The 121,896-nt window shown below is 45.0% G+C and overlaps 1 protein-coding gene across 2 annotated transcripts; it reads right to left on the bottom strand.

The window, feature by feature from the left end:
- Positions 1–562: 562 nt before the first annotated feature.
- NCK1 (NCK adaptor protein 1) lies at positions 563–106,991 on the bottom strand. 2 transcript variants are annotated; one of them, XM_073674284.1, is made up of 6 exons: positions 106,828–106,991; positions 69,624–69,694; positions 57,288–57,332; positions 40,240–40,486; positions 7,001–7,710; positions 563–2,530 (listed from the first exon to the last, which is right to left on the bottom strand). In XM_073674284.1, exons 4-6 carry the CDS (start codon positions 40,466–40,468, stop codon positions 2,336–2,338), a joined length of 1,134 nt encoding a protein of 377 aa, XP_073530385.1. In that variant the 5' UTR covers positions 40,469–40,486; positions 57,288–57,332; positions 69,624–69,694; positions 106,828–106,991; the 3' UTR covers positions 563–2,335. The 2 variants fall into 2 exon arrangements, with proteins under 2 accessions (XP_073530385.1, XP_073530386.1); XM_073674285.1 differs by lacking the exons at positions 40,240–40,486; positions 57,288–57,332; positions 69,624–69,694; positions 106,828–106,991 and adding an exon at positions 25,294–25,424.
- Positions 106,992–121,896: the final 14,905 nt, after the last annotated feature.

The raw sequence follows: 121,896 nt of genomic DNA, 5'->3' as shown, positions 1-121,896 counted from the left end.
CTCCAGGGGTTCGCTTCACTCCTCTCCTACAGAGGTAACTGACATCCAGAGACTATGATAGAGCAGTCGAAGCTCACATCCTCTGGATGTCTTCATTTCTCTGAAAGCAAGGAGTGTGAAGAGGATGCTGCTGGGCCACAGTGATCGTGTGACATAATGTCATGCAATCCCCGGGAGAGCCAGTGCCAACACCTCTGGAACGACACCGGCGGAGAGTGTAGATGTTATTATTTTACTGTGGGGTAACTTAGAGAATCAGAAGGGGTTGCCAAAGTAGTGGAAAACCCCTTTATTGACTACTGGTTTTTGAAATAACATTATCATATAAAGGCAATGGCCATTTCATAGAGAATTATTTGATACACATGGCGCACACACAGTAAATCTGTAGCTTCAACTATGGAAAAACAAGACAGGTGGTGACAAAAGAAGAACGTGCAGTGCACCCTGTGTCCTATAATACTTATTACCTGGCTACATCTGTACAGCTGATAAGCTACATGCCTAATGAGATCCATAGCATCCGCTATACCAGTAACACAATCCTTTTTTGGGTAACGAATGAGAAAAAAAACGAAAAATTATTTTACTGCATTGTTGATATAAACAAACAGTGTGTATAAATAATATTCTGGGTATACATAGTCACATATACACACAGTATATAGTCATGTGGATTTAGTATTATAGCAGTATTCTCTCTTTACATTGACACGTGGTACCTAGATCTACAAGTATCTTCCACTAACGGAAAGACGTTTTGGAATAGATTACATTTTGATTGACTAAAGGCTTTGGTGCAAATTAATTAAAATATACATAATTGCAGAGAACAAAAAAAAAAAAAGCAAAGAACACAAAGCACCGCTGCACAGCTTAAAACAAATAAGTAACAAGTTAACACATATGCAATTTGGCACAATAATCTAGTTTGTTCAGTCGTTTCTTTAATAAAATAAATGGTTACAAGTCCCCCCTGATACAATAATCACATTCGTAGCACTTCTTTGCCCAACGAAGAGGGAAGGTAAGGCTTATACCATATTGGTGTATTAACCATGCAGAACTCAGATATTACGAAGGTTTGTGATGTCGTCTGCTGTGTTTTTAGAGCACTGGAAGCAGGGCCCCGGCCTTTGTGCTGCCCGTAATGGCAGAGCCGGCATGCAATCACCCGCTCCTTCAGTGCCCGCTTGAGAACTACAAAGCTCTGGCTCCAACTCGCTTCTACCACAACAAAGACATAAAAGAACTTTACAAGTAGCTTAAAAAATAGGCTGTCCAGAACCATTTGGATGAGTAACAAAAACAAAACCAAATAAAAAAAAAACAAGAGTTGATCAAAAAGATTTGTGCTCCTATGGTCCGGCATCAAGTCATTCATTGCCTCCGTCACTTCTGCAGCCGGCATCCTGTGCGACTTTGGCATTTACGGGGCCGACGACAAAAGGGCACATAACGCCACACTTGATGTCAAGACGTTGCGGAGCTTAATAAAGGGGTGCAGAGGAAGCTGGCTGGAAAAGTAACGACTGTCCTGATCTAGCTGCCAAGAATTAAGGCAGATCAAACCTTTTTATTCTGAACTCTGCAAATAAAAAAGAAGAAAACCCTTACAAAGTATGAATTTTGCTATGAAAGCTAGCAAAGTAAAATGATAGACAGCCCTGTGAATTAGACAATACCTGCTGGGACCAGAAGAGAAGTAGATATGAAGACGTTGCACAGTATGTGGGTACATTAAATATATAAGCTAGTAACTAACGTGAAAGGCACCCTATGCGTCTTAAACAAATAAATATGAAATGTCTTGGAGAAGAAGTACAAATGAACATACAATGCTTAAGGGTGGTGCCAGTCCGATACAACGCGAGCAGGACAACAGACTAGAGTATATCCACAGTGAAAACAGCATTCGATCCATGCCGACGATCATGTCCAAAGCACAGATTAGAAGAACAAAAAAAAAAAGCAGCATGTAGATGTGATATGTGGGCTTACATTAGGTAGGATCCTTGTCGGGACCAACCACAATCACATTGCTTGGAACCTCCAAGTGCAGAGAAGGTCGTGTAATTCTACATCTCAGGTATAATAGTAAGGCAGAATAGAAAAGATATGGGGAATGCTCGTGGCAAGGAGTTTAGACACTGAACGGAAAACTTAAAAAAAAAAAAAAAAAAGTTACAGCGTAAATTCATGAAGAATGTCATTGTCATCAGGGGCTAGGAGACGCCTTTGGTTCTATTCTGGGGTCTTCACTTTCCGTGGGTTTCCGTCTTTCAGTGACTTAACCTCAACTGGAGTCCATTTTCCAAGTCTCCTCACAGTAGTCTCAGGACAAAGGCTTGATTAGATAGAGTTTCTCGCCTTGCTCGCTGGTAAAAATAGGAGCCTTTTTGTAATGTTCTACCAACTCTTCCATGGTGTTAAACTTGCGCTGGCCGATGCAGTATACATTGTCTTTCATCTGAACTTTGAAATGTTTGTTCTTGCCTTGGGCCTTCAGCGACACAGAGAAATCATTCGGCTAAAGAGACAAAAAAAGAAAAGAAAGATTAATATACTGGAAAAAAAAAATCTACTAATGTACTAATTATAATCATTCTAACAGATGTTGAGGAAAAAGGAAGAATCTATGACCATAGTATAAGAATGATGTTGAGCAAGAGTTGGCCATACACCAGGCAAAGAAGGAGCCTACTGGCCATACACCAGGCAAAGAAGGAGCCTACTGGCCATACACCAGGCAAAGAAGGAGCCTACTGGCCATACACCAGGCAAAGAAGGAGCCTACTGGCCATACACCAGGCAAAGAAGGAGCCTACTGGCATCCAACAATAGTCACAATACTGGCTGAGCAGTCACTGGAAAATGGTCCAGAATTCACAGTCAAATGCAGAGAAGTATAAATTGATGGGTTTAGGGCGTGTGTGACATACTGCAGAAAAACTAGATAAAAAAATCTATCATTTTCTTCATTTTATAACTTTTTATATCACAACATTATTTTTATACTTGATATCTTACTATGCTTTACACCTCATTCAGAAGTCTGTAGCACACGGTCCGAGTACAAGCAGCGATGCACAGATCGGCCCCGGGTCTCCGGATCCCAGCGTGACAGTCTCATAGGCATTTATGGTGCGGCTGAGTCCGGGTCCAGTCGGTGCACAGATCTGTTTCTTGCCTTTCTGAATGAAGCTTTCAGTTCTCATTGTCTCATAGCAGTCAACTGTTTCAGAATGACTTTAACCATTTACTAACAGGACCCTTCTAATGTTTAATAAATGCTGCAATCACACAGTTTTCTGCGCAGTTTTTGGAACCAAAAGTTACAGCTGGTCATACACATTAGATGGGTGTTGACCGAATGACAGGCATCTCAGCCAACACTCTATAGGTAGGAACGCTCTGGTGTTCTCTATAACAAAGACGGCAATGACACGTCGGCCGGGGGTTAATCTCAAGGAAAACGATGAGATTCACAGTCCGAAATCAGACATGTGCGATCCGCATCTCCCTGACCATCAGTCGGCTGGTGCCCCCATACACATTAGACCGTAGTCTGAACCGTTGGATATTGGCCGACATTAGTCTAATGTGTACGGAGGCCTGAACGATAGATAAATACACGGGAGGATTAATTGCAGCAACTTCAGTTCCATATAAATCAGTAGGACTGTTTTTTTATTGTTGTGGGAAGCATAATAATGTCAGCAACACCTATGAATGAGAAAGTAGCAGAATGTGATTTCACCCTAAAGATATCTTCACACCACATTTTCTGCACACATTTAATATACAAGCTCAGACATGTGAAAAAGTGTATGCATAAGGCCATGTTCTCACACATGAAAACGCTGCCTTTATTCTGCAGGGGTCTGTACCCAAATATGCAATAGCAATCTGCTCTGATTAAGGCTGAATTTATGCATTTTTCCCTTTTTTTTTTTTTTTTTTTTCATAGTTTATGTTTTTTTTTGTGCAGAAAACAACTTTTCAGGACCAGATTTTCAGCTTTGTAATATGTTCTATAACTAATGGCCACCTTCATTGAGAAGACCAGGGTACTAGACCCAAAGAGGTTTCCTGCATTTTAAATGGAACCTGTCAAGATTTAAAAAATCCTGTGCAAGTTGTGTGCATCACGCTCCAGGGCAAGAGGAGCCGAACAGATCGATATTCAAGTTGATCAAAAAGACTCACAGGAGCCTGGGTCCAGCAGCCATGTCAGCAGTCTGTGGAGGCAGGCCCAGAGCCCTGCGAACCTCCTCCTTCCTGCCAGCAGATCTGTTGCCTCTTCTGATTCGTAAAGCTCACTGTGATGTGTGAGAAGATCTAGTAACTTATTATTTATTGAACTCCCTGCTTATTCTGAGTACTGCAGTCAAGGGGGTGGTGCTAGTCGGTGACTGACAGCTATCTCAATACGCATACATATACAGAAGGCTGTCCTAGGACCGCCTACTGGACTCCTAAGCGAAGAATGAGCAGGGATTGGAACGGAGAAAATACAAGTTTATAATAAATCTTTCCCCCAAATAACTGAATTTCAAACTGCTCAGCTCCTCCTGCTCTATATCGCGCTCCCCAGAGGGGCCAGACGGCGCGCTCCCCAGAGAGGCCAGACGGCGCGCTCCCCAGAGAGGCCAGACGGCGCGCTCCCCAGAGAGGCCAGACGGCGCGCTCCCCAGAGAGGCCAGACGGCGCGCTCCCCAGAGAGGCCAGACGGCGCGCTCCCCAGAGAGGCCAGACGGCGCGCTCCCCAGAGAGGCCAGACGGCGCGCTCCCCAGAGAGGCCAGACGGCGCGCTCCCCAGAGAGGCCAGACGGCGCGCTCCCCAGAGAGGTGCTGAGTGACAAGATCCTTGAATGTTTAAAAAGCTTTAAAAAATAAACTGTTTTACAACCCGGATGTAGAACAGGTGGTATACACAAGCCCTGAATCTAATATCCATACCGCTGACTGGGTACAATGAGTAGCTTTGCAAGCGGTTTTGTGTAGTAAAACTACAAATTTCTACATTTCTGTTTTTTTTTTCAGTCAAGATGGGGTGCAGAGTGTACTTTCATGAAAAAAAATGAACTTTTTAGAATTTACCAAATGGCTGCAATGAAACAAAGAGTGAAAAATTTAAAGGGGTCTGAATACTTTCCGTACCCACTGTATGTCTGGCTATACAGACAAGGAAAGATGATGTTCAGTCTGTTCGACAAGCGTAACTGACCCATCATGGCAACAATAAAAAGTTGGTCTAGTCCTTGACAATAAAAATGATTAATTTGCCTTTAAAATTCACCATTACATTGGGTCAAAAATGTATAAGTAGGACAACTGACCCCCACAACATTGTACATCAGGGCTCCAACAGCAATGGGAAGACTTAAAGCGGTTGCCCACCTTTAGAGACATTTAACTTTTTTCTTACTTAAAATCAATGTATTTTTGGCTAAGACTATTTTTTGTTATTGGGTTTCATTAAAAATTTTGCACTGTTTGCCTTATATAGTCTGTGTCGAACTGTCTACTGCTGGCTGCAGAATGGTCTAACTGAGGATCCGTCAGGTAGCGTGTTCTGAAGGTCAAATGGGAGAGTTTCTACCTCATTTGTCTTTTTCTGAGCTCCACTGAACTACTTTATGCCCATATCAATGTTAAATGTGCAGGCAAACAGAGTATTTAAGAGCCAAACAATGCAAAATGCCTAATGAAACCAAACGGTAAAAATGATTTCTAGCATCAAACACATGCATTTAAGAAAAAAATAAAAAATTGTCCACAGAGGTGTACATCCCCTTTAAGTTAGTGGACCTGAATACAAGACATTTTTTTGGCTTTCACTGTGTGGTAAATCTGTTATATTTTTGATACTTCCTTCCATCCTTTGGACAACTGACATCCGGATGAAATTAGATAAGCGGCAGCTCTCTCGCCTCCTCCGGATTTGTCAGAAGGAGGGGACTGTGCAGTAGCAGCAGATTGACCACAGGGATGGTGTGACAACCTGACACCGGGAGGGACAGTGTTGACACCTTTGGACAGTGCCAGGAGAGTGTAGGTGTTATCATTTTACTTGGGGGAAACAGTGATTAAGACGGGGTTGTTCAAGTAGTAAACAACCCCCTTAAGCAACAAAAAAATTCAGCTCACCCTTGATGGAAACCAGGTCAATTTCTGGTGTGGAAAAGCCTGGAGTCTCGTCTTTGCCAGACGTTGGTATTGCTTGTGAAGGAAGTGAGTCCAGCTTCAATCCATAAAATCAAATCCTTTATTTCATGATTAAAATAGATATGGAAACACTAAAATATGCCTAGGCATAGGAATTGGAGATAAGGGGCACAAGGAGGTGAAACCGGATGCGTTTAGAAAGACTGCTGCGTTCTTAAACTTTGTCAATCATGAAATAAAGGATTCGTTTTTATGGATAGAAGCTGGACTCATTGCCTTCAAAGCAACCCACTCAACCCAGTGAAGGGTACCATCCACTGGTACCCTTCACTGCCTCTATAGAGCCAGAAAATAGAGGTGGGGGGTGGAGATAGAGGGAACACAAGCAGGTGGGATAGTGCACGCAAATATTTGGCCACGCCATGTGTGCACAAGCGACTGTACTTAATTTGAACAGTTATTTTGTGCTGAAAGACTCCCTTTAACCAAAAAAAAAAAAAAACATAACAGTGGGCTTGTGCAAACTGATAAGTTACTGAATTCAGCCGACTGTGCCATAGAGCTGCAAAAAAAACAACAACATTTTTAGCAGACGATACTTTGATGTTTAATTTGTCAAACTTCAGCTAACGATTGCAATCGTTGGAGCATATTTTGCAACCGATCGTTAGCTGAAGTTTTACAAAATTGAACATTTTGGCATACTTTTACCTATTAATGGCTGCAAGCCCAGAGCCGATTACACTAAAGTCTATGTATAAAGACTGTCCTCACACCCGAGCAGAGCTTACATACATTTGCTACTCGCCAATAGAGTCCATTCACTTACCGAAGACTCACTGTCTCTAATTAGGAAGTCTCCCTCGTTCCCTCTCTCGTTGAGCGCCATTTCGGCTTGATGTCGTGTTACTTTTCCATAATACCATTGGTTGCCCGCAAAACGTCCAGTCACAGAGGGTTCAATGTAATCACATCGTGGTGGTAAAGGCTCATAACCCGAACTGGTCTCAAAGACCTGCATAATAGTAACGTAGTTCTTTGGCACCAGCCCTACAAGACCGTTGTTCTTCCGGCATTTCCACCACTCTGGGTCATTTTCTGGCTTCTCAATAACATCCATCATTTCACCCTTCTCAAAATTGAGCTCTTCCTCATTTGACGAGCTGAATGGATACAGAGCCTGGACGACATGTAATGAGCGGCCATTATTGAGGTTGTTGACAACTGCTGCCAGCTTTTCAGACAAAGTGCCCACTTGTTCTCCAGAAGGGCTGTCACCCTCTTCAGTTACGTAGTTTGATGGAAACCACCCTACACGTCCATTGTAACTTCCACGCCACCATCCATCACTGCACTTCTCCATCACAATCACCTTAGTGCCTTTCACCAAAGACAATTCATCATCCCTCTCGGCTGCGTATGTGAACTTCACATAAGCCGGCATGTTGAGATCATATAACCGCTCCGTGTCCGATAAGCTTTCATCTGCGGTAGAAGAAGAATCTGGCATGTTGGTTTTTCGCTTTACTTTTCCAATACCTATAAATAAAAGCAGAGAGTCAGAATATTTTCACTTCCCAAATTAGCCCCAATCTCATTTCTACTTACAGGTCTGTGCATCTCCTAAAGATGTCTAAAAAGCATGGTGCAAGAAGGTTTAGAGGGAACTTGTCACATTGAGCAAGTAGTCCACATGCTGCACACAGAGCAATTGGGCAGGAGAAGCAGAACAGATGTATTGATCAGTGCAAAAGATTCAGCATAACACTTTTTAATCCTTGCTCATTTGGGCTTGGGAGTCCAGTGGGCAGTCATACTCACTGATGAACAGCTAATTCGGAATGAATTACAAATTATACTAAATATTCCCTCAAAACCATAATCTGCTAAACTCTTTCTGCCGATCAGACTAATGGTCAATGAGTTAAGTTATTCATTTCTAAGTAAAAACGTTTCTGCTACTATGAAGTACCCACAATATTCGGGACTACCAAATTAAAATAACATCCCAAAAATACTGGTAGCAAGAACACAGACACGGCTGAAAACACAGGATCCACCAATCCCAAAATGCTTCTCAACAATCTTTAAAACAAGCTCATCAGATGCTTCAATAGAGTCTATTCAATGTGGCTGTGTACAGGAGTTGTTTCCCTAAACACCAGAAAGTTAGTGTCTAAAAAATGAAAAAAAAAAAGTTTCCAATGTGAAAGTTGTGTCTTTTTTTATACAGATTTGGGATATGGAAAAAAAATGGTCAAAATGAAAAAAAAAAATGTCTAAAACAGAAGGTCATTTTCTGATAGGTTAACCTAAGAAACACTGCTATTGAGGGAAAGGGCAACTTGTCTTAGACAGACTGCTCTACTGGCTATACATTCAGTCTGAAAAATGTCCTGGATGTACATCAAGTTGTCTGTAGAAGTTATAAGACTTTCTAGATGAAAGGCCTACAAGAGGCACAGGGTGGTTCTTCACACCTAGGGGTTTGCCATACAGATGATCTACTGTGAGTTCTGCACACCGGCTCAGGTCCTACTATATCACAAAGCAAGACCATCACATTGTACACCGACTACACAGAAACCAAGTCTCCTGATAATAGGTAAATTTAGGTTTTAGAATATGCTTGACTACCAATTATCAAACTCTACTAAAACAGAAACCTATTAATATTCTAATTTCTGTGTATAAACTCCAAAATGGTAACCCCCCAGTTCAGCTTCAGTATGTAAAACAATAGCAATACATTAAAGGCATATGAATAATAAAGTGAACCTTTCAGCACAAATTGACTGTTCAAACAAAGCACCATTGTTATGGCTGAGCAGTTCAGTGCACCTTCCCACCTACTTGTTTTCCATCCATCTTTGGTAAAGCCAAAGATGTCAGTCATGGAAGAGTAGGGCGAGAGACAGAAAACGAGAAGGTGGGAAGGTGCACTGAGATGTATTGGCTATGCCAAGGCTCCTGTGCTTGGTCCGAATAGTCATTTTGTGCTGACAAAGTGTACAAAATAAACTATGAAGTTGCTGCAAATCCCAAACCTTGCAAATGGATCCCACCATCACTACAACACAGGCTAATAATTCCTATATAGAAATGATAATATGATACAAAGACATTTCCTTGGAGGCATTCACTGTGCCTCCGTCTTCTTCCACCTAACTTCTGTGATTAGAAAATGTGAACAATAGGTTTAGGAAAAGGTGTGGGGCTTGGACAGCTCTGACTTTGGCTAGTAGCCAGTTTTATTGTAATAATGACCAGGCAGAGCTAAGGCATTTCCCCTTTTAGCTAAACACAAACGCATTTTGCACAAGAAGAGAACAAACCATTATGGCCAGACAAACCCTCAGAGAAACACTCGGCCATCTTTTCCAATCCACCCACACAAAGAAGCAGGGATGGTTACCGTACTTTAAAAACTAATAAAGTGATGTCTGGCATCATCTAATCTCCCAGAGGAACATCATCAGCATCATTAATGTGTGTGGGCATCTGGAACAAAAAACCCAGCAGTAGCCAGGAGAGCAGGGAAGAATCTAAACCACGTCTCCAATGCACAGGAAAGGCTGAGGAGATATGGCTCTGACTAAGGGTCCATTTAAATGGACCGACCGGCGGCACGATATGACCACATATCAGTAAACTTTTACTGATCGGTGGTTGTTTAAATGCCTGTTTACACAGGCAGACCAAAAAATGCCATGTGCACTGAGCTTTCTATACTAAACTTCTCAGTGGACATCGGCTGCCACAGTCCTCGGCAGCACAAGTACTACTCAGAATGGCGCACTGCCGATAACAGTGCTTTTTTTGTACAGCAAAGCGTTTTGCTCGTTCTTCGGGTGATCAGCCACCTGTTTACACAGCAAGATAATCATGAAACAAGTGTCTTTAACAACATTTGTTCACAATTATCTTTCAATGTAAATGCATCTTTCTCGCTGCGCTCCACGTGGCACTGCGTTGGCCATCTTGGAAACACGTCGGTCTCAGCGGAAAAAGCAAGCAGAGGGCACCAGGTAGAGTGCATCACAAATGTATGGTCACTTTTCAATGCCACGGAGGCAGGTACATTTTTTTTCTTTGCACAAGATTTGATGCATCTCCCCCAACGTTTTAGAGGAATGGTCAAGTTTTAAGCTCGCATGCCAAGAAATACTTCAAAACGTGAGCCCAGGGTTACTAATAAAAGATTATGGGAAGGTGTGACCCATCCATAATGTAAGGTGATGAACACCTAAGGCAAACCCTTCCCTCACTGAAAGAGGTCAGCATGTTGCTAGATATATAGTCCACCATTACGGGACTAGAAGAAGTCCTGGCTAGGGGTAGTGCCAATCACAGATGGTATGGCTTAGAGAAACTGCCGGGCCACTCCCTGGCGTGTGTTGACAAGAGGCTCACAGTGTTCTTAACGTTGGTAGTCACACACTGGAGATCCTGCCTTGGTGTTTTGGAAGCCGGATGCTTTTCAGCTGTTTAACATTTGGTTGCTGGAATCATTTCCAACATTCCATCCTGAGGCTTTAATGTCTTCTTCCTGTTGTGCACAGTGGCATCCTGCTCGAATCCGCTAAAAACCACTCTCTAAATCAGGATTTACAATGGAGTGGATTTGCAGGGACACCCGGGAATATCATCCAGTTTAAGTACAATCTTAATCATGTTTTGCTCAGAGATTCTGAGAAATACAGATGATTTTTACCCCAATTACTGCTCACAAATGGGTCTGATTTTCCGAAATCGCTGCAGCAGTATAGAAGGAAAAATGTTTTGCATGCCTGTGCATTTTTGGATAAACCCTTAAAAAAAAAAAAGGGTTGTCCATGTTTGTCACGAAAGATAGCAGTCCCTCTATGTGACTGCTGACTTGTGACTCCTCACAGCACTCAGTGCGCGTTGCTAGGATTCTCCGGTGTCGGGAGCAGATGGTCATGTGATCACAAACATAATTCTGGCCACATTCCAACTAGACATGCACAGCCTTACTCAATTCACTTGTATTGAGCGAGGCCGAGCACATCTAGTTAGAGGACGGGAGTATGCATATCGCATATTTGAGATCATGTGACCTCAAAATATCCCGATCCCGGCACCAGAGAATCGATCTTTAAAATTCTGAAATCTTACAATTCTCCAATGACTTTTCAGCAGTCTCATTATCACAATGTGAAGAAACAATTTGAGTCAGAATAAAAACTAATGTGAAGTTAAAAATTGCAAAAAAAATTTAAAATACGTCCACAGCAAATGCATTTCTTGATCCTAGACTGGGATCTTCATCAGGTTTCAGACACAAGCTAATGAAGATACTAGTTCAGGATCAAAAACGTGTTGGTCATGGACACATTAGGAGTCAGTAACCATTTTTAGCTTTATTTCTAAGAAAATAGTTTTTATTCTGATACATTTCTGAATTGGAAGAATCTTTTATACAAGAACTGCACCAGGAGAGCTCCAGATTTATCTTCACACTGGGCCATCTTAGGTGGTCCGGACAGAGGTCGGCTGCAGTCTGTATATTATATGCTCGTACGTGTAGCTAATAAGGTGAGCGAAAGGAGAAAACACAAGACAACCTATTAAGGACAGGGCATGTCACAGCTTTCCCAAACCTCCTCCCTATCACAATCACCTTTTCCCTGATCAGAAAATGCTCATTAAATACTCAGTAGGCTCCAGATCAGTCTATGGTTGCTTAAAGAGAACCTTTCATTGGAATTTTTAATTTAAGCCGAGTACCTCCTCCAATTTATCCAGAATCGGAGAAGCAGCAGAAACCAATCCAGTGAGAGGTCGTTTTTAAGTCCATGAGAAAAGTAGTAGTAGTCCAAAATTACACTTAGTGGTCAGTGTAAAAATTGCAAGAATATAAAATAGTATGGTATGTAACAAAACAAAAACATAAAAACCTGATTTAAACAAAACATTTTCTGAGGACATTCTCTTTATAGAACAGAGTAGGAGAACTCCAGACACTAGATTTTACGATATTTGGGTTAGCCCTAATCTAACACGCTGCAGAGCTGACAGTCCATATGACTCCGCTTGGTACATTAGGGCCCGAGTCCACGCTTTGTAAAGATTTTACTCGTTTTATATCTGCTTTACTCACATTTTATTTTCTAGGCCAAAATCAGGAGTGAATTCAAGAAAGTGGTAGTTGATCTCTTTCCATTTTTTTTTTACTGGTTTTATATTTAGTAATTAGAGAAATGCAGGAGAAAAAAAAAAAAGTTTTCCAACAAAGAAAAGCGGAAGAGGAAAGCGTTGGGGGTTTGGAAATAAAACCTGAAAATGTCCATCAACTAAACCCTCAATCCCAAGACCCTGCAAGAAGCATTATAACAGTGGTAACTAATCAGTAGATGGGGCGTTAATCGGGTTAGCCATTATGTTTGTACAAGCCTCAGCACCAAGACATTTGTCTCTTCTAATCACTGATATTAACCCCTTTTCCGCTGCAGCATTCATATAATGTATTGAAAGAAATGGGAATTAGATAATGAGGGGGATGGGGAGAGTTCATAGAAAAACAACAGGTCTGATTTTTAGGCTTGTACAGCTTCATATATATCAAGTGTTAATTCTATTTAATTAGTTTATTTGTAGCGTTTATTTTTTTTTCTCTAAAGCAAAGCTGTGGTTTTCATTGGCACTATTTTACGGTACATAATCACACTTTTATTCCATTTCCTGCAGGGCAGACTAAACAAAAAAAAATGCAATTTTGGCGCTTGATTTTTTTTTTTTTTTTTTTAACAAAGTTCACGGTGTGGGATCGTGCTAGTTTTATAACTCAGGTTATTACGTTTGTACTGACACCATTTGTGTGTATTTTAGTGTATCCTTATTTAGGATAACTTCTATGATAAACTTGATACACTTATCTCCGTAATCCCACAGTCAGACAAGTTCATTATACTTGAACAGACTATCAAAACTGGGAAAAGTCATTGGGAGACATGACATTGGCAAGTGTAACCGTAATGGTTCTGCTCCTCAAGACTTGTGCCACACATGACCTGGTCATCACCAACGCTCTGTTCGTCTACCCACTCGGAAGAAGACATCATGCATGCACCCACGCTCGGGGCACTGCCATCTCATTGACTACGTCATTGCCAGGAAGAGAGATAAGATGGACTTTAGAGTAACGAGAGCCATGTGTGGTGCCGATTGCTGGACCGACCACCGCCTCATTGTGTCTAAGTGAAGTCTTCGCATTCTCCCATTTTTGAGACCCTAAGGACAGAAGACTACAAAGAGGCTGAATGTCTCCAAGCTGCAAAGCAGAAGAGTTGCATGGGATTTTGCCTATGACCTTGACTGCAGACTGTCAGACACACCACAGGCAGATGAGCAGGCGTTGAACAGTGGACGATCCTTAAAGATGCTATTCTTAAAGAGCATCTCGGACCAGCAGCCTGAAGTAACCAAGATTGGTTCAATGAAAATGACGAAGAAATAAAGGCACTCCTACAAGAGAAACATCAGCAGTACATAGAGCATCAAAACGAACCCACATGGCTAGCCAAGAAGGATGCCTTCATGAGCACAAAAAGAAAAGTACAGATAAAGCTGCGGGAGATGCAGGATAGCTGGTTTAGCAAGAAGGCTGATGAATTCCAGGGTTATGTAGAGAGTCATGACCTCAAGCGCTTCTGTGATGTGCTAAAGGCTGTACATGAACCCTAATCATCTCTCCTCAATGCAGACGCAACTAAGCGGCTGAAAAAAAAGAAACAGATTCTGGAACCTTGGGCAGAGCACTTTAACAGTGTCCTTAATCGCGCTGGCATTATCAACGACGAGGTCGCTGCTCGTCTGCCCCAGGTAGCAATCAATAAGGACCTCAATGTTCTTCCTTATGAAGATCAAGTCAGGAAGGCAGTAAAACAACTCTTGTGACAAAGCGCCAGGAAACGATGCTATACCTGCCGAGTTATATAAAGCAGGTGGCCCTGTCCTGATACAAATGACAACTAAACTATTCCAGGCCATGTGGAAAAAGGTACAGGTTCAGCAAACAGCTGAAAAATTCTACCATAATCCAGATCTACAAGAAAAAAGGCAACCGGCAAGATTGCGACAACCATCGAGGCATCTCCCTACTATCCACTGCTGGGAAGATTCTGGCTCGCCTCTTGCTCAACCACCTCGAGCAAGATTTACTATCCAAAAGCCAGTGTGGCTTAAATGCTGAATGTGGGACGGCAAATATGGTCTTCGCAGCACTTCAACGCCAGGAAAAGTGCCAGGAGCAACGTAGAGACCTTTTAGTGACCTCTGTCGACTTGACTCAGTTTTTCGATACAGTCAGCAGAGACTCTCTATGGCAAAATCATGGCAAAGTTTGACTGCCAGAGCAAGTTCATCAAAATCATCCAGCAGCTCCATGATGCTATGATGGTGAAGGTCCTGAATAATGGAGACAAATCGGAGGCCTTCCCAGTTACAAACAGTGTAAAACAAGGTCGTTTACACATCCTGACCCTGTTGAATAAGCTATTTTCTGCCATGTAGAGAAATGCCTTTAGCAACTGCGAAAACTGAATCCATGTCAGGTACAGGACTGACTGCAAACTGTTCAACCCCAGACACCTGAAGGATGTTACAAAGGTGCATGAGACTGTTATCCATAACTTCTTGTTTGCTGGTGACTGTGCATTCAACGCCAACACAGAGCAGCAAATGCAGCATGAAATGGACCATTTTTCATAAGCATGCAACAACTTCAGTTATCAATACTAGAAAGACCGAAGTTATGTACCAACCTGCTCCAGGAAAACCATACCAGCAGCCACACATTACAATGAAGGAGCACAACCTCAAAGCAGTTGACAACTTCATCTACTTGGGCAGCAAGCTATCTCGGGAAGTGACCATAGACGCTGAGGTCAACAACAGTATTGCCAAAGCTAGCATCACCTTTGGGAGACTGCGCAAGAACGACTGGGAACAAAAGGGACTCAGCCTTTCCAAGCTGAAGTTCAACTGCGCGGTGGTCCTTACCACACTTCTCTATGCCAGCAAGACTTGGAATGTCTACACCAGTAGGCCAAACAACTCAATCACTTTCACCTGAGCTGTTTTCACAGACTTCTCCACATCAGGTGGCAAGACAATGTCCCCAACATGGCAATCCTGGAACAAGCTGGCTCTGCAGTGTTTACAAGTCAGGTAGGCTGGCCGGATATGTGTCAGAATGCCAAACTGCTGTACGGAGAACTGTATTCAGGGAAAGCGAGCAGTTGGGTAACAGAAGGAACATTACAAAGACTGCCTTAAAGTGTCTCTCAAAGACCTGGGAGTCGACATCAACGAATGGGATAAGCTTGCCCTGGACCGCCAGCTTGGCGAGACAGGATAACCTCGGGAGAATGTGGCAAAAAGAAAGCGAACTGTGCACAAGCGGTATCTACTGCCCGGACCACACCTATTTACTTATGTCACGTATGTGGGCGAGCCTTTAGGGCCACGATTGGCCTCATCAGTCATCTCCGGACCCACAGCCACTGATCCTCCTCTAAAACATGAAGTCACAGTCATCTTCGACTAGAAGATCAGCAGCAGACCCTTTCAGAAGATTGAAAAGCATTAAGAGATGGCAGAACTGGAGGACGTAGTCTAGGTCCCGGTGCCACTGAAACCCACCACCACCCAGAAATTGTGTTGTGAGATCACCGAAGGGTTGAGAGAAAGAGTCCCCTCCATCTGCGTAAATACTTAGACACCACTGTCAATAATAAGGAGCTAAACAGCTGGGATTAGAGCTTAAGGGGGATTGTACAAAGATTGTAAATTATTCCCTATCCATAGCATAAAGGAAAACTTCCTGATCTCTGGGGGCCTGATAGTTGAGCAACTATTAAAGATTTTAAAAATTGAAAAACGTATAATAATTTATTACAACGACGACAACTGTAAGGAAGACATGGCATTTAGAAAGCCCTGTGATGTTCCCCAGAAGACATTACTGTTGTCTTTACATCTGAATTTGACATTAGGAGGTTTTCCTAAATCAAGATTTGACTATGGGAATCTTCAGTGTCCCACTTGTGCTGTAGGCTGAGAAGACGTGACCTCGGGCATCCAGCCTTGGTGATTAAAAGGACAGAAGTTTCTCATGTCCTTCTGACATTGTGTTGACACTGGGGTGAACAGACTCTAGAAAGCCAAAAGGAAACATTTTGTGGAGGGGTTATGATTTTCAAGTATGTAAAAATCTGGATATTTGGAGAATAGAATGATAGATAGACAGATGTCTGAGAAAGGTAGATCAATAGTCCATCAGAGAGCGTTTGGCTGTGATCACATTTCAAGGGTTAAATTTAATGTTAAATGAAAGTAATTCTTCTAAAATTAGAAAAATATAGGGATTTTTTGGTGTTCTGATATTACAATTCCTTTTTCAAGTGAATAGAACAAAACCAAAACGATGGATGCGAGTGAGGAGTGGAGCGACTTCTGCAATATATAAAAAGGATCCATTATCCTAGTCCCAGAAAACGGGGCCTGTCATTAAAAATGTGATTAACCACAACGCAGCCTACAAGCTACAGGGAGCAAAAATGCCTTTCATGCCATGTATAAATCAAAGCAAAAATTGCAGGATAAACTCAACTTATAAAATGATTGTGGACAGTGCTGCGGACAGTGCTGCAGTAGTCACTGTCTTGCCGTTCGCGCACTCATTCTGCCGCAGTTGCCATTCCAAGTCAGTCAGTGGTAGCTGTGCCGTGCGGAAAGTCAATTACCGCTGAGCGTGAGTACCAACAGCAGGAAGATCGTGAATAGTCACTACTGCAGCACCAATCATAATTAATGGGAGCGCCAAAATGGCAATTTTCGCGTTAATATTCTTCACCTATCACACAAACATGTATTTACGAGCCCTGTGGCATGCTGGCAGTTACTTTAAGGGAACCTGTACTGCTCCAGGTGATTGACAGGCCTCTCAGATGTGTACATAGCGAAAAACCTATCAACTGGAGCAGCACTGGGAAAAAACGGACAGGGGCGACGCTGGACAAGTCTCCTCTCTCCCTATGCTCCCGATCGGATCTCTCCATCGCCAAAGTATATTATTTTCTTAGAAGCACCAGAGCATTGCATAAAACAAAATTTTATCAGACCTAAAGCAGATGACTACAGTGAAAGCCAAAAAAGATGCCAGGATATCCAGTCTGACATAGGACACTTGGATTTAAATGCAACTGTGCCTGCCGCTACCTCCTCCCCTCTCCCCATAGAGTCTTATGGACAGCAATTGTCACCTATCTCACTAATGGGAAAATCTGTAGACAGATTCTACCCATAAATTCAAAGTGACAGATCAGTCCGGGAAGAGAAAGAAGCGGATTTCTCTGATCAGATATATTACACAGTTGCTGATTTTCATGTGCACTATTGATTTATGAAATAACAGTTAGAATGATAGCAAAAGTGCACAACTCGCGGCCCTCCCTGCTCCTGGTTATAGCCCACCCTGCTCCTGGTTGCAGCCCATGCAGAACTGACTAGAAAGAGCTGATCGCCATCCCTTGCAATCAGCAGTTTGTGTCACAGTCTGATGGAAACTGGGGGCCGGCAGCCACTGAGCTGCTCAGTAACCAATCAGCCCTTTCCTTCACTGCAGAGGAGAGCGCTCATTGGTTACTACAGGATCCCATCAATTGTTATATTTCCACCTCCAGTGCCGGTGCCATTCCAGCAAAGTCAGCGCTGGGACTCCTGTGGATCACATGATATTGTTATGGCACGTGAGCCCTGCAGCCAATCAGTGCCCGCTTCAATCCTACTTCCTTAGGACAAAACTGACAACCGGGAGAAGCGAGAGCTGTGCTGCTCTGAGTTCTTCCGAAGGAAGAGAGAGCAACGCGGTCGCTGATTGGCTGCAGGACTCACGTGACATAACTAGCGCCTACATCAGTGGATGAAATACTGTGATGCACGTGTCCAACATGTGAGCGCGTGTGTGCGCGACGGCACGTGTGCGACATGGGAGCAGCGTGCGCGACGGCACGTGTGCGACATGGGAGCAGCGTGCGCGACGGCACGTGTGCGACATGGGAGCAGCGTGCGCGACGGCACGTGTGCGACATGGGAGCAGCGTGCGCGACGGCACGTGTGCGACATGGGAGCAGCGTGCGCGACGGCACGTGTGCGACATGGGAGCAGCGTGCGCGACGGCACGTGTGCGACATGGGAGCAGCGTGCGCTGTAGGTGTTTGATATGTGAGCAGTGTGTGCTGTAGGTGTTTCATATGTGAGCAGTGTGTGCTGTAGGTGTTTCATATGTGAGCAGTGTGTGCTGTAGGTGTTTGATATGTGAGCAGTGTGTGCTGTAGGTGTTTGATATGTGAGCAGTGTGTGTTTTATGTGTTTGATATGTGAGCAGTGTGTGTTTTATGTGTTTGATATGTGAGCAGTGTGTGCTGATGGGTGTACCATGTAATAGGACCTGAACAGGAGCAGCTAGGAAATAATGAGCCTTTCTACACGTAATTATATATGAGAAATTAGTTATGTAGCCACCGCTTGAGCACCGGTGGTATATTACTACGACACAAGTCAGTTTAAGTTTTACTGCGGCCCCTAGAGTAGACAATGCAGGCCTCAGAGTGAAAAAGGTTGCGCACCTCTGCTTTAACCCCTTACCGATACGTCATATGCCGGCTAACTGACTTTGATACAGACTCTGACGCAGAGCCTGCATCTTTCCCGGCAGATGATGGCTGATTTAATCAGCCATCATGTGCCTTTAACAACTACGCCAATCCCGCTGTCAATCTCTGACAGCGGCATTTAACACGCAGCCGGCAGGGGCGCCGCATCATTCCATGTGTCTATGACATGGGCTGCCATGACAGCCGAGGGTCTGCTGAAGACCCCTGTGCCTGTCATTACGATATTCCTGTGAAAACCAGTGTTTAGCTAGTGTTCATAGATCGTAATTTCCATTATACATAGCAGTGCTGGTGCTCCGCTATGTATAGCACAGGCGGTCGGATGATCACAGCTTAACGGCTCTGTGCAGCTAATCCCTGCAGCAGACGTATCAATATAAATGTGTGAATTGCTCATTCATCTCATCTTCGATGATTATGTGATATTTCAGACATAAATCGCCCTCTGCCACGTCATAGCTGCAAACTTCTCAAACAAACTCTTGACTAAACTATAAGAAACAATTCTGACAAATCAGAAAGTTTAAACTGCATTAGTTACAAAAGTCAGATGTAAATTTTACAAGGCCAAAAAGAAGAATTTGTCCCACTGAGGTGCCAACTTGCAGATAATGAGGTCGATCGTGCCACCGGTCTCATTTTTTCCATCTTCCAGTGACAACCCATATCAGCTCTGCTGTGACTTTGGCCCTGTTCAGTGTACAGGAAAACACAAGATGGGTCACGTACAACGCAAGAGTGCGCATTACCCATTTCCCAATGATCACATAATGAGGCGAAACTAATTTGGGAGCCCCGAGGATGAAGCAAGGAGGAGCGAAAGGGGAGAAACACAAGGATGGAGACTGGCCAGGCCGAGAAGCCAATGCTAAGCATCCTATTCACACTTCCTTTTTAAATTAGTTTAAATTTTCCAGCAAAAAGAAGTGAGCGTGAATATTCCAAGGGTAAATGAAGATTTGGAAAATACAGTTTAGAAGTAAATGATTCCACCAGGGTCCTTGTTATGTTTGAATATACAGAAATCCCATTTCATTTTGCATAGCAAATGTATGTGTAATGATTGAAAAGTGGTGGAGAAAGTACGTCACGCCGTAGATACCTTTTCCTCTGGACTCTCCCAAAATCAGAGGATTTGCTCTGAAAACTTCCACTGACAATAACTAGGACTGGGAGGGCTGTGCTAACCACTATATGTAAGACTAGGGCAAGACTTAGACATGTGTCGAGCAACCAAAAAAAGACTACCAATTTGGAACTTGCAGCTTATAGTTAGATGCATGGAGACAAAGTTACGTGCAACTTAAGACCAAAAATCAATCAAGTTAGGATTTTTTTTTTTTTTTTTTTTTTTTTTTACGAAAGTCACATTGTGACTCTTTGGACGATCATTCAACATGAGAATGATCTTCTTGTCGAAGTAGCCCTAGCCTTAGCCCAAGATGTGCCACGCGGGGCAGGAGTGGCTTCCTCTATGCTGAGGATTGCAGTAGCCGCAGTAAGAGTGAGCTGGTTTTTCTTTACCATTTAGCCCAAGCCTTAGATTGTGTTCATACAATGTATTTTTTCGCAACGATTTTCCTAAAACGGAGTAAAAAAGACATGTTATCACTGTTTTGTTTTTTTTTTTCGTTTTTTTTAAACCCACAGTTTCAAAACAGTTAAGGAAAATATTACTTTAACATATCATGTGATATAAGATTCACTTATATAGGTTTTCAGAGCCATCTCTCTACGGAAAAAGGGGCAGAAGACCACCTAATTTGCTTAGAGGGGTTGTCTAATGTTTGCTCCTTAGGAGCACACCACTTCTCTGCTTCTAGGTTCCTGGTAAATGGTGTGCTCCAGAAGATTGACAGTTCGGGCCGGCGTCACTAGCCTCAACGGTGCGCTCTCCAATGTCGCTAGCAGAAGAAGCTTTGCTCTTGCAGCAACAGGAAAGCACAGGCCGGCTTCAGAGCAGCGCTTGCAAGTTGGTTACCAAACAGCTTGCGCACTCTGCCTCGGAAAACGGCCACTGCACAGGTAGCAGTAGTAAACTATGCAATTAAAAATCCTTCTGTCTTGAGAAAAGCGAGGATTTTTAATATGAGGTTAATTGCAAAAGCTGCTTGCTTTTAAAAGCAATTTGCAATTTTAATAATTGACAAACATGAGAGACAGTCCCTTAAAACTGGGGGTCCCAGCCAACGTTCTTTCCTCAATTTAATTACTCCTTTTATTGACTTAAAAACACAATAGCAGGGGGAAAAACACCACTCTGCCTGCATATAGGAGTCCCCCCACGTACCAGCACTTAGGTGACTCGCAACCCCTGAGCCTCAGATTGGAGGTGGTTTACAACTGATGAAGTTTACAAATTGTATTTCCGTGATCCTTATTCTGAGTATCCGCCCCCGTGTTCTCCATTATGATTCCATACTGATGCTTCAAACATCAGGGAGGAAATCTACTATGTGATAATGGAGTCCTATCTCAATCAGGCGGCCATTCATTGTCCCAGCTGAGTGATGCCACATTGTAACTCCTTTCCTGCAGCCAACAGATGCTTCCTGTTACCAAGATAACCTCATCTGTTACTTGTAACTTATTTATTTCCATTCTTTACTACTGGTAATATTTTTGTGCTTCTTACAGAGCAATAAAGAAAAATTCTACGAGTAGCACATTCACAGACGCGCGTTGTGAGGAATGATGACCAAGCGCTTAGTGCTGCACTGTTCCCTTTTCACCCACACCCTGAAAGGAAAAATCCTGAAATCCAGAATCTAAATAAAACTCACTATACACATCAGATAGTGGTTAGTGGTCTACACATCTCCTCTCCCCCAAGTGATTTGTGTAAGGGGCTGCGATAAGCTGCCGGGGTGGTCTATCAGAGGCTTACTCCGCTCACCCCATTGAAAACGCACGAACATTGAGCTTGGGTGCATGAGCAACCTAAAAGTTTACCAACCACAACCCCCCACCCCCACCCCACCCCCAAAAAAAATTACTGTATAAACATGGAAAATGGCAAATTATAAAGACTCAAGCTGGCCATACACATGGGATGGATGTCAGTCCGTCCAACCAGAGTTCTGCTGTCCGACTCCCCCCCCCCCCCCCCCATACATATTAGCGCTCAGCCAAACGTTAATGTGTTTTCACTGGACAGAGTGGAAGAAGCCGCTAGCAGAGCCCTATGTCAGCAGACTATCACTGAAAACATGAGTCCGGCATTGACATTTTAGCTACCAGATCTATATCGGATGATCTTGTTGGAAAGTCATGAGGCCTCTATACTTATCAGATGGTTGACCAGCAAACAGTGCGTTCTGCCAACTTTTATCTAGTATGAATGGGGAGCGGGTCTTTAGGCCCTGTCTTAGTATTAAAGAAGTTCTAGCACTTTTTATGTGATCCCCGATTGATAGCAAAGGGGATAAATTCCATATCGCTGGGTCCCTACCAATCCTGAGAACCCAGGGACTTAAAATTCCCTGTCTGAAAAGAGATTGAGCATTCGCACCTTCATTCTGGATGGGTGTGCCGAAGACCAGCAGAGTGCAGAGCTTGGCTATCTCAGTCGGTCCCATTAAAAATGAATGGAGCAGGGCACCACATGCTTCACCTCTGCTCTAATCAGATAGGGCTCCTCAGAGGTGGGTCTCGGGATTGGTGGGGTCGCAGCAATCTGAAAGTTATCCACTATCCATAACTCCCAAACTTGGTAAAATCCCTTTAAGTGGATCCAATTGACTTAAACAGCTGGGTCTGTCAGGTTTCCTGATGTTTTATTGGAGCCCAGATATTATAGGAAGAAAAATGTCTGCAGGATCCGACCTATGCACAACTAAGTGATTTCAGTTTCTCAGGCCTCACAAAGTATGGTGGAGGCAGTGTGCAGATGGGGGAAGTGTGAGAGCGGGTGCAGATAGACAGATGAGAAAGCGGTGGGGGACAGTATGGAGAAGTGTGAACATGGTGGGGGACAATACGGAGGAGTGGGAGGGCGGACTTTTGTCAATGGAGGGTGCTACTGTGAGGGCACAGTATGGTGGAGGCAGTGTGCAGATGGGGGAAGTGTGAAAGAGGGCACAGATAAAGAGATGAGAAAGTGGTGGGGGACAGTATAGAGAAGTGTGAACATGGTGGGGGACAAAATGGAGAAGTAGGAGGGTGGACTTTTATTGTTGATGGGGGGTGTTCGTGTGAGGGCACAGTATATGGTGGAGGCAGTGTGCAGATGGGGAAAGTGTAAGAGGGCACAGTATAGAGAGGTGGGAGCGTGGGGTGAAGGACAGCATGCAGAAGTAGGAGAATGGGGGGGTATGCAGATATGTTAGTATGGGGGTTGGTGAATGAGAACAGTATGTCTAGATGGGAGTATAGTGGGACAGTACACAGAATAAACTTTCCCAGCGAGGCTGGCCAACGTTCATCTAATGAGTGTGGGCCTAAGCACTGCCTAGACTGGTGACAATACATAAATAAGGACAGGACTGGCTACATATAGGCTTCCAGTCTAAATGCAAAGTATTTTCATTCACTTCCAGAAGACAAACCTTTGGAAAATGGTAAGGAATTAAAGAAAGATATGTTGGAAAGTCGTAGAACTTCTCATTTATGCAGTGATTCATTTATAAAGGTCCATAAAACCGGTAAACCAAGGATTAATAGTTATCCGTCAAGAAATCGGTGGCAATTTCTGGTCAGTGGCTGCCAGTGTGATCTGGGTGAATACAGGTTCGGTCACATCACTATTTTTTCCAATTCTTTACAGGGAGTGAAACTAAACAAAACCCCCATTAACTCCCGATATTAATTCCAGTCTGCTTCCCCAGCTCCTTGCAGATCTGGCACGTCCATGGTTTCCTCGGCTCACAGTTCTGATCACTCGTTACTGACTATGAAATTCTCCGAAGCGGCTCAGAAGTTGGGAGAATTTCATCATAGGGTAAATTCTATCAGCTGCCATGAGATGTGAATACAGGGGGCCGTGTAATACTAATCTGGGGAGAACGTCCCGAGAGCAGCTCAGTGTTACTGTGACCTGTAAGAAGCAGAAAGCTCTTAATCCCAAACCAGAAAGACACAAACGTGCTTAACCCCTTCTCGGTGCCTCTTAATCCTGCCAGGAGCTTTGACTTCACATTCATTTCCTGTGAACAACTAGTTGCCAAAGTCTCGGGAGCCTTGTGACCCAGCATTGTTCTACGTGTCGCCGGTCTGACTAGGACTACGGCGGTATTAATGCTTTGTGCTGCTGAAAAGCCGCCATAAGACAAGCTGGGAGGAGGCGCCGCACCTTATACCGGTGTGACTGCAGAAAATGCAGACTGGTGCTCAGCAGATGTAGCAGAGTGCAGCTTGTCTTTCGGCTTTCATATCACAATGTCTTCTATCACAACTGTCGCGTTGGTGCCTAGGCTTTAGCTTGGTTTTCTATTTTTTAGCAGCACAATATTTAGACCCTCTTTCAGGACACAATTATTTTTCTAACCTTTCCTTAAAGATGGTTCTTTGTCGTAAAGTGAAAGTGCTGCCCACAGTGGTGCCACAGAAGCCGCCCGCCTGACCGGCTGCCCACAGCGGGGCCAAAGAACACGCCTGCCTGTCCACCTGAGTGCCGCAGAAGCAGTCCACCTGACTGCCAGCCCACAGCAGTGCCACAGAAGCCGTCCAAGTGACTGGCTGCCCACAGTGGCATCACAGAACCTGCCTGCCTGCCCACAGCAGTGCCACAGAAGTCATCCACCTGACTGGCTGCTCACAGTGGCGTCACAAAACCTGCCCGTCTGCCCACAGCAGTGCCACAGAAGCCACCCACCTGACCGGCTGCCTACAGCAGCACCACAGAAGAAAAACAGAAGTTGTCCACCTACCAACAGTGATGGCACAGAAGCCGCCCGTCTGCCCACAGCAGCTCCACAGAAGCCCCCAGATAAGTGCTCCACTTTACCATTTACACGAGTTTAGTAAACCCCTCTCATGGGATGGAGCCCGCCGCCCAGTGCTAGAGATCGGTGACCACCTGATCCTAGGTGTGGAAGACGCATGAAAACATATTGATAGCACTTCAATGTCAATGGCTCTGGCTTTTGTGAAAGTCATCTCAGCATGCTGCGACAGCCACAGGCTGGGAGTTGTAGTTCCGTGACAGCTGGAGCGCTGCAGGGTTACCCATCCGGCATGTAGCCCCCACAGGAGCAGACTACAGGCTAAACAACTGTTGTTTCTGCCTGAATGTCTTTAACTCTTAAGTTACTGCACAGATCCATGGTGATAATCTAACACTATACCTCACTATATCTACAGAAAGCAGGTCACCTGCACCAGGGACGCCGCTCACCCACAAAGCCCTTAGGAAGCAGAGGCTACAATAGGGGGCGCTCTGCACAGTTTATCACAGCGTCCAGAAATCTCAAGAGAAACTTACTGAACCAGTGTTTGAAGAAGTTTGGCAGATCCATGCTGTCCTCTGAACGTTCTCTCTTCTCTGGAGCACAGCCTAAAGCTTCCTGGCCCTGGGGTGGGGGAGCAGAGTCACATGAGCCGGCCCTTCCTATGAAACACATAATCCTCTGGCCTATCCTACCTCAGTCTTAACCCTACGGATACCGACTAAGTCCCGCAGTGTGAGCCTCCCTCCCCTGGGGCTGCTGGAGGACTCTGTAGTTCCAGGAGATTTAACAAATCATGGAAAATCCTTAAAAGAGTCGGCGAAAAAGTAGAAGCGACCTGAAAAGGATTTATAAGATTGTGGACACACAAGCTGGAGACTGAAGTACTGCTGACACTTGTAGTGCACAAATTGTATTGTTGTGCAAAATGCATCATAATGAAAAGATTTGGGGCCTGATTCATTATTACATTTGCTCCTTTATTCCTTGTTTGGTTTTTAGGGCGATTTCACTTTTTTATTTTGCTCCTTTTTTCAAGTCTATTTTAGAAGTGATCTTTTTTTTGCCATTTGTGGTCCGGGGTTCCCAAATGTTTTCCGCTGATTCACCAATTGCAGCTTTTTTTTAAAAAAAAAGTTTCAAATTTTGGAGCAAATGTTCTCCAGTCCCACCGTGTATGCGGGATCTTTGGTGCAAATTTTGTGACTTTTTTAGGAATGATTTTGTGGATTTTGTGCAAAATTCATGACCCACTTATACCCTTTTTATTTTTTTGCACCAAATGCACAAGACAAAAAAAGATGAGACTTAAAATGAAAAAAAAAAAAAAACAACCACCCACAGAGGATTAATTCAGCCCATAATCTCCAATGGCTGTTTTACTGACATTTTGGGACAGATTAGTGACCGAGGACATGGCCCGGAAGAGGATAAGAGGATAGCCTATTAAACAGCCCAGCCATTATACATGACAAGTGTTTGTTCAGAGAAACTTAACTTGAGAAGCAGAAGGGGGTAAGAGGAGATGGGGCAAGGTCAGAGGATGCGACCTCTAGGAGGCTCGGGGCAAGGTCACAGGATGCGACCTCTAGGAGGCTCCGGGCAAGGTCACAGGATGCGACCTCTTGGGGGCCCAGCGACCACAGGCTGGAGGGCGACTTGTGTAAACTTGCAGATAGCAGGCCGGCTGCACAAGACCTGGGGGGGAGCAGATCAGTCACAGTCAGTCTCTGCCTCCACACTGCCTGAATCCTATAATAATGATCATTTACATGACTTATTTGCATGAAGGCAACCAAGTGCACAGCTGGCATGTGCGGAGACAGACATTCGATAACACCTGAGTGATTCACTTGTGTCTAGCTACAACCAATGACTAATTATGGAAGGACTAGACTAAGGTTAGGGGGTCCTTTTATTTCCAAGTTTCTGTTTGGGTTGCCTTTGTTGTGAATGAGTCACATCCATGCTTCTGAGTCTCACTGGTCCATCAATTCGACCAGTAACCTTTAAAAAGGGGAATGTTCCCATCTCCAAGATCCTATCCCAATATGTAGTAGGTGTAAATAATAATAATATTAGCAAATATCCCCAATTAGAAATGTTGTATCGTTCTCCTGATTCGCTATGTTGCTTACCTCGTGTGCAGGGCATTGCAGTAGCATAGGTATGCATGGTTATGACTAGTGTTGAGCGAATTTGTTCGGCATTTCAAATTCTGGTTCGTGTTTGAGGTTCCAGCTTGTTCGTGCCAAAAAGTCGGCTCCGCCCATGAACATCCCTGATGTGCCACACTGTCACACATATAACATCTGCGTGACAGTGTGGCAAATCAGGGATGTTCATGGGCGGAGCCGACTTTTTGGCACGAACAAGCCGGAACCCCCGAACACAAACCCGAACTTGAAATGCCAAACAAATTCGCTCAACACTAGTTATGACAACTAAGAGCTGTCTAACGTTCGCTATATGAATGGTCGTTACCATGGATACCTAAGCTACTACTGCAATGCCCTGTACATGGGGTAAACGACATAGCGAATCAGAACAACTGTACTACATTTTTAAATGGATGTATTTACTATTATTATTATTTACACCTACTATATACCGGGATAGGCTCTTGTAGATGGGAATACCTCTAAGTTTAACTTGCCTGAACCATGACCTGACATTTACACTGCCAGTACACGTGGACGGTTTGTTAGGGTACATCTATACATGACTGATTCTCTGCCAACGGTCCCCCTACCTCCACCAAAAAAATAAAATAAAATCCACAGCAAAACCTGCGGTGGCAAAAACTGCTGCTGATTTAATTGAGGAAAAGCATCAGACTTGCCACATAATAATCGGATGCTGTACGCTTGATCCGTATGGGATCTGACTTTTTTTTTTTTTGGAGTGCCCATAGACTTGAATGGGCAAGTTTCGTCTTCACATACAGAAGAAGCCAATGCATGCAGCGATTTTTTTCTTCATGCGCAAACTTGGTTTGTGTTTTGATCTGGCAGATCTATTTCAACCGTTTGTGCCCAATTATAGATTCTCTATTGCTAGATATCACCCACAATGCCATTGGTTATTAGAAGAGCATCCAGCCCTTTTTTGAAAGCTGTTATAGTGTCTGCCATTACTACCTTTTGTGGTCGGCATTCCACAGTCTGACTGCTCTGACTGTAAAGAACCCTTTCCTATTTAGACACCAGAATCGCTTTTCCTCCAGAAGTATCGCATGTCCCCTGGTCCTTTGTAATGTCCTTGGAAGGAATAAATAATGTGCAAGTCCTTTGTATGGACCACACATTTATATATAGGAAAAAAAGAGATGTAATCACATTTTAAAGCGAAACAAGCCCCCAATCCCACACTTCCAAGCTCTCATTATAGGATAGGAGAGACCTTCCATCCCAGAGCCACCTTTGAACCGACTCTAATTTTCCAATATAATTTTAATAATGTGGAGAACAAAACTGGATCCCATATTCTAGATGTGGCCTTACAAGTAATTTATAAAGGGGCAATTAAGTGGGGGTCATCAGCGAAGGCTGACACTTACAATGTGTACTATGTCCTGAAATCTGAAATAAAAAATATACAAACCTGTAAACGTACCCTTCGGGTTTTTGTTCACACAGTTTGTTTTCTTAAGTGGATTTTGCTCCAAAAATCCTCATGGAGAACACTCTAAATACTGTCTGAATCAGCTTCCTATTGGTGACAAAGTGAAAACACGCCTAACCATGCACATGCTGCTGGGATTTCCAGTTTGTTTTTTTTATTATTCACATGGAAAAAGAAGCAACATGTCAGTTCTTAGGGTATTTATCCTAAAAAAAAAACTGATCCACTTTTGACTAAAAAAGAAAACAAATGTGCCATGAACAAAGTTTTTAATTGGCTTTTTCTGCCAAAAAAAATTTTTTTAAAGGGAATCTGCCACCAGGTTTTTGCCTTTTCATCGGAGAGCAGCATAATGTAGGAAGAGACCCCGATTCCAGCGATGTGTCACTGACTGATCTATCATCTGTAGTTTTGATAAAAATCACAGTTTTCTCAGCTGCAGATCTAGCAGTTCTCTGAATGCTGAGCTCTGTATAACCCCGCCAACACCACTGATTGGCAGGTTTCTGTGTGAATAGGCAGAAAGCTGCCAATCAGTGGTGGGGGTGGGGTTACACAGAGCTCATGAATATGGAGGACTACCTGGCAGCAGGTTTACTAGTCCTCTAGTGATAATAATCTTCTGCTAAGTGATTTTATCAAAAGTACAGCAATCAGCCCAGTAAGCGATGTATTGCTGGAATAAGGGTCTCTGTCTCTACATCACGCTGCTCTCAGTATAGGCTGAAAAAAATCTGGTGACAGATTCCTTTTAAGATGAAAATAAAACAAAAAATATCAGCCTGCCAATCAGGTATTAAAGAGTTACAGTTGTTTTAATTTTTATTTAAGAAATCAATAGTACATATGAAAATAAGCAACTATGTAATATATCTCATCAGAGAAACCTGCTTCTTTCTCCTCCCGGACTGATCTTCCACTATCAATTCAGAAGTAAAATATGTATTTAGGGAGGAGACACTTTCCAATTACGGAGATAGGAGATGACAGTTGGTGCTTTCAAAATTCTATGGAGGAGGAGAGGGAGGAGCTAGAGGCCAACAGACATTCTGCTGCAAGTTCTCCTCACACGGCAGTTACAGGTCTCTATAGAACTTTATCAGCACTAACTGTCATCTATTTCAGTAATGGGGAAATCTGTGTTCATTTAAGACAGATTTTACCTGTGAACTAACAATTTTCGATCAGTCCAGATAGAGAAAGAAGCAGATTTCTCTGATAAGATCTACTACAAAGTTTCTTATTTTCACGTGTGCTACTGATTCACGGGGAAAAAAAAAAAAAGACAGCTACTCTTTAAATAGCTGATAGCAAAACAAAAAACCTCTACACACAAACGAAACTCTCGGGGTTTCTTATTCACAAATTTCTAAATTTCAGAGCTGGTAAAGAGAAACCCCACAGATGTCGGAGGAAACCAATTACCCTCATGTTTCCTGCTATCGATATCGAGCCAGCGAGTATTTATAAAGGGATTTTAAAACCTTCCATTCATAAAGTGAGACAGAGAGAAAAGGATTTCTGTGGATACAAAGCCATTCCAAAAGTAGGACGCCCCATTTCATGAGAATCCCTCAATAATGGGAGAAATAAGGGGCTTCCAAACACAGGGCTAGGTTTATCAAAACCGGACTGACAAAACCTGGCACTATTGTCCACAGCAAACAAGCAGACATTATTCTTCACTTTGGATCTGGGTAACAAAGACCATTCTTCTTACTATACAAATCTCCATGTTCTTCTGTTCTAAACATGTCAAGAATAGGGGTAATGTTTCTCATTGTGGAGACTGCAAGTCACCATAGGAAGTCTTCGAGGCCAGGCAATGATTACTGGGGGAAAAAAAAAAAAAATCACATAAATGATCCTCCAAAAGAAAAAACAACAGGCCGTCCATAGTGCCACTTATTGGTGGTATAGCTACATAACATAGGCGGCACTAGAGAGCTTTTATTGGGGTGGTGGGTTCCTTTGAAGACCTGGGCAGCATGAAACCTGTTTTCGGCATAAGTACTGGTAATGTCTAGCCGTAGGAAATACCTAATCTGTTAATGAAGGATGACTTTAAGATAATTACAGTCTTAAACTACAGCTGCTCCACAATTGCAGGGGAAGGCAGTGAGGAGAAGAAAAAGTAACAATTGTACAGATCTACTGTAAATCACCTGGATGCAACAACAGCGACTTGTCATAACTCAGGCCCGAAAATGGTGCAAGTATAAATAGTAGAAAAAACTATTTAAAGGGGTATTCCCATCTCCAAGACCCTATCCCAATATGTAGTAGATGTAATAATAATATTAGCAAATACATACAATTAGAAATGTAGAATAATTTTTCTGATTCACTATGTCTTGTGCCTCATGTGCAGGCATTGCAGGACCTTAGGTATCCATGGATACGACCACTAACAACTAGCTAACTGTCACGATATCAGTGGTCGTAACCATGGATACCTAAGGTCCTGCAATGCCTGCAACATGAGGAAAGAGACATAGCGAATCAGAAAAACTATACTACATTTCTAATTGGAAGTATTTGCTAATATTATTATTATTACATCTACTACATATTGGGATAGAATCTTGGAGATGGGAATACCCCTTTAAGGGATTGTAGATTGTATATTGTCAATGCTTTTTTACTTTTAAAAGGGGTTGTCGCAACTATTCTTCAGGAGGACTTCTCTGCGGGGGCGGTGTGCTCTTGAAGACTGACAGTTCAGACTGATGGCATTGCTGGCCTGAACCAAGCGCTCTGCCATGGTGCTGCCAGAGACCGCATTACCTCTGCAGCACGGGAGAAGAGCAGTGACAGAGAGGCTGGTCACATTCAGAGAGGTGCGAGCAGGCTGTAAAGCAGAGAGCTTGCTAGAGTCAAGCACTCCTTACCTAGGTAGCCAACCACTTTGTGAACTGCAGGGTGGCCGGTAGCCTAGCTGTAAAATTAGAAATCCCCCATTCTTGAGATGTAAATTGCAACGTTGCTTGAAAGTCATTGCCTGCTGTAGTCTGTAGAAGAGTGAAGTGTCGAAGTCCGGAGAAGACAGGAAATAGGTTGCAGAGGCAGGCAAGCTGGAAATGTTCAAACAAAACACCACAAGCAAGGTATGATTTTAGCCCCTTAGTGACCAGACCAATTTTTTCTTTTAAATCTGACCAGTGTCACTTTATGTAGTAATAACTCTGGAATGCTTCATCATATCCCATTGATTTTGAGACTGTTTGTTTGTGACACATAATACTTTAAAATAATGGTAAATTCAGGTTAATATGATTTGCGTTTATTTATAAAAATATCAGAAATTTGACAAAGATGTTTTAAAAATTGCAATTTTCAAACTTTGAATGATTATCCCTTGAATCTCAATAGTCATACCGCATAAAAACATTAATAAATAACATTTCCCTTATGTCTGCTTTACATCAGCACCATTTGTTGTTATATTTTGTTAGCATTTTAGAAGGTTTAAAAATGTAGCAGTAATTTTTTATTTTTTCCAGGAAAGTTACAAAAATTATTTTTATAGGGACCTGTTCAGTTTTAAGTGACTCTGGGGGTCCTATATGTTGGAAAGCACCCAAAAGTGATATTTTAAAAACTGCACCCCTCAACGTATTTAAAATTGCTTTCAGCTAGTTCTTAAACCCTTCTGGTTCTTTTCAGGAAATAATGGAAATTGGCATGACAAGAATGAAAGAGTTTACTTTTACCACCTAAATTTTGATAACTTCTGAACAGGCCGCTATAGCCGGCAGACTCTAAGGCCATTATTTGGCGTTACCTGCCATGGCAAACATCAGGACCACACAATCAAGATCTCAGGGTGCCAATGAGGTTAAAGAGGAAGCCCCCACACTCTGTTAACTATTTAGATTTTGTAGTCACTATTGACAGAAGAATCTAAGGGGTTAAACGTCCATGGTCGGTACCAACACTGATCGTGGATGATGCAGCAAGTTGTCAGCTATAGTGTACAGGTGACAGTTACAGGATTGTCACCTAGTCTCTTGTATCGCAGGTCAGTAAAAGGACATCTAGTGGTCACTAAGGCACCTAATTAAGAACATAAAATGACAAAATATAAACAACTCCACCCTCAACTCAAATCATTAACCCCTTCAGGACCCAGCCTATTTTGACCCTAAAGACCTTGGCATTTTTGTCAATTCTGACCAGTGTCCCTTTACGAAGTAAAAACTCTGGAACACTTCAACGGATCCTAGCGATTCTGAGACTGTTTTTTCGTGACATATTGGGCTTCATGTTAGTATTAAATTTAGGTTGATAATATTTGTGTTTATTTGTGAAAAAATCAAAAATATGGGAAAAAATTTTGCAATTTTGCAATTTTCAAATTTTGAATTTTTTTTCTACTAAACCAGAGAGTGATGTGACACAAAATAGTTAATAAATAACATTTCCCACATGTCTACTTTACATCAGCACAATTTTGGAAAAAAAAAAAAAATGTTGGTAGGAAGTTTGAAGGGTTCAAAGTTCATCAGCAATTTATCTTTTTTCCAGCAAAATTTACAAAACCATTTTTTTAGGGACCACATCACATTTGAAGTCCCTTTGAGAGGTCTTTATGACAGAAAATACCCAAAAGTGACACCATTCCAAAAACTGCACCCCTCAAGCTACTCAAAACTACATTCAAGAAGATTATTAACCCTTCAGGTGCATCACAGGAACTAAAGCCACATGGAAGAAAAAAATGAACATTTTTATTTTTCTAACAAAAATTTTCTTTTAGCCTAAATTTTTTAATTTTCACATGGGTAACAGGATAAAATGCATCCTAAAATTTGTTGGTCAATTTCTCCTGAGTACACTGATACCTCATATGTGGTCATAAACCACTGTTTGGGCACACGGCAGGGCTCAGAAGGGAAGGAGCGCCATTTTACTTTTTGAATGGAAAATTAGCTCCAAAAGTCAAATTGCGCTCCTTCTCTTCTGAGCCCTGCCATGCGCCCAAACAGTGGTTTATGACCACATATGAGGTATCAGTGTACTCAGGAGAAATTGACCAACACATTTTAGGATGCATTTTATCCTGTTACCCATGTGAAAATTAAAAAATTTAGGCTAAAAGAAAATTTTTGTGAAAAAAAAAAGTACTTTTTTGTTTTCACAGATCATTTTGTGAAGCACCTGGGGGTTCCAAGTGCTCACTATGCATCTAGATAGGTGCCTTGGGGGGTCTAGTTTCCAAAATGGGGTCACTTGTGGGGGAGCTCCAATGTTTGGGCACACAGCGGCTCTCCAAAAGCAACATGGTGTCCGCTAACAAATTGTCAACTCAAATTGTTAGAAGACACCATGTTGCGTTTGGAGAGCCGCTGTGTGCCCAAACATTGGAGCTCCCCCACAAGTGACCCCATTTTGGAAACTAGACCCCCCAAGGCACCTACCTAGATGCATAGTGAGCACTTGGAACCCCCAGGTCCTTCACAAATTAATCCGTAAAAATAAAAAAGTGTTTTTTTTTTCCACTTTTTCATTTTTATGAATCAATTTGTGAAGCACCTGGGGGTTCCAAGTGCTCACTATGCATCTAGATAGGTGCCTTGGGGGGTCTAGTTTCCAAAATGGGGTCACTTGTTGGGGAGCTCCAATGTTTGGGCACACAGGGACTCTCCAAACGCAACATGGTTCCAATTTGTTAGCGGACACCATTGTGTAGTGCATGTCAGGTTGGTGTGCGGTGTGGTATATTGTAGTGCATACACCACACACACACACAATCTCATACACTACAACACACACACACCAACCTGACATAGCCTCCTCAGCTGAGTACGCCCTAGACTGGGATGAGCGGGACGGGCGGGACATTTTGTGTGCTTTGTGCGTGTGTATAAAAAAAAAAAAAAAAAAAAAAAAAAAAAAAAATCAAAACTTTATTATAGTGTGAGTGTACGTGTGTGTGCTTGGTGTAACCTTCTGCAGTCACGTAGGGGGGCGGTCAGGCGTAGGGGGGCGGTCAGGCGTAGGGGGGGCGGTCAGGCGTAGGGGGGGCGGTCAGGCGTAGGGGGGGGCTGAGGAGATGGAGGAGCCAGAAGCAGCAGCAAGGGGGGTGATCACTGGGGCAGGAGCCGGCAGCAGCAAGGGGGGGGCAGGAGGCCGGCAGCATCGGGGGGTGATTACTGGGGCAGAAAGGGGAGCAGGAGCTGGCAGGAGCAGGGGGCTGATTACTGGGTTTTCGGGGGGGGGGGGGTGATCACTGGGAACGGGGGGGGTGAACACTGGGAACAGGGGGGGGGGTGAACACTGGGGGAGGGGGTGATTATTGGGAGGTGGGGGGTGATATCACTGGGACTGGGGGATGGTGGGTTTGATCACAGGAGCAGGGCATTTACACTGAGCCTGCTGCTGCTGTGATCACAGTCCACCGGCTGTCAGAAGGAGAGCAGCAGCCGGTGGATGAAGACGTGGGAGAGGGAGCAGAGGGAGCGGAGGTCGGGGTGCAGGTATGAAAGTGGAGGGGGGGTGGAGAGGGGGTCGCGGGGGGGGGGTGGAGGGGGGGTCGCGGGGGTGGGGTGGGGGGGGGAGTGGCGGCAATACTTACCGCTGATCAGCGGTGGCGGCGGCAGACGCGATCCACAGGGTCCACAGCAGGGGGTCCACAGCAGGGGGTCCACAGCAGGGGGTCCACAGCAGGGGGTCCACAGCAGGGGGTCCACAGCAGACGATCTAGGGTTGGGAAGGTGCTGGGAGGTTTCAGCCATCCCTCCATATCTGATTGGGGCTAGTATCCATGTGACGCTAGCCCCCCAATCAGATCTGGGGGGAGGGGGGGGACAGAGGTGACACTCCCCCCAGCCAATGGCTGATGCTGTAAGCATCAGGCAATGCCCAGATTTAAATATTACACCAATTTTCATTGGTGAAATATTTAATTCATACCGATTGGCAGTTTCACTAAAAGTGAAAATGAAACAGCCAATCGGAGGGGTCCAGGCACGGGGGGGGTTAATCCACCCCCCGGGGGGTCGACTTCAGGATGTCCAGTTGCAGTAGCAACTGTGACACCTGAGCGACCCCGCTCGCAGGCGCTGCAGGGGCTCTTTCCCTCCATGTCACAGACGCTGTGACATGGGTCGGGAAGGAACTGTTTTCCATGTCACAAACGGTGTGACACGGGTCGGGAAGGGGTTAAAGAAGCCCTTCCATTAATATATTTTTGCATTAAGTGTGTGTATTTGTGCATGTAATGTAGTGTGAGTGTATTATTATACTCCCCTACGGCCGCCTTCTCCAGTGTCCAGTGCTGTTCTGCTCCTCTTCTCAGTGACGTCACCGCTCGGCAGACTCTCCTGTCACACTGCTCTGCGTGACCCAGAAGTGGCTTTTATCATGTAAGTCTATGGAGCGTTAGCATGAGGATCCATGTTACAATGTAAAAGACTTCCGGCTGGTGCAGAGAGTTGGCTGGAAATTCTGAATAGCGGTGACGTCACTGAGAAGAGGAGCAGAACGGCGCTGTATATTAACACATCCACACTACACTACATAAACATATACGCACACATTTAATGAAAACAAATATATAATAATGGGAGTGAATCTGTAACGAGATTAAGGAGCATTCACTAATAAAACTAAAAGATCCTCATGTAAAACCAGTCCTAAGAGCTTGCTCCCATGTACCATTTCTATACTGGAGAGAGAGAGGAAAAAAAAAAAAAAACACAACAGAAAAGAAAAGTCTATTTTCGTTATGTATAGCTGTAGCTGAAAATCTACTTTATGTTTGTCACGTGGGAACGGACCTTAAAAAAAGCGAAGTTATCTAATACACACACATGTAATGTCTCAAAATAAGGTATATATTCTTGTTTATATTTTTCTTATTAGCTGTATCTGTTTCTGAAGAGCTGATAGCCAATGATTCTGGCTGCCATAACAAATCCCACATATGCATTCAAAAGCCAGGAAGGCAAATCAGTAACATTTGCCTTGTATTTACATATACAGGACAGCAAATTCAAGGAGTCAAAACAATGGGAAACCTGATGACCCACTACAAATAACGGAATTCGTTAGTCATTGTTTGAACACGCCCGACAAATCAGGCATGGCATGACTCCCTTTGTAAAAGGATGGAAGGGGTAAGGTTTCTACTTGTGGAGAGTAACATGCCAGATCTGGCATGCCAATATGAGGAGACTTGATTGCCTTGCATGCTCCGTCATATTTCAAGGCTCGTTAAAGGGTCAATAATGATTTGTAGGATTGCAACTTCCTATAGGCGGTGCTAGAGTTCAAGCCCTCTTCCTCTCTGAGAGAAAATTTGAATTGTAAAAGGAAGCACTGAGATGTCAGGGGAAGGGGGAGCCAGAATAAGACCCCCCATGAGTGGAATAAAGGCTCTGTTCTACATGCAGAGCAGCGGCAGGGCAGGTGTTCCTGTGTCATTCCCCATTTCAGCTTTCATACTGTGAGCTAGTTTGGTTCCCGTTTTAGATTTCGATACAGCTGTATGACAGGAGACCGAGCAGAGCACATCACTGGCTTCTCAAACTCTCGGCAGCACACCATATTCTGGTGAAGATATGACCCAAACTTTCATGTAATGAGTCAAATGTTTCAGTAACATAGAAGAGTAAAACCAAACACCGGAAAAAAAAGAAAACCTAAAACGAAAGTCATTAAATGTTGGTAACAAAGCAGAAACAGCCCTCAGTCTGGTGAGCAGGCATCCCACCAGTGGAGAAGCAGCCCTCAGTCAGGTAAGCAGGTATCCATCAGTGGAGAAGCAGCCCTCAGTCAGGTAAGCAGCCATCCCACCAATGGAGAAGCAGCCCTCAGTCAGGTAAGCAGGTATCCATCAGTGGAGAAGCAGCCCTCAGTCAGGTAAGCAGGTATCCATCAGTGGAGAAGCAGCCCTCAGTCAGGTAAGCAGGTATCCATCAGTGGAGAAGCAGCCCTCAGTCAGGTAAGCAGGTATCCATCAGTGGAGAAGCAGCCCTCAGTCAGGTAAGCAGCCATCCCACCAATGGAGAAGCAGCCCTCAGTCAGGTGAGCAGGCATCCACCAGTGGAGAAGCAGCCCTCAGTCAGGTGAGCAGGCATCCACCGGTGGAGAAGCAGCCCTCAGTCAGGTGAGCAGGCATCCACCGGTGGAGAAGCAGCCCTCAGTCAGGTGAGCAGGCATCCACCGGTGGAGAAGCAGCCCTCAGTCTGGTAAGCAGCCACCCCACCAATGGAGAAGCAGCCCTCAGTCAGGTAAGCAGGCATCCACTGGTGGAGAAACTGCCCTCAGTCAGGTAAGCAGGCATCCAAACAGTGGAGAAGCAGCCCTCAGTCAGGTGAGCAGGCATCCACCGGTGGAGAAGCATACCCTCAGTCAGGTAAGCAGCCATCCCAAAAATGGAGACGCAGCCCTCAGTCTGGTAAGCAGCTGTGGCGCCCTGCTGCGCATGGTGCCACAGAACCCAGAAGGGTGCACGGATGGATTTCTCCACAAGAGGCCCTCACTACATGCAAACACCTCCACCTTCCACCTCATACCAGCAGAGGGAGCCCATTAGGGATATATAAAGGGAAGGTGGAGCCAGGTAGCTCAGAATAGTATCCAGTTAGTTTTTGCTCAGAGTGAGAGCAGCACGTAGGCTGCTGTGTGAGGCAAGCTAGGCCTCCAGCAGTACTGAAGCCTAGTGAGGGCCCCGAGCGTGGCCAAGGCGAGAGGAAGGAAAGAGTGACAAAAAGGGGGCAGAGGAGCATACCAGGCTCACCCCAGTATATACACCGGACACCGGGTCCGAGCCTACAGGGACCCTTTACACACAGTAGGGTTAACCGGAATCCCAGGAGGACTACAAGTCCCTGGCAAACCTGAAGCTAGACACATACAGGACCAGGAACCACGAAGGCCTCGACGTCCAGGGAAAGTGGTTACCAACCGGAGGTCCTACTTCAGAGCAACAGGTGGAGTAGAAAAAGCAAGACACAAGCTAGGCACAGTTGCAGGCAGGCCAGGAGCTTACACAGAGGCAGACACGGATCAGGAGGCCTTATACCCGCTCCCTGGGGAGAAGTCCAAAAGTGCGCCCTTCACCTAGAGTACCCTGGACCGTTTCTAACAGCTGCACCAGTAAAGGTAACGAAGCAAAACCCCGTCTCTGTCCATTACTCTCTACCTGCACAACAACGCCCAGCGCACCATTCCACCATCTATCTACACTGCACTGAGGCCCGCTCCACCTGTGGGGAGCTGTACCATCTTTAGCTGCCTTGTCACCTGTCTCAGAGGACTGCTGCAGGGCTGGTGACCTTCACCAGACACCACAGGTGGTGTCACGAATTTCTCTGAACTTTATTAGTAATCGCTACCCCTTTTGTGCACTGTCTGCCCTGGGCCAGCTACCGTGATATATATATATATATATATATATATATATATATATATATATATATATATATATATATATATATATATATATATATATATATATATATATATATATATATATATATATATATATATATATATATACTGTCCTCAATCAGTAAGGCCCCCGGGGGCGCGACACAGCCATCCCACCAATGGAGAAGCAGCCCTCAGTCAGGTGAGCATGCATCCAGTGGTGGAGAAGCGGCCCTTGTACATGTTTTCTCAGTTCCCTTGCTGCTTTTTACGCAAGGCGCGTCTCATGTCCCTCACTTTAGTTTGTAATACTTTTTTACATCTACACTAAATACTAATTTTTAAACTTCGCATCTGATTTTTTTTCTTCTTATTTCGAAAACATTTCACATTGGAGAGACTATTCCTTCCTGTACTATCTGTAGAAGCAGTAGTCCTTCTCTACAATCCGGGAGTGATAGCACAGTCTTATCTATGTGTATACTGCTAAGGGTCTAGTTACATCAGACAATCGGTGGCATTAAGCCACCGCTGATCTGCTTCTTGCTTGCAGATTGGGGGTCAAAGTAAGTACAACAGCCTCATCAGGTTTAAGAGAGCTGAGTAATAACATAAGCACTTTGTATTTTGAAATTTGGTGACAGATCTGCTTTAAATGTGGTAGTCTCAAGAGATGTGGCCGTGCCGGAAAGGCAATATCAATACATAAGTAATGTTCTCCATAGAAAGCAGCAAAAGCTTCAGGTCCGTAGGTTACATAATCCACACATTTTCATATTTCTATGCTAATCTACAGAAATAAAAGTAAAGTGAATTAGCACACAAGAGCGTCCGCATTCATCATTTTATACTCATCGGGACAGGTATATACAGATATTTGTCTGGACGTTTTGTTTTTTTTTCCATGAATGGCGCGCTTCTATAAAGTGCCAAAATTACTGCGGATAATAGTAGAGAAGGACAAAATTATGAGGTATGGGCTGTGCTGCGGTAAATGAGAAGCCTTGTGTGTTCCAAAATGGTTCTTTTTTGTCCCAATGTGTTTCAGTGCTGGACATATTTGAGTTCTTAACCTTCATAAAAGCACGAGTCTGGCCCTGAAATGCGTTGGGACAATAAAGAACCATTTTAGAACATAAAAAGTTTGTCATTTAGCAGCCCGTACAAAGTGATATCATCCTCCTCTACTATTAAACATCTGGAAGAAGATTCTCTCCTCCAGCCATGGGGTCTTCACACAACACCGAAGGGTGAGCGCATACGCCCGCCTCTCACTCTCTCTACCAGGTGATACTTCTCTATGTGTGCGCGCTGTTGTCCCCCACACAAGTTCTCCAAAATATCAAAGGAGACACACAATGATCTTCACTAAGCAAGCAGATCCTGGGCAGCGAGCTGAAGCCCTGACATTTTGCTCCATTCTGTGGTCACTGACTCCTGAAGGGCGCATTAAATAACCGACAACCCGTGAACGAACTTACCCAATGTATCCTTTAAATTTTTCACTATGGAGGCCTTTCGAGCGCTGTTTTTCCTCTCGACATAGTTGGAAGGTACAAAGCCTGTTTTGTGCACTGAGTTTCGAACACGCCACCAGGATTTCGAGTCATCCAAAAGGAGGAGGCGCTCATTCTTTTTGATGTCCAGTTCCTGATCTTGCTGGGCCACGTAGTCAAACTTGGCGATCACGACCACCTCTTCTGTTGTCATCTTCTAAGCTTGTTGGCACTGAAATGGAATATAAACATGCCAAATCATTAGTTCCCATATATACACCAGACACACGCACAGTAAGAGGACTTGGTGGACAGGATGCCGGAGCTTCATCATCAATTGTTGTCCACAAGCATAAATTAAAATTACTTATATGGGTCATAGTTAACAGAACTTCTCCAATAAAACCAGGGAAATGCTTTTGAAAGTGCTACTTGATAATGCAAAGAAAAATACATTAAAAGGCTAACCGTATTTTCAAGAAATTTTTCACCGTAAGATGTCCCGTGTGTTTACATGAGGAATAAATCTATTGCTGGCAATTACATGACTTTTATCCTGCACTTTCACCAGTTTACCCCTCTGCAGACTATATCTCTTAATTTGCAATGGACTCTGAGCTAAAGGAAGAAACTAGCTGCAATGAAGTCTTCCATACACAGCACACAATGCTGGATTCATGCTCTTTAAAAGCAACAGCCTGGAGGTAATTATACAGCAGTACTGAGCTGAGTAGATGTGTATCCAGCTCTGGGTTGAGGTAAAAGACTTGTTAGAAAGCTCAGCATGATTCGTCTACATTTCCTTCTGCTTGTTTCGCATTTTGCTCTTCATTCCCTCTTACCCTTTCACTCTCCTTAAAGTGTATTCTGTCTCCTCACTTTGGTGGCAATCAGTCTTGTTTTGAGCGAGAGAGAATTGAGCGTTTTTTTGCTTTCAAGTTCAGGAGGCAGGAAAAGAAAGTGTCTCAAGTTGAGAAAGAAACAGTTCTCCGATAAGATATATCACAAAGTGTCTTACATTCGCATGTACTATCAATTTATGCAAAGTTTATTGTAAATCCATTTTAAACGTTATGTATCAATTTCTTATTAATGATTGCTAATTATATAAACATTTATTTTTAAACAAATTAAATGGAGTAATTTTTTTTTTAGATCATTTTTTCCTCATGCACTGGGGGAGCTGCCATTTTTAATTTGTTGGTGTGTAAGTGACAGGGCATGACGCTTATGCACATCAACAAATATGGCAAACACAGGCCATAGGAGACTGCGGTCGGTCTCAAACTGGCTGCTGCAGCATTAGCTGTGCACTATCCACACCCCTCGTCATGCACAGTCCACAGCGGAGGAGGTAGCCTACAGCCAATGTATTGTAGCCCAGCACTATGCACCAAGCTGCAATCTCCCTCTGTCAATGCTTCTCACAGTGATCAGAGTTTCAACATTCTTATTTCCTTGATAAGCGCAATAACCATCAAGGGAACCACTATTTTTAGCAATGCACTTCTGATAAATTATTTTTTAGATCATTTTGTCCAGCAATGAAAGTTAGGGCAGTTTACAATTAACTTTTTTTTGGAAGGATTGGTCTTCATTCCCACACAAAACTGCATGTACCGGTAAGTGTCTTCCAAAAGCCTGCTGAGGCTGTGTGCCCACTATGCGCTTTTCAAGCGTTTTTGCTGCGGAATTTCCGCAGAGTAAATGCTTACAAAACGCTTTGTAATCCCTGCCCCATGATCCCAAATGAAAATCTGCATGTTCTGTGCCCATGCTGCGGAATTTTCCACAGCGGATTTTCCTTGCGAAAAAATCCGCAGCATGTCCATTATTTGTGGGTTTCTTCATGCGGATTTGAGGTCCCAATGCATTTGAAAAATGCAAGTCAAATCCGCATGTAAAAACGCTGCAAAAACGCATGTAAAATCCGCAAGCGTTTTTTACTGCCGAGAACATGCAGAAAAGCTGCGGAAATTTTCTGCTTCAATTTTGCATCGAGGGCACATAGCTACAAGGGACTGCCAGCACAGAATGACTGCTCAAACAAAGTGTAGACACTTGGTGCATCAGGTCATGGCCAAACATTTAAGTGCACCTTCCCTCCTGCTTGTTCTCCCTCTATCTCCACGCCCCCCTTTTTAGATTGACAGCTCTGGATTCATAGAAGGACGGGGATAGATGGAAAACAAGCATGTTTGGCCACACCATGATGAGCACCTGTACTTGATTTGAACAGTCATTCTGTGCTGACAGAGTCCCTTTAATCTTACATAGTGTGCAGCTTGTTTCCAAGAAGACCGACCACCAAGTCTGGCCAAGTGTGCAAACTAGATAAATTTCAGGATAGCAGTTAACTCCTAAAATCCCAATCGACTCTCTCTAGCCTATTGAATTATATACACCAGTTAAGTGCGCACTTCCTTCCCTGTCAGCGCCTGACCTGTTATTAGTCCTGCAAACTCACAAGCCCTATCCCCACCCCACCTGTGGCTGCTTCCATAGCAGTTTTCCTAATCTCTCACTTTACCATGTCCTTCTTTAAAGGAACTGCGATCACTATATGCAACAATAGTGATAACAGTGTAGAATTGAGAAGAAGCACACTAATAGCTTAATGGGTCACTGTGGAATGATTGAATAAAATGGAAAAACAAATGGGTTAATCTGCTCTGCGTTTCAAAGTATACAACTTCTTCATCAGGACAAACCACGTGGTTTGTCAGAATTGTGGTTTGTCCTGAAGAAGTTGTATAGTTCTAAACGCGTTGACGAATAAACCGCCTCAAATTAGATTTGGCATCTTTCATCCTTTCCTCTACGGCAGAGAAGATTAACCCATTTGTTTTTCCATTTTATTCATTCATCTCCTGGGTCTGCAGCAGCCTTAAGCTTTATCCGTGGTTGTGTGCACACAATCAAATCAGGTGAGCGCAATTCTGCATATCTTCTACTTAGATAAGACCCTGTTTGCCTCTGTCTCCTCTCCAGTTTCTCTCCCCGACTGCAGAATAATAATGCTCAGCACCGGTTCTGCTACTGACCAGAACTGTCACTCAAGGAGCAATGCCCATGCCCCCCGGCAACCCGGAAGTGAAGGACTAGAAAGGTGTGAGCTGCTGATCATACAAGTTCAGAATAACCCTTTAAATACTTTTTTCTTAACAGAAAAAGAAGACAAATCCTTTAATAAAGTGAATTGTAAAGTTTAATAACTTTCCAAGCAGAACAAAACTATTAAACAAGTAAAAACATAAGTTTAGCAAAATGGTTATCGGTGCATTTTTCAAATTGACTACAAAAATAAAAAAGCCATTTATTTGTAATGCTGGGGTGCTAAATTGTCATTTACCTGCTTAACTACATGGCCTTAAATCTGCTGTGTGCTGCAAATAATTTAAAGAAACAGGCATGTCAGTGCATCGTCTGACATGATGTGGCTGCACCGATAGAGCCGAGCCATAGAGGATACTACCAACTTGTACATATACCATGTGTCCATGTCCCTTACTTAGCTAACATTAACTTGCTTCTCATCTAACATGACCTATGGATTGGATTTTCATTTCTAGATAGTTTTCAGCAGCTCAAAGATTTCCTTTTTCATCCCATTTTGCAAGGCGGTCCTTACAACAGAATGCGATACTAGACCCCTCTCCTCTTTCTTACAACACCCCGTTGAAGACATTACTAAAAGAAAGGTGGGAGAATATTTCTTTTCTTACCATGATCAATATTCAAATTAAAGGCTTAGTAGAAAACTACTGGAACATGTGCAAAAATAATACAAACCTATTTAAAGGAGTCGTCACGTCCATGGTTGTACAATACTTCTGACTGATTTTATATGATGGGACACAAGTCTTTAACAAGTTTCATGAGATTTTGCAAACAAAACAAAACTAAAAAAGTCTGTAAGATTCATCTTTACTACATTATATTTTTCAAAGTATGGCTTCTAAAAATTGTGAAAATGATGCCTAAAGAAGAGAATGTATTGAGGCACATAGCGGGCACAAATGTCCTAGAATAGGCAATCTGGGGCACAGATCACCATCCATCTGTGTCCAGTCCAGCAGAAAGGTCCTTGGTGGGACTTGGACCCTGAACCCTGGCGCTGTAAGTATTTCTGGATGATGTGATCGCAGTAATCAGTGTAGGTCTTTTTGGAGTATTGTTTGCTATTAACAGAAGTGTTGCAGTTTCCTGTTTCTTCGTGTAATCAGACAATACATGAAACGACGGCTTCAGGAAGGAGAGCCACAGTTCTCAAGTTCACTGCCGAGTCAAGGACGCCTATTTTTACAATCGAAAGGTCCTTCCAGTAATATCCACAGGTTTTAAGATGACACGGCGACCTCACTTTACAACATTAGTGGCCACGCTCACATGAACTCAGAGATGATCACATGGAAATGACCAAACAGGAAAAAAAAAAAGTAGCAAACTTTTTACGGAACAACTTCACAACAGATACAAATAGAAGAAATACAGACAATTTGCCCATATGCTCTATTAGGGGTGATGGAAGAAGGTTCAGGACCCCCTCCTATAAGAGCAGCACACACTCAGACTCGGCCTATTCAAGCAGAACCATTAAAGAGACTGTATCGCAATTTTTATTTTTTCTAATAATTGTAATAAATCTGCAATCTGTTTTCACATTTATTGTTATTAATTTTTTCTGAAGCCCCCCGGGCTTCCCAGTTCACAGCTGTGGGGGGAGTTAGGCACCATTTTATTATAGTCCAGAATTGTGCTCTGATCTACAACTTTACAGTCACTGCTCACAGTGTTCAGCGACGAGAGGTGACAGGAGGTCCGGTCTGCGGATCTGAGAAAAGAACAGGTCGGGCAGACTGGTATTGTACTACTAATGCCAGACTACCAAGTTGTAAGAAGCCCCCGTCGCAGGGCTGCTCTGAGTGATGAGAGCAGTGCTAAGATGGCACCTTGTCCCAGTGGTGAGAGCAGCTCGGTAGCCTGGAACTAGTAGTACGATGCCAGGCTGCCAGACCTGTGCTCACCGTCGCCGTCACCGCAGTGTTCAGAGCACAGCAGTGCAATCATCACACTGCAATGTTATGTCAGCTCCGCTATGTCACTGTAAGCCTCATTAAGACGGCCGACATGCAGGGACACCTAAATAGGGCTTTACTGCAGATTAATTTATCACTGGTCACTATGCTCCGCACATTCAACTTCAACGCACAGAGCGCAGTAATCAGAGACAGTCATATCATCTGATGAACTGCTGTGCAGACACAGATGTAAAGCCTCATTCAGACATCCAGCTCTCACACACATGAATGAGGCTTTCACTGACCAAGCAAAGCGGGTACTACGTATCCTACTCCATGTGTCTAATGCCAACACATGTGATGCACACCGCTGAGCTGCACATCTAATCCCATTGTGTAATACATGCTGCTAAACCTGGTAATCTAATCCCAGCGCGTGATGCAGCGAGCAGCAGTAACAGAATCGGCGCTGCCAGCCGACCTTGTCAGTATAACTTTGTAGTCACCAACAAAATATCTATTCACTGTGATCATAAAACTTCATTCTCTCTTATCCTTTTGCAAACGCTCATAATAGAAGGAGAGGAGTGATGTCACATGTGAGCAGAACCCGCCCACATTTACTGCAGTCGTAATGCGAGCTAACAGTACACAAAGTTTTTATGTGAAATTTCAGCAGCTGCTCCCCCTAGTGTTCAAAAGTTAAAAATATCAAAACTTTATAATTACTTTTCATACTTTATAGTGTTAAAAAAAGTTAATACGTTAATAAAACATTAATATTTTTTTTCAATTGTTGAAAAAAAAATTGATAATGCCGACTTATCTCATAGTGGGAGCCTGAAACCCGGCACCCCCACCAACCAGCTTCCCTCAGTACCGGTAGCGGACGGATGCCAGCAGTTGCGGAGCTGTATAGCACAGCTGGGTAGTGCCCGCTGCCGGCTACTGTGGATCCAATCCTTTTTATTTGAATATGGGCAAAGATATAGAAACTGGGAGCGGCCACTACACAGTTATCTGAAATGTTCTCTACAGCTCAGCAACTGCTGCCGGCAATGGGGACAGCTGATTGATGCAGTGCCACGTCAGACCCCACCGATCGGACATAAAAGCAGTAGAGCAACCATTTATCGGAATGGCTTCAATGTATTTTTCCCCTTATTTTTTGCTCTTCTGATACATTTTAGCAGTTAGCAAAAAGTGGTTTTAAGAGTACAAAAAAACAGCGTAGAAAAGAAGACAGATATTGCCAACTTATAGGAAGATTCCGATATCTAACATTCAGAAGCCTCCATATTAGAGGGAAGACTAGGAACCTATAGTGCCCCCTGATGGCTTCCTTTATGTCTACAGACGCTCTTTTACATATTTCAAAACAAATTCATAAAAATAAAATCAGGAGCCCAGGAGAGTAATATTAATACCTCATGATCCTTTTAAAGCACTGCACTAACTCCGATGAAGGGGCGTCGGAGGAGATTACATACAATGACAGAAGTGGTGGCAGGTCAGTGACACTACCCTCTCTCCTCAGCATTACAAAATTGCTAAACTCAACTATTTTCTAGGAAAGGTTTTATGCAATGCAGAGAAAAATCTCAGAGAAGTAAAGTGTGAGGCAAGGTAGAGAAAATACTCCAGAATAGTATTTATAGCAACAAAAAAACCAAATGTATAAAGACATAGGACTCTCTACAGAAGTCATATGGAGCAGGTCAGACATTTCCTCCAAGACCCATCTTTGCAGCTCCGGTGTTAGTAAGGCCAAACGAGGGTCTTTTTAGCCTTTACATGACCAAAAAATATCAATACAAAGCAAAGAAAAAAAATGTATGCAGTAAAACTGAATCCAGTTAAAAATGTGTAAGTGGACTGTATGCAAACAGTCCGTGACGTTAAGGGGTCACCTGCCCAAGTGATCAGTTATCGCTGCCTAGCACATATATCATGGAGTCCACAGTCGATCCCCAAGTTCCCACGTGTGTATGTATACATCCCATGTACAGGAAAAACAAAGCTTAGAAAAAATACAAATATTCTTATTACATCTCTACTGAAACACGGCAATAGAGTCAACGGATCGGCAATGACATCCTTGTTGACGCGTTTCGATCGTTCACCAGTCTTAATCGATTGTTGATGTAAATTAACTTTAAAAAAACCATAGCGCTTTTTACCTGCCTTTTTTATTTACTCCACATTGGCACCTACATAGGGGGTGGGGAAAGAAACACCAAAAAAAAAAAAAAACAGCCCTGTTCAGCAGCATCTCCAAAAGCCCAGTGGCCATGAGTTTTCTTCCATGAAACTTTAATCGATTTCATCCCACCATCAACCTAACACTCAACTACTCCTGTACTGAAATTAACTTTTTGGACACCGTCATTAAGCTACAGAACAATGAAATAGAGACATCCTTGTACCGGAAACAAATCGACTGTCCAACATATCTTAAATGGGACAGTTTCCCTCCGAAACACATAAAAAACTATTGTCTACAGCCAAGCCATCAGATACAATCGGATATGTTCCAACCCTATAGATAGAGACAAACACCTTGGTGGCCTCAGAAAGACCTTTTTGAATCAAGGCTACCATCCAAGAACAATTGAGAACCAGATTACAAGAGCCACCAGAATATCAAGGAATCATCTCCTACATTACAAAACTAAACAAGAAAGCAACCGGGTGCCTCTAGTAGTCACCTACAATCCAAATCTGGAGGCGTTAAGGAGAGCTGCACGGAAACTACAACCCTTACTACAAAAAGATGCCCGATTACAATCCATATTTCCAGACCCCCCACTTCTGTGTTCCAGGCAGCCCCCAAATCTAAGAAGCATCATTGTCAGAAGCTCCCGGTCATCTCCACCAGCTACAGGTACCTTTCCTTGCAACCAGAAAAAATGTAAAACCTGTCCATTTATAATGACCACAGACAAGATAAAGATTCCCAACTCACATCAGGACTACAAGATCCCAGGTACCTCCAGCTGTATCACATCTAATGCAGTGTACTTAATTATATGTACCAAACGTCCAGCTGGGGGTCTTTATGTAGGGGAGACAGGGCAAAAACTTAGAACAAGGATGAATCCTCATCGCCACACAATAAAAGAAAAAAGAATAGATCTACCTGTAGCCAAGCATTTTTGTTCCCCTGATCACAGCATAAAAGAGATGAAATTACTGGTATTAAAAGGTAACTTCAAATCTCGGAGAAAAAGGAGAATATAAACTAAACTAATGGTGACCTTTGACACCTTCAGAGCAGGAATTAATGTGCCACATGGATTTATGTCATTCTACATCAACTAAGGAATATGCCCATCAGACTTGTGGAGTTATTACAACACTACACCCAACAATGAAACTTTCACTGCCCTCCTCTATGAACTGCTAAAATATTTACAGCCACAAATGTTTCTCTGTCCCATAGTAATAGCTCTGCTTTTCATCACCTGTCTCATCTATTGCATTATTTCTGTGCCCTATTGTGTATAAATATGTGACTTCAGATTTTGGGTTATATAAGCCTGATGAAGAGGCCTGAGTAGTCTGGAAAGCTTCCAACCTGCTACCATCTTTTTAGTTAGCCATTAAAAGGTATCAACCACTGAGGACTCTCAAATCTAAATATTTTTCATGAAATCACAGACTTTACATGAACGGTCACTCAGACATCTGTGATTTCTCACATACACAAAAGTGTCCAGAGTGTCAGTGTTTGGTCATTTTTTACCATCAATGATTTTCATGGATGAAAAAAATAAATAAATGACAACGATTCTCCTATCCACAGCAATGTTAATCAAGGGCGGTGCACAGACGGCACACTGATGGCAATGTGTGTTGTACAAGACTCTCAAACACAAAGACTTGTTTTGGTCATTTTAACCCTGGACAGATTATTAATGAACGCATCTCTGATTTTTTTGGTGAACACATTCTCCGCAAATAAATAACAGACGCAAGAACAGCTCCATAGATCATAATACATATGTATCTTCTCATGAAAATAAATCACGCTGTTCTCAGATGAGGGAGAAAAAAATCTGGTGACCAATTCCTTTAAGAGTGCACTATGAGCTACAACGCTGTAATAAGATGGTGATCACACAGCTAGACTTCAAGTATGTGATTTGCATTGACGCAGTCACGTGCTGACTAGACGTGCGCGGCCTAGCTCAACACAAGAGAATTGAGCGAGGCTGCGCACGTCTTGTTGGAATGTGGCCCGCATGTATGCAAATTGCGCCCAAAGCCTAGGCAACCCCTTTAACCCCTGAACCAGCCGATATCAACACTCTAATGTGTATGGGGGAACCAGCCAACTTATAATTTGGGGAGCTGTTGATCGGGCATGTCTGATTTCAGACTGCCCATCATATTGTTTTCCTGGAGATAAACAGTCAGACATGTCACAGGCTCGAACAGATTGCCACAGCTTTGGGCCTCCACTAAAAATAGCCCTGTGACACAAGTGACCTGTCAATCACCAAAAGTAACTGCATCTTTGCACTAAATGTACTATATGGGGCAGCACGGTGGCTCAGTGGTTTGCACTGCAGCCTTGCAGCACTGGGGTCCTGGGTTCAAATTCCACCAAGGACAACATCTGCAAGGGGTTTGTATGTTCTCCCCGTGTTTGCGTGGGTTTCCTCTGCGTTCTCAGGTTTCCTGCCACACTCCAAAGACATCCTGATAGAGAATGTAGATTGTGAGCCCCAATGGGGACAGTGATGATAATGTCTGTAAAGCAGTGTAATTAATGGTGCTATATAAGTAAGATAAATAAATATGCCGTGCTATTCTTTATAGGCTATGGAAACCTTACAAATGATCATTATATTGTCCCGGTGTATGGGAGAGATGGCCAAGACATGTATAACTTTTACATTTAACTCTCCTGAATCATGATGTGACATTTATGCCGCCAGTACAAGTGCAGGGATTGTTAGAGTCTGTCTATACGTGACTGATCCTCTGCAAGCAAACGTAGAGGAAGAAAAAACACTGCGAAACTTTCAGTGGCAAAAATTGCTTCTGACTTAACTGAGGGAATAATTTGGGTTTGCCACCGATTTCACCCTTAGGGCTCGCTACCCCTTGTGATAAAATCGGATGAATGCAATAAAATAATTGGATTGCATTTGGTCCAATGTTAATCAATGATTCGGTGCTTATCTGTGAGTTTTTTTCTTTCAGCTTGGATCAGATCGAGATTGGACTGAAAAAAAAAAAAAAACGAAGCATGCTGCAATTGCATGCGGAATTCGGATCGCATGAACCCATATACAAGTCTATTGGTGTGTGTGTGAAACATCGCACTGCACTCGGATATCACCAGAGTGCAGTGCGATTTAAGCCGATGCCGGCAACAGAGGAGATGGAGAAATTAATTTCCACGTCTCCACAGCAGCTGTGCTGCGTTTCTGTCATGCGAGAGGATCGGAGCGCAGAGCACTGACACTCGCAGTAGATCAGGAACAGAGTGTCATTAGTATCTCACATCGGATGTGATACGCTAGTGTGTCTACGGCCTTACAGTGAAATCAGCAATAATCGGCAGTATCGGCTGCCATGCTGGGCGTTTCAAAAATGTGTTGCAGGTCAACATCCGCTGCAGATTTTCTTTGCATTGTGTGGATTAGATTTCGAGATGCCAAATTAGTTTACACAGATATTCTGGGCTGCGGATTACAGAAAGAATAAAGTAGTTTAGCAACAGGGAAACCTGATGAGAGTTGGCCTTTTACATGTTTGTTAAAAATCAGGAAAAAATCCAAGGTGTATTTTTGCAGCTGGATTTATGGCATAAATACTCAAGCCACAGTCGTGGATAGAGAGGAGCAAAAAGATTCTCAGATCCAGCGTCCATATCAGTCCCTGGCAGCAGAAACAGGGTCCTGCAAACTTCCTCGGCCGGCCCTCAATTGCTGGCATCCTGGGGGACCTCTGGTGTGCTGGGCAGGACCATGCTTCAGCTGCCACGGAGTATCGATGTGGATGCCGAACTAGGGACCTGCAAATCCCTTGTCGAGGATTTACATAGTTAGTTAGCTGCTGTCTGGACCACTGGCATTTTTTCAACCTATATAAGGTGTTCGAGGGGCTTAAAGAGAAGATATCATGAAAAAAAATTACCTATTGTTAGATCAGGTTTTTTGGTTACATGTATTTAAATTAAAAAAAATCGGAATCTTGCAATTTTCACATTTACCACTAGGGCTTTTTATGACGTACACTTCCTGTCCTTTCAGGAAGTTTTCATCAGAGGCAGGATTACAATGACAGGTAACACCTCTATGCACAGCTGATAACGCAACACCAGACCCTCCTGGCTTCACAATGACCTTTCACATTAGATGCTTCAATAGAAAAGTTAGGGTCAGAATCGGAGCATTGTGTCTTTGTACTTGTGTTGTTTCCTGAAACAGGAAGTTAGAATGCAAAAAAAAAAAAAGCCCCACTGGCCAGTGTGAAAACTGCAAACGTTCTAATTTTTTTTTTTTATTATTCAGATTGTGATATGTAAAAACAAACAATCCATTGTTAAAAAATGTTTGAAAAATACAGGTAATTTTCTGAAGATCGCTTTGCTTTAAGGTTTCACAATGGGCGGTGCTGTTCATTTACTGTCACATTCTCCTGGACGGAGCTTTCCAGATTGCTTAACGCTGTTCTAAGAAAAGTTTCATGCTATGTGGCCAGAAACATAAGGAAGTAGGAAGTGTGACGCAAAAATCTTTTACCACATCTAGTTGAGTAATGCAGAGAAAATATTCCAAGCATGTCACTTCTAGGCATGCACTCTGATATTTTAGTGATATAGTTTCATACTCTCCATACGAAAGCGTAATCGAAATGAACCAAAAATTGCCAAATTACACATCATCAAATCATTATCAAAGTTGGGGTATTCCCAACGACAAGATTCTATCCCAATATGTAGTAGATGTAATAATATTATCAAATATCTCCAATTAGAAATGTAGTATAGTTCTTCTGATTCACTATGCCGCTTATCCAATGTGCAGGGCATTACAGTAGCTTAGGTATCCATGGTTATGACCACTAAGAGCTGTCTAACTGGTACTATATGAGTGGTGGTAACCATGGATAAATAAGCTACTGCAATGCCCTGCGCAAGCGGTAAGCGACGTAACAAATCTGGAGAACTATGCTACATTTGTAATTGGAGGTATTTGCTGATATTATTACATGCACTACATATTGGAATAGGATCTTGGAGACGGGAATAACCCTTTAAAGCACACAAACTGTTAAACACTGTAACGAATGTAACCTGTACTGTCCCCAACAAAAAAACATGACCTGTAGGTTTCAACATAGTTGGATAGAACTTCCAGTTTGTAGGAAGAAAAAAAAAAAAAAAAAAAAAAAAAAAAAAACAACACAGTAAAAACTTTGTTTTCTGTCGATGCTCTCGATTATTCATAAAGCATGGTGAAACAGTTTTTAGCAGAAGTAATGAAGCATGATGAAATTTACTAAAATCTACCATATACTGTCATTACGCACTGGCCCATAAAAAGTGTCAATTATTTACACTACAGACACTTTAATATTAAATTGGTTTTCCCCATCTTGTGATGTAATGAAGTATAGCAGGGACACGCCGTCACTTTAGGATCTGTGTAGGTCCGTGAGCGTGAAGGGGGTGGTGTAGCCTTAGTGTAGCCCTGCAAGACCTTTAAAGTTTTCCCTGCACATTCAATCCCAGGGCCACCCCAAGCCCAATTCACGTGAATTGGGCCATGATGAAGTTTACTACACAACGAGTGGCCAGGACAGTGTCAGGGTGCAGGAAACATTGAGAAGGAGGCTCTACATCCCCCACAGTCTCAGGAGCTGGGGGTCCTAGACATCTTGCTATAGGTTTAGCATTTTCATTCACAATTTAAAGGTTAAAAAAGTAATGAAAAAAAAAAACTAACTTGGAAGTATAAACCTCACTATTAGAGAGGAGTGAATTTATTTTGTAGGACCCTGATACAAGGACCACATCATCAGTCCGTGATCACCGAATGGGAGCCTTGTGAACTTCCTACCTGTCGGAGTTCACAGCCCCTTTTCTGATTTGTGGGCCTGTCATCGTCATCGTTACAGTGTAAAGCAGAGATGATGTTGAGGAGGCCTACTAATCAGAAGTCGTCGGAGATTCCACCAAATAGGAGTTGGTTATGGACTGCTGCAGTGTTCACAGGACCAGAGGAATGTTCTGCTATGCTGAATGCACTTGGGAAAATCATCAAGATCCGCTGCTGGCAGCTCCCTTTACAAAGTAGGCATTGTCCAATCAGAAGGATACAAAAACCACTCAAGCAAATGCAAAACTCCTCCAAAAAGAACTCCTCTCTACTTATTACAGGTGAGGTGACACTTACCTTTCCTAACAAGGCTGGCTAAAATCAGAGACCTGGATATAGTTATTTTGCTTCTCCTGCTATGTCCAGAGAAATGATAAAAAATAACCAAATGTCAGAAATGTATAAAATCGAAAAGTTTTATATGTTTGTTCTTTGATAAAATATGTTCGCAAGAAAAAACGTTACATTAAAATAAATCTCCAGCTCTGGTCCACTGCCTGTTTTTTTTTAAAAAAATTTCAAGCAGTTGTCCGAGCCATGAACAAAAAAAAAAAAAAATCCTTGAAGTAAAAAAAATCTTTTAAATATGTAAAATTGTAAGGCTAGGAGTTTGGTTTTTTTTGAGGCGCTCAAAAACGAGGATTTTTCAAGCAGAAATCACTTCAGGAAAAACACTGTTTTGGGAGATTTTTTGGAGGAGTTTTGCATCTGCTTAAGTGTTTTTTGCATCCTTCTGATCAGATAATGCCTACTTTGTAAAGGGAGCTGCCAGCAGCAGATCTTGAGGATTTTCCCAAGTGCATTCAGTGTGGCAGAACATTCATCAGACAACCATAAGGCTATGTGCCCACGATGCAGAAATGCTGCATATTTTTTCCGCTTCTCCCTGGCAGGAAAAACGCATGCGGATTTTACATGCGTTTTTCCCGCCAGGTAGAAGCAGTTTGTCAAGCGTTTTTGGATGCATTTCTGCATGCGAGTTATCAAGCGCTTTTCCAAGCAATTTTAGCATCACTTGGAAAAGTGCTTGACAACTTGGTCACACTATATAAATCCATGCAACCGGCATATATAGTGTGACCAAGTAATAGTTAAAAAAAAAAAAAAAAAAAGAAAGAAAGAATAATAATGGTAAAAAATAAAACATTATACTTATCTTCCAATGTCCCCCGGTCTCCTTCTCCGATGCGTCCGGTCTCCCCGGTGTCTCGAAGTCGTGTAAAAGGACCTGCCATGACGTCATTTAGTCATGTGTCAGGTCACGTGACCGCCGACGTCAGAGGTCGCGTGACCTGTCACATGACTAAATGACGTCATGTCAGGTCCTCACACCACCGCGAGCCGCCCAACACACCGCACGCATCGCTGAGGAGGCCGGGGGCCATCGGAAGGTAAGTATAATGTTTATTTTTTATTTTAAATTCTTTTTTATACAGGTTCTATAGTACCTGGGTCTGGATGAGAGCCTCCTCTTCTCCAGGCCTGGGTACCATCCGCACATTGAATCGCTTCATATCCGCATGTGCATGATGCGGATATCAAGCGTTTCAATGCAAGTCAATGGCGGCAATGACGCTGTGTGTCCGCAAAATTAATGGACATGCTGCGTATTTTTCCGCAATGATAATCTGCAGCGGAAATTTCCGCAGCATGTGCACAGCACATGCGGATTATCATTGGGGACCATGGGGCACGTATTACCAAGCGTTTTTTAAGCGTTTTCGCTGCGGAAATTTCAAGGCAAAAACGCTTGAAAAACGCATAGTGGGCACGCAGCCCAAGTCTGGGGATTTCTGCACATGGCCGTCATACTCCATAAATTGAGAACTTTTTGCAAAATTTTCAGCATTTGCAGATCATTAACATGTCTATCCTATGATTTCTATAATGTCGTGACTTTTCCTTCTTGGTGTTGCAATTTCAATGTTGCGGCGTGTTTACAACAAAGTCAATAAGAAAAGTATTTCAAGCAGTTTTTCAGACTCCGTGTGCATATAGTCAATTACTCCCATGCTGATGCTTCCCTGACCCTATACTCATTCCTGCTGCAGACAATCATTGGCTGCAGTGGGGGTCTAAGTGGTTAAGTGGTATGAAAACATTACTGCTACAGCCAGTGATTGGCTGCAGTAGTTACATTTCAAGTCAGCATATCACTGAATGTTTAATAGGCGACTGGTAGGGAACCAGGGTAGCGCACAGCATGGCAGTAGCAGGGGAAATTAATGGGACTTCTACACCAATATAAGCATTAAATTTATATTTAAATATTTATATAATTATTTATATTTTTATGTCATGTTATTTTTGTTTTAAGTGCACCAAAATTGGATTTGTACAATTCTAACCTAATTCCTATTTACCAGATTTTTCGAACTATAAGACGCACTTTTTTCCTCCAAAATTTTGGAGGAAAGTGGGGAGTGCGTCTTATAGTCCGAATACTATATACATGGCTGTGTGTGATGATGGGTGTGGGGGAGCGGCAGCGGGGGATCAGCGTGGCACAGGAGGCAGCAGCCGCCTGCTGCAGCCTACGCTGTGCCCGCTACTAAAGAAAATGCATATTCCCTGCTCCCCACATCCATGGGCGTGGAGAGGAATGAATATTCATTTTTCTTAATAGCCAGCACACTGGAGCCGCAGCGCAGCTCCTGCTGCCGCTCCCATGGGTTTAAGTGAATATTCATTGTCTTTCATGTGTGGGGAGCAGTGACTATTACAGCACAGCGTCTCACACTGTGTGAGGGCACATGGCAGGGACGCCATGCATGGCTCACACAGTGAGAGTGTTGGCAGCAGAGTGGGACAGCGCTGGAGGAGAGAGGAGGCAAGTATGACTATTTTTTTTTTGTAGGCAGTGTGATGGGGGCTCAAGGGGTGCCATGCATACCAGGATGGGGGCTCAAGGGATGCCAATGCATACCAGGATGGGGGCTCAAGGGGTGCCAATGCATACCAGGATGGGGGATAAAGGGGTGCCAATGCATACCAGGATGGGGGATAAAGGGGTGCCAATGCATACCAGGATGGGGGATAAAGGGGTGCCAATGCATACCAGGATGGGGGATAAAGGGGTGCCAATGCATACCAGGATGGGGGATAAAGGGGTGCCAATGCATACCAGGATGGGGGATAAAGGGGTGCCAATGCATACCAGGATGGGGGATAAAGGGGTGCCATGCATACCAGGATGGGGGATAAAGGGGTGCCAATGCATACCAGGATGGGGGATAAAGGGGTGCCAATGCATACCAGGATGGGGGATAAAGGGGTGCCAATGCATACCAGGATGGGGGATAAAGGGGTGCCAATGCATACCAGGATGGGGGATAAAGGGGTGCCATGCATACCAGGATGGGGGATAAAGGGGTGCCATGCATACCAGGATGGGGGATAAAGGGGTGCCATGCATACCAGGATGGGGGATAAAGGGGTGCCATGCATACCAGGATGGGGGATAAAGGGGTGCCATGCATACCAGGATGGGGGATAAAGGGGTGCCATGCATACCAGGATGGGGGATAAAGGGGTGCCATGCATACCAGGATGGGGAATCAAGGGGTGTCATGCATACCAGGATGGGGAATCAAGGGGTGTCATGAATGCCAGGATAGGGAATCAAGGGGTGCCATGCATACCAGGATGGAGGATATTAACAGCATTGGGGGACATTACCCCAATACCAGTGTCAGCAGCAGACCCCCTCCCCCATAACAGGGCATCATGACCACATTTTTTGCTTACATTTTTTTTCCCTAATTTCCTCCTTTAAAACCTAGGTGCATCTTATGGTCAGGTGCGTCTTATAGTCCGAAAAATACGGTACTCTACTAATTAAACACATGGCAACTGCATAAATGTACAGCAAGTCAAAGGCAATATATTTCCATACCTTCGCCACATCAAATCTTTCAGTTTTCAAATCCAAAAGAACCACCTAAAGAAAAAAAGTGACAGGTATAATTAAAAGACAGATAAGTTACGTAAACACAAGACATGGCTAAGAAGCATTACTGACATTGGGAATAAAACTGATTAGGGTTAAGAAGGGTTTCCATTCTTCATTCTGTTCAGCACCAAGTGTGTGAGAAGATACTTGTGAGTGACATGACAATCATGTAATTAGCAGATGGCGATGACAGTCATTACAGGCACAGTCCCTACCACTGACGTAGTATTGTACCCAGAAACTACATAAGATGGTCTCTTAGGCTGTGTGCCCACGTAGCGTTTTTCAAGCGTATATGCTGCGGAATTTCCGCAGCGTAAACGCTTGAAAAACGCATGTAGATCCGCACCCCATGGTCCCCAATGGCATTCCGCAATGTCAATGCCCATGCTGCGGATTTTTCCGCAGCGTATATGCTGCAGTCAAAAATCCGCAGCATGTTCATTAATTTTGCGGAAGCGCCGCGGAATCAATGTGCGGATGGTACCCAAGTCTGGAGGAGAGGAGACTCTCATCCAGACCTGGGTACCAAAGAACCTGTAAAAAAAAGAATAAAATAAAGTTTATACTTATCTTCTGATGTTTTCCCTCCGTCGCGCTGTTGTCTGAAGGACCTGCCACGTCATTGAGTCATGTGACCCACCACATGACTCAATGACGTCACCGCAGGTCCTGCACACAGCAGCGTGAGCCGCTCAAGCCTCCGGACGGGGCAGAGAATGCATCAGAAGGTGAGTATAAAGTTTATTTTTTTATTTTTTACCATTCTGAACAAGTTGTCAAGCACTTTTCCAAGTGATGCTTGGAGAAGTGCTTGATAACCCGCATGCGGAAATGCATGCAAAGACGCCTCACAAACGCTTCTACCTGCCGGGAAAACCGCATGTAATATCCGCATGCGATTTTCCCGCCAGGGAGAAGCGTTAAAAATATGCTTCAGGTCCGCAACGTGGGCACATAGCCTAAAAAGGTACAGTCCAACTGGTCACTGGCTGACCGACAACTTGATATCACCTGATAATGCGAAAATTTGCAACCCTTTCCTGTCGCAACCAATTTTTAGCCATTCGTTTTTTTTCTACCATTTCCAAGATCCATAACGTTTTTATTTTTTCATCGACATTGCCATATGAAGGCTTGTTTTTTTGGGGGGTTTTTTTGCAGGACGAGTAGTAGTTTTGAATAACACTGTGCATTTCACCATATAGTGTACTGTATAATGTACTGAGAAATAAGAAACAAATTCTAAGTAGGGTAAAATGGTGGGAGGGAAAAAAAACACAGTTCTGCCATCCATTGTTTGGTGGATTTCGCTTTTATGGTGTTTATTGTGTCATAAAAATAGCATGATTTTCCTGGTCAGTGCAGGTAACAAACAACAACCAGTATAGATTATTTTTTAAGTTTTACGGTACGAAAGAATAATTTTGTACTTTAAAAAAATAAATAAATAAATAAAAATAAAATAAATAATGATAATATTATTGGTGTCACCATTTTGTGAAACTTGCAAGTTTGTTTTTTTATTATTTGCCAAGATGTAATTTACATTGGATCCATTTTGTTATACATGATTTCTGGTTGCTTCTTTTGCATTTTTAAAGGGAACCCGTCACGTCCTAGCTGTCCTCTACACTGCCCCCATAGCGTTGTTAGTGATGTAATGTGCATCACTAACCAGCTGTTTTCATGAAAATTGGTGCAGCTATAATGATTTTATAACGTTTAATATACTTCGATCCTACCCAGCTTCACTGCGCATGTGCTATGACGCGCTATGTTCCTGGCGCATGCGCAGTGAAGCTGGTAACCACACAGCCTCACTGCACAGGCGGCCGGACATATACAAGTGCGCCTGCGCCCTACAATATCAGGGCTTGCCGGGAGCAGGATTTAAATACATGGACGGCGCCAGCAGTGACTGAATGCTGCGCCCCCCCCCCCCATGACTGAATATGACAAGTACGCCCCTATGACTGAAAACACAGGTAGGAGCTAAGTATATTAAACGTTATAAAATCATTATAGCTGAACCAATTTTCATGAAAACAGCTGGTTAGTGATGCACATTGCATCACTAAGAACGCTATGGGGGCAGTGTAGAGGGCAGCTAGGACGTGACAGGTTCTCTTTAATGAGAGTTGTGGCAACCAAAAAAAAAATATATAAAATTGGAGTCTCAACTTTTCTTTTTGCTTTAGGGCGTTTATTGTAAGGGTTAGTCATTTTATACTTTGATGGATTAGACCTTTGTGGATGTGGCGATACCGAATTTGCTTATATTTTACATTTCTTTATTTTTAAATGAGGAAGTTTTCTCTTTTATAGATTTAAAAATTTGTTTTACTTTACACTTTAATTTTGTAGCCCCCATAGAGGAATTGAGCCATGTTGTATACACTGCAATAGTGTAGTAAGTACCGTATTTTTCGGACTAGAAGACGCACCGGACCATAAGACGCAACTCGTTTTAGAGGGGGAAAATAGAAAAAAATGTAAGCAAAAAATGTGGCCATGATGCACTGTAAAGGGGGAGGGGGTCTGCTGCTGACATTTTTTATAGGGGTAATGTCACCCGATTCTGTTAATATCCCCCATCCTGGTATATATGGCCCCCTCATCCCCATCCTGGTATGCATGGCACCCCTCATCCCCATCCTGGTATGTATGGCCCCCCACTCATCCCTCATACTGGTATGCCACCCTCATCCTAGTATGTATGGTCCCACACTCATCCCTCTTCCTGGTATGCTTGGCACCACCTGATCCCCGTCACGTTGCACACAAAAAAAAAAATAAACAATTATGCTCATCTCCTCTCTCCTCCAGCGCTGCGTTCTGCTCAGCTGCTGAAAGGGATCTCACTGTGTGAGCCGCGCATTGCGTAACAAATAATGCCAGCACAGAGTTGTGTTCATAGTGACTCTGCTGTCATCATTGAAGTGAACGGCTCCTTTCGGGCCCTGTCGAAGATTACAACAGAAAACCCTAAATAGAGCTCAGTGGATTGCATGTGCATGTAGCCTCAGAAAGCTCCAGGACCTATAGTGCTGGCACAATTCCGATGCAGAGTCAAAAAGAATGGATGACAATTTACAGAGCACGAGAGTAAAGAAAGTTTAGAATAACACGCGCCCAAATCGATTTATCTTGTGGAGGATATCGGGAAGAAAAACAACTGTAGAAAAGCTTGTTGTATGTGAGGACAGATACGCTTTAAAGCAGCTAGGCACAAGGAAACCTTGTGCGGTCAAGAAAACATTTACATTCCACCTTGATACCCTTCAACCTGGTAAAGTATTAGTCAGAAGTTTACAAAAGTTGGACAAAAGTATTTTCCAAGGCTGTCAAACCTTCATAGCAGGTTGTAACAGGAGGGCATGAGCTGTGCTCGCTCTACACCCTGGCTGCTAAATCCACAAGCCGTCACATTCTTCCAATCCCTGATCCTATGGTAGAGCTGGCCACAGACGACATATTAATATCAGCCAAACCCACCGACTGACAAGACCTGACAACCATCTAACATGTATAGGGGTCTCCCTACATTGGTCCTCTTGGGGATGGGGTTGTGGAAAAGATTGGGTAGTTGGTATTCAATATGTCTGATCCTTCCGTCTTCAGGAATGGTAAGCTGCCAGCAGTCACCTGACAGTATCAGCCTTCTCTATGGGAAAACAAGTGCTTACTCTTCATGCATAAGGGAATAGTGGGGGTTGAGAGAAATACCGGTTAGACTAGGGATGTCAAACCCAAAACACACGGAGGGACAAAATGAAAAACTTCAACAAAGTCACAGGCCAACCAGTATATGGTACAATGGGCCCCGCACCGTCCCCCGCGCGGTACAATGGGCCCCGCACCGTCCCCCATACAGAATAATGGCGCCACATGGGGGTGGTGGTTCTGGTGTCGCGTGCCAAATAAAAAGACCCTGCGGGCCAGAGTTGGACACGTATGGGTTAGACGAATGAGTGTTTCTCTTTTCCATCAGATTGATATCAGTCATGCATACAATTAACAAAACGGCCCCGATTCACGAAAGCAATTTCACCAGAACTTTGTCATAAACTGCATTGAAAAGCTGCCAGTCTCTGACAGGAGTAAGATTTATGATGAGGCGCAGACCATGAGGAGCGTCTGACTCCAATTCGGCCCCTCGTTAAGATAGGGGTGAACATCACCTGCCTTGGTGAATCGGGCACAAGGCTGCAGTTACACAATCTGATCATCAAGAAACGCTTGTTCCCAATCGACGGATCACTCGCTCACTCGTTGGATTAAATAATTTTTAAGCTTGATTAAAAGTAATCGTTAGCGGTAGCACATCAAAGTGGAGATGTGGCAGCAAGAGCAATGATATTCCTTGTACAGCACATGATCATGATAACCACTGTCCTTCGCACATGGGTGTGCCGTCATCCTGACAACATGGCTGTTAAACGATTGCCAACCAGCTTCTATTGTAGCCAATCGACAGTCGCTGAACGGCCGCTGTTCAGCCATTGTAAATGCACCCTTAGCAGGTCTTTAAATTTATAGTAAGTGCCATCAGAAGAGCCATAAAGGCCCCCGAACACATTAATGTCACCCTAAAGGAGCGGTCGGCCTAACTCAGTGTAAGCAGGGCCTCCTACCTCTGGCCTGACAGATAATGTTGGGAACTAGAAAGATCAAGAAGCTTAAAGGGATTGTCCACTACTAGCACAACCCCTTCTCGATCGGAGTATTTGCCCCCGTGAAAATGAAAACACCTTTAGTCACCTCCCGTTCCGGTGAGGTTATGTCATGTCACACGAGCCCTGTGCCCAATCAGCACTGGCGACAGTCCCCTTTTTCAGACATATAAGTAATGAAGTGAGTGAGAGCTGCGGATGGCCACTCACTTCCTCCTGAATACTAATAAGTACCAAAGGCAAGAACAGTGTCGCCAGCGATGATTGGGTGCTTCTCTGCAGCACATACGCGCTGTCCCTCCTCTCTGGCCGAGATAAAGGTCTACGGACTGAAACTTTGGCCTTTCTACCTGTACACAATCATTGCTGCACCTTTTACAATTAGATTTCACATTAACTCATTTGAGTGCCGTGGTATTCTATGATTTATGCTACTCTCTACCACTGAGCACCTACATCTATTTAGCCGGTGTGCCCGCCATTATTTCCTCTATTTTTTCCATTAGTGATTTTTATGAATGCCTAAGGTAGAAAACTACAAAGCTTATACTGGACAGGAACTCTAGTGCCATTTATTAAGGGTGGCAATCCTAAAAGTAAATACCAACCTTTTAAAAAGGGTCTTGTTAAATGACTTAGGATAAGAAACAAAATAACAAACTTTATTTTCAGAAACGTGTTTCAGGTTTTTTGCCCCTCATCAGTGCCAAGTATAAGAATGAATTTGGTTGGGTAAGAACCTGACAGATAGTGGGTCAGTGGCCTTAGACTATCAGTATTTGATCAGTATTTCTTCTCAGGAGTTGGAGCTAAAACCAGGAGTGGGTGATAAATGCAGAATTGGTGCACTAGTTTCTATTATACCTTTTCGCTGATTGTTCCTCACCTGGTTTTGGCTCCTACGCCTGAGAAAGAATACTGACCGAATACTGATAGTGGGGCCAAGGCATAAGGAGTAAAGTTTCTCCTTGTGGAGAAGGCCAAGTCTGCTTCCATGGGAACTTAAATATGCAAATAGCTTCTTCAGAGAGAAAGCGGCCAGGAACTCAAGTGCCAACTACTGGAAGTAAGCAATCCTAAAACATTACCCATTTCACCCACTTGCAGAGGACTCTCATTCAGCCAAATCAGTTTTCTTGCTTTGCGCTGATAAGAAGCACACACCGCGAAACAAGTGTCTGCAAAAGGAGTTTCTGGTTTGGCTTTTTATCTTAAGTTATGTGGAAGGCTCTTTAAAGAGTTAATACTGAGTTTTAGAATTGCTACATCCAATATGTGGCACTAGAGTGCCTATCCTCTTCCTCTGTGAAGATATTTGCATACTCAGATCAAAAAAAGACATTTTGTTTTTTTCTATGGACACGTGAACAAATATACCTAAAAAACGAAGGCCTGAATGAGGCCAAAATAATGTCATGAAAATTAAACCTTATGAAATTAAAAACTTTTCTTCCAAACAGTTATGGCCTTATTCATATACTGCAGTTTTTTCATACTGTTGCCACAAGGGTATTAAAAGCTAAACAGTACAGCATTTAGGTACCATAATTTTCATGTGAGGAACACCGTGGAAATGTTGAAACTCAGGGGGGAGGCGCGATGTGTGACTGAATCATCCAAGGCAAAGACTTTGGCAAAGGAGGAGGAAGTTCTTGGAGAATTTTTTTTTTCTTTAGAAATTAACCACCGCTTGCTCAGTGCTTGTTAAAGGGGTTTTCCACATTAAGCAAAGTGGATCCCAAATGCTCTTCTGTATCTAAAAATAACAAACAAGAGAACTTATTCACACTCCCCAGGTCCAGTGCTAGCTCCTCTGTTCTCGTGGTTTTGACTGCAACGGTGATGTCAGGTCGACAGCACGCATCATAGCTGCAGCCAATCACTGCGCTCAAAGGCTCGCATCATCTACATCGGGGCAGCTCAGTGACTTGGTGCTGCTACAGCAAAAGCACAGAGGCCTAAGCAATGGTGTGGACCTGACACTGGACCTGGGAAGGTTGAGTTTCTGCTCCGTTTGTTATTTTAGGTATACAAGAGCATTAGGGTTTCACTTTCCTCAAAGTGGAAAACCCCTTTAATTATCAAAGCACTCTGTTTTGAAGTGCCGTGAATATCTGTGTGCAGCCTACAATTAGGATAGGGCTTAAAATTTTGTAAGTAAAGACAAGGATGGTCAAGTACCAAAATATTGACGACCTCTCCCCAAGAGAAGTCATCAATATTAGATGAGTAAGGGTCCGACACCCAGGACCCCCAACGATTAGCTGTTACCCGATACTACGGCAGCCAGAAGAACACAGCTCTGTAGGCAGTCTAGTGGCCATTCTTGGGAATTGCAGCTCTGTTTTACGACAGACCCATGGATAAGGAATGGTGAATACTCACTGGTTCCCAGCAGGGAAAACCTTTCCCCAGCAATCACTAAGTGACTGCTATTTAATAAGTAGGAAATAACTTACAAACTTGATACAACTCCTTTAACAACTATACAAACAAAGATAGATCATTTTTCATTATACAGTGAAGACTCTTGAAAACATTATAAGTTTGTACCCATTATTAACCTATTCCTTCTATATGAGTGCAGTGCGAGACCCTACTTCATAAAATAAAATATGAGATGCGTGGTAAACCACAACCCCATAATATAGCGCCAATACCAGCCCCCGAAATGCAGGTGCGGAACATGTACAGTCATGCACCTGCGTTTACTACTAGGAGTAAGGCCGATCAGATAGAGCATACATCACATAACCGGCATGACCTGAATCCCACACCGATGTAGACGAGAAAAAAAATGATGCAATTATCAGTCACAAGTGTTAACATCGTATCCGGGACCCTAGAGCACAAGTGCTTGAATGTCTATCCGTGACCTTACTATGAAATGCATGAGGGCAGGTGACAAGTTATTAACGATCTGTATTGGGGACAAACAATAGAGTCACCAATAATCTGTGGACATACGTGGCCTTCACATGACCACAAAACCCTATGGAGACCTCAGCCAGGTTCAAACATTCAGACGCTTAACCATGTGGCCATATTATGTAATATGGCGATGTACAGGCTACTGCCCAGCAATTATAGTACTTGTTTCCATCAATAATAGTCTGACAGTCTGGTTGCCAGGGACACACTGCCTAACAACCAGTCAACTCCATGATACACTGTAGCAGCACGCCCCTAGCAACCAGTCTACAACACAGCAGCACGCCCCTAGCAACCAGTCTACTCCATAATACAGTGCAGCAGCACGCTCCTAGCAACCAGTCTACTCCATGATACAGTGCAGCAGCAGGCCCCTAGCAACCAGTCTACTCCATGATACAGCACAGCAGCACGCCCCTAGCAACCAGTCTACTCCATGATACAGTGCAGCAGCACGCCCCTAGCAACCAGTCTACTCCATGATACAGCGCAGCAGCAGGCCCCTAGCAACCAGTCTACTCCATGATACAGCACAGCAGCACGCCCCTAGCAACCAGTCTACTCCATGATACAGCACAGCAGCACGCCCCTAGCATCCAGTCTACTCCATGATACAGCGCAGCAGCACGCCCCTAGCATCCAGTCTACTCCATGATACAGCGCAGCAGCACGCCCCTAGCAACCAGTCTACTCCATAATACAGTGCAGCAGCACACCCCTAGCATCCAGTCTACTCCATGATACAGTACAGCAGCACGCCCCTAGCATCCAGTCTACTCCATGATACAGCGCAGCAGCACGCCCCTAGCAACCAGTCTACTCCATAATACAGTGCAGCAGCACACCCCTAGCATCCAGTCTACTCCATGATACAGTACAGCAGCACGCCCCTAGCATCCAGTCTACTCCATGATACAGCGCAGCAGCACGCCCCTAGCATCCAGTCTACTCCATGATACAGCGCAGCAGCACGCCCCTAGCAACCAGTCTACTCCATAATACAGTGCAGCAGCACACCCCCAGCAACCAGTCTACTCCATAATACAGTGCAGCAGCACACCCCCAGCAACCAGTCTACTCCATAATACAGTGCAGCATCACGCCCCTAGCAACCAGTCTACTCCATGATACAGCGCAGCAGCACGCCCCTAGCATCCAGTCTACTCCATGATACAGCGCAGCAGCACGCCCCTAGCATCCAGTCTACTCCATGATACAGCGCAGCAGCACGCCCCTAGCAACCAGTCTACTCCATAATACAGTGCAGCAGCACACCCCCAGCAACCAGTCTACTCCATAATACAATGCAGCAGCACACCCCCAGCAACCAGTCTACTCCATAATACAGTGCAGCAGCACACCCCCAGCAACCAGTCTACTCCATGATACAGCGCAGCAGCAGGCCCCTAGCAACCAGTCTACTCCATGATATAGTGCAGCAGCAGGCCCCTAGCAACCAGTCTACTCCATGATACAGTGCAGCAGCAGGCCCCTAGCAACCAGTCTACTCTATGATACAGCACAGCAGCACGCCGCTAGCAACCAGTCTACTCCATGATACAGCGCAGAAGCACGCCCCTAGCAACCAGTCTTCTCCATGATACAGCGCAGCAGCACGCCCCTAGCAACCAGTCTACTCCATGATACAGCGCAGCAGCACGCCCCTAGCAACCAGTCTACTCCATGATACAGCGCAGCAGCACGCCGCTAGCAACCAGTCTACTCCATGATACAGCGCAGCAGCACGCCGCTAGCAACCAGTCTACTCCATGATACAGTGCAGCAGCAGGCCCCTAGCAACCAGTCTTCTCCATGATACAGCGCAGCAGCAGGCCCCTAGCAACCAGTCTACTCCATGATACAGCGCAGCAGCAAGCCGCTAGCAACCAGTCTACTCCATGATACAGCGCAGCAGCAAGCCGCTAGCAACCAGTCTACTCCATGATACAGCGCAGCAGCACGCCGCTAGCAACCAGTCTACTCCATGATACAGCGCAGCAGCACGCCCCTAGCAACCAGTCTACTCCATGATACAGCGCAGCAGCACGCCCCTAGCAACCAGTCTACTCCATGATACAGCGCAGCAGCACGCCCCTAGCAACCAGTCTACTCCACGATACAGTACAGCAGCACGCCCCTAGCAAACAGTCTACTCCACGATACAGTGCAGCAGCACGCCGCTAGCAACCAGTCTACTCCATGATACAGTGCAGCAGCGGGCCCCTAGCAACCAGTCTACTCCATGATACAGTGCAGCAGCACGCCCAGAGCATCCAGTCTACTCCATGATACAGTGCAGCAGCAGGCCCCTAGCAACCAGTCTACTCCATGATACAGCGCAGCAGCACGCCCCTAGCAACCAGTCTACTCCATGATACAGCGCAGCAGCACGCCCCTAGCAACCAGTCTACTCCATGATACAGCGCAGCAGCACGCCGCTAGCAACCAGTCTACTCCATGATACAGCGCAGCAGCACACCCCTAGCAACCAGTCTACTCCATGATACAGCGCAGCAGCACGCCCCTAGCAACCAGTCTACTCCATGATACAGCGCAGCAGCACGCCGCTAGCAACCAGTCTACTCCATGATACAGTGCAGCAGCAGGCCCCTAGCAACCAGTCTACTCCATGATACAGTGCAGCAGCACGCCCAGAGCATCCAGTCTACTCCATGATACAGTGCAGCAGCACGCCCCTAGCAAACAGTCTACTCCATGATACAGCGCAGCAGCACGCCCCTAGCAACCAGTCTACTCCATGATACAGCGCAGCAGCATGCCCCTAGCAACCAGTCTACTCCATGATACAGCGCAGCAGCACGCCGCTAGCAACCAGTCTACTCCATGATACAGCGCAGCAGCACGCCGCTAGCAACCAGTCTACTCCATGATACAGTGAAGCAGCAGGCCCCTAGCAACCAGTCTTCTCCATGATACAGTGCAGCAGCAGGCCCCTAGCAACCAGTCTACTCCATGATACAGCGCAGCAGCAAGCCGATAGCAACCAGTCTACTCCATGATACAGTGCAGCAGCAGGCCCCTAGCAACCAGTCTACTCCATGATACAGTGCAGCAGCACGCCCATAGCATCCAGTCTACTCCATGATACAGTGCAGCAGCAGGCCCCTAGCAAACAGTCTACTCCATGATACAGCGCAGCAGCACGCCGCTAGCAACCAGTCTACTCCATGATACAGAGCAGCAGGCCCCTAGCAACCAGTCTACTCCATGATACAGTGCAGCAGCAGGCCCCTAGCAAACAGTCTACTCCATGATACAGCGCAGCAGCACGCCGCTAGCAACCAGTCTACTCCATGATACAGAGCAGCAGGCCCCTAGCAACCAGTCTACTCCATGATACAGCGCAGCAGCAGGCCCCTAGCAACCAGTCTGCCTCAGCCTAGTGAGCACAAGACAGACTTTCCACTAAAGCGACATTAGAAAAGAAGGAAGGAGGCCTGGCAGGGCTAACCACCACTTCCTCTACTGCGGTAACCTTAGCTGTAAATGGAAAGGAAAAATTCATATTTTGCAATATAAGGTCAATTAGTGACTTAGCCAAGATCTTTGGCGCCTTATCTCCACACTGGTGCTGGAACGTGCAGCAATCATTCTTTTCTTTTTTTTTTAACAATGGGTACCAAACAGTTTAAAAAATCTTAAAGAGTAACCATAATTTTCATTTTTCTTCATAAATAGGTAGTACACTGAAAAAAAGAAACTTTATGATAAATCTCAAAGAAATCTGCTACTTTCTCCTCCAGGACTGATCATTTATTCCCAAAAATTCTCAATTCATTCATAAAACCTGTCTTCAATGAATCAAGATTTCCCCATTGCTGAAATATGAGATGAAAGTTGGTGCTCATAATTCTATGGAGAAATGTAACATTGGTTTAAGGAGAACTTGCAGCAGACTGTGTCTGCCCATCAGTCCAGTATAGCAAAATTATCCAATAAGATATATTACAAACTAATGATTTATTAAATAAAAATGAAAACTTTTATTCTTTAAAATTCCTCTGTAATAATCTGGAATGGTAGCTAGAGCAAGGCATCTATAAACCCCCACCATGGATACTAAAATCAGCCAAACTTGCAGATTTCAGCGTGAGTAGGCAACCCAACTCTTTCCTAACTGATAATGCTGGTGGAGATGAAGTAACAATAGTCTTAAATTAGTTTTTCAATAAACAAAACACATTTTGAAGCAATAGATTTTTGAATAAAAATAATTTCCACAATTAAAAAAAAAAAAAATGTTCCTGTGCTGAGATAATCTTATAAATGTGCCCCTGCTGTGTACTGTGTAATGGCTGTGTCTGACCGTGCAGGAGCATGGTCTGATCATACCACAGCTCCTGGGCAGAGGAGGAGGCAAAAGAATATACAAACAGGACAGCAGGGGATCACAGCTGCTGCTTTCTGAGGTAAAACATTGTGAGAGGAGATCTGGTACAATAAAAGGGTGTTCAGATAACCAAGATGGCTGCTTCATCAATATATGCATTAAAGGGATTGCACAGGATTATTAAAACCTGGGACGCGGGGCTCGATAGAAGCATGGATGCAAGACGTCAGACCCCGCCATCAATCTGAGTCCAGCAATAGCAAAATCTTTTAACATTTTCTTGTTTAACAGTACTTATAACATGTATTAAAATGTTACTACCTTGAATGGTAAGATGAGGTGACCGGTGTGAAGAGGCGTTCTTTCTTTACCTAGGTGTGCTGTAAATCCATCTGTAGAGAGAATAATAATGGTAATAAAGTGCCATCACCTTGCCCTGACACAGTCCCAAAAGGTGCCATAGAAAGGTCACATATTGATCTGGATATAGTGGGATACCAAGTGATTAAAAAGCATTAAAGGGAATCTGTCAGTAGGCTTTTGCTATGTAATCCAAGGCCAGCAGGAGGTAGGGGTTAAAACACTGTCATTTATCAGGCTGTGTGCAGTTTACTTACAATGAAGGTTATATCACTAGGATATTATCATTGCTGTGACTAGCTGCCTTGTGCCAAGTGGTCCGACCACATCCCCTCCTGTAATAAGCAGCTCACTGTCTATAGACAATGTACACAGAGATCCTGGTGTGGTCGTGAAGTTTTATGAGCTCTGCTACATCTAAGAACTGTGATTGTGTCACAACTGTTGCACCCAGTAATCTAAGTGATATATCACTGGAATCAGGGTCTCTTTTCCTACACTATACCGCTCTCAGAAGAGGTAGAAAAAAATCTTCTAACAGATTGCCTTTAAAAATAGATTCATACATTGCTAAAGCTGCTCCTGGAAAGGTATACCATAAATTAAGGCAAATTGCTACGGTGTGATCTCTAGGACCCCCATCTTCTAAATATATGTGGTTCCCCGCCAAGTCAGGTGGCAGAGCTGATGTTGCAGAACTAAAGAAGGCAAAGACCGCAGATCTGAGTTACCACTAATGACTCCTCATCCTCAGGAAGGATAGAAGAGATCTGATCCCCACCATTAATACACCCATTTAAGTATCACACAAAACAAGAAACAAAACAGGAGAAACATTGCAAAGTTTTCTAAAAATTGAGGATCTGCTGATATAAAACAATCAGCTCGATGCTTTTTTCTAACACTCCGAAAGATGTAATTTGATCAGTCTCCATAGGCTTCCTTTAGGACACCCCCTTTGTCCCATTGGGGGTGTCCTCCCCCGGTCCTTCCTCCTCCTTTGGAGTAGTTGGCACATGAAAGCTTCAGGCAATCACTGCAGCCACTGATTAGCTGCAGCAGTTACATGGCAGAATAAAAAAAGAGGAAATTGGCAAAGTACAAAGGAGAGGCAGAGGAGTGGAAGGTTAGTAAATGCCATTTATTAAATTTTTTACTACATTGAGGCCACATTTAAAGAATGGAGCAGAAAACCCCTTTAAAAAAAGAACTACAAACTAGAACACCCTGCAAAGAACAAATGAAAATCCAATAAATGTAATTGAGAACAGGCCACTTCTGGAGGACGCTTCTTAGGAAAAAGAACATCGACACTTGGAGACGGTAAAAGTCACTGCTCATCTCCAGTAATTAAATGAAAACACATTTTCCATCTTTTATATTCTTCATTTACTTCCAAGACAATAAATCCTGCAAATAGGAAATTGGAAATGTCTGCTCCAACTACAGGCCCAGTTTTACGGCCGCGATCTAGAGAAAAGACCAAGGCCATGTCATGCACAGAGGTGAACGGGCTCTAATGTATCGCCATATGCCTCCAATATCATACAGAGGCTGCGGAACTACTGCAAAGGTATTCTCTGCCACAACACAGACTAGCCATGTGTATGGACCTTAAGGGGGTTGTCTCATCTCCGAAAATCTGTTTGTGGTGTTGATTTAAAAAAAAAAAAAAAAAAAAATTCTTCCCCCAATAAAATCTACTTTTCTCTAAACATAATTTATTCCAGACTTTTTACAGTTAATTACTGATAACCGAGGAGCGCAGCGAGCACCGCAACGCGGGAATGTTGGCTGCACTTGTGCAGTTGCACCGAGAATGGCCGGGCTCCCCATAGCGTACACGCTCCAGTCTCTGTGCCCAGCCACCTCTCACTAGTGCTACCGAGCCCTGCAGGAAGGTCCTGGGCATGAGCAGTAGCGGATGTGATGATGTTCAAATTCACCAAATCGTGCCAATATCACCAGGAAATTTGATTTGCAGCAAATATATTCTCCGCAAATTGAATGTTACTTATTATTCTCTGTGGTCTAGAGCATACATGTCAAACTCCGGCACGTGGGCCAAATCAGGCTCCCGTGGGGTGGTTTTATTTGGCCCGTGACACCAGAACCACCCATTATTCTGAACGGAGGGCTATGCGGGGCCCAGTATTCTGAACGGAGGGCTATGCGGGGCCCAGTATTCTGAACGGAGGGCTATGCGGGGCCCAGTATTCTGAACGGAGGGCTATGCGGGGCCCAGTATTCTGAACGGAGGGCTATGCGGGGCCCAGTATTCTGTACGGAGGGCTATGCGGGGCCCAGTATTCTGTACGGAGGGCTATGCGGGGCCCAGTATTCTGTACGGAGGGCTATGCGGGGCCCAGTATTCTGTACGGAGGGCTATGCGGGGCCCAGTATTCTGTACGGAGGGCTATGCGGGGCCCAGTATTCTGTACGGAGGGCTATGCGGGGCCCAGTATTCTGTACGGAGGGCTATGCGGGGCCCAGTATTCTGTACGGAGGGCTATGCGGGGCCCATTATTCTGTACGGAGGGCTATGCGGGGCCCATTATTCTGTACGGAGGGCTATGCGGGGCCCATTATTCTGTACGGAGGGCTATGCGGGGCCCATTATTCTGTACGGAGGGCTATGCGGGGCCCATTATTCTGTACGGAGGGCTATGCGGGGCCCATTATTCTGTACGGAGGGCTATGCGGGGCCCATTATTCTGTACGGAGGGCTATGCGGGGCCCATTATTCTGTACGGAGGGCTATGCGGGGCCCATTATTCTGTACGGAGGGCTATGCGGGGCCCATTATTCTGTACGGAGGGCTATGCGGGGCCCATTATTCTGTACGGAGGGCTATGCGGGGCCCATTATTCTGTACGGAGGGCTATGCGGGGCCCATTATTCTGTACGGAGGGCTATGCGGGGCCCATTATTCTGTACGGAGGGCTATGCGGGGCCCATTATTCTGTACGGAGGGCTATGCGGGGCCCATTATTCTGTACGGAGGGCTATGCGGGGCCCATTATTCTGTACGGAGGGCTATGCGGGGCCCATTATTCTGTACGGAGGGCTATGCGGGGCCCATTATTCTGTACGGAGGGCTATGCGGGGCCCATTATTCTGTACGGAGGGCTATGCGGGGCCCATTATTCTGTACGGAGGGCTATGCGGGGCCCATTATTCTGTACGGAGGGCTATGCGGGGCCCATTATTCTGTACGGAGGGCTATGCGGGGCCCATTATTCTGTACGGAGGGCTATGCGGGGCCCATTATTCTGTACGGAGGGCTATGCGGGGCCCATTATTCTGTACGGAGGGCTATGCGGGGCCCATTATTCTGTACGGAGGGCTATGCGGGGCCCATTATTCTGTACGGAGGGCTATGCGGGGCCCATTATTCTGTACGGAGGGCTATGCGGGGCCCATTATTCTGTACGGAGGGCTATGCGGGGCCCATTATTCTGTACGGAGGGCTATGCGGGGCCCATTATTCTGTACGGAGGGCTATGCGGGGCCCATTATTCTGTACGGAGGGCTATGCGGGGCCCATTATTCTGTACGGAGGGCTATGCGGGGCCCATTATTCTGTACGGAGGGCTATGCGGGGCCCATTATTCTGTACGGAGGGCTATGCGGGGCCCATTATTCTGTACGGAGGGCTATGCGGGGCCCATTATTCTGTACGGAGGGCTATGCGGGGCCCATTATTCTGTACGGAGGGCTATGCGGGGCCCATTATTCTGTACGGAGGGCTATGCGGGGCCCATTATTCTGTACGGAGGGCTATGCGGGGCCCATTATTCTGTACGGAGGGCTATGCGGGGCCCATTATTCTGTACGGAGGGCTATGCGGGGCCCATTATTCTGTACGGAGGGCTATGCGGGGCCCATTATTCTGTACGGAGGGCTATGCGGGGCCCATTATTCTGTACGGAGGGCTATGCGGGGCCCATTATTCTGTACGGAGGGCTATGCGGGGCCCATTATTCTGTACGGAGGGCTATGCGGGGCCCATTATTCTGTACGGAGGGCTATGCGGGGCCCATTATTCTGTACGGAGGGCTATGCGGGGCCCATTATTCTGTACGGAGGGCTATGCGGGGCCCATTATTCTGTACGGAGGGCTATGCGGGGCCCATTATTCTGTACGGAGGGCTATGCGGGGCCCATTATTCTGTACGGAGGGCTATGCGGGGCCCATTATTCTGTACGGAGGGCTATGCGGGGCCCATTATTCTGTACGGAGGGCTATGCGGGGCCCATTATTCTGTACGGAGGGCTATGCGGGGCCCATTATTCTGTACGGAGGGCTATGCGGGGCCCATTATTCTGTACGGAGGACTATGCGGGGCCCATTATTCTGTACGGAGGACTATGCGGGGCCCATTATTCTGTACGGAGGACTATGCGGGGCCCATTATTCTGTACGGAGGACTATGCGGGGCCCATTATTCTGTACGGAGGACTATGCGGGGCCCATTATTCTGTACGGAGGACTATGCGGGGCCCATTATTCTGTACGGAGGACTATGCGGGGCCCATTATTCTGTACGGAGGACTATGCGGGGCCCATTATTCTGTACGGAGGACTATGCGGGGCCCATTATTCTGTACGGAGGACTATGCGGGGCCCATTATTCTGTACGGAGGACTATGCGGGGCCCATTATTCTGTACGGAGGACTATGCGGGGCCCATTATTCTGTACGGAGGACTATGCGGGGCCCATTATTCTGTACGGAGGACTATGCGGGGCCCATTATTCTGTACGGAGGACTATGCGGGGCCCATTATTCTGTACGGAGGACTATGCGGGGCCCATTATTCTGTACGGAGGACTATGCGGGGCCCATTATTCTGTACGGAGGACTATGCGGGGCCCATTATTCTGTACGGAGGACTATGCGGGGCCCATTATTCTGTACGGAGGACTATGCGGGGCCCATTATTCTGTACGGAGGACTATGCGGGGCCCATTATTCTGTACGGAGGACTATGCGGGGCCCATTATTCTGTACGGAGGACTATGCGGGGCCCATTATTCTGTACGGAGGACTATGCGGGGCCCATTATTCTGTACGGAGGACTATGCGGGGCCCATTATTCTGTACGGAGGACTATGCGGGGCCCATTATTCTGTACGGAGGACTATGCGGGGCCCATTATTCTGTACGGAGGACTATGCGGGGCCCATTATTCTGTACGGAGGACTATGCGGGGCCCATTATTCTGTACGGAGGACTATGCGGGGCCCATTATTCTGTACGGAGGACTATGCGGGGCCCATTATTCTGTACGGAGGACTATGCGGGGCCCATTATTCTGTACGGAGGACTATGCGGGGCCCATTATTCTGTACGGAGGACTATGCGGGGCCCATTATTCTGTACGGAGGACTATGCGGGGCCCATTATTCTGTACGGAGGACTATGCGGGGCCCATTATTCTGTACGGAGGACTATGCGGGGCCCATTATTCTGTACGGAGGACTATGCGGGGCCCATTATTCTGTACGGAGGACTATGCGGGGCCCATTATTCTGTACGGAGGACTATGCGGGGCCCATTATTCTGTACGGAGGACTATGCGGGGCCCATTATTCTGTACGGAGGACTATGCGGGGCCCATTATTCTGTACGGAGGACTATGCGGGGCCCATTATTCTGTACGGAGGACTATGCGGGGCCCATTATTCTGTACGGAGGACTATGCGGGGCCCATTATTCTGTACGGAGGACTATGCGGGGCCCATTATTCTGTACGGAGGACTATGCGGGGCCCATTATTCTGTACGGAGGACTATGCGGGGCCCATTATTCTGTACGGAGGACTATGCGGGGCCCATTATTCTGTACGGAGGACTATGCGGGGCCCATTATTCTGTACGGAGGACTATGCGGGGCCCATTATTCTGTACGGAGGACTATGCGGGGCCCATTATTCTGTACGGAGGACTATGCGGGGCCCATTATTCTGTACGGAGGACTATGCGGGGCCCATTATTCTGTACGGAGGACTATGCGGGGCCCATTATTCTGTACGGAGGACTATGCGGGGCCCATTATTCTGTACGGAGGACTATGCGGGGCCCATTATTCTGTACGGAGGACTATGCGGGGCCCATTATTCTGTACGGAGGACTATGCGGGGCCCATTATTCTGTACGGAGGACTATGCGGGGCCCATTATTCTGTACGGAGGACTATGCGGGGCCCATTATTCTGTACGGAGGACTATGCGGGGCCCATTATTCTGTACGGAGGACTATGCGGGGCCCATTATTCTGTACGGAGGACTATGCGGGGCCCATTATTCTGTACGGAGGACTATGCGGGGCCCATTATTCTGTACGGAGGACTATGCGGGGCCCATTATTCTGTACGGAGGACTATGCGGGGCCCATTATTCTGTACGGAGGACTATGCGGGGCCCATTATTCTGTACGGAGGACTATGCGGGGCCCATTATTCTGTACGGAGGACTATGCGGGGCCCATTATTCTGTACGGAGGACTATGCGGGGCCCATTATTCTGTACGGAGGACTATGCGGGGCCCATTATTCTGTACGGAGGACTATGCGGGGCCCATTATTCTGTATGGAGGACTATGCGGGGCCCATTATTCTGTATGGAGGACTATGCAGGGCCCATTATTCTGTATGGAGGACAATGCGGGGCCCATTATTCTGTATGGAGGACAATGCGGGGCCCATTATTCTGTATGGAGGACAATGCGGGGCCCATTATTCTGTATGGAGGACAATGCGGGGCCCATTATTCTGTATGGAGGACAATGCGGGGCCCATTATTCTGTATGGAGGACTATGCGGGGCCCATTATTCTGTATGGAGGACTATGCGGGGCCCATTATTCTGTATGGAGGACTATGCGGGGCCCATTATTCTGTATGGAGGACTATGCGGGGCCCATTATTCTGTATGGAGGACTATGCGGGGCCCATTATTCTGTATGGAGGACTATGCGGGGCCCATTATTCTGTATGGAGGACTATGCGGGGCCCATTATTCTGTATGGAGGACTATGCGGGGCCCATTATTCTGTATGGAGGACTATGCGGGGCCCATTATTCTGTATGGAGGACTATGCGGGGCCCATTATTCTGTATGGAGGACTATGCGGGGCCCATTATTCTGTATGGAGGACTATGCGGGGCCCATTATTCTGTATGGAGGACTATGCGGGGCCCATTATTCTGTATGGAGGACTATGCGGGGCCCATTATTCTGTATGGAGGACTATGCGGGGCCCATTATTCTGTATGGAGGACTATGCGGGGCCCATTATTCTGTATGGAGGACTATGCGGGGCCCATTATTCTGTATGGAGGACTATGCGGGGCCCATTATACTGTATGGAGGACTATGCGGGGCCCATTATTCTGTACGGAGGACTATGCGGGGCCCATTATTCTGTACGGAGGACTATGCGGGGCCCATTATTCTGTACGGAGGACAATGCGGGGCCCATTATTCTGTATGGAGGACTATGCGGGGCCCATTATTCTGTATGGAGGACTATGCGGGGCCCATTATTCTGTATGGAGGACTATGCGGGGCCCATTATTCTGTATGGAGGACTATGCGGGGCCCATTATTCTGTATGGAGGACTATGCGGGGCCCATTATTCTGTATGGAGGACTATGCGGGGCCCATTATTCTGTATGGAGGACTATGCGGGGCCCATTATTCTGTATGGAGGACTATGCGGGGCCCATTATTCTGTATGGAGGACTATGCGGGGCCCATTATTCTGTATGGAGGACTATGCGGGGCCCATTATTCTGTATGGAGGACTATGCGGGGCCCATTATTCTGTATGGAGGACTATGCGGGGCCCATTATTCTGTATGGAGGACTATGCGGGGCCCATTATTCTGTATGGAGGACTATGCGGGGCCCATTATTCTGTATGGAGGACTATGCGGGGCCCATTATTCTGTATGGAGGACTATGCGGGGCCCATTATTCTGTATGGAGGACTATGCGGGGCCCATTATTCTGTATGGAGGACTATGCGGGGCCCATTATTCTGTATGGAGGACTATGCGGGGCCCATTATTCTGTATGGAGGACTATGCGGGGCCCATTATTCTGTATGGAGGACTATGCGGGGCCCATTATACTGTATGGAGGACAATGTGGGGCCCATTATGCTGTATACTGGCTGGCCCGCGACTTTGTCAAAGTTTTTCATTTTGGCCCTCTGTGTGTGTTTGAGTTTGACATCCCTGATCTAGAGAGACCCTGGAGCATAATGAATGTAATATGTAGAAAGAAAAAACAACAATGAACACTCATCTCACACTCCTCCGGCCACCCCCGCTGATCGCTGCTCACCGTACGATCCTCGGCGTCATTGCATGCTGACACCCCAGGCCTCTTTCACGCTAGGCCAAGACTTCTTGTGGCTGTTCGCGGCTGAAAGTCCTGGACTATCATGAATACATCAGGGGTATCAGCGTGCAGTGGTGGTAAGAAGAGGCACCGAGGATCAAATCGGGGACAACAAGCAGTGGAAGTGGCCGGAGAGGCAAGAGTTTTTTTTTCTAAACCTTCGCCCAGCCCCCTATGGCTCAGCAAAATGGCGGCCAGCTCAAGTAAAGTTCCCGTCCACTATCATAAACGCTCCCATCTCTACTGCGGACCTCATGCATTGACTGTCAATCAAGAACTTCTGCACTGCAAGAATATCGAGAAGCGGCAAATAGTAAGTAGATGGCAAAGCTGAAAGAGAGGTTGAGGTCTGTCCTGCATAGTGTGACTTGCAAGAAAAGAAAAAAAAAAGGAAGGTTTGGATCTTTGCTACTACTGCATCACGAGTCGCAAGACACCGACGATCTGAAGATGCAATGACGCAATAGGACATGGTCATCTTCATTTTGTAAGACCTAGTTGGCCCTAGCCTGAGGGGTTTTCTAGGTTTTATCATGGGGCTACAAATCAAAACATCTGAAATAGCAGAATACCCCCAAATAACACTTCATTGGCATAATGAAAACCATACTCAAAACCAAATCTGAATGACTCTAAAAGCAATGTTCTACTACTGAACAACCCCTTATTAATGGGCCCAAGGGGATGAAAGAAAAATAAGAAACTGATCCTCTCCTCCCAAACCAGTACAGCTCCTCCGTAGTCAGCGCTGCTTTTCCTGCCAGTGTTCTGGTATCAATACCAAGCATGGGGAGTGATGTGAACGCTGCAGCCAATCACCAGCCACTGCTCAATATTTTACATGGACACTGTATATTTCAACTGTAAAAATGGTACCCACGTGTGAACACGCGCTAGACTGGCTAAAGGCAGCACAGATACATCACAAGAAATTCACAAAAAAAGTGTAATATTCACAGCCACGATGGCTTTTTTAAAATCTCAAATTCATTTTTAATTAAAAATTCAGGGATCGTTTTTAATAATGTAAACGAATAAGCAAAAAAATGTGGGGAATGAGGATGAAATGAAGTGGAGAACAAGCCTCCATTTATAGCCTATAGAGTTAATAAGTACAATTACATTTACACTTGTCAAAATGGCACGACAGCTACGTTCCCAGGCTGATAATTATAGTGCAGGTTCTCTCCAGAAAAATAAGGTAAAAAAGAAAATGCTGTCAAAAGCATGCAAAATGTACAAAATGGTACAGCTGCACACTGCTGCTTTAATTATACTGGAAAAAATTAAAAATTAAAAAATAGGTTCGCACACAAAACCCCTTTAAGGCCATGTTCACATGTTGCGTTCCTGATGTGTTTTTTTCTGCTCTCTTGGCAGTAAAGTAGCAACATCAAAAAAGCAGGTTTTGCTGAGTTTTTTACTGCTTTGTCGGTGTAAATTTGTCTCTTGTGTTGATAAAAGTTTAATGCAAAAATAAAAAAATAACCTAATTCAATTTCGTCAGGTTTTGGCACGAAAAACACAGCAAAACCAGATACCTGCATTTTTTCTGGCGTTTCTGCACTTGCCCAGTTTTGCTTTCAATGGGTGCAAAAAAGCTGAAAGAAGTGACATGCTGCATTTTGCAAAAAACGCAGCTCTTTGCCAAAACAGGAAAAAAAAAAACAAGTTGTGTGCATGAGATTCCTGAAGTCTCAGACTTTGCTGGTATTGTAAAAAGCAGCTGAAAATTTGCATAAGGAAAAAGGCATAAAAAAACTCTGCAAAAATGCAAAGTGTGTACATACCCTAATATAGAGGTGGGGGTTACCGTTACTTAGCTATAGCCACAACTAGTTAAAAATTGTAGGCAATATGAACAGAACAGCCATTCAGAAAAATGTCCGCCTATGTGATACACATCACCAAAAGCCCCTCTCCCAAGTGGCCATATTCCCTTAGAGGACATATGAACAGGGGTCTCTTATTTTCTATCCTTTTGTCATGTGGGAGACAAGTACAAGACGAGGTCACACTTGTGCTTGTTCCTTTGTTGCAGGTTCCAACTTTTTTACTGGAAGTACCAGTGCAGCGTTCTGAGCAGTTTCTTTCCAGTAAAATACAAAAAAATGCTGGAAAAAAATATATCTTTGTACGGTATTAGCCAGTAGATAGAAAAATATTTAGGTCTGAGAGTCCTCAGTGGTTGATACCATCTTTTCAGTTAGTCATTAAAAGGTAACAAATTGCAAGCTTTCTAGACGACTCAGGTCTCTTCATCAGGAACAGTATGTAGAGACCTGAGTAGTCTGGAAAGCTTACAATTTGTTACTATCTTTTCAATGAGCCATTAAATGGTGTCAACCACTGAGGACTCTCTAATCTAAATATCCTAATAGAAATTCAACAGAAACCATCCTCGCATGCATCGCAACAGTCTCGAATCCAGAGAGCATATGGGAGCAGTCCCAGGAGGTCTGCGACATGTCCCGCTTTCATATCTGTAGCTTTAGGATACAAATATAGAGGAGTATAACATTTCCCGCTCCACCATTCATCGGCACCATCTGAGGCTCCGTGCAGGAGGCACGATGATGTTACTACAGGGCACCTGGTGCAAGGGGCCACAATCAGAAAAGAGTGGAGGTATGTGCGATCAGGGCTCGGAATGTTTTTTCCTTAATATTGTGCAGTGAGGTGGAGAAACGCTATACTGGGGGTAAGGAGAACTCTGGGACATCATACTGTGTGAGGGGGAGGACGAATCATAAAATTGGAGAGAATCAGTGCAGCGGAAGTGTGGGAGAGTCACCGTGTGAAAATGACTGTCTAGTGACTGTCTAGTGGGCACAGTGGGGCATCACTGGTGGGCACAGTAGGGTATACGTAAGACACTGAAGGCATAATGAGTACAAGACACGGAGGGGTGACCGTAATATCAGCGGGGTGGGGTGGGGTTACCCTGTAGACGCTTCATATAGTCTGGGCATTAATATATGGGGGACCTATGAGGCATTATAATGTGTGGCGGCCATTGTGAGGGTATCATACTGCATAAGGGACATGAGACTGTGTGGTAGCACAGGGTGAGGGGCTTTGATGCCCTTCAGAGTTAGGAGTTATGATTACTGCCAATGGGGAATGGTGGGCGGTTTTTCTTTTATAATATTAGTAGTCTAGGGATATCAGTGCATTTGTATAGTATATAGATTTTCAGGACAGCGCCTGGTTTTCTGTGAGGTAAACTGCTGCCATAAATTCCTAAGTCCCTTCCTTCACTGTCCTATGAAAAGTGGCTGACATCTTTACATCTCTGCTCAGCATTACTTCACAGGGCAAACAGCGGAGCAAGGGCCTCTGTGTTGTGGAGACGGAGCGGATTTACACGGTTCACAGTTTCTTTTGGCAAATTGTCATAATCTGTAAAATGCGAGTTCTTTGCCCGGGGACCTTACAAATCACATGACATCACGGATTGCAAACATTTCTTGGTCATTAAGTCCTGTCACATCTCCATCTGCTGACAGGATATTACCAGCCTCGGGAGATTAATTCTATTCCATAGGCTCCTTATTCCTCTTAAAAGTGGTTATCCAGGATTTTTTTTCCCCCTATGGGGCTCAGCATTTATCGGCAGGTAACTGCCAACTACCTGCTTGTTCTGCCCTGCGACAACCTCGCAAGGCTCAGAGTGGTCACAGACGGCTACGGATGGAGATTCTCCGGCTTCTGGTGACATCACGGCCACAGAGCAGCTTCTTCTCTTCGCTCTGCTCTGTTGACCGGGTATCACTGCCGATGTCATGCTGATTGACAGCCGGCTCAGCCTAACAAGGCAGAGAGCTAGCCATCAATCAACATGACATCGGCAGTGATAACCTGTCGACAAAGCAGAATTAAAGGAACTGCTCTGCTGACAGGATATCACTGAAAGCAGGAGAATTGCTGGCCGAAGCGATCTGTGACCACTCTGAGCCGGGAGAGATTGACGCAGGGCAGCACAGGCAGGTATATAGCGTTTTTTGGGCATGACCGGTTGCCCTTGAAAGGCAGCAATCAGAGACCGCTTCTACTGCTGCTGTTAGAGGTGGATGTCAGCTGTACAACACAGCTGTCACTCATTGTGTTGAGGAGATGGCTCAGCTCCTGAGCCTGCTCCATAAACACGTATCCAACATAAGATGTAAAGTGCCATTTATGTCGTGAAGGGTTTAATCTGAGCATGGTCCCCGTTATATTGCTGCAGAGTCCACAAATTGACATAAGGGGAGATATAGAAGCTTAAAGGAGTTTTCCCATGAATAAAGTACATTTTAATTAACAGATCTTGAAATGATAATAGCTTCCACAATTGGAGGTGTTTAAATAAAATGTTCCTGTGTTGAGATAATCTTATAAATGTGCCCATGCTGTCCTGTCTGTATACTCTTTTGCTTCCTCCTCTGCCCAGGAGTGCGGTATGATCAGACCATGTTCCTGCACGGTCAGACACAGTCATTACACAGTACACAGCAGGGGCACATTTATAAGATTATCTCAGCACAGGAACATTTTATTTAAAACACTTCCAATTGTGAAAATCATTATTATTCAAAGATCTATTGATTACAATGTTAATTACAATTAACTTCGTTCGTGGGAAAACCCCTTTAACGCAGAATTCTAGCTTAATTTTCACCCACTAAACTACTGAACATGCCAAGTACAGTTGTGTTTGGAGATCACTTTTTCAAACATGTGGTCTGTGCAAAAAGGCTAATAAATTATAGCTAGTCAGGGGTGATTAGGTGGGCGGGTATAAACGAACCCTCATCTGCTGAGAACTTTCTGCCCCCCACACCGCCGGCCAGTCACACAGGTCGATCACACTGGATCGCACCTTCAGACACATTTCTCATTAGCACTGGTAGAAACCCCGCGTACACTGTGGTTAATCTACAAATCTACAAGGACCGTCATGGATTTATGAATGAAGCTGCTGAGTATAAAAAAACAAAAAAAAAACAAATCTCCAGCATCATTAACTAAATGGTACCCGTCCACGCAAGACCCCCAGCCAGCCAAAAAATACAGGTCATCAGCCACGCAGCGCCTGTATTCATACACGATGGCGGCTCGTATTTCCTGTCTGCCGCCCTGCTTCTCTGAGAGTAACACAAGCAATCAGGGAAATAGCAATTTACACATTTAAAAAAAAATGTGTTAAAACAGCCAAAGATAGTGTGAACGCTCAGCACGCAAGATATTAACTCTTTACATGCTTTTGACATAAAACAGAATATACAATATGTGCAAAAAGTTACACTGCAAGTGTTCATTGTATTGTGTACTGGACACTGTGCACCATTGCCATAAATCTGCCAGACATTGTAACAACCTGACAACATATGTATCACTGCATAAATAAGGAGATTCTTTCAGGGGCATGAAAGTGCATTTTTTTTTATTGCAATGCATAGGAAAGAGCAGTAAACTATATTTTTCAAGGGCGGATGGACTGGTATATAGATCTTTTTTTTTTTTGCAGTAAGGAACAGCACAGCAGGGTGCACTACTTCTCACAGACATCCAAAAGAATCAAAAAACCTATACTGTGTGGTATACAAGTTGCAGTGTGAAAGGAGTCTAAGGCTATGTTCACACGTCACAGTTTTTTCCCCGCAGGCAAAACCTGCTCTCTTGGCTTTAAAGGGATTTCACACAAACAAAAGTTCATTTTAATAATGGTCTGTGTCTGACTTTGTATGGAACATACCACAGCTCCTGGGCAGGGGAGGAAGCAAAAGACAGTACAGACATTACAGCAGGGGGTCGCAGAGGATTCATTTTGTGAGGCAAAACATTTCACTGCCTGTTTTTAAATAATATTTTACCTCATAAAAAAATGAATCTTCTGCAATCCCCTGCTGTAATATCTGCATTTTCTTCTGCTTCATCCCCTGCCCAAGAGCTGTGGTATGATCAGACCATGTTTCTTATACAGTCAGACACAGCCATTGCTTAAAATGAACTTTTGTTCATGGGAAAACCCCTTTAAAAAGGAATGTGCCCACGATCCAGAGCCGCTGCAGCCCCGACACTGCTGAATAGCCACACCATTTACGCCCTCATTATGCAATTGAGAGGCACAATTTATTTTATTTATTTTTTTTACATGCGGACTTTCCTCATTGATGTTATTCTGTGGGGAAAGTCCACTAGCGGACACGCAAGAGAAAAAGACGCGCCGCATGTCAGTTTCCGCGGGTGATCTGCAAAGTGGACATGGGATTTCTAGAAACATCAACTATGCTGTAACATCTGGCCGCGTCAAACCCGCAACGGATCCTCACCGTGGGCACATACCCTAAAGAAGCTGCTTAAAAAAAAAGCAGGTATTGTCGTGTTTTTCGGGATCCTAAAGTTCAGTTTTGCTTCCACCACAAAAGCATGAACACAGGTCACCAATGCAAGACATATGTTCGTGAAAAAAAAACACACATTACAAATGTAGGGAAGTGAATTGGTTGGGAATAGTTTACCTAAGATATTGGAAGAGCATTGCGTTTGTAGGACACGGTTTACTTTCACACTTTGGTCGGTCATTGAATTGCTCAGGTATTATTCAATCTCACAGCCAATGTTTACTTTACACGCATCACTAATTTAATTAAACTGTACTGATCCTAACTGCCATCTCAAGTGATGAGATACAAAGTTATGAGATACAAAGACATTATGGTTTAAACTTGGGGGGGGGGGGGGGGGGGAAATCACAAAAATAAATGTGTTTCACGTACTGCTGTGCCTGCTTTTTTCACTAAAAACACAGCAAAATCTGATACCTGCATTTGTTGCTGCGCTTTTGCACTTACTCATTGCTTTCTATGGGTGAAAAAAAAACTATGGGTTTGCAAAAAAGCAGCAGTTTTCCAAGTCAGTCAGGAAAAAAAAATAATGTGTGTGCATGGGATTTCTGAAATCTCAGACTTCGCTGGTACTGTAAAATGGAGCTTAAAACTTGCAGAAAAAAAAAAAGCAGCAAAAACGCAACTAAGCCTAAGGCTATGTTCCATTATGACTTTCTTGCAGCTCATTTTGACTGGAGAGGTACTGAAAAAATTGAAAAACACCTCATGGAAAAAGAAAAATATTCGAAAATGATCCTGATGGAATCCTCTTCCAACCAAAAAACCTGAAAAGAAAAAAAAAGCTTCAGCGTGTGACAAAGAATTAAAAAAAAAAAACCTCTTCCAAATCTCTTCAAAATACTTAAACAAAAAAAAATAAAAGTAACACCTTCAACAAAGTTCAAAAAGGCAGCACTTCCTGAAGGAGTCTCTGCTTGAAAAGCTCGTTCTCAAACACCTCAAAAAAACTCTGTGGGATGGTTGTCACCAAGTATTCCCAAACTCTTCAATGAGAACCCCATCAAGCCACACAACGGGGCGGATATATCATTGGTGCCGCCACACAGGGGCCCAAGTTATAAGGGGGCCAACTACCACCTCGAAAGCAGCTTCTGACATAATTCACAGAACTACACTACAAAAAAGTTAATTTTACTAACTATATTAAAATCTTGGTAGAAAGAGTACTATACAAGGCCAAAAATATAAAATGAAAAAAATCCTTCTGAAAATGATAACTAAAAGGCAAGGAGGCTTCCAATCCCAGTCTTCTGTGTGCATCAGTAGTCATGAGATCGATATATTACAGCGGTGGGAGTCGATCAATTATTTTCAGAGAAGCCATCACAAAGCCGACGTATGTCACCGGTCATAAGACGTTGCGTAGGTCAGCGGAGTCCGAGCGTGTGATCTTTCAAGAAATTAAAGTCCTTCACTTCACAGACATTCGTAGCGAGTGATCTCAGCCACATCTGAGGGGGCCTCTCCAGCCATCAAAGGCGCAAATGACACAGCCAAAACACAGTCTACATGTATAGGGTTGTGAAACACAAAGAAGAGAACACCAAGCAGCGATAACAACAACCAAGAGTTTCCATTTCTAGGTTATTGTACAGCACAATGAGGACATTTCCAGCACTCTGTGTCAAAACATACATGCCGGGAAAGAAAATCTTCTGTAAGGCACGGTGACATTCATACGGTGCTCTACGCCCAGCATTGTGTTGGGATTTCCATCTAAATTCATGTAGATGGAACCATTCAGTACAATGGGACAGAAAGTCACTTTGGACTCCACTAGACCTCCATTCCCAAAGAATCCAATGGATGGACACTGCCAAATTAGAGGCCAAACGGAGTCCAAAGTGACTGACAGCCCCATTACAGTGAATGGCCACGTCGGGGCTTATGTCTGATTTCTATCTTTAGATTAAGATGCAAACCCCACCATAAGTGAACAAGTCCTATTACAACACACTAATACATACAGATTGCTATCCCACACTTTTTTGGTTAGCTTTCTAAACGCGGGAGTCTATGGGTGACTCGTTAATTTTTCACTTATCTCAAGGGTGTGTGTCAGGAGAATGGGGTGCCCGAACCCCGTTAATTTTCCAGAAAGAAGTAGATTAAGTCAAGAGAGGTGACCACGCTAACACCCTCATTATCTCAATAACTGGGAATTTTGGAAGTGGACCCTACACCCACCACTTTTATGGCATATACTTTTGATATGTTAGAAATTATAAGACCCCTATAAAACTTCATTAAAACAGTTGGAAAGATGGTCCTTAGTCTAAAAATGGCACCTATAGAGCGGCTCATGCCGGAGACATCGGTTGTGTCCACATTTACTTCCAACCTCAATGTGAACAGATCTCAAGAAAGTTGTCTGTTGAGAATATCTCAAAGCAATAAGGTTTACAATAAAATGGATGGGTGACTTTGGTAGTACTGAGTCCGGAGCAGCGCTCTGTTCCAGTAACTAGAAGGACATCATAGGTCGGAATAAAGGGACAAGCCCTTTAAGTCCCCAAATCAATTTTCACTCAAGAAATGTCAGGAAATTTAGTAGGAGGTGCGTTCACATGAAGTCAAGGGTTCATCCGGCCAGAGAAGAAAAAAAATCTACACATGGAATAAACAAATACACTTCTTCCTCATGGATATGTGGCGATCTAGCACAGCAAGACGTCTGACTTCACTCAGTCTGGAGCTCATTAGGAGCCGGAAACACATCATCTCACAGCACACACCACAAGCAGAGGCAGATACTGAGCCTGTGGTATCAGATTAGTTCTCATCCGCAGTGCTGGAAAGAGATATACATCCAGGCCACACACAAAAAAAACGAAAATCTGGGTTACTTTTATGACAGCTTAAAAAAAAAAATAAGCCAATAAATGTCGGTAGTCCCCTGATTTATAAGCGTTTTTTTTTTTTTCTGGCAAAACATCAAACACACCCATGAATATCGAAACTGTACAGTGGATTATGCCGAGCAGATAAAGTTATCTACAACTTGTCTCACAGTAAATTTGGTTACATTTTTGAAATTTAAATTAACAATCTGATCAAATTTTATTTTTTTTGCCATTTCTGATAACGTTAATATCTGGAAAAAAAAAAACTAACAATGGAAGTTTTAAAAGCTATTTACACCTTTGCACACATTTTTAAATTGTTGATTTCCTTCCTAAAGGCAAAGTTTGGCTAGCACATCCTAGAGGAAATAAGAGGAAATAAGTGCAGGATAGAAGCTGTGCAGCTATATCAGCTAATGAGGGCAGCAGCACTCTAGCTACACACAGACCTCACATCCTGCCTGTATTACTGGGAGAGACACTCCAAGAGAAAAAGCACAAGCTTGGATCAGGCTGCAAACTGATCTGTCACCAGGTTTTTGCTACCTAATCTGAGAGCAGCATGATGTAGAGACAGAGACCCCGATTCCATTGATGCGTCACTTTCTAGGCTGCAAGCTCCAGTTTTCATATAATCACTGTTTATCTGTTGAAGATCTAGCAGTTCTGTAAGTGCTGATATCTGTGCATAGGCAGAAATCTACCAATTAGGTATGGGGGCATGGCTGGACTACTCGGCAGCAGGTTTACTAGTCCTCTAATGATAAAACAATGATTTTATAAAAACTTCACTGAGCAGCCCAGTAAGTGACACATCACTGGAATCAGGGTCTCCGTCTCTACATTCTGCTGCTCTCAAACTAGCTGGAAAAGTCTGGTAACATATTCCCTTTAACCAAGTCCAGTTAATTATATACAGCTCAAAAAAATAAAGGGAACACTTAAACAACAGAATATAACTCCAATTAAATCAAACTTCTGTGAAATCAAACTGTCCACTTAGGAAGCAACACTGATTGACAATCAATTTTACATGCTGTTGTGCAAATGGAATAGACAATAGATGGAAATTATTGGCAATTATCAAGACACCCTCAATAAAGGAGTGGTTCTGCAGGTGGGGACCACAGACCACATCTCAGTACCAATGCTTTCTGGCTGATGTTTTGGTCACTTTTGAATGTTGGTTGTGCTTTCACACTCGAGGTAGCATGAGACGGACTCTACAATCCACAGAAGTCACTCAGGTAGTGCAGCTCATCCAGGATGGCACATCAATGGGAGCTGTGGCAAGAAGGTTTGGTGTGTCTGTCAGCGAAGTGTCCAGAGGCTGGAGGCGCTACCAGGAGACAGCCCAGTACACCAGGAGAGGTGGAGGGGGCCGTAGGAGGGCAACAACCCAGCAGCAGGACCGCTACCTCCGCCTTTGTGCAAGGAGGAACAGGAGGAGCACTGCCAGAGCCCTGCAAAATGACCTCCAGCAGGCCACAAATGTGCATGTGTCTGCACAAACGGTTAGAAACCGACTCCATGAGGGTGGTATGAGGGCCCGACGTCTACAGATGGGGGTTGTGCTCACAGCCCAACACCGTGCAGGACGCTTTGCATTTGCCACAGAACACCAGGATTGGCAAAGTCACCACTGGCACCCTGTGCTCTTCACAGATGAAAGCAGGTTCACACTGGGCACATGTGACAGAAGTGACGGAGTCTGGAGACGCAGTGGAGAGCAATCTGCAGCCTGCAACATCCTTCAGCATGACCGGTTTGACAGTGGGTTAGTAATGGTGTGGGGTGGCATTTCTTTGGAGAGCCGCACAGCCCTCCATGTGCTCTCCAGAGGTAGCCTGACTGCCATTAGGTACTGAGATGAGATCCTCAGACCCCTTGTGAGACAATATGCTGGTGCGGTTGGCTTGGGTTCCTCCTAATGCAGGATAATGCCAGACCTCATGTGGCTGGAGTGTGTCAGCAGTTCCTGCAAGATGAAGGCATTGAAGCTATGGACTGGCCCGCCCGTTCTCCAGACCTGAATCCGATTGAGCACATTTGGGACATCATGTCTCGCTCCATCCACCAATGTCACGTTGCACCACAGACTGTCCAGGAGTTGGTGGATGCTTTAGTCCAGGTCTGGGAGGAGATCCCACAGGAGACCATCCGCAACCTCATCAGGAGCATGCCCAGGCGTTGTAGGGAGGTCATACAGGCACGTGGAGGCCACACACAATACTGAGCTTCATTTTGACTTGTTTTAAGGACATTACATCAAAGTTGGATCAGCCTGTAGTGTGTTTTTCCACTTTAATTTTGGGGGTGACTCCAAATCCAGACCTCCATTGGTTAATAAATGTGATTTCCATTGATGATTTTTGTGTGATTTTGTTGTCAGCACATTCAACTTTTTACAGAACAAAGTATTCAATGAGAATATTTCATTCATTCAGATCTAGGATGTGTTATTTGTGTGTTCCCTTTATTTTTTTGATCAGTGTATATACCATAACAAAGATGAAAAAACATGGCAAAGTAGTCAACCAACTGAAAAATTACTAGCATTAGGGTATGTTCTCACTGAGTTTCTTTCAGGAGTTTTTCTTTTGGGAGCAGAAATTTTCCAACTGTCCAATTAAAATTCATACAATTCCAACTGTCCAATTAAAATTTCACTCCAGAAAGCATTGACAAAAAAAAACCTCAGTGTGAACATGCTTTAAGGCTTCCCACCAGGTCAATGCATACAGCTGAACCTTTTACATTGCCTGCACAGCTGCTTCTCTTCACATGGGGAAGGCATCCCTACACAACTAAACAAACAGGCCTCAGCACAAACCTTATTATTGAAAGCCGCAGCAGTAATGGAGAAATTCCAGAAAATATTAGAATCTAGCAGTTGTAGTCAGATTACTTAAGATGGGGCTCTGCTTTGTGTCCATTAATTTTCTTTCATCAATTGCTCCCAATACGAGTACATGCATCCTCATTGAAAAACCTTGAACAATGAAATGAGTGGTGTACATTTCTAAACTCCTGACGTCACCTGGTAAGACATATTGGACCGTCTGTATTCCGTGGAGAGGACCACTGACTGCAGCCATCTGAAGAGAAGCATTCACTGCAGCATCAGTCACCTAACAGAGCACAGACTGGAACAAGCAGTGCTTGTATTTTGCCGACAGATCCTACAGAGCCAGGGATGCCCTAAAAATTTAGATAAGAGTGAACCGTAATCAAGGGGGCACAAAACCGCTTTTAAAAAGTTCAAAATAGACATAACATAGAATCCTACAATGTTATAGTTGGAAGGGACCTCCAGGGTCCTCGGGTCCAACTCCCATCTCAATGCAGGATTCACTAAACCATCTCAGACAGATGTCTGTCCAGCCTCTGTGTGAAGACTTCCATTGAAGGAGAACTCACCACCTCTCGTGGCAGCCTGTTCCTCTCATTGATCACCCTCACTGTCAAAAAGTGTTTTCTAATTTCTAATCTGTATCTTCTCCCTTTCAGTTTCATCCCATTGCTTCTAGTCTTTCTTGTGCAAATGAGAATAAGGATGATCCCTCTACAGTGTGACAGCCCTTCAGATATTTGTAGACAGCTATTAAGTCTCCTCTTAGCCTTCTTTTTTGCAAGCTGAACATTCCCAAATTCTCTAACCATTCCTCCTAGGACATAGTTTGTAGTCCGCTCACCATCCTGGTAGCTCTTCTCTGAACTTGCTCCATTCAGTATACAGATCTATTTCCAGATTTGTCAGATGTCGTTATTGTTGACGATTCTCATACAAGGAAGTTAGGGGTCTTCTTTATCACCAGGCCAAAACACACCAGTTTTTGCTCTTATTCACGTAGCTCCCTTTAATATTGTGTTTTGGGGTTTTTTAAATCCGCCATACGTTTCTAGAGATATGGGTTTTTTTTTTTTATTTAGTGCTATTTTTTTTTGGCCTTTACAAAGGGGGCATGGCTCACAGGATTTTCTGGGGGCGTTTTTTAAGTCGCTACACATAATTACTCTGTGATCACCACCACTAGCTAAAAACCATCAAAAAATGGAACTAAATAAAAGTATTAGCAAAAAAAAAAAACCCAGGGGAGCAAAGTGAATAAAATAAGGGCAAAAACTGATCTAGTCTTTACCCTACAGAGGATGTCTCACCGATTTAAGCATGTTAAACTGGACACATCATGGAAAACTGGCTGCAGAGCTGAGTAATATGGTGGGTTTTATTGTTTTTTTATTTCTCCTCTCCAATGCACAGATATTATCTTGTAAAGTTTCATTACAAACCCTTCCAGATCTCAACTCATGGCACTCAGGGTGGGGGGAGGTGAGAGCTGACAGCACTGTGAGCTGAGATCTGGAAGTATTTGTAAAGATTAGTGTTGAGCGAGTATGTTCTATTAACCCTTTCGCCGAGTATGCTCGGGCCGAGCTCCGAGTATTTACAGCTGCTCGGTGATATGGTTGAATCGCTCCCGTGTGCATGATTTGCGACTGTTTGACACTTTTATTACATGTGAGGAATGTCTGCTTCTTACACATTCCTCACATGTAATAAAGCTGTCAAACTGTTGCAAATCATGCACACGGGAGCGATTCATCCATATCACCGAGCAGCTGTAAATACTTGGAGCTGGGCCCGAGCATACTCGGACAGAACATACTCGCTCAACCCTAGTAATGATAAATAACTCAGCTCTACTGCATCTCTACACACAAACTCCAGTGACCAGGAGGAGAGGAGGGCGTGTTCTTTTCCCCCTGTGTGGTGCTGCCTGCTTATTATTGGTCAACCTCATGCAGGTGAAGAACTACAACCCCCCCAGAGAAGAATCTCTGGTAAAACCCACTTAAACTATTATCAAAAGTTATAACCTAAATTTTACAAGCTAACATCTCCACAACGAAGAGGAGAAATGAATAAATAAAAACTGTGTTTTACTCAGCTCTGCAGACACTATTCCATGACATGGCCAGTTCAATATGCTCAAACTACAGTTACGTCATATGTCGGGTCCCTGACTGATGTGGGCTCACAAGCTAGCCCCGCATTTTTCCCAGCAGATGATGGCTGAATTATTCAGCCATCATCTGTCTCTAACAGCTGTGGGTGGAGCGGAGCTCTGCCCGTGGCTTTAAATTGTTAAATGCCATTGTCAGTCTGTGACAATGACATTTAATGCATGCCGACAAGGGGGCATGTCATTCTATGCACCCATCGGTGCGCCCGTGATGTGATTGCGGGGCTCTGATGGGTTGCCATGACAGCAGGTGGTCCGCTGAAAATCATCCTGCCTGTCATGACAGTACCCCTGTGAAAGCCTGCCCATGGCTGGCATTCATAGGAGATGGTGATTTTTTTTCTATATATAGCAATACTGTGGTACTGCTATGTATAGTAGAAGGGATCAGCCAATTCCAGGTTCAAGTTCCCAAAGAGGACCAATAAAAATGGCAAAAAAGTGAAAAAAAATATATAATTAACGGAAAAATTTAGTTATACTCTTGGAAGAAGGGGAGGAAAATACTAAAGTGAAAAAAAGGAAAATTGCCTTATCAGGAAGGGGTTAAAGCTAGCCCATTGATCACAGGTCCTGACAAATCATGTCACATGCTCGTTGAAATGCTACTACATGTTAAAGACATTTCACAGATGTGAAGGTCCTAAGATTGTAACCCCCATTAATCACCAGAAAGGAGGAGCCACGCCTGTCTAAGAGGAGCCCCGTCTACTGCCCGCACTAGAACAGAAGTAGTGATTACATAATTAATACACACGGCATATTAAAAAAAGTCTCTGCATGTAGAAGTTGTCCAATGTGTCTAAGACACAACTTTTGCCTTTTCAGCTGTTGGGTAAAATAATTTACTAAAAGGAGATAACATTTTAAAGTGTTTTTTTTTCTTTAAATAGCTGCAATTGGTATAAGACAACAAAGTAAATTATTCTCATTTATTTGCCCCCAGTGATCTAGTAGTGACTCTCCGGTAGTTGCTCCCACCTACAAGCAGCCGCCAGGTGAGCACTGCAGAGGTCAGATGCCGTATGGCTGGCATCATGGCGCCCATCACTGGCTGGTGACACCAGTAGTATTGATTGGCTGCAGTGTTCACATGCCGGATGCTTTTAGACAAAGGCTGGAAGGACTGTTGGAGTGTCGGCAAAGGATCACAACGGATGGATTAACATGGGGAAAAGACGACAGTATTGTTTCTTCTTTTTGGGGAGAAACATTTTAAATGTCCAAACATCAGTACAAAAATATACCAGACACAGAAAAGTCATCTATGACGGCTGACGAGGTTTCCTGTGGCCAGCAGTCGGTAATGTGACAATTCTCGGCCATGCGATAGACCAAAAGGATGTGTAAATGCTTGAGAGATTTTCCACTTTAAACCACAGAGCACCTTGGCCGCTCTGTGGAAACATTAGAAACAGTTCTTAAAGTTTTATGTAAATCAAGTTTAATTATTGCCGTAATTTTGGATTATACATTGTGGGGAATTTAATCGAAAGATCTGTCCCTATATCGGCATTAAATAGTCCTACATTATAGCACAAGTCATATTTGTACAATCATTTGCAGTATACTCTGTTCAGGATTTTGTGCTTTGCATGGTTTTTTGAAAGATAGAGCATGTCACTTCTTTCAGAATTTTTTCAGCATTTTCACAAGCACTAGAAATCCATGTCTAGTGCTTAACTAGCACCATTAGATCCCTACTAGGGATGAGCGGACCCACGGAAGTTCGGGTTCTGGTACCCGACCTCTAGTACAAAATTACGTTACCTAAACAGTACCCGAACTTGAACCAGAACTATGGAGCTGGTACAAATTCGAGAATAATAAATATAATAATTGTATAATAATTGTATATTCCCCTATACAATGAATGGAGTAACAGTGAAAATGTTCATTCTCAGGATCCACACCCGCATTGATCATTATCACTAATCCTGTGGACAGGTAATAAATGTTTTCAGTGGGTCAACCCCTTAAAAGCCATTTAACAAGTACCCATTGATACAGGGAAGGGCTTAAAGAAATTATCCACTATTTTTATATTGATGAACTATACGTCAAATTAGTGGGGGTCTGATATACGTCACCCCCACTGAACAGCAGCATCTTTCCACCCATCATCTTCCACTTACCAATCTACATTAAATAGATTTAGGGTGAAATTTGATGGTTTTGAACCTTTGCAAGAGCAAGGAAAGAGAACCTACAGGCTGCTAGTAAGTAAGAAACATGCACAAGTTCCGCCAATATATATTATATAATGTAGTAATCAAGTGTATTACAAATTTAAAATAAAATAATAGTTATGCTTTATTCCAATGTGCAATCTAGAAAAAACTGCCAGCACATAATCAGGTCTGGAACAGATCTCAAAAAGGTGGTGTGCTTACAATACACTACAGGCTGCTCAATCCTGTTCTGTCATCACTCCCTCATCTCTTCTGAAGCAAACAGTATTGAGCAGCCTTCACTGCAGCATATTATATGCAAGCTCTACAAACAAAACTAGATTATTTTTTAAAGGAAACTTGATTTATGCTGCCCAAACCACGCTATTGCAGCAAGCTATGCATTTTTCCAAAATGCTCTAGTGTTACAGAGAAAGAGTAGTTTGAAGTTTGCAGATTGGGAGAGTACGCCGTCATCCGCTTCTTCCTACATCGCTCAAGTTGACTGACAAGACACTCTACGTACACAAAATAATTTCAAACATTCACGAAAACTGCTTGAAGAATCGGGGCTTTACAGCAAAGATCTTCACAGATTAAGGGTGATTATTTGGGGTCCTAAGGCAGGGACTCTTTGTTATCATCTTATAGTTAAACAGGTTGTCCACTCCTTTAACACTGATGACCAATGTCTGATCAGTGCTGGTGCAATACCCGGCACACCCACCGGTCAGTTGTTCTTGGTGCCGGCGGTGGTCATTAGTGCTCAGTAACAGAGCTGCTCAATCTACTAATAGTGGCCGAGGACGGGTACTGCACATCCGCCCCCAATTTCCAAAAGTAGGGACTTTAAAATGCAGGTAACCTCTTTATGGATGGACTGATTTGACTCATGGTTTCTGTATGCAATTCAGAGCAACCCTGTTAGCTTCTCAATATTGTTCACAAAAGGATGGAATACTACAAAAAAGTTAATAAATCCCCAGTTAAGATGAAAACAATGACATCTACTTTATAGGACACGCTAGAGCACACATGTAAGCTCGAGCTGGAAACTCTACATGCTGTAAAATACCCATAAATTAGCTAACATGACATATACAAGAGGTGGATCATGAACAGACTATTTACCATGTACAGTGCACGGTCAGAAAACGACAAGAAGAAGAGGAATGAAAAGCAGATGTTACCCGCTGACAATCTATTTCTTTTGACAGGCGATGATGTTCTACACCTTTAAGATTTTTCCATTGGATTAAGCTGAACAACCCCCACTGGAAAAGTGATCAGATCCCATATTTTCCAAGAGCAAAAATAAAAATAATGCTGATAAAAGTCAGCTGGAAAGAAGCAAAAGAGGCCTCCGCCTGGGACATGCAGCCGCTCTGCTATAGTCAGATTCTTGACTACCCGCCATCAAGTTCCTACAGTTTTCAATTATGGAGTTGTAGGGTTTTGTGCCGCATCCTTCTAAAGAAACAATACATCAAAGTCTAAGTTCACAGGAGGATTTAAGGCCTTCCCCACTGCACATTAACCAGTCATCTAACACGTATGGGAGCCTCCGAATGTCCACCAACAGATAATATCAGATCAATCAGGTAGCAGCTTACTACACTCTCCCCATAGAGAAGGCAGGAAAGCATTTCTACGTATAGCGGAGGCAAGAAAGGGAGCCAACGGCCAAATGTTCACTTGGCCAGTTAGTGAATGCATATGGCCAGTGTTATACAAAGGGGATCTTCAGCTCTAATTTTTGGGGGTGTAAAATATGTGATTTATTAATTGTGTAAGAGATTTCCCAAAATATTATTCACACGCTTTGGCTCCAGCATTCCTGCAAAGTCCACAATGTTTTTTTGCCGATTCAGATTCCACTGTGTAAATTCCACCGCCTATACGACCCGTGGCATCAAACCCTTAAGGAGAAAAGCTTCCGAAAGAAGACAAAGGGGGTAGAACGATCGGCAGCATTTTCAAGAGCTCCAATAGACCCCATGAGAAAAGCCTTCTTATGAAATGGGGGTCACGTAGAGATACGCTACTTACATTATCTGCTGGGGGAGAGAAAGCCCATCATACACAACAGACAGCGAATCCCACCGATATCAGAGGGTGCAGCCAAATTTACTCTAATGTGTATAGGCCACCTTTACACAAGTGCCAATTATCCATTACAATCAGATACTGTCACGTTAATAAAATTGAAGGGAATGTCCATCTCTGAAACAGATTTTTTACTGCTCTAAATAAGAAGCATCTTAAGCAATGGACTTTATTAATACCCTTCTATCGTTTTGTGCATAAAGCTCCTAAGTGTTCTCATACTTTCATAGATCAGCACACTGATCCTGCAGTAATGCCAGATCCACAAATCCATGAAGGTGGACAATGCTGGAAGAATAGGCCAAGAATCTCCTGACCCGCAGACCTGATCTCAGGAGAGCTGCAGCCAGTCCATGCATCGTGTGAATGTGGACAACGCTGGAAGAACCGTCTGAGAATCTCCTGACCCACAGACCTGATCTCAGGAGACCTGCAGCCAGCCCATGCATTGTGTGAATGTGGACAACGCTGGAAGAACCGTCTGAGAATCTCCTGACCCACAGACCTGATCTCAGGAGACCTGCAGCCAGCCCATGCATTGTGTGAATGTGGACAACGCTGGAAGAACCGTCCGAGAATCTCCTTACCCACAGACCTGATCTCAGGAGACCTGCAGCCAGCCCATGCATTGTGTGAATGTGGACAACGCTGGAAGAACCAGCCGAGAATCTCCTGACCCGAAGACATGATTTCAGGAGACCTGCAGCCAGTCCATGCATCGGGGTCTGAAACACGGATGTATGAATCCAGCCCAATACTCCCAAATCTCGTTAACCACCTAAATATAGGAGCTTCCCGCTGCCCCACTAGTCATCGCAGACCCTGTTGTGGAGTAATATTCAAGTGAATGGGGTCATACGGCAGTATTATACATAGCCCAAGGGCAAGAGGCCCACCATATCTAAGTTGGGGGGCGGTGATGGGATACCCCTCATCTCTAATCCTAAACAATCTTTTCAGAAAACGACACTATCATCCATAAAACAAGTCAAACCTTCTTCATTATATCATTCTTCATACCAACATTGTTACAACACAGCGAGCAGCAACAAACCATAACTTGCCACAATATCCACTCCCGTCATTAAAACGCCTGGGGGTTAAATAACAACAAGGTTCCCAAGGCACTCAGCAATGGCTGTACGTGCCCAGGATGCACTCAAGGACGGCGCGTCGGCTCAGTGCTATCACATTCCTCACTATTTCACATGGTTTGCTGTGTTGGCTGAGAGCGAGCGGCCGGGGACCGCTCTACAGCTGTGTAATCCCAGGCCTACAAGGATGAAGTTCTCACAACCCCCGAGCAGTAAACACGAGGGCCGGAAAAGCAAGAACGAGGGATCCTGTACCAAAGTAATCCACTGAGAAACAAGTCCCTCCATAGCAGTTATGTTTCCTGGAGGGTTATCACTTCTTCTTTATCTGTTCTTAAAAAGAACAAGTCAACAAAATTGTAAATATAGCCCCCGGCTCGACCCCGACTACCAAAGTAAAGTGGAGCAAAGACATCAGATATCTGTCCAACAAATTCTCAGCCACCATCTCCAGTAGAGAAAGTAGGATAAGCAGCCACCGCTGGCTCCATGTATCTTACAGAAAACCCAACACCAATAAAACTATTAGCTACTTGCCTCATACTAGTAGTGATCAATATTGCACAAGCCCACATGCTGTGGATACCAAATGCAAAAGAGCCATTCATTTTATAAGGTGGGTTTTATCTGCCCAGCATGGTGAGATTGATGTTACACCTCGTCCACAATGCTGGTGTGGTAATCCTCCGTGAATTATCCTCTGGGATATTTTTCTGCACATACGCTGCACAAGAACTAAGGCCCTGTTCACACTGTTTTCTGCAGTACATTTTGGGGTTCCACCAAAATCTCCCTAATAATCAGATTCAGTCAAACCCCATGAACTGCAGTTACGTGAACAGAGTTCAGTTCAACTGTTTTTTTTCCCCTAAAGTGTCTGCAGTTTGATACGTTCGTATACCCATCTGATCAGATGGACACTCAGAAAAACAGGGTGTTGTATAAATGATATTTTTAGAGGATTGCATGTGGAATCGCTGACTGCACTGTAGAAAACAAATGTGAACAGGGTCTAAGGCATGGGTCTCAATCCCACGGCCCCTGAGGCAGCTTCACGCAGCCCGCAGGCACTATAGACCTCTTGACAATCGCGGCCCGATGAAGGGGTCTGCCGACAGCAGCACTTTCATTTCAGCTGAATGTGCGTCCTTGGATGCAAATACAATTGAAATGTATTCCAGCACAGAGACCGACAGGGGACATTATGACAAGATGGGGACCAGGATGTTTGCCAGAATTTACTATAAGGTGCGAATTGTAAGACAATATTATTGTATGTGTGGCAAATTAAGGAAAACAAAACTGAAAAAAATATTTTTCCACTAAAAATACTGTTTTTATATATAAACTGAAGTAAACCAAAAAAGTGCACGTTTGCCATCGTCACATCCATAACGACCCAAGTGATAAAACTGCAACAAAACCCATGCAATGAAAGTACCGTAACTTTAAAAAATAAAATGAACACGTCAAAAATGTTCAAAAAATGACCAAAGGTGTATAGAAAAAAATGATATCCCTAAAAATGTCACTTTGTCCTGCAAAGAATGCGGCCCACCAAATTCAAAATTTTTTCTGTGTGCGGCCCATATACCCAGCCGAGATTGAGACCCCTGGTCTAAGGCCTCATTCAGATGCTCTTTTTCCAAGGATAGAACATGTACCCATTATAGTCTATGGTGCTGCTCACTTGTCTCGTGTTTTGATTTTGTGGGCTGTGTCTGCAACAAAAAATCATGTAGTCATCACAGATCAAAACCATCCATACAAGTCTTTGGGCCTAAGAAAATCACTGACGGCACATGGATGCCACCTGCGTGCAATGTGTGCGCCATCCTTGATTAACATCGAAACGGAGAGGAGCAGCTTTGCATCGCTGTCCTACCATCATCACTGATGAAACACTGATGGGAAATACTGGCACACGAGCCAAACACTGATGGGAAATACTGGCACACGAGCCAAACACTGATGACAATTGCTCTGCTTTTTTCATGAACATAACATCTAAATCATCATTAAAATCGACAAACCCTTTGGTTTTAATGCATGTGAAATGGGATTAGTTGCCCCATGCGCATGCTCCAAGAGCCCTCTGCGGTGTGATGACAGTGGAACGTACCAGCTTAGAGTTGTCTTCTGTGTGGACCAGAAGCCACTGTCTCAATATAAGTCTATGAGAATCAGAACAAGGCTCTTACATTAAAGGGTTTTTCCCAAAGTATCAATCACAGCTCAGAAACTTAAAATCCTAAAATAAAGAAATTTATCAAATTCAATCAATTTCCAAAAGAGCTTGTTGCTCAGGATATCGCCCCCTGAAAATCTGCATTTCAGTTGCTTTGTCTTTATCTGGTTGTCCATGGTTACGACCAGTGATTCTTTTCTGCAGGTCGCACATGCTCAGTAGGTACCGGCTATTCTAGCACTCTTACTGTGCAGTGAGACAGATCAAGGGTGCGCCATCTTCACTGCACAGCGCGCCTGCTGCTGTCAAAGGTGGGACAGCTTCTCCCCTCAGACTGTGCTCAGCCGTCTGATAGGCACAGCAGAGCAAGTACAGAAACACCAGCTTTTCTCATTAATAGCATGGATTTATCTGTCCATATAGGTTATAATAGCTGCAAACAAGCCACTGTGTGAGCAAGAAAACTGTGGTCACGTGGTGCAGCAGAAGTGAGGAGCAGCGCTGGAAACGGCAGAAGACAGCGACCGGGAAGCATTTTACTGCATACATTGGTAACAGAGGGACCAATATAATGAAAATAGAATAGTCCTTTAAAAATCCACAAAAGTATGTGCACGGGTTTTTGTAAATTGGCACAATTGAATGACATTAGCCCCAATTTTTGAGTGGATCAGTGATAAATCCACAGCAGGAATCCAATTGACAGCCACAGGTTAGTTTGGGGATCCTTGAAGTATACAGGTTGGATTTGCCATTGTAACAACTCCTCTGGAGAACACTTCAGGTCTAAAGAATAACGGTGGGAGATCTAGGGATCAGGTAAGTATACCCAGGAGGGGTATTAAAGGGGTTGTCCACTACTCATTTCCCATGTTTAGCCCAATTAAAATAAAAACACCTATCTTTCTGAGCTGGCGCCGCTCCAGTGGTCTTCATGTCATTCTTCCAGTCCAATTCCAGCACATCCTAGATATTGACATTCTGCAGGAAATACAGGGACTGGACTGCAGAGGACAGGGGTCAGGTTATTTTCTCAGACTGTTTGGGGCATCTGGAAGAATGATTGCCTGAAGAAGAAAATTTGAGCACCACCATGAGTCCTGTGTCACACCAACAGTAAAGCCTCCTGAGACCACTCAGCCAGGAATAAAGAATGACATCTGAAGATCCTCCAAGAGCAACTTCTCCCAACGACCCAGCAGCAATTTGGTGAAGAACAATGCTTATTCCAGCATGATGGAGACCATGTCTGAAGGCAAGTGTGATAACTAAAGGCACCCATACACATTAGACTAACGTCGCCGAACCTGACAATATTGACAGGTTCAGCCAAAGTCTAATGTGTATAAGGGCCGCCGGCCGACTAATCATCGGAGATGTCAAGCAGACATGTCCTATCTCAGACTGCTGATCGCATTGATCTACCGGAGAGAACACAGGAACAATTGGCCGAACAAGAGCTCCTGGGTATGGGAGAGCTGGCCGTGATGCCTGCCGGCCTAACAAGCGGCCAAAGCAGTGTTCAGGCGACATCCAGCTAATGTGTGGCTCGGTGAACAAAATATTGAACTTTTGGGTCTATGAACATGAAACTCCCCAGATCTCAATCCCATTGAAAACCTCAAAAAGCAGTTGGACAAAAGAAACACAGATATGGTGATACACTCCGTCACTGACTAGACAACAATGTGTCGTCAACAGTCAGCATTTGGCCCAGGAGCTGAAATTCGACTGCCACGGCGAAGAGCAGAAGTCTGGAAGAATAAAGATCAACAGCGGAAATATTGAGTCTTCTTGACAAATACATCAAGTTTATGCAAAAAGCTTAAAAACTTATGAAATGTTTATAAAATGCACTTCAGTACCCATAGAAACGTCAGACAAAAAGATCTGATAACACTGAAGCAGCAAACTGTGTGACACTCTCAAAACTTTTGGCCCGGACTATAGACACTAGGATGAGTTCCACTTAAAAATGACTTTAAGCTTCAAATTTGCATTGTCCATATCTGTTGCTCTGTAATAAACCTGAACAACTAAACTGATAGTGATACAGATAAGTCGCAGGACAGTCCCACGGTGTCCGTCATCTTACCAGGCAAAAAAAAGCACAGCATGCTCCGGCATCTGTCCCGATCTTCACCATTGGCCTTGGTCCTGGCAGCTCCATTTCTGGTTTGTGCTTCACTCCAGAGAGCATCTACTATGTCGGGACACCAATAATGCTGTGAATGAAGGGGCTTTCACACTGGCTCATTTCTATAGCTAAGCCAGCCTCCTTCTCTATGAATCAGCAATGATACAAGACAAGGTTGAGTACAAACCAGAAGCAGACCCAGGACCGCTCGGCTACCTTCAGCAAGAGCGGACAGTGAAGAATATTAGCAAGTAACATACTTTGCCATTTTAAACGCAGTTTAAGGAGTTGTCCACTAACAGACATTCCGTTAGCCTGATGGAAATGTGAAGGCTGCAGCCCATCAATGGCAGCTGATAGGCTGCAGCGCTCAAGCGACATAGCATTGTCAAGTGACCGCCAAGAAACCCAGCTTCCATATCAGAGGAAAGGCACTGGGCCAGGAGGAGAGGATGTGCTTTGTCTATTTTACTGGGGTCACATTAGCATTTAAGAAGAGGTGGTCCAGAATTTGTCCATTTTTTTTCCAACTGACTATGGAAAAGCTTCAGAGTTAATCAGGATAACATTAAGTGGAAGCCTATAAGAGGGCGAGCGTATAAATGACCGACTACTGGATATGTCCAGAAAGATACAAACTTTTTCGTTTTCCATTAAACAATAATTTTAGAACATCCTTTCTAGAAGGGGTTTGTCCGGTCTTGGGACAAAAAGCCTCCAGTCACTGTATATGACTGCAGACTGGTGACAGCATGCGGTGTACACGGAGCACAATTCCCTGGTATTGCCGATGCATGTTTGCTTTCAATGAGCCGGCTACACTCCGGCTTCTCCCAATTCACTTCTACTGAGAAGCCGAACAAGTCTAGTCGTCAGGTGACCGCCGCGTGTCCCAGGGACACCAGGTATTGTGACACCAGGCGTCACGATTCGGCACTCTGCGGTCACATAGTGTCTGCATACATTTGTCCCAAGCCCAGACCATCTCTTTATAACTGTTTTATCATTCCTCCGCTATCCCTCCTGGAAATGTAAGAATATATTCACACTTGGACATGTACCTGCAATACAGAATTAGGCCGCAGCTTCAAGGCGCACAACAAGAAGATTTGTGCAACTTGCTAACAGGCTTTTATTTTAGGGCTGACTGTGCTGTAAAATAAAACAGCCAGGTTGCGACAGGTCGTATATCACACGCACTGAAGCCTGTGGCTAGTAAGTTGCTTGTGACTCGCAACAGAAAAGCCAACTCATTCGGAAACATTTACAACTCGGTGTCGCAGGTCGCAATGCGCCAGCCGCCATAGGAGTATTATTACATCCAATGTTCCAAAGTGTCGCTGTGATTTCATTTCTGAATAGCCCTAAAATAAAGGAACACGCCCCGCTGACAAGAGGAGCAGTAATGGCCGGTTGCCAAAATGCTCAACAATCGCCAACATAGTATCCGACAGCGAACCCTGCGATCTGCGCAGATCTTCTCGGCTATGGGCAAATGCAGTATTTATGGCGGCAACTGTGCAGATTGTGTTGTAAGCCACTGCCAGTATGTGTAATCCGCCTCTAGACGTTTTCTAAGGCCATCGTGCTGTCCGATGAAAATCACGGGCACTGTACAGAGGTGCACGGTACATGCCCATTATTTATTTTTTTTCTCACACACTTTTAGGCCTCATGATATGTAACACACAGGACCCCCCCCCCCCCCATCAGCACATAGGCAGCCCACCGGCAGCAGCACACAGACACCCCACCGGCACACTGAACCCCCCAGCGCTGTACTCTGCTTCCTTGTATGATGCTTGATCATGTGCTGTAATACAGTATCGACGAAAGAAGGAAAAATGTTTCCTGTGATTTCTACAGTAAATACTTTGTATATCTCCGCATGGAATCAGAGGCTGTGGAAGAGCAGGAAGGCTCCATGCATCCCAATGAGAACTCGGTAACAGCTTTGTATAGCACAGGACATAAAGCCCTCCACACACACACACAAATATCAGCCAAAACCACCTAGTTACGCCAGATCAGACCCCCATCCAATGAGTATAGGGGGCTGCTGACAGACCCCTGACAGATGATGAGGATCGGGAGGTTGGGATTATTCTGGCATCGGCTAACTCTGCTCTCCCTAAAGAGACCGCAGGAAAGCCAAGGCCATTATGTGTGTGTATGGGAGAATCCGGGGACGTGGCCCCACAGTCTTCCTATAGCTAACCATTATGGCCCGCTTAAAGGGGCTTTCCACTTTCAAGAAATGGACCCCAGATACTTTAAAAAAAACTAAAAACATCAAAAGAGAAGGTACTCACCCTCCCCGGGTCCAATGCAGTCTCCCGGCTGTAATGGCGACAGCACACTTCACTGCTGTAGCCAATCACTGAGCTCAGCGGCTGTGCCAAGGTAAACGCCACAAGCCGCTCAGCGACTGACTACATTGGTGATGTATGCCGTCAACATGACATCACAGCTGTGGACCGGAGATAGGGAGGATGAACCGCAGGGGGGAGTAATGGTGCAGCCAGGCTCTGATTCATGTCACCCGTGGTTTGGGCAGCATGAATCGACTGACAGGTTCCCTTTAAAGGAGCTATCCAGTACTGGGATATTGAAGACCTGTCCTTAGTAGAAGTCAACATCAACTCATTGCGAGGCCGAAACTCCACACCCTGCACAGCGTAGTGGCCGCTCCCGGTACTGCAGCTCAGCACGGATTCACTCTGAATCCAATATCGGTGACATGTCCTATGGATGTGCCCTAGATAGCCACTTAGAGGGAAGTTCACACCTCAGCAGGTCATGGCTGAGAAGGGAATAGCTCTGTCTAGCGACACCCACCAGGCTGGTATCTCCTATTCACTTCTATGGGAGTTGCAGAAATGCTGCTCAGTGGCTCTGGGCTGTTTCCACCTCCATTGGTCAGAACCGGACGGAGTTATTCCTGCTCCATGAAAGGATAAGATGGGAAGAACACTGTAACCAAGTTGTTAAAGTTAGGTCAGATATTTGAGGCTGAGCGATTTCCTGCCCCCGGGGAAGTCTCTGCTCCTCTACAGTGTGCAGGAATCAGGAAGCCGGCGAGTGCTGGGGCCGCAGCGTACAGAGCCTGGGTCAGTGATGAGCACGTAAACCCATAACATCCATGTAACTATGTCAGCTATGTAACAACATGACTACATCCGGCCTCCGCAATGTAAACAGGACTGTGCAAAACCGGCCCAGAGCATATGAAGTGGAGCTGAACGGGACATTTAAAGGAGCTGTTCATAGAGATGAGCAAAAAAGATTCACAGGACCATGGTCCAAAGGTCACTCCATGGCTGCTGAGCCTGAGCAGGTATATACATCATGTTTGTAATTGGGTTTGCCCCACTTGCCTTTATGTGTTGCACCATCTACTGCTGGCTGTAGAATGAGTTATCTGACAATCGGTCAGTGAGCTCAGCTCATAAGGCCAGTTTAATGCATCTGTGAAACAAGGACTGTGCTTGGATAGCAATTCCCCACAGTCAGGTCTTCTGGCTCGAGTCATCTGCCCCACAGGTATATATGAGGCAGTCAGCTCTTGCGGCCGGGTATTCCTATCAAGAGTCCGGACCTTGTTTTACTTATGTGAATCTGACAAATCTAATCCTTATTCTGAGCCCCTCAGATGATTTTGGACCACATGAATGTTGAGTTAAGACTTTTAAATCATAAATCAGCTTAGAGACGCTCAGAAGAAGGAATAAACTCACTGATAAAGTCTCAGTTCACTCATTTGGCTGCTAGCAATAGACAACGCAACACAGAAGACAAATGAAAGCCAATTGCAAAAGTGATTGTTAGACCAAAATAAATGGGTTTAAGTAAAAAAAAAAATGAGGCGTCCATATCTGCGCTAGGAGGCGCAGTCGTAGAGTCCAACATCTTATACAGGTACAAAAAACAAAAGGAGACCTGACTATCCCCATTATAAGTAACTAGGGTCTATATGGCGCCTGCGGTGTCCGTTATATGACAGATCCGTCCTGACACCAATTCCAACATTCTGCTCTGCATTAGGAATCGAAAAACAGAAATTCAAGCGCTGATGTGAACAGCGTCCAAGTCCTTCCTTTATGTTTTCCTACCACTTCTACCTTTAGCTTAAAAAAAAACAAAACCAGGGGCCGTCATCTATGGAAAAGACGAGACATGGCGGCCGGCGCACACCCCTCACAAGAACTTACGGTGGGTCATAACATCTGCACCGGCTCTACCTGAGGAAGATAGCTTCTGCTATCGAAACGCGTCGTGGCTTTAGAGAGCGTACTAAACAATAAAAGGTTTGTGTTTTATAACCTCAATCCCCTGTCTAGTTGTTCTAGCGCTTCCCTAACACTGCACAATTCTTTCCTTCTTGATAACATCTGCACCGACAGGGATTAGAAAGACGCAAAAGAAAGTGGGGCCACAACTATGAGGGGCCACAAACTATGAGGGGCCACAAACTGGAGCTGCCGGGTAGCCGGGCCGGGGGGATGGACATGGCCTGTCCACAGGAGACGTGGGGTCTCAGCCACATCCAGGGGGTGCAAAGATGGAGGACAACAGTATGGGAGATTGACAGACAAGCAAGACCCCCCCCCCCCTCCACAGCGCATGGATATACACAATGCTGCTGTACACACACATACAATGCTGCAGTGCTGTACACTCTCCCCATAGACACCTCTGTGCTGCTGGCAGCCCGCAGGCCTCACACTCAGCCTCCAGCACCGCACGCTGCACACAATCCTCCCCCTCCTGCACACACAGCAGCCGGACGCACTCACCTGTATCCTGCGGTACCGCACACCAGTGAGCCGGCTTCTGAGTATCCCGTTACCCGGCCGCACGGTCCACCGCCCGCAGACCTCCACCGACTACAGACAGCGGAACCGACCCGACCCCGCCTACAAAACCACGCCCCGACTACGTAAACATTCCCGCCTCCCAGTTCGCCACGCCCACATACTTCCCCCCTCCTCCACCCTTTCTAAGGTACAAATCCGCCGGTACTCAAGTGAGAAATGCGGTGGCAGAGAAAGAGTTACTTGGGCGTGGCTATGGCAGCAGTCACCTAGGGCAGATGTATGACACGTCAATCATCACTTACTGGTGACGTCATGCACGCTAGGCCACACCTCTTGGAGCCGTATCCTCTTGCGTGAGGGATGAATGATCGGATGACGTCAATCGTTAACGGGCGCATGCGCAGGAATGTGCTATGCTGCAAGCTGGCACCACTGTCCTCACAGTGGTAATGTCTGCGCTGTGCATGGAGGTCATGTGACGTCATACTTGGATGCTATTCTCGTGGCAGACTATCGCGTGCACGTGATAGACATGACGTCATATCACGTCTCGTGGAATATGACAACTATAGGAACGTCTGACAGTGAAGCTGCAGTCACTGGCGGTTGCGGAGGAGCGGAGCTGCGGATGAATATAGTATGAAGCGAATGAATATAGTATGAAGCCGCTTTCAATCTAAAAAAAAATTAACAGAAAGACCCTGTTAATCAGACTCCTGAATTAAAGGGGTTTTTCATATCCACAGGATGTGCCATAAATGTTTAAAGGGAACCTGTCAACAAGTTCACCCCTCCCCCACCTCACTCTTAAAGTGGTATTAGCAAGTTTTGAAGTTACCCACTTCCCAAATGCTTGGAGTCGGAACCCAGTGTGAATGGTGCCATGGTCGATCGTACGCGCCTCATAGGATGAATGAGCAACCGAGCGCAGCACTGTTATGTCAGACACTCCCATAAGAATAAATGGAGCAGCAGAGCCTGTTCTTGGGGTTTGTGGGCGTCCCAGCGGCTGGGAAGTTACCTCCTATTCCATAGATAGGTGACAATTTCTACTGGTGGAGTACGGGCACCCGACACACACCCAGCCCCGCCAGTAGCACCCGGCACACACCCACCCCCGTGTGTGGCACTCAGCGGCCGCGTACTGTAATGACCACGCTGGCAAAATTATTCCAGATGGTACAGTTGTGCTCAAAAGTTTACATACCCCGGCAGTATTTTTCCTTTCTTAGCCTTGTTTCAGAGAATATGAATGATAACAAGAAAACTTTTTCTCCACTCATGGATATTGGTTGGGTGAAGCCATTTATTGTCAAACTACTGGGTTTTCTCTTTTTAAATCTTAATGACAACCAAAAACATCCAAATGATCCTGATCAAAAGTTCACATACTCCAGTTCTTAATACCGTGTATTGCCCCCTCTAACATTAATGACAGCTTGAAGTCTTTTGTGGTAGTTGTAGATGAGGTTCTTTATTTTCTCAGATGGTAAAGCTGCCCATTCTTCTTGGCAAAAAGCCTCCAGTTCCTGTAAATTCCTGGGCTGTCTAGCATGAACTGCACTCTTGAGATCTCCCCAGAGTGGCTCAATGACATTGAGGTCAGGAGACTGAGATGGCCACTCCAGAACCTTCACTTTGCTCTGCTGTAGCCAAAGACAGGTCGACTTGCCCTTGTGTTTTGGATCATTGTCATGTTGGAACGTCCAAATACGTCCCATGCGCAGCTTCTGGGCTGATGAGTGCAAATTTGCCTCCAGTATTTGCTGATAACGTGCTGCATTCATCTTTCCTTCAACTTTTACCAAGTTTCCTGTGCATTTATAGCTCACACATCCCCAAAACATCAACGATCCACCTACGTGCTTTACTGTAGGAATGGTGTTCCTTTCATCATAGGCCTTGTTGACCTCTCTCCAAATGTAACATTTATGGTTGTGGCCAAAAAGTTAAATTTTGGTCTCATCACTCCAAATTACCTTGTTACAGAAGTTTTGAGGCTTGTCTCTGTGCTGTTTGGCGTATTGAAGGCGAGACACTTTGTGGCATTTGCGAAGTAATGGCCCATTTTTCTTCAAGTGCCTCCTTATTGTGCATCTTGAAACAGCCACACCGCTAGTTTTCAGAGAGTCCTGAATTTAAGCTGATGTTATTTTTGGGTTTTTCTATGCATCCCGAACAATTTTCCTGGCAGTTGTGGCTGAAATTTTTGTTGGTCTACCTGACCGTCAAGCCCGGCGCCAGCACCTGGGCAAGTGCCAGGGCCCTGAGCAGGCGGGGGGGCCCACTCGCCGTTGGGCACCCTGGCGCGCTATAGGACCCGTGAGCGGAAAAGTCCGATGCCAGGCCCTCCCCTCCGCTTGCTCAGGGCCCCGGCAGCCGGCACAATACTTGCCCCTCCACGTGCCTCCGCAGCAGGTCCTGCACCTTCTGTGACTGCTGCACTGTGATGGCTCTGTTCAGAGGGCGTGGTGACGTCTTTCCACCATGCCCTCTCCTGAGCCGTCACAGCGGAGAGCAGGAAGACGGCGGTGACGCTGAGGAGTCCAGAGCTGAGCAGCGGCAGCAGGTGAGGAGAAGCGAGGTGAGTATTTGATTTTTATTTTTATTGTATGGAGGCATGGGGCATTATAAGGGAGGGAGGGGGGGTGACATCCTGCATGGGGCATTATATGGGGGGGTGACATCCTGCATGGGGAATTATAAGGGAGGGAGGGTGACATCCTGCATGGGGCATTATATGGGGGGGGAGTGACATCCTGCATGGGGCATTATAAGGGAGGGAGTGAGGGTGACATCCTGCATGGGGCATTATATGGAGGGGGGGAGTGACATCCTGCATGGGACATTATATGGGGGGGGGAGAGACATCCTGTATGGGGCATTATATGGGGGGGAAGTGACAACCTGCATGGAGCGTTATATGGGGGGGGGAGTGACATCCTGCATGGGGCATTATAAGGGAGGGGGGTGACATCCTTCATGGGGCTTTATGTGGGGGGGGAGTGACATCCTGTATGGGGCATTATATGGGGGGGGAGTGACATCCTGCATGGGGCATTATATGGAGGGGATGTGACATCCTGCATGGGCATTATATGGGGGGAAGTGACATCCTGCATGGGCCATTATATGGGGGGGAATGACATCCTGCATGGGACATTATATGGGGGGGAGTGACATCCTGTATGGGGCATTATGTGGGGGGAAGTGACATCCTGCATGGAGCGTTATATGGGGGGGAGTGACATCCTGCATGGAGCGTTATATGGGGGGGAGTGACATCCTGCATGGTGCATTATAAGGGAGGGAGGGGGGTGACATCCTGCATGGGGCTTTATATGGGGGGAGTGATATCCTGTACGAGGCATTATATGGGGGGGATGTGACATCCTGCATGGGGCATTATATGGGGCGGGAGTGACATCCTGCATAGGAGGGTGACATCCTGCATGGGGCATTATATGGGGTGGGGGAAGTAACATCCTGCATGGGGCATTATATGGGGGGGAGTGACATCCTGCATGGGGCATTATATGGAGGGGAAGTGACATCCTGCATGGGGCATTATATGGGGGGGAAGTGACATCCTGCATGGGGCATTATATGGGGAGGTTAGTGACATCCTGCATGGGGTATTATATGGGGGGGTGAGTGACATCCTGCATGGGGGGGAAGTGACATCTTGCATGGGGCATTATAAGTGGTGGGGATAACATCCTGCATGGGGAATTATAAAGGTGGGTAACATCCTGCATGGGGCATTATAAGGGGGTGACATCCTGAATGGGGCATTATAAGGGGGGAACAGCCTGCATGGGGCATTATGTGGGGGGAACAGCCTGTACGGGGCATTATGTGGGGGAACAACCTGCATGGGGCATTATGTGGGGGGAACAGCCTGCATGGGGCATTATGTGGGTGGAATAGCCTGCATGGAGAATTATATGGGGGCCAGTATTCTGTATGGAGCATTATATGGAGACCAGTATTCTGTATGGAGCATTATATGGGGACTAGTATCCTGTATGGAGCATTTTATGGGGGCCAGTATTCTGTACGGAGCGTTATATGGGGGCCAATATCCTGTATGGAGCATTTTATGGGGGCCAGTATCCTGTACGGAGCGTTATATGGGGGCCAGTATTCTGTATGGAGCATTATATGGGGACCAGTATCCTGTATGAAGCATTTTATGGGGGCCAGTATTCTGTACGGAGCGTTATATGGGGGCCAATATCCTGTATGGAGCATTTTATGGGGGCCAGTATACTGTGTGGAGCGATTCGCCGGTTTCTGAGCTATTGAGGAATTTACAATAGATATCGCTCATGTAATATAAGAAGAGAAATCTTTGGCACTGTACTATATATATATATATTTCTCTGCGGTATCTGTGCATGTAGAATGTAAGCTTGCGAGCAGGGACCTCACTCCTAATGTAACTGTTTAAACTGTCCCTAAATTGTATTGAATTTATTGTCTGTACATGTCCCTGCTTAATTGTAAAGTGCTGCGGAATTTGTTGGCGCTATATAAATAAAAAATTATTATTATTATTATCATGAATCATGGTATGTGTTAAAGGGGCCCACTGAGACTCTTTCGTCCAGGGCCTGCAAAAACCTGGAATCGACCCTGCTGACTGTGGTTTGGTTTTTACAGAGCCCCTGATTTTCCATTGGTTAATCATAGTTTGAATACTGCTGACTGGCATTATCAATTCCTTGGATATCTTTTTGTATCCCTTTCCTGTGTTATACAGTTCAACTACCTTTACCCATAGATCCGTTTACAATTCTTTTGCTTTCCCCATGACTCACAATCCAGAAATTTCAGTGGCTGGATGAAAGTTGCAAGAGTCTGTCTGGATCCCAGAAACTCACCCAGCTTTTATGCACACACACTGATTACAAGCAAACAGGTCACAGGTGAGGATGTTACCTTTAGTAGCCATTCAAACCCATTTGCGTCAAATTATGTGCAAGTTATCAGGCCAAAATCACCAGGGTATGTGAACTTTTGATCAGTGTCATTTGGATGTTTTTGGTTGTCATTAAGATTTAAAAAGATAAAACACAGTAGTTTGACAATAAATGGCTTCACCCAACCAATAACCATGAGTGGAGAAAAGGTTTTTTTGTTATCATTCATATTCTCTGAAACAAGGCTAAGAAAGGAAAAATACTGCCGGGGTACGTAAACTTTTGAGCACAACTGTATATATATATATATATATATATATATATATACAGTACAGACCAAAAGTTTGGACACACCTTCTCATTTAAAGATTTTTCTGTATTTTCATGACTATGGAAATTGTACATTCACACTGAAGACATCAAAACTATGAATTAACACATGTGGAATTATATACTTAACAAAAAAAAGTGTGAAACAACTGAAAATATGTCTTATATTCTAGGTTCTTCAAAGTAGACACCTTTTGCTTTGATAACTGCTTTGCACACTCTTGGCATTCTCTTGATGAGCTTCAAGAGGTAGTCACCGGAAATGGTTTTCACTTCACAGGTGTGCCCTGTCAGGTTTAATAAGTGGGATTTCTTGCCTTATAAATGGGGTTGGGACCATCAGTTGTGTTGTGCAGAAGTCTGGTGGATACACAGCTGATAGTCCTACTGAATAGATGTAACGGGTCTGGGAGGCAGAACCTCTGAGCAACTATACAAGGGGGCGATCCTTGTAAGGAAGCGGGTGGTGACCAGGGAAGACGGGCAGGTAGTCACAGCAGGTGACCGGGACAGTCTCTGGGTAAACGGGCAGGAGGTCACGGCAAGTGACCGGGACAGTCTCTGGGTAAGCGGGCAGGAGGTCATAGCAAGTGACCAGGACAGTCTCTGGGTATAGGGTAGGTACGACCTGTGACGGCTGAGCCTCCAGGTAGGCTAGCAGGCGGATGGCAGGTGTGTGCTCCCAGGTGAGCAGGCGAGAGTCTCTGGATAAGCAGGTGGTCACAGCATGTGACGGCGGAGCCTCCAGGTAGGCTAACAGGCGGATGCAGATGAGTGCTCCCAGGTGAGCAGGCGAGAGTCTCTGGATAAGCAGGTGGTCACAGCTTGTGACGGCGGAGCCTCCAGGTAGGCTAACTGGCAGGTAGCAGATGAGCGCTCCCAGGTGAGCAGGCAAGAGTCTCTGGACTGGCAGGTGGTCACAGCACGTGACGGCGGAGCCTCCAGGTAGGCTAGCAGACAGGTAGCAGATGAGCGCTCCCAGGTGAGCAGGCAAGAGTCTCTGGACTGGCAGGTGGTCACAGCACGTTACGGCGGAGCCTCCAGGTAGGCTAGCAGACAGGTAGCAGATGAGCGCTCCCAGGTTAGCGGGCAAGCTGGTCCATAGACAGACTGACAGATGTCGGAAGGCAGACCGTCGGACCTCAGGCTAGCAAGCAGGAAAGCGGATAACAGGCAGGAATCAGACAGCAAACTGGCAGGAAACTGGCAGGTAACTGGCAGGCAACGGGACCTGAGGGCTGAAGCAGAGTAGTGAACAGTGCAACAACATTGCTCGGGCACCTCCATTTTGGAGGAGGTGCCTTATATATGGTGAAGTCCTCCGGCCATTGGCCGGGGACTCCTTAGGACGGCGCGCGCGGCCCCTTTAAGAGGGGGGAGCGCGCGCGCCCTAAGCACCGTGGCCGGGAAGGAGCGCGCCCTGCCAGCAGAGCGGGAGGAGGACGCCGGGCTCGGAGCGGAGGGGTGAGGGGAACAGAGTCCCTGCCTAGCAGGGGGCAGGGACGCCGACGCTACAATAGACTGTTAGAATTTGTATTATGGCAAGAAAAAAACAGCTAAGTAAAGAAAAACAAGTGGCCATCATTACTTTAAGAAATGAAGGTCAGTCAGTGCGAAAAATTGGGAAAACTTTGAAAGTGTCCCTAAGTGCAGTTGCAAAAACCATCAAGCGCTGCAAAGAAACTGGCTCACATGAGGACCGCCCCAGGAAAGGAAGACCAAGAGTCACCTCTGCTTCTGAGGATAAGTTTATCCGAGTCACCAGCCTCAGAAATCGCAGGTTAAAAGCAGCTCAGATTAGAGACCAGGTCAATGCCACACAGAGTTCTAGCAGCAGAGACATCTCTTCAACAACTGTTAAGAGGAGACTTTGTGCAGCAGGCCTTCATGGTAAAATAGCTGCTAGGAAACCACTGCTAAGGACAGGCAACAAGCAGAAGAGACTTGTTTTGGCTAAAGAACAAAAGGAATGGACATTAGACCAATGGAAATCTGTGCTTTGGTGTGATGAGTCCAAATTTGAGATCTTTGGTTCCAACCACCATGTCTTTGTGCGAGGCAGAAAATGTGAACGGATGGACTCTACATGCCTGGTTCCCACCGTGAAGCATGGAGGAGGAGGTGTGATGGTGTGGGGGTGCTTTGCTGGTGACACTGTTGGGGATTTATTCAAAATTGAAGGCATACTGAACCAGCATGGCTACCACAGCATCTTGCAGCAGCATGCTATTCCATACATTTTGCGTTTAGTTGGACCATCATTTATTTTTCAACAGGACAATGACCCCAAACACACCTCCAGGCTGTGTAAGAGCTATTTGACCATGCAGGAGAGTGATGGGGTGCTACGCCAGATGATCTGGCCTCCACATTCACCAGACCTGAACCCAATCGAGATGGTTTGGGGTGAGCTGGACAGCAGAGTGAAGGCAAAAGGGCCAACAAGTGCTAAGCATCTCTGGGAACTCCTTCAAGATTGTTGGAAGACCATTTCCAGTGACTACCTCTTGAAGCTCATCAAGAGAATGCCAAGAGTGTGCAAAGCAGTCATCAAAGCAAAAGGTGGCTACTTTGAAGATCCTAGAATATAAGACATATTTTCAGTTGTTTCACACTTTTTTGTTAAGTATATAATTCCACATGTGTTAATTCATAGTTTTGATGCCTTCAGTGTGAATGTACAATTTCCATAGTCATGAAAATACAGAAAAATCTTTAAATGAGAAGGTGTGTCCAAACTTTTGGTCTGTATTGTATATGTATATATACAGTATATATATACACTGCTCAAAAAAATAAAGGGAACACTCGAATAACACATCCTAGATCTGAATGAATGAAATATTCTCATTGAATACTTTGTTCTGTACACAAAAATCACACAAAAATCATCAATGGAAATCAAATTTATTAACCAATGGAGGCCTGGATTTGGAGTTACCCCTAAAATTAAAGTGGAAAAACACACTACCGGCTGATCCAACTTTGATGTAATGTCCTTAAAACAAGTCAAAATGAGGCTCCGTATTGTGTGTGGCCTCCATGTGCCTGTATGACCTCCCTACAATGCCTGGGCATGCTCCTGATGAGGTGGCGGATGGTCTCCTGTGGGATCTCCTCCCAGACCTGGACTAAAGCATCCGCCAACTCCTGGACAGTCTGTGACGTTGGTGAATGGAGCGAGACATGATGTCCCAGATGTGCTCAATCGGATTCAGGTCTGGGGAACGGGCGGGCCAGTCCATAGCTTCAATGCCTTCATCTTGCAGGAACTGCTGACACACTTCAGCCACATGACGTCTGGCATTGTCCTGCATTAGGTGGAACCCAGGGCCAACCGCACAGCATATGTTCTCACAAGGGGTCTGAGGATCTCATCTCGGTACCTAATGGTAGTCAGGCTATCTCTGGCGAGCACATGGAGGGCTGTGCGGCCCTCCAAAGAAATGCCAACCCACACCATTACTGACCCACTGTCAAACTGGTCATGCTGAAGGATGTTGCAGGCAGCAGATCGCTCTCCATGGCGTCTCCAGACTCTGTCACGTCTGTCACATTTTCTCAGTGTGAACCTTTTTTCATCTGTGAAGAGCAAAGGGAGCCAGTGGTGACTTTGCCAATCCTGGTGTTCTGTGGCAAATGCAAAGCATCCTGCATGATGTTGGGCTGTGAGCACAACCCCCATCTGTGGACGTCGGTCCCTCATACCACCCTCATGGAGTCGGTTTCTAACCGTTTGTGCAGACACATGCACATTTGTGGCCTGCTGGAGGTCATTTTGCAGGGCTCTGGCAGTGCTCCTTCTGTTCCTCCTTGCACAAAGGCGTTGGTAGCAGTCCTGCTGCTGGGTTGTTGCCCTCCTACGGCCCCCTCTACATCTCCTAGTATACTGGCCTGTCTCCTGGTAGCGCTTCCAGCCTCTGGACACTACGCTGACAGACACAGCAAACCTTCTTGCCACAGCTCGCATTGATGTGCCATCCTGGATGAGCTGCACTACCTGAGCAACTTCTGTGGGTTGTAGAGTCCGTCTCATGCTACCACGAGTGTGAAAGCACAACCAACATTCAAAAGTGACCAAAACATCAGCCAGAAAGCATTGGTACTGAGATGTGGTCTGTGGTCCCCACCTGCAGAACCACTCCTTTATTGAGTGGGTCTTGATAATTGCCAATAATTTCCATCTATTGTCTATTCCATTTGCACAACAGCATGTGAAATTGATTGTCAATCAGTGTTGCTTCCTAAGTGGACAGTTTGATTTCACAGAAGTTTGATTCACTTGGAGTTATATTCTGTTGTTTAAGTGTTCCCTTTATTTTTTTGAGCAGAGTATATCTATATATATAATATAACGCTGGATGCGTCCGTCTGTCTGAAATCTCTATAGACTGCGCAATGTGCCTGCACAGTTTGGCCCCAGACAGAAGAACACATCAGCTGTTACAGGTGACAGGTAGGAGGAGTGTGGTGCCGGAGATCGCGGTATATGTAGGGACTGAATGCATACCGTGATCTCCAGCACCGTAAGCACATACCTGGCGGGTGAGGAGTGTTGCCGAGGCATCGGAATCGGCACATGCGCATTGCGCGCTATCCGGCACCATTTTGTTGAATACACTCTACAAATGTGTCTTCACTAAAATGGCGCCGGATATCGCGCTATGCAGGTGCTGATTTCTGCGCCGTTTTAGTAAGATAACGCAGGCGACGTGCTGCAGGGGAGCGATGGAAAGGTGAGCAGAAGTGTTTTTTTTATTCAATTAATGGAGGATAGGGCACAAAACAGGATGGGGAGCACATAACAGGATGGGGGAGCACATAACAGGATGAGGGAGCACATAACAGGATGGGGGAGCACGTAACAGGATGGGGGCAGCACATAACAGGATGGGGGCAGCACATAACAGGATGAGGGAGAACATAACAGGATGGGGGAGCACATAACTGAATGGGGGAGCACATAAGTGGATGGGGGAGCACATAACAGGATGGGAGCACAGAACAGGATGGGGCAGCACATAACTAGATGGGGGAGCACATAACAGAATAGGGAGCACATATCAAGATGGGGCAGCACATAAGTGGATGGGGGAGCATATAACAGGATGGGGGAGCACATAACTGGTTGGGGGAGCACATAACAGGATGGGGGAGCACATAACAGGATGGTGGAGCACATAACAGTATGGAGGCTGCACATAACAGGGTTGGAGCTGCACATAACAGGATGGGGGAGCACATAACTGGATGGGGAGAATGTAACAGGATGGAGGCAGCACATAACAGGATGGGGGCTGCACATAACAGGATGGGGAGCACATAACAGGATGGGGGAGCACATAACTGGATGGGGGAGCACATAACAGGATGGGGCAGCAAATAACAGGATGGGGGCTGCACATAACAGGATGGGAGAGCACATAACAGGATGGGGGAGCTCATAATAGGATGGGGGCTGCACATAACTGGATGGGGGCTGCACATAACAGGATGGGGGAGCACATACAGGATGGGGGAGCACATAACAGGATGAGGGAGCACATAACAGGATGGGGCAGCAAATAACAGGATTGGGGAGCACATAACAGAATGAGGGAGCACATAACAGGATGAGGGAGCACATAACAGGATGGGGGAGCACATAAGAGGATGGGGAAACACATAACAGGATTGGGGCTGCACATAACAGGATGGCGGAGCACATAACAGGATGGGGGAGCACATAACTGGATGGGGGAGCACATAACAGGATGGTGGAGCACATATCAGGATGGTGGGAGCACATAACAGGATGGGGGCTGCACATAACAGGATGGGGGCTGCACATAACAGGATGGGGGAGCACATAACTGGATGGCGAGCACATAACAGGATGGGGGAGCACATAACAGGATGAGGGAGCACATAACAGGATGGCGGCTGCACATAACAGGATGGGGGAGCACATAACTGGATGGCGAGCACGTAACAGGATGGGGCAGCACATAACAGGATGGGGGCTGCACATAACAGGATGGGAAGCACATAACAGGATGGGGGAGCACATAGCAGTATGAGGGAGCACATAACTGGATGGGGGCTGTACATAACAGAATGGGGCAGCACATAACAGGATGGGGGAGCATATAACAGGATGGAGAATCACATAAGTGGATGGGGGAACACATAACAGGATGGGGGAGCACATAACAGGATGGGGTAGCACATAACAGGATGGGGGAGCACATAATAGGATGGGGGAGCATATAACATGATGTGGGAGCACATAACAGGATGGGGGAGCACATAACAGGATGGGGGTGCACATAAGTGGATGAGGGAGTATATAACAGGGTGGGGGAGCACATAACAGGATGGGGCAGCACATAACAGGATGGGGGAGCACATAACAGGATGGGGAGCACATAATAGGATGAGGGAGCACATAACAGGATGGGGGAGCACATAACCGGATGGAGCAGCACATAACAGGATTGGGGCTGCACAGAACAGGATGGGGGAGCACATAACTGGATGGGGTAGCACATAACTGGATGGGGGAGCACATAACAGGATGGGGGAGCACATAACAGGATGGGGGGAGCATATACCAATAAAAATGCTGGCCACCCGGGCATAGAATAGGTTCAATAGCTAATATATATGTATATGCATACCCAGGTGCATCTCACTAAATTAGAATATCATCAAAAAGTTAATTTATTTCAGTTCTTCAATACAAAAAGTGAAACTCATATGTTATATAGAGTCATTACATGCAGAGTGATCTATTTCAAGTGTTTATTTCTGTTAGTGTTGAGGATTACAGCTTACAGCCAATGAAAACACAAAAGTCATTATCTCAGTAAATTAGAATACTTTAAAACAACAGCTTGAAAAATGTTTTTAAAATACGAAATGTTATCCTACTGAAATGTATGCTCAGTAAATGCACTTAATACTTGGTCGGGGCTCCTTTTGCATCAATTACTGCATCAATGCGGCATGGCATGGAAGCGATCAGCCTGTGGCACTGCTGATGTGTTATGGAAGCCCAGGTTGCTTTGATAGCAGCCTTCACCTCGTCTGCATTGTTGGGTCTGGTGTCTCTCATCTTTCTCTTGACATAACTGGATGGGGGAGCACATAAGTGGATGAAGTAGCATATAACTGGATGAGGCAGCACATAACAGGATGTGGGAGGATGGTAAGGTCAGGTGAGTTTGCTGGCCAATCAAGCACAGTGATACTGTTGTGTAAACCAGGTATTGGTACTTTTGGCAGTGTGGACAGGTGCCAAGTTCTGCTGGAGAATGACATTTCCATCTCCAATAAGATTGTCGGCAGAGGGAAGCATGAAGTGCTCTAAAATTTCCTGGTAGACACCTGTGCTGACTTTGGTCTTGATAAAACACAGTGGACCTACACCAGCAGATGACATGGCTCCCCAAACCATCACTGATCGTGGAAACTTCACACTAGACCTCAAGCAGCTTGGATTGTGGTCTCTCCACTCTTCCTCCAGACTCTGGGACCTTGATTTCCAAATGAAATGCAAAATTTACTTTCATCTGAAAACAACACCTTGGACCACTGAGCAACAGTCAAGGTCTTTGTAGCGCTTGATGGTTTTTGCAACTGCACTTGGGGACACTTTCAAAGTTTTCCCAATTTTTCTGACTGACTGACCTTCATTTCTTAAAGTAATGATGGCCACTCGTTTTTCTTTACTTAGCTGCTTTTTTCTTGCCATAATACAAATTCTAACAGTCTATTCAGTAGGACTATCAGCTGTGTATCCACCAGACTTCTGCACAACACAACTGATGGTCCCAACCCCATTTATAAGGCAAGAAATCCCACTTATTAAACCTGACAGGGCACACCTGTGAAGTGGAAAGCATTTCCGGTGACTACCTCTTGAAGCTCATCAAGAGAATGCCAAGAGTGTGCAAAGCAGTCATCAAAGCAAAAGGTGGCTACTTTGAAGAACCTAGAATATAAGACATATTTTCAGTTGTTTCACACTTTTTTGTTAAGTATATAATTCCACATGTGTTAATTCATAGTTTTGATGCCTTCAGTGTGAATGTACAATTATCATAGTCATGAAAATACAGAAAAATCTTTAAATGAGAAGGTGTGTTCAAACTTTTGGTTTGTACTGTTTATCTATAAATTCTCATACTGGGCGGTCACATCTCACCTACGCCCTCTCCCTTCGCAATGTCTTTTGCTGAGATTTCAGCCATTGCCAAAAGTTGCAATTGTTTTTGCATAACCAAGAATCCCGTGAAAAGCAGTAGGATTGTTGTAAGAATCTATGTTGTTTTACTTTTCGGCCATCTTTTTGTGGTTTGCTGGCTTCTAGTCTTTTCCTCTGGTGCTGGTTGTCTTGGTCACATGATCTCCTCACTCTTTATAACTCAGCACCTGTCTCCCATTCCTCACTGGACATCAGTGTTGTTACGCTTGTGTTCTGGCTAAGTTGCCTTGTTAGTTCTTTGTGCTTATGACAATTGGAAGCCTACTGTTCCTCCTGTTGATGAGGATGGTGAATTTGAGATATCTCACAGCAGAGTCGGAAGCAGAGCGGGACAGCGTTTCAGGAGAGAGGAGGTGAGTATGATTGTTCATTATTTTTTTGGAGGCAGCGTGATGGGGGCTCAGGGGGTTCCATACATACCAGGATGGGGGCTCAGAGGGTGCCATACATACCAGGATGGGGGCTCAGAGGTTGCCATGCATACCAGGATGGGGGCTCAGAGGGTGCCATGCCTTCCAGAATGGGGGCTCAGAGGATGCCATACATACCAGGATGGGGGCTCAGAGGGGAGCCATGCATACCAGGATGGGGGCTCAGAAGGTGCCATACATACCAGGATCGGGGCTCAGAGGGTGCCATGCATACGAGGATGGGGGCTCAGAGGGTGGCATGCATACCAGGATGGGGGCTCAGAGGGGTGGAGGGGTGCCATGCATACTATGATGGGGGCTCAGAAGGTGCTATACATACCAGGATGGGGGCTCAGAAGGTGCCATACATACCAGGATGGGGGCTCAAGGGGTGCCATGCATACCAGGATGGGGGCTCAAGGGGTGCCATGCATACCAGGATGGGGGCTCAGAGGGTGACATGCATACCAGGATGGGGGCTCAGAGGGTGACATGCATACCAGGATGGGGGCTTAGAGGGGTGCCATGCATACCAGGATGGGGGCTCAGAGGGTGCCATGCATACCAGGATGGGGGCTCAGAGGGTGCCATGCATACCAGGATGGGGGCTCAGAGGGTGCCATGCATACCAGGATGGGGGCTCAGAAGGTGCCATACATACCAGGATGAGGGCTCAAAAGGTGCCATACATACCAGAATGGGGGCTCAGAAGGTGCCTTACATACCAGGTTGAGGGCTCAGAAGGTGCCATACTTACCAGGATGAGGGCTCAAAAGGTGCCATGCATACCAGGATGGGGGCTCAGAAGGTGCCTTACATACCAGGTTGAGGGCTCAGAAGGTGCCATACATACCAGGATGGGGGCTCAGAGGGTGCCATGCGTACCAGGATGGGGGCTCAGAGGGTGCCATACATATCAGGATGGGGGCTCAGAGGGTGCCATACATACCAGGATGGGGGCTCAGAAGGTGCCATGCATACAAGGATGGGGGCTCAGAGGGGTGCCATGCATACCAGGATGGGGACTCAGAAGGTGCCATACATACAAGGATAGGGGCTCAGAAGGTGCCATATATACTAGGATGAGGGCTCAGAGGGTGCCATGCATATCAGGATGGGGGCTCAGAGGGTGCCA

This window comes from Phyllobates terribilis, unplaced genomic scaffold (genome assembly GCF_046119375.1).
Source record: "Phyllobates terribilis strain yellow unplaced genomic scaffold, ASM4611937v1 Scaffold_3__8_contigs__length_932513732, whole genome shotgun sequence".
In the NCBI taxonomy this organism is placed as follows: domain Eukaryota; kingdom Metazoa; phylum Chordata; class Amphibia; order Anura; family Dendrobatidae; genus Phyllobates; species Phyllobates terribilis.
This window is presented reverse-complemented; position numbering and strand designations above follow the sequence as displayed.

Coding starts and splice junctions, on each gene's coding strand:
- NCK1 (XM_073674284.1), bottom strand. CDS start 40,468: ATGACAACAGAAGAGGTGGTCGTGATCGCCAAGTTTGACTACGTGGCC. Junction 7,711..40,239: donor AAATTTAAAGGATACATTGG/GTAAGTTCGTTC, acceptor TTTTATTTATAG/GTATTGGAAAAGTAAAGCGA. Junction 2,531..7,000: donor TTAGAGACAGTGAGTCTTCG/GTAAGTGAATGG, acceptor TTGTCTCTTTAG/CCGAATGATTTCTCTGTGTC.